At 34.4% G+C, this 144,179-nt stretch overlaps 8 protein-coding genes across 9 annotated transcripts in view; 5 read left to right on the top strand and 3 right to left on the bottom strand.

The window, feature by feature from the left end:
- LOC138321575 (choline transporter-like protein 2) overlaps positions 1–22,577 on the bottom strand; it is a 30,115-nt gene extending 7,538 nt beyond the window's left edge. The window contains exons 1-15 of the mRNA XM_069265343.1: positions 22,383–22,577; positions 11,304–11,355; positions 10,799–10,872; positions 10,183–10,261; positions 8,515–8,602; positions 8,095–8,211; positions 7,585–7,645; positions 6,905–7,040; positions 5,630–5,826; positions 4,322–4,453; positions 3,844–3,943; positions 3,395–3,487; positions 3,047–3,149; positions 2,005–2,054; positions 1,194–1,370 (exon numbers count right to left, since the gene is read on the bottom strand). Of these exons, the coding sequence (XP_069121444.1) occupies positions 1,194–1,370; positions 2,005–2,054; positions 3,047–3,149; positions 3,395–3,487; positions 3,844–3,943; positions 4,322–4,453; positions 5,630–5,826; positions 6,905–7,040; positions 7,585–7,645; positions 8,095–8,211; positions 8,515–8,602; positions 10,183–10,261; positions 10,799–10,872; positions 11,304–11,355; positions 22,383–22,449 (1,526 nt within the window). The 5' untranslated portion in view covers positions 22,450–22,577. The remainder of the gene's footprint in view (positions 1–1,193; positions 1,371–2,004; positions 2,055–3,046; positions 3,150–3,394; positions 3,488–3,843; positions 3,944–4,321; positions 4,454–5,629; positions 5,827–6,904; positions 7,041–7,584; positions 7,646–8,094; positions 8,212–8,514; positions 8,603–10,182; positions 10,262–10,798; positions 10,873–11,303; positions 11,356–22,382) is intronic.
- Positions 22,578–22,872: 295 nt separating this feature from the next.
- On the top strand, positions 22,873–49,555 carry LOC138321576 (choline transporter-like protein 2). Its single transcript, XM_069265344.1, has 22 exons — positions 22,873–23,030; positions 24,018–24,066; positions 24,344–24,417; positions 30,497–30,572; positions 31,464–31,551; positions 32,003–32,140; positions 32,793–32,856; positions 33,601–33,736; positions 34,555–34,638; positions 36,036–36,148; positions 36,284–36,415; positions 37,902–38,001; positions 38,415–38,507; positions 39,272–39,371; positions 39,674–39,900; positions 40,804–40,932; positions 41,209–41,278; positions 41,593–41,666; positions 42,139–42,209; positions 42,925–43,013; positions 43,598–43,682; positions 44,103–49,555. The coding sequence occupies exons 1-22, from the start codon at positions 23,000–23,002 to the stop codon at positions 44,237–44,239; spliced, it is 2,160 nt and encodes a 719-aa protein (XP_069121445.1). The 5' UTR covers positions 22,873–22,999; the 3' UTR covers positions 44,240–49,555.
- An 841-nt stretch (positions 49,556–50,396) lies between these two features.
- On the bottom strand, positions 50,397–55,907 carry LOC138321577 (dynactin subunit 6-like). Its single transcript, XM_069265345.1, has 7 exons — positions 55,851–55,907; positions 53,566–53,630; positions 53,221–53,326; positions 52,899–52,975; positions 52,574–52,621; positions 51,958–52,100; positions 50,397–51,527 (listed from the first exon to the last, which is right to left on the bottom strand). Exons 1-7 carry the CDS (start codon positions 55,865–55,867, stop codon positions 51,435–51,437), a joined length of 549 nt encoding a protein of 182 aa, XP_069121446.1. The 5' UTR covers positions 55,868–55,907; the 3' UTR covers positions 50,397–51,434.
- A 240-nt stretch (positions 55,908–56,147) lies between these two features.
- LOC138321578 (calcium channel flower homolog) lies at positions 56,148–65,144 on the top strand. The gene is made up of 6 exons (XM_069265347.1): positions 56,148–56,485; positions 57,918–57,990; positions 58,514–58,639; positions 59,931–60,038; positions 60,283–60,431; positions 61,041–65,144. Exons 1-5 carry the CDS (start codon positions 56,386–56,388, stop codon positions 60,398–60,400), a joined length of 525 nt encoding a protein of 174 aa, XP_069121448.1. The 5' UTR covers positions 56,148–56,385; the 3' UTR covers positions 60,401–60,431; positions 61,041–65,144.
- Positions 65,145–66,042: 898 nt separating this feature from the next.
- LOC138321574 (neurogenic locus Notch protein-like) lies at positions 66,043–117,586 on the bottom strand. 2 transcript variants are annotated; one of them, XM_069265342.1, is made up of 24 exons: positions 117,424–117,586; positions 104,541–104,675; positions 90,467–90,566; positions 86,199–86,410; positions 85,671–85,874; positions 83,952–84,092; positions 83,240–83,453; positions 82,456–82,919; positions 81,806–82,063; positions 81,254–81,376; positions 80,884–81,111; positions 80,191–80,304; positions 79,782–79,895; positions 79,310–79,596; positions 78,351–78,704; positions 77,630–77,938; positions 76,378–76,540; positions 75,782–75,935; positions 74,697–74,923; positions 74,121–74,345; positions 73,551–73,742; positions 71,372–73,300; positions 70,311–70,835; positions 66,043–69,979 (listed from the first exon to the last, which is right to left on the bottom strand). In XM_069265342.1, exons 2-24 carry the CDS (start codon positions 104,599–104,601, stop codon positions 69,735–69,737), a joined length of 6,843 nt encoding a protein of 2,280 aa, XP_069121443.1. In that variant the 5' UTR covers positions 104,602–104,675; positions 117,424–117,586; the 3' UTR covers positions 66,043–69,734. The 2 variants fall into 2 exon arrangements, with proteins under 2 accessions (XP_069121443.1, XP_069121442.1); XM_069265341.1 differs by lacking the exon at positions 117,424–117,586 and adding an exon at positions 113,042–113,644.
- On the top strand, positions 109,282–110,055 carry LOC138322279 (probable serine/threonine-protein kinase kinX). The gene has a single exon (XM_069266318.1). It carries the CDS (start codon positions 109,282–109,284, stop codon positions 110,053–110,055), a length of 774 nt encoding a protein of 257 aa, XP_069122419.1.
- Positions 110,063–111,538, top strand: LOC138322278 (dentin sialophosphoprotein-like). The gene has a single exon (XM_069266317.1). It carries the CDS (start codon positions 110,063–110,065, stop codon positions 111,536–111,538), a length of 1,476 nt encoding a protein of 491 aa, XP_069122418.1.
- Positions 117,587–117,681: 95 nt separating the features above from the next.
- On the top strand, positions 117,682–143,406 carry LOC138321573 (nose resistant to fluoxetine protein 6-like). The gene is made up of 16 exons (XM_069265340.1): positions 117,682–117,756; positions 119,758–120,190; positions 123,462–123,661; positions 124,606–124,699; positions 125,126–125,240; positions 133,129–133,376; positions 134,101–134,268; positions 134,675–134,768; positions 135,422–135,514; positions 135,673–135,838; positions 136,984–137,063; positions 138,115–138,225; positions 138,551–138,674; positions 139,141–139,327; positions 140,129–140,271; positions 142,220–143,406. Exons 2-16 carry the CDS (start codon positions 119,824–119,826, stop codon positions 142,340–142,342), a joined length of 2,313 nt encoding a protein of 770 aa, XP_069121441.1. The 5' UTR covers positions 117,682–117,756; positions 119,758–119,823; the 3' UTR covers positions 142,343–143,406.
- Positions 143,407–144,179: the final 773 nt, after the last annotated feature.

Below are 144,179 nucleotides of genomic sequence, written 5' to 3'. Positions count from 1 at the left end.
GACCTTTTCAAATTTTCAAACGTATTTCAAGAGTATGCATTAATGTTGCTACATGTAACATTTAGTTTTGATAAAATTGGTTCGTGGGCATATTTCCATTGTTCGTGAAAGAGGTTCTTTGGATGAAATCGGACAATAAATACCTAAGTTATCGAGAGGAAACCATGTTTTGACGATTTTAAAGTCCCGTAACTTTTGCAAATATTGACGGATTTTGACCAGTATCAAACCAATCTAGAATCTTACTGACATGAAGCAATACACCAAATGTGGTTGAAATCAGACAATAAATTATACCAAATTTGGTTGAAATCGGACAATAGATACTACAGTTATCGAGCGGAAACCGTGTTTTTTGCAAATACTGTCGGATTTTAACCAGTATCAAACCCATCTAAGATTTCATTGATATAAAGCAATACTCCAAATTTGGTTGAAATAGGACACTTAATAATTAAGTTATCGCACGGTAGCCATTTTCCGGACGCTGACGCCGATACCGACCCCGACATTGATATAGTGATACCTAAGTGTCGCCCTTGCGTTGCAGGCGACACAAAAATGGATCTCGCACGTGGAAAGAAGGTATGAAATCATTCATTGCTTTTAATTCAACTGTAAAGATCTATAAATGCTTCTTAGAAACTGTATTTGAGAAAACATTGAAAGTGCTAATCATTTCATTAGTATGTTACACGTCAATTTATACGTCTTTGGTATATAGTACAGTAGATCTAGAGCAGGTCAGGTGTTAGTTGTTACACTTTGAACAACGAGCGTTCGACTGATTGCACGTGTGTGTGGTTCACGTGCTTTAAATAGGGGTCGGTACCCGGTGTTGTATTTAAGCAAAATGGCGACTGCCCGTCCTTAGAAACGCAACGGGTTGTCTCAGAAACGAATTTTTTTTTAAATCGAAATTTTTTTTTTATATAAACTTAAAATATACACTTTTTAACTTACCTTGTCAGCTTTAAGTATCCTTTGACGATAACCGATATTTCACAGTGATTGATTGTATCAGAATAATTTTAAGCATATATATAGTACAAGTTATTTAAATAAGCCTATTTTTATACATTTTATTCTACACAGTGGTAAATTGATATTGATATTTAGCCATGTTGCCGTGTCCAGATAACTCTGTACTATACAAATACAGAATAAGCGTATTTCCTGGAAGCATATTTTACCTCAATGCTCTCCAGATTGATCCGGTAATAGGGAAATGAGGGATATCCTTAGGTTTCTCAAAGGCCCAATAATATGAGGCAAACGAACCAGCCAGGACCATTTGACCGAATGCAATCACGAAGTTGTTCAGCCACAAGAACATGAATAACATGAAAACCTGCATTGGTATAATATACCTGTAAAATAAATAAAACATTGATAATAAGAGAAAAAGTATACAGAATTATAATTTCACATCATCCTAAAACACGAATAATACTACCACTACTTATACAGCTAATTGGAAATATTGAATTGAAAAGCTTTACTGATAACCGCATTTAAAACCAATATACTTTCGCCGATCAGAATATATTGACGCCCACTATCTCTATAGCAGTTTTTACAGTATCGGGCACTTTCAGACGAATTTACGCGTTCTCAGTTTTCCAATTTTTTATATAATGATTCAAAGTGTAATTCAAAGATATATACATTTATTTGAATTATTTCAAATCCATGATAAATAAATAAAAAAAGTTAAGTTCCACTACTTATAATCTATACAAAAAACAAGAAATAACAAAAATATACATGTGCTTTCGAAGAATTAAACTTCAGTAAAGTATCTTTAATAATCAACACGTTGCGAATACCTTTGATAATTCCATTAACTGGGATATATCTGCACCGTAGAATGCAGATGTAAGGATATATACTTCCATAATAGAAAAATAGGAACTGAAAATCTAAACCGGACGTTAGTCGATTTAAAAAACCAACAACATTGCAGTAGTAAGTTCATATTTATTACATGTAGAAAATACTCACTCGGTTCCACCGTACTTGACGAAATCGCACAATGATCCAAGAGTTGTGTCCTGTTAATTAAAGAAAATAATTATAACATATATCTTTTCGAGATGCTATTTCGTAATTCTAAGAGACAACGAATACAGTCAAACACGTTTATAACGAACACGACTTATAACGAATCCATGGTTATAACGTAGTGATGTCGTTGGCCCCCAGAGGTTCGTGATAACCGTGTTTTACTGTACATGTACGGACACATATATTACTGACTTAGTTTTCAGAAAAATGTTTATCAAAAAAAATGATAAAAGCCTATTTTATGTTTGTTATACTTGACAGTTGCTGCCTCTAGCAGCGCTTCCGCAGATATTCGATTACATCCTGACAATGTCACCTCTTTATCACAAGACAAGAGACAGAATTCCTCACTGAGAGCACCAGAATGGTGTTATCCGGCGATATCTGACCAACAGGACCGAAATATGTTAGCAAGCGGGACTTACGTAAGCAAACATTGATTAATTAAACAAATGAATTTTGTTAGGTAAACATACACTATTTTAGTGATAAGCAGGGAGTTTGTTTATTGCAACTATTTGGTCATGCAGGAATGTTTTTGTTGGCTAGCGTTACGTGAGTAAATTGTAAACATTTTAGCGGTTATTGTTTTGTAGTGCTTTGCTATCTAGACAAACAATCGTTAGTATAGCAATTATCACGATTTGACAATTGATCACTGCGCTTTTGTGTTCAAGATAAGCTTTGCGCTAATATTTGTTTAAGCCCAAATAAGGACATACAGAGTTAGCTCCCTAGTGAGTAGGTATCGATTCTTTCGTCATTATTTTGTGAGCGCATTTTACGTCGTTCTCTCTGAAAAGTATATGACGTTACGCTTGCAAACACACGACGTTACAAGCAATACCTACCCGCAAGGCCAGATAACTTTGTAATATGCAAACACAGAATATATGACGTTTTGAAAGTACATGCATTCGTCTCTTGGCAGAGGAGGGGGGTGTTTGGGAGGGGGTACGTAAGTGTAAGAAGAACTTACATTAGGAGTACAGGTAACCCGCTCCAGATAGTAATTGACACCGTCTGTCGATGTGTTGGTCGAATTATTGTAGTATTCAGCCTGTCCCATTGAAGCTATGAATCTGTTATATCGTCAAGTCATAATGATGATGAAGTTAACATATATACTACGCTGTTATCAAATGCCCATGTCAGAAAACCAAACCAACATTGGCGATAGATATTCAAAATAAAATTGTGATAAGCTTAATCATCTTTACAGCGATTGGACCATATTGCAAGACAAATACAGTATTGAATTATTTTGGGTAAGAAGGATCTTCTTTTGTTAAACTGATATGACAATGATTACTATATTCAAGGATACGCCACGCTGACTCCGAAGTACCCAACGACGCAGACTTGAAGAAGAAAGGGGAAGATTGGCCAAATGAGTGTGAAGATCATGTGACCGATGGCTCTGAAACATATATAAATCGACAAATTAATGATATATAGATAGCTAGATTTGTATGTCATAATGTCATATAAAGTAATTAATTCATTGATATGTAAAGACAAAATTTAAGTATGATTGCGTTAAATACACGTTTAAAAACTTCATTAACATATAAACTCTTGTGCGATTAAACTATGGGAATTTTGCAGGCGGCTAAAAATCGCAAAAAAAGCTGCAAAAATACCTCGAATAAACGGCATTTAAGCTACATAAATCGCGAAATTAGAAAAAAAAGCGAAAATGAAGATAGGCAAGGAAACACAAACTTAAGTTATCGCGAAGATAAGTTTGTGTTCAGTAACATAGTTACATCTTACCTGCTGGCTTCTTTGATCAGCTCAATTGCGATGCAAATTCTCTTCACCAGGAAAATGAATATCAGCAAGAAAATGATGATGAAGGTTGCTGTAGAGCATCCTGGAAAAAATAATATTATTCATTGGTTATCACAGCACGATTTGAACAATTCCCAATTCATTTACATTTACGACTTTGTCAAGGCATGTAAGCGTTTTTACTCCTACTATTGAAACAGGTAGATTGTTCATATTTATGATAAAAACATGAAATTAAGAATTATTTAAACTTGTTTTTGAGTAAAGTTTGTAAGACAGTAATATTAAAATGTAACACACCACATGTATATATACAGGCAGAATACCTTCAGGTCAATTTGAACTGAATCCTCTTCGCATAAGATTCACCTGAAATTGACCTGAAATTAAACTGAATTTGCCTGAAGACATTACGCATCGGAGATATATGAACAATCCCGAGAACATCGAATGATCTTACCAAACGCTAGCCAAGTCTCTTTGAGCTGGAGGTAGTAACTAAAGTTAAGGGCAAAAGCTTCAGATATTCCGTATGTAGCGGTAGAGTTCTGATTCTTTAATTCATAGTACTGGGAGTAACTGTAGTAACATGCTGTAATGAAACACGAAAAGGTTAAACAATACCAATTAAAAGTTAAACAATACCAATTAAAAGTTAAACAATGTCAATTAAAAGTTAAACAATGTCAATTAAAAGTTAAACAATGTCAATTAAAAGTTAAACAATGCCAATTAAAATTTAAACAATATCAATTAAAAGTTAAATAATATAAACAATACCAATTAAAAGTTTAACAGTACCAATTAAAAGTTAAACAATACCAATTAAAAGTTAAACAATATAAACAATACCAATTAAAAGGTTAAACAATACCAATTAAAAGATAACACACTGTAAACGACGTTATCGTTATATTGGCTAGATACAAATTTTAATGTTATGTCGCGAATAATATTATAAAACGTATGTTTTGATGCATGGCTGTCAATGAAAAAAACTTGACCATGAACAAATACACGAATTATTGTATACGCGAAATTAAAAGTGTGTTATCATATATCAAATTATACCATTTGTTCACAGAAGTGTCGCAGTAATTTTTCTTCCTATATCTAAATTATGAGATTATGATTAGATGAAACCCGAAACTCTTGTATGGTATAATAATGGAAGAAAGAACATGTAAAAAGATAACGCGATACATTTAAAAGTACATGTAGTTATGAAAGAGGATGTGACAGTGTTAGAAGCTATTTTTCACACCAGGAGTGCTTAACGGATTTTGCACGTTTGATTTTAAAATCAAAATAACATCTGTATAGTTGGTGATGGGAGTGTTGTTTAATCATATCAAGTATCACCGCATCCAATTCCATTGTATATGTCAATGCTAGATTCTATGATGCAAACATCAACATTTGTATCAGAAATCAGAGCTGTTTGATGATAGCAAAGCCCATGTATCTATGCCAGCCTTTACTAACAAGAGTTGTTTGAGAACAACATAGCAGTCAGTGTAAATTGTTTTAACATTATTACAACACTTGTACCAAAAACGCAACACAGCGCAATTTGGCATCCTTAAAACTTTTTTCTTTTAATAATGGCCGTCTTTGTAATTACTAATAAGTAAAAAAATAATAAAAATGTGTGGGGCAATTATTTTCTTACATTTTAATTGTTATCGCTATTTGATCTTTAATCATTTTTAAATATACATTTGTCTTGCTCGTATCTCGTCACCCGGAGTCTTGATTCGATACTTACCAAAGCCAAGAAGACCAAACACTAGGACGACACTGATCCAGACCATGACGCCCGCAATCCAACGCAGGAGGATGATCCAAATGAAACAGGTTACCATGGCAATGCCAGCAAACACCAGAAGGAGCCACCAAGAGGCCACAATATCCTTAAATACCATCTCTATATACTGTGTGGCGGTGTAGAATTTCGCCAGGTAACTATAAGAAACAAAAAGATAAATTTTCTAAAATACTCTCTAAAATGAACATTTGTATTATATGTGTAATATATTAATAAATCGAACTATGTATATAACAATGTCGGTACCCAGAGGTTCGTTATAACCATGTTTACTGTAGTATTGTGGTTAGATAATAAGATCAACTTCCTATTAATAGCTAGGGTCATATAATGACGACCTCCTCTATGCAATATGTTGCGTGTGTCAATGTCTGCATGCTTGGGAAGACTGTGTTATATTTAGGTTCAATTTCCTGGCAATAGGTTGACTCTTGTTTTTATAGTGCTATCTCATTTAATGCCGTCACAGAAAACCAACACACCTCGCCCGGTCACATTATTCTGACAAACTGAATCCCATTAGCTTTATGCTAACCCCGAACAGAAGATACCATAACCACAGACTATTTGTGTGTGTCGACCAGGAGACATAACTCAGAGCCCTCCGCACAGAGACGAGCGCTCAACTCATGACCGAAGGTAAGGGAGTGTCAAGAGAGGCGTCAGGAAGAATAACGTCAAAAAAGAATAACGGAAAAAAAGATAATATCACAAATTTAGTCGCCTTTTATAATGATGGAATGGACAACAAGTTAAAATTCTAACGTCCTAGATAGAACAATTGTGTCGATATGTAAGTGTTTTATCAAACATATGATAATTGCGATATGCAAGCGTTTATAACAAATATAAAATATATTTTAAGTGATCTGAGGATGAAAGCCAGATATAGTGTTCACTATCAAAAGTTCTTTATACATATAGTCAAAATTTTATCTTTTCAATATTCGCAGTCCAGCTACAAGGAAGTTTTTTGGACTGAAATAACCGCGTCTAAACGGCACTAATTAATGAAAGAAACCTTGTTGGAAATATTACTTTAGAAACTGACACTGTAGAACGATTCTCTCCTTTACTTCAAAGAGAAAATCGCGAAATTGTATCCCCACGAAATTCGACAACTATACAGTATTAAGAGCTATATATGTAAATTCATTTAATAAAGAGGAAATGGAAACTGTGGAAATATCTTGATATGCTTGATTGTTAACTTACTAGCTGGCATCCGTCATTTCGTTGGCCGTCACAGAGCCCCCGCTGGAAGTAGTCAAGTTGTAGGCACCGGATGTTTGTAGATTAGCGGCATAGTTCGTGATTTCCAAGAAGAAAGATGGTACACAACGGCCAACGACTATAAGGGACACATAACTGTTATAAACACCAGTAACACAAAAGTGTTCGATTTTCTAACCAATTATCACTTCGCTTGACATTAAAATACAGTTTCAATAAAATTTGTGAAAATGTATCACAACATATATGGTTATGACATGGTAATGACATGGTAGCTGGGTTTTTTTATTTATAAATTTATCAAAAGTCATATAGATACAAATATATCTATACAACTATTTTTGAACCTTCAATTTAATTATTAAATGCCAGCATCAAATATTTTATAAATTTTTACTCCCCAGAGTTTGCAATGGAATCGTTTTTATAGTCTGAATTCAGAGATTACTTGGCGTTTTTAACACAGAAATAACATAGCTTTCGCCATGATTATGATAATATTACATTTATAACGACTCGAGTGAGTTGATTCGACAAACCCTATACCACAAAATGATATCATAGATAAGAGAAAATGAATATAATATTTGCTCACTACCTTTTCTAGATTCATTGTTCAAAGAGAGATAACTCAATAAAAATGATAATGGAGTACAACTTACTAGGGGTATTCTTCACATAGTATGCTGCGCAATCCTCGTTCGACACAAGAGTACTGATTTGCTGAAACGAAAACCAAACTGTGAAAATGTTGTATCATTTAATATTGATTATGCATTTCGATGATATTTTTTAATTTATCATTTTAAAATGTCGTACACATCCGTACTTTCTGGCCATGCGACGTTTTGGATTCTTCTGATCACGTGACAGATTTGTCTATGCACATTACTGACCACGCAATCGATTTTCTTAGACAGGTTTGCATATGGATGCTTCTGATCACGTGATTTATTTGCCTATGCATATTTACTGATTAAGTGACAGATTTGTCTATGGATACTCCTGAACACGTGATTGATTTGTCTATGAATACTCCTGATCACGTGACAGATTTGTCTATGTATACTCCTGAACACGTGATTGATTTGTCTATGGATACTAATGAACATGTGATTGATTTTGCTATGGACACTCCTGATCACGTGACAGATTTATCTGTGGATACTTACCGACCATGTGACAGACGTTGTATCGACGGAGTCCTTACAAAGAAGACCGCTTGTGCTGGTAGTTGCAATGGCTTCCAAATAAACCCAGTAATCCGAAGTACAGGATGAAACACAGACCTAGATAACAAGTTCAAATAGTATATTTCAATGATGTTAATGGGTTTTATATTGCAATTGGGTTTTTATCTTAATGAATTAATTTTAACAATATTAAATCATAGTTCATACAAAGATTCTGTGCTAATCACCATATTTTGTGATGAATTTAATGTCATAATAATAATATGACTTAATGATATATGACAAGACAGTGTGTTTCTTTGAAACTTTCTGTTTACTATTCCTTGAATAATTATTTTCTCACGTTGTTTCATTTTTATTCTCTGTGTATCACCTGACAGACATAGATATGAACAGTACCTGTGGCGTAGGACAACCAGCTACAATAGCATTAGCTCCCATCTTTGCACATTGAAGGACATCGAAATACATTAGATACGGTTTGCCACTGAAAGGTAAAACGATTCTCATGTTATATTTACAAACCTAAACAAAATCGAAAGATAATATTCAGATGGTGTTACCTCATTTATGTCATAATAGCATAACAGATGATAAAAACAACCCCACGTAGCCTAACACTGTCAAACTTCTCTAATATCAGGTAGGTAGAACCCTTAACCATATAATGTTAATATCAGGTATCGAATACCAAATAAAAATACTCACATCATCGCAAATAGGATTAATACAGCCCGGATATTATATATGTGTTTTAGGTTGCATGACAGAAAGAAAGATACATTTAAAAAATACGGTAGGTCCTTTAAAAATACACATTTTTAAAGGGGGAGAAGAACTGCGAGAATCAAAACAAATGCATTCATATTCTTACAAATTTTTTTTAAAAATTAAAAAATACATTGATATGTTTATTGCCTTTTCATAGTTACCCATGCTAACGAGAAGGTTTGGTATAATTGGAATTGGTCTTGGCCAAACATAGAATGTCGTTCAAACACTGAGCTAGAATAATTCTAATTTTCATTTTAAACGCATTGTTAAAAATATATCAATGAATATCATAATATCCATATAGAAATTGATCAAAATGTTTTTGTTATTTTTAATAAAAATTTAAAAATAAAAGTAAAAAATAGTTGAAGTAAGTGGGCACCTCTTATACTATTTGATATATGAACTATTTTAAATTATGCAAAAATTTAAAAACCATTGATACTTAATTTAGATGCCAATCTGATTAAAATCATATCTTCGATTACGCTCTGATACTCTACGCTCCAGTACTGGAGCGTAGAGTATCAGAGCGTAATCGAAGATATGATTTTAATCAGATTGTTTAGATGCTGACAACTGATTATTTCTATGATAAATTTTCTATCATTAGATAAAAATTATATATAATCCACATCTCGACTCTTTCCTCCTATACAAAAATTTTCTGTCTAACCTATCTTCTCTGTCTCTTCTAAATGTTATATATGTCTGAATGAGTGTGAGTGTGTGGAAATATATGAATGTAAGTAAACCGTAAGGTATATATGAGTATGTGTGTGTGTGTGTGTGTGTGTGTGTGTGTGTGTGTGTGTGTGTGTGTGTGTGTGTGTGTGTGTGTGTGTGTGTGTGTGTGTGTGTGTACATGAAGATGTGTAAAATTATGAATATGAATATTATGTGAAATTGGTACAAATCAAAGACTTTTGTTTTTGTGTTTTATTATGTTAAATTGTTCTCTATCTTTGTCTATATTGTCTGTAAAATTGAAATTAATTTTAAAAATTTTTAAAAAATGTTTAAAAAAATCATCATTGTGATTCAGTTTATATATATACTAGTAAATTCCGCATTTGCATATTACAAAGTTACCTCCGGCTTTATAGTTAGGTATGATATTATTTTGTGAGCGAAATTCACGTCGTTTTCTCATATGAGAATGCCGTTACGCTCGCAAACACATGACGTCATAATCACGCCAAACCCACATGGGCAGATAACTCCAAATCTAATCAATTAAAACCTGAAATGTTATCTGATTGTATAGTTCCTAGAATGTTGTAAAATACACACGCTTTAGAGTCCAGTCCGCAGATGTTACCGGAGCTGTCCGTCGGGTAGATAAGTTTGTAGGGGTTCCCTCGGGTAAAACCTGCAACGTACGAAAGGAAGTAAAAAATGATAAGTGATGATGACATCAAATGATGCTGGTGTTGTGGACACTTTTCATTGATAAGAAAAATGAGAAGGAAGAGGAGGAGATGAGTAGAAAGAAAAGCTAGTCTCGATTATATATTGTTATTATTGATGATGATGAATTTTAGTTACAATGATCTTTATAGTTGATCTTTTGGCCACTACTTCAATTCCCGCATATGTTATATTATACATAATACCTTGTTGGTAATGTATGAAATTTCGACAAAATCCATCGATGCGGTCTCAAGTTATCGTCTGGAAATCAACATCCAGACAAGCGGAGACAAACACCAAAGTTTACTCTGGTTTCACTAACAAGGGACTTAAAATTGGTTCCAGGATCGTGAAACAATCTTAATATCAAGTTTAAGATTAAGCAACCAAATGGACGTTACTTTTTCTGTGATTGACTAAGTCAAACCTTCAGACAATTTTATAATTAGACATAATGTTATATGAATGTCATGAACCTGACACAGATAATACTTACCGAGGATGGAGCAGACGACCATTCCGGTGAGGAAGAAAAGGAAGAGAAGACAGCATATGATATCTGTACAAGACCTGAAATATTTAAAATGGAGCTATTATACATTCAGGATCAAGAATTGTCAAATATTTTACTCTATAAAATGAAATTTTTACTAGTCTAATACAACCATTAATAAAAAGGGTCACGGATATTTTCCCAGTAAACCATTTGAAAGATGTAGACCTTGAAAGAAAGTCCTCACGAATATTTCATGTTTTACAGTATTTACTTGTGACACTTACACACAGTTCGTCAACATAGTCATAAAAAATAGTTTGTATAATAAAGGTTTGGTGCTACTAGTTGTTAGAATATCAAATATATCGAATTATCATAATACTTGCACGATTATCTAGTTAGAGTTGAATTGGTTCAACATTTTGATTTGAAATTTGTTGAAAAACGCCTGATGCGTATACAGTGGTTAATATGTGGTTAAATGGTTATATGTAAGATGGCTTACCTATTCTTGAGTGGGCCTTTAAAGTTAGGGTCATATTTTCTCGGCTCCCCGGCTGAAAAATAAAACCCAATTTCAATCGATGAGAATAGTAAATTGGAAATATGGGTTATATTATACTAATAAAATAATCATTACGATTGGTTATGGTAGAAGCCTACAGGGTATAGTCACTGGGGCATAGTTAGTAAACTTCGAGATAGTTCACCCAAATCAGGAGTTGGCATACCATCACGTTTAGAACAGAAAACGAAATCATCTGATAATACGTTATCATGATGCGATAATAGACTCCTTATCTAGTTTTTATAATTTGCTGTAAGTAGCCTACCAGACATGAACATACAAATTAACATGTATATCAATAAATCCCCGCACACTCCATCTGTTGAGTAAAGCACATCGCTATCGACTTATCTGATATAACATTAAATGTAATTATGAACTTCATCAAATCTGTTTGACAGCAAATATCGTATACATTCACAAAGTTTCTGTGGGTCAATGACTTTCAAACATTTTTCAAAGCTGAGAGTGAATGGCATAAGTAATAATTAATAAGCAAACTTTAATGTTGATTTTATTTTTGCTGCATCCGTCATATCTGACCGACAATTTAATTTTGACCTGATTTTTTAGATTCTTTTAAAAACTATTGAAACCCACAAGTTTCAAAAATTTAAAGTCTAGAAAAAACAGCGAACAAACATAATTATATGCTGGTATCATGATATCTGGCTGCCGGATTTCGTTTGGAAAGTGCCTTGCTTTGGTCTTTGTAGAAAATGTATGCGTTGTAGGCATTTTAATTCGCAAAATCATAGAAAATTTCTTGATTTTTCATTATGGCATATAAGGGATGTAACTCTAACAGATCATAACGTATTATGTATGTATTTGCTACTAAGTGATTATGAATAGTTATTTCTGTTGTCCAATTGATGCTTTACAGATATATTTACAATTGCTGAATTATTTTGTGATGCAATTTGTATCTCTCTGATACAACAATGCTGAAACAGATTACATATTGATCATTGTGTGATTTGTCTCAGAGAGGATGCATACTGATATAAATTATCTAGTTTAAATGTTAAAATTTATTATGATAAAATGAAAAATATTTCATGAAAATGTATATACTGTACATATATAACCATCCATCATGTCATGCTTTATTGGATTTCAAGTAAAATGTTACCTCTTGCTACACATACAACTGTGTCAGAAAGCAAATTTTATTTTAAAATCTTGAAGTTTTAAGTGTGTTGCAGTATAACAAAAGAACACATTGTCAAATGAACCCGTGACTGTGCGGGGTGGTGGTGAAGTACGTGTATATTACAATGTTGATATTTACACAACCAGGTAGATCGTCGTTACCTTTAATAAGCTGACAGGTGGGTCATTGTTTATCTACCCCGCACGTACTTACACAACCGTGCATAAAGACCAATCAAAGATGATCTAATGATTTAAAATTAGATGCAGTTAAGCATCGCCTTACTATTGAAGTATTTATAACGGGAAAATCGTTTACGTACGTGACCCTAAATCGTGTTCCTGATTCACAAGACTAACCATAGATAGCTTAAATATTATGTTTGTTGCTTGGAGAGTAATGAAAGCCACCCTCTATAGCATTGATCGGCCTTGTCTCGGTATAACCTAAAAACCTGACCTCCTTGATGTGTATCACGGGTGCTTTTGTCCAGGGTGATTGCTATTGAAATCAATAATGATCAAGGTGACGTATTGGTTGATTGAGACACGAATATCATTTAAATAGGAAGGAATTCCGCCCCATTGTAGAAGTCGATTATGATTTACTAGTGCAGTAGGAAAAAGATATGTTGTTATACATGGCGTCACACAAAGATCTAAAAATGTCATGGAATAAAGCATGCACAGAACAAAACATTTTTACAATTTAATTTCCATTGATTCTATATTTATGTACTATATCGTTATGGTATGTAGCGTTTGATCGAAGCATGCAAACAAACAAACAAACAGGGCGCAGTTATTCTAAAAATGGTAAGGCATTACAGTTTAACTACAATTTTCAAATAAAAAATAATATAATTTCTTCTTATAATTTTATAAAGTACTTCGTTTTTTAAATAAAAAATTCGATCACTAATCAAATGATTAATCTAATCACTTTTTTAACAACCGGGCCCAGCATTCGACACACTACAGAATTTTTAGAACAGGGGGGGGGGGGGGGGGGGGGGGGGGCGAAAAAAAAAACAATAGAATTTTAAAATATAATTTAAAAAAAACGGTGAAATTTTGGCTTGTTTCTCTTTCATTACATTTCCGCGAATATATCAGTAAGTACAAACTTCGATATGTAAAATAATTTGAATACAGATGTACAACGCAAAAATTGCCACACCATGAAAAGGTTTGAAAGATGGCTTTACAAAACAAATCCGCATACAAAACATATATACGTTGGCAGAATGCATACATTCTGTTGTAGAAACAAAACAGAAATTTTCAGATGGAAGCGTCCTGGTCACCATCGACGGCATTTATCATGCAAATATAAGACAAATAACTGTACAAAATCATTTCTGAAAACCTTGCTGCACAAATCATATATTTTCTGTTCTTCGATGAATGTAAGTAAAAATTAGGAAACTTGAAAAATACATTAAATGATCGTTGATTAGCAAGAGAGTGGGACGACTGGTTTGTTCGTTGTCAGTCAAATGTGGTAGCGAGACGAGGCACAGAGTGTGCTGTTCGGTGTCTTTGACAGCATGTTACAGTGAGATAGCACCATAAAATGTTTCCAATATCGCAAGGAGACAAAACATGAGCATGCCACAGTCTTATATACACAAGCATATCACAGTCTTATATACACAAGCAACGTACCGCATATAAGGGGAGCCGAGTACAGTGAGCTTAATCAACCAACCAAAAGATCCATGCATGATGAAAGAATTTTGAAAATTTGCTTTGAAGTAAATTATCTCATTATTGAATTTCAAAATAAGCTTAGGTATATTATAGCTTTAAAGACTTTCAAATGGACAAAAAATCGCAAATGACAAATGACAGCGATTTAAACTTATCCACAACCAATGAAAAGGCAAAGTCAGCTATTCATTATCATACAAAGAATTTGAACATGTGTGAAACATATAAAGAGATTTAAAAAGAAAGTAGCACACTACATATAGCCGTGTAATACAAGACCAGAAATATCACTACATGTAATGAGATAAACAAACCATTGTCTGTTTTACAGAATACACCATCACAATGGCCCTATATACCAGTATATATTACAACACCTACACTTTGAAGGTTGTGTATAGTATACAGATATGAAGGTGTATTTTATTCGCTATGTAGACTTTGCTGTAGGGCAGACTAAATGCCAGGGAAATCAATAGCCATCTGAAAGAATTTCTTTACATAAACTGGCCAGTTGTATATGTAAGTCGCTTGGAGTGTATATTGTCCCATACAATCATTCCATGTGGTGGGTAGTCGACAAAATATCGAATCAATAAATGTTTTGAGGGTTATTAACTGAAAGTCCGGTCAGTTTGAACAGGATACGCTAGTAGCTTCCACTAATCGCTGATTCAGAAATATCTTTTGGATACGTAATGGTTCATATAAAAAACACTTTTTAAGTAGCAATTTGAATATGGAAACTCAAATTCACCTAGAAATCTAACGATATTGATAAATGCTGTTGTTTGATCGATAATCATTATTTGTTTTTTATTCCATTTAAAAGCCTAAACTAGGTCAATATTTAATTGGCGTTCTCTCCAGGTAATAAGGTGGTCGAATTTTATATTTAACTTTTCCGGATATTTGAGGATCTGACTATGAATGGTTTTGTAATATACAGGAAAAACTTGTTTAATTATTATGTATACTACAATTACCTTATGACAGGTTTACAAAGTGGTAAAATAAAATGATTTAATAATCAATTTTATATTACGTGTTTATGTACAATCACGGATGTAATTGTCAGTATCACAAATAGGATGTTTAATTAACGAAAACAGTTTCAGTTTCGTTTCTGTGAAATGGCGTCATAAAATACCCGTGACGTCATAGCAATGTTATTACATGTTTGCCTTATTGCGATATTTTATGACATGGCCATATACCCTAAAACAACAATCCAGTATTTATCAGCATACCCTGTAGATTCTACTTTACACAGTCATATACATATATCATTTGATTGTATTTGACTAAATTGTACCGCTTTGATGTTCACAGTTAAAATGAATCATTGCATAACAGAATACATTAGATATATTCCCTGTCCATTTTGTTATGTTAATGCTGTTTAAATAGTGACCTAGATGTTGCTGGATTAACATATAATCCTATTTATTAGTCAACTGTGATTCCTGATGATAGGATTAATGATATGAATACCTACATATATACACTTTTTGTATGTATACTCTACCGTTAAATGTATTTACAGACCAACAGTGACAGAGGTCATATAAATACAAAGCATGCATAGGATTGTCAAACTGTTCAGAAAGCCTAGCTAGAGAAATCGTTTATCGAACATTCTATACTAAGTAAAAGCGCCTAGGGTTTACAGAAGGGTGGTTAAATGTAGTTAAAATCCTTTTAATTAGCATATTGAATAGGTTCTTTTTTCATTTAGTCATTATTTACTTTGATCATTAATTGTTATTACATGTTGATAGGTTTTTTGTTTGGAACTGTTGTATTCAATTAAATTATCTCTTAAAGAAAACATTTTTGGAACGAAATATACTTATGACCAACGGAAATTTTATTTATTATAAGAGACGTACTTTTTAACCAGTAGTAAATACAGAAATAATATATAGTAGCGATGTGTAAATCAAATTTAAATTTCACCAGTACTTTCTGGTGAAATTAATTAAATGTTTTGAAAATTTCATGGTATACGTGTTTTAAACATATAACAGACCTTCATACAAATTACATGCACACGCACGGTTCTTGACATAAAAAAACATCATGCCTGTTTTTCTCCAATCTTTCAATGACGTTTTATTTACCAGACATCTAATAGTTCACCATAATACGTTAAGTACATATACATTACTGCCCACCCAGAGGAAAAACAACGTTTTGAAATCGGCTTAAAAAGAATTCTTTCATGAACTAAGCAATACGCCACTTTAAGCGAACTGCGATTAAAACTATCTATGAAAATTAGAACACGTTGACCTATTCCGTGGATGTTGAATTTGAAATTCACGTGAAATGTAATTGACGTATTGATAAATCAACCGTGTGTGGTATAAGTTTGGCAAGAGAGTTCATGAAAAAGGAGAAATAATTCACCCACTTATAATCGCCAAAAACATTTAACATATATATCAAAAAAATGTTTCAGTTAAGGAGTGTATCGTAACGGTACATTATATCAATTTACATCAATTACCCCATAACAAAAACTAATGAATAAATATATACCCATACAGTGGATTAAGATGTTTAAAAACATAGATAATAAATTCGGCACTCTTTAAAATTACCAAAAATATTTCCCATCTTCTTTCTTTTTTGTAGATAAAAAATGTATTAGTTTGAGAATGTACCTTCACCTTTGTAAGATTAAAGCGTTTCTCTTGTTTGGGTATTATTTTCACTAACTATAATTTTTACTAGTATATTTATTTGTATATTGATTTTTTTTTCTAAAAGAATTTGTCCTAGACTTTAAAGGCACCTATCCTCTACCCTGTTTCCAAACGGCTATGTAGAAATCAAACATGTAAATCTACTCTGTACACAAAGAAAACCAAACGACTTTCACGTAGGTAAACTTAGTGTAATAGAACACCTAATATCATCAATGACAGCATTCTATTCTTATAGACAAAGGGTATTGCGGTTTATCGTCTTTTGGAACAAAGAATACCGAAAATTGGAAGAAAAATAATTGCATTTGAACGATCATATGAAATACAAATGTAAATAGGTCAATTTGAGAGGTTGTATTCTGCTAAATTACATTAGTCGTATAAACATCTAGATTATATGATTTTCTCTTGTGATTATAAATAGCTCTCGATCTAGCTTTTATTAAAACTGTTATGAAAATTCTCACAACGTAGAAATTGTGTGTTAAAAAGATGTTTTCGTTTTTTAAAAATTTGATGAGTTTCGATCACACTTTAATTTCTACATAAGTGTGCATATAAAGATATATTATGTCTCAGTAATTGATAAGCACATGTCTGTTTAATATATAACAATACCAGTGATTATGACAATGACAATTGATATGTCAACTGAATAGTAATTTGTTTATCACATTATCACTGACCACAATGATGACAAAATCACTTCCCAGACCTCATCAAAGGAAACATACATTACCTGGCAAGCTGACACACATTGTTGTATACTTGACAGTGTCTATGCAATCATCTAAAGTTAATATACTCTTCTTTCTTTCATAACTATACTTTCCTTTTATTGTTCATATTTTAAATACGTCTTTTAAGAAAAAATGCAGTTGTGAATGTTGCTTACTTATTTATGTTTATTGAATTCATTAGTATTGGTTTGTTTGGTTTTTTTTGGTTTTTTTGTTTGTTTTTTTGTTTTGTTTTTTAGGTATTGTTTTGCTTTATACAGTGATTTTTAGTCTTGTTTTATAAAGTGATCTGAAGTTTTTCTTTTTCTTCTTGTTCGTTTCGTCTTCGTGTTATTTTCTTTCTTCCTTTCTTCACTTAAAAAATCTTTTATGGAAAATTCAGGTGTTGCAATTTTGTTGTTTACGAATTTTGTATTCTTATTTTTTATTTATTGATGTTTATTTTCTTTTTCTTTTATCGATTTATCTTTTGTTTGCTTGTTTTATCTATTGCATTTAAAATATATTTTATTGTGTAGTAAACATCATGTAACTTTACCAGTGTATTAGAGGATATTTAAATCTCCCTAGCTATGTTTGATAGTACATCATGATTTACTGAGGGAAATCAATACTCTAGAGCTACCTTTATTGGATTTTGTGGTGAGTTATTCCATCAATAACATCCCATCTTTATCAGCTATTCAGGTTCACACGACTGTTAAGTTAGAAACTAAGATATTCTAACACGGCTGCAACCTGTCAAGACAGATAACTACTTCTGCTATACTTGTACAGTACACTTAATAATGATAAGGACAAGTCGTGTGTCAGTTAAGTCGTCTTAAAAAAATTCCTGTGACGTCATCCATTGTGTTCAACAGATGTATAGTTTCACTATCCAATGATGGTCAGTTGGATAGTTTTGGATAGTTGACTATACAACAGTATTACCATTGGATAGTCAAATATCCAACAGTTCCAATACAGTAATAAAAATGCATGATTTTTAAGCATTGACAACAATAAAAAGACCCCGAAACAAAGGTCCATTTTACGGCGGTAGACATATCATGCAAGTAAACTATACAATACTTGTACATGTACGTATACGTATAGATAGTGTGTTAGGAATTAAAACCCCAAAATATTTTTGGAAAAAAAAAAGGATTAATAAATATTTCTTCGTGTTTTTCTACATGTGTTAAATGGTCTTCAAGCACGACGAACACTTCGTACAAATCAGAATGTTTTTCGTTTGGAATATCGATGATTTCAATATGAAGTCACGTTCGATTTCCATTTAGAATAATCCAGGTTTTAGTATCCTGAACCATGGCCAGTTTCCTTAGTGTTCGCATAACACCTCTCCTCTCCATAAGTGGGTTTTAATGTTGTCGAATTATAACCAATTTTAGAATTATCTTTTGAAGCTCTTCTTTAAAGGTGTATTTCGTTCCCAATCATGAATTGTATTCCAAAAACACTTTTACTCCTTTGGAATTTATAATTCTCTCCTTATAAATATCACTGAAAATATGGTATTTCGATGTTAAAATCTTCATTTGACATCCACTAGAATAAAAATCAAGAAAACTTTTTTGGGATCGTTGTATGTAACTAATGGTTGATTATCATTATAACTGCATTTTAAATCCATTCTTATTCGATGACCATGTCACTGTGATATGGCAAATGAAATGCACGTGTACCTATATATAAACCTTACCTGTGTGTGTTCTTTAAACCCTATACTAAACATAATTTACCTGTGTAACCAATTCTATTCCACTATCCAACAGTTGGACAGTTGAATTTTTGCAATACTTGATGGGGGTCAAAAGGGGATGGGATTTTTTTTATGTTTGATAAACCACGAGTTGGTGTAGAAAACTTCATATCTCGGGCCGAAGGGTGTTTTCTCTGGCCCATTCTACACCAACTCGTGGTTTATCCTATACATACAAATGTATATATATACCTGATGGGTTGTCTCAGTACCATCCTGCAGGGAACGAAAACTTTAAACATAATATCGCGTTTAATAAAGGTGTTTAAAGACCTTAGTCTAGATGCAAAATATACCATCTGACATATCTGGCTTTCTTGTGTACCAATTAACTCGACATGAAGATCTATATTTGACATCACCATATTATAAAGACATGGAAAGGGACTAGTATAGGTGTACCATGTTTTGTTGATTGATGATTATGCCTACATATACCTTCTTTTATAGCTTGTCAGCATCTCATCAGTACGACATCATTGGTTTGTAAAGATGTATAGTGATATCTACATTATAACAAATTGTATTTATAATGTTTATGGACAATAAGATATTTTGAAATGAAAATAAAACGGCATCGTTTTATCATTGTGTCAAAATTGTATTGACATCGGTGTTCACCGAATTCCCTGAGAAATCTTTTCACCAATGTGACATTAAACGCAACGTCATACCGAAGCTCGTCCTCGATATCCCAGGGGTTACTATCACTGTGATTTATAACGGCATTATATAACGATTGTGAAAGTAGCCCCTGGAGTGTCGAGGATGACACAAGCAATGTGACATCCGTTTGACCAAAGATTTGTATAAAATTCATTTCTTATCGTCGCGAACTACGATTGTTGATGAATAATATAACATATAGATAAAGGTGATACATGCTATCAAAACGGTTGATAAACTAGTTACACATTTTTATTCAGCAAAATGACAATGTGTATTTAATTTATGGTGATAAACACCAGTTTAACAGGCTAGATTACCATTCTGTAAAACAGATGTACATCATATCTCTAGAGTTTGAGCTACAGGTAGATATCAATCCTATATAATCAAAGAGCAATAAAAGACTAATAATCAGGTATATAAAGGTATACATCGTCCAGAGGCTGTATCGTATTAATGCAGTGCTATAAAAGACTAATTATGATGTATCTGAATACACAAGATATAAATGAACAGGTTAATACATGTATGGTCGAGAGGCTGGGTCATATAAATATAGCGTTATAGATTTATCTTATACATATAGATATAATCTGTAGGTAATATATAGTATTATCAAAGACTAATACGTGGGTATCCATATACAGTAGATTGGTCCAGAGGCTGGATCAATCACTAACTATGTCGGCTGTATGACATTACAATAATCAGGTATGTTCAATAAACGATAATCCTAGGTGTGTTCCGGATGTATTGATCACACTCCCTTGTGACCGTCGTTTATATATTGACAGAGCCAGTGCGATCTTGTTTTATCATTCAGTATAAAGATTCCGCTTCAATGGTAGAAATCTATCTTACTAAGCAGTAAATGGGTCTATATAAATATCGCTTGATTGAAAGGCATTGGGATGTATCAAGATTAAAGTGGCACGCAACGCTCCAAAGATTTCTTCATAAATTAATTTAATATACAATGTTGTTTGCTGAATAAATAGGTTTTCATGTCTGAAACTGTGATTTCAAGTTTAAAATGGTCATTTAAAAAGTTTTGCTATTTTTAAATCGTGAATATAAATACGTTTGTATAGTCTTTGTCAGCACAAGATATATTATCGGATCTAGCCCTTTAAACAGAGGCTTTATAGTGACTGTTTCGTGTGCTTTGTTAACAAAGTATATGTTTATGGTACATATTTCTGTGATGACATAAATGTGTTCGACATAGCATTTACATAGCTTCACGCTTCACGTGTGCATAAAGTCCAATCGTTACATTTCCAATACTAACATCATGACTTAGCGTATATCGCGATATCGGTGCCATAGCGTTAACTTTGGTTTCTGTGTTTGTTACGCGTTTATGCTTGAACAATATCACACATTAATATTTAATTGCGAAGGTGAGTGTCAATTACCCTATATTTACCTTAGTTTTAAACGCTGTGCTAGTTTGCAATATACAGTGTACAATATGTATTTCAATGGTTCTTGTACGGTTTTATTTCCAATGGAGTCTATATATAAAGGATTAGTTTATATCTATTATGAACATTTAATCATATATGAAAACACTGACCAGAAAAATACATTTCATACAGTACTTTTACATGTACGTTTCAATAGCAGATATCTAGATTTATGGTAAAGTTGAATTATATTGCGTACATTTTGTTTACTAAAACGGGATAAAATGTTTTCTCATGTCACAGGCATTTGCAGACCAAACAAATAATTTGACAGCAGATCTTGGTAATAATATATTATCAGCTACTATAATATATTTAATAAAACAAAATGCGTGTGCCTGTGCTTAGATCAGAAACATGTATGTTTCTGCACAAAATTTCGATGTACATTTCCCCCTATTTTCAGATAATTTAATTACAAAATCAGAATTATACACTGCATGACATCTATAATAATCATGATGATGATAATGAAATCATCTCTGACTGGACTGAATGAATTGATATAACTCGTGTCCAATCCTTTTGATATTCAACAATAAATTATATTTCAATTCATTTCAATTCAAATAATTCTCTTAACTAATAAGACAATGTTGCTTGACACGCAATTTGCGTTTTGAATAAAATTACTGGCGCAACTTTTTGATCTACACTTTCCGGTATTTGAAGACAATCGTGAGGGTGGTTAATTATAGTCGAAAGTTAAGAGTTGGTGGGGTTTTAAAGTTTATTTCGTTTTTAACATAAGTAGAGATATAAAGATGTATCCAGAAATCTACTCTTACCATCTACTTTCTTCTTCACATCCTTTCCATCCTCTTCCATATCCTCTACTTTGCTTCCACCACACATTTTTTATGTAAATCCGAAAAAAAAGTCCACCTAGAATGAAATATGTCCTAGCACAGTATGTCGTGTCCTGTAAAATGTCCCTTACCGTTTAAAGCTTTCTCTACCTACTGACGTATTAAAAGTCCCATTGTATTTCATGTGAATGAGGATTCATTAAAAGTATGTAGGGCACCCTAAGGTTACATGCCGTTACTTTGAACAAATGAAAATATATTCATTTTTTTACAAACATATCGGTGATTAATTTAATCATGTATTCCTATGATGTATCGGAAAAGATATGTCTTAATTTAAAACATTTAATTACTTATTTTTCATCATTGATTCATAAAGGTAAGTTGTAGTTACCCCATGGTGGGCCCCAAAGTTTTTCGCCGCGATTGTTGTCGTTGTTGCCAATGGAAGGCGGACCCTGCAATCACGTGACGCAAGGTGGGATTTTAACACAGGTAAATTGATCGGGTGTGTGTAAACGGTACGTCACGATTTCACACATATGAGAAATTAAAAGCTATTCCTGGAAGTATCATAGGCGTCAGTGTTCAGTAAGATGGCCGAGGAGGACGAAAGCAAGAAATACGGTGAGTATATATAAACACCCACTGTACACTGTGATCGGTATTATTTATCTGATAGACCGAAATCACCAGTAAACATGTGCCATGATGTGGGTCAGAGTACCCTTCCGTATATAAACAGAAAATATGTACTCAAATTAAACAACTTCATGTTGATATATCATTACAAATTTAACCACGCTATATTTAAAGAACAAACTAGGGTTTTTGTTTTCATCTGGGCAATAATGTTGATGAAGCTGGCGCGGGGTTAACAGGTGCTCTATGTATAATTTACGAATAGGTCAGAAGTTCCGGTAACTTTAAGGTTACGTACTTGTTTATTTATAGCCGTTTGTTATGGTTGAGTCACGTGTCACCGATATTTGACTAAGACATTATAAAAACTTTTTAATCACGTTTAATTAACGACATTGACAATGTTGATAAGGGCTTATTAGTTTCGATAGTTTGAGTCGGTGTATCATTAAGAAACTGATACATATATTTGTATATATATATAGGAAAATTAAGATTGATAATATGTTAAATTTGTTAAATTATATCCAATGTGTAATTTAGAATTAGGTACATGTGCTTAACATATTCATGTCATTAAAAGTAAATACAGTTTGACATGTATGTAAATACATGTTTAACTTTTGTGTATATGTACAGATGAATTTTATTTAGACAATGGAGCTATTATTGAAATAACAGTTAATTTGAATATTGAATATTTGAAAACAGGAGAAATATTTTATTATAAATGAAAAGAATCAATGAAAGAATCAACTATCAAAAGTTCATTAATTCTGAAGGGATGGTATATTAAGAATAATTGAAATGCAGAGAACTTTGTTATAAATCAGCTAAATATACAGATGGAATAATGAAGTTGAAAACATTGTATTGAAAATATTTGGTAATTGGAAATTATTACAATTATTGAGAATAAATGAACACTTCAAATGAACTACAATGTATACCTTGTATTGATTCTCATTTCAGGTGAAGCAAGAAAACATGACCCTAAGTTTAAAGGACCCTTAAAAAATCGGTGTGTATGCATGATTATGAGGCATTTTGTAAAAGAATATATTTTTGATGATGATTTTTTTGTTTTGTTTTGTAATAGGACTGTAGATTTATAGTTATTAGATATTATTACACAAAGTAAGCCTGTAAAGGCAAATAATTTGCAACACAGATGAAATGAAGAAATTATGTGATAGTCATGCATATTTTCAGTCTACATTTGACAAAATAAAATTGAATTACAGATTGTTGTATATGAGAGTTTATATAATTATATATCAATAAATTCCTTTTTTCAGATCATGTACAGACATCATCTGTTGTCTGCTGTTCCTGATTTGTATTGTGGCAATGATCGTTTGTTCTGCTATAGGTAAGTATCGTCATGGTAACAATTTTATTAAGCAGTTTTATACCTGTCATATATATCATAGTATGTATCATTAAATTGTGATATATACCCTGGTAAGGGTTTTACAGCCAACACAATTAATTCAGGAATCGATTTGGGAGTCTTGATATGAAAACAAAATTAGACTTAAATGGTGATCATGTTAATGCAAACTTTTTCATCATATCTTATATATAGGAACTTGCAACAGTTGAAATTAAGAAAAAAAACCATAGCATTTACATTAATGAAGCTTAATTAACTCATTCACCCCTGGCGTTTCATAATGGACCCCTGGCGTTTCATAATGGACTGTTCTAGTTTTTGATTTAGGAGAGTCTAAATGTGTCTTCAGGGGTGATGTGTTAGATATGAGTCAAATTAAAAAGTTTGAATTTTTTCTAAACTATAGTTGCCATAAGTAACATATTAATGTTCAGTCATTCTTTATAGATTCAAGTTATATATGTCTTGATAAATTTTAGATGTTAATTGTTTCTAACAATAAAGTCAGTGTCTCAGTTGACTTTTAATTAATTCACAATTAGACAATCATGATCAAGGTCAAGGTCATATTGTAGGTGTACTGAATCAAACTAAGTTGTTATCCGGGAGAATGTTTTCATATTTATCCAATCAACTCACAAAACCATCATGCTTATCAAGGAACCAATTCATGATGTCATAAAAATACAAACCCATAATAACTTTATAGTTGGTATTGGGCGGAGGGATATGTTATGTGATATGGTACAGAATGTCTATGATGGGGCGATGAAACATTAGAACATGCTATCACTGATTTACAAGTATTAGATAGACATTTGCTGCATGGAATGTTGGCGAAAAGCCGTCACAGGTTTTTCTTCCTGGTACAAATGTTGTCTAACAACTCAAGGTCTCCTAAGAAATATAATCGAAAACTTGAGAAAGACGTGATGCATTGCATGCTCAACAGACACTTGTGTGCTATTTATAGATTTAAATGTTATCCATATCACACTTCTTATAATTATGTATATTGTACTTCCCATCAGGCTTGGGTCAAAGTTTACATTAAATGGAAATGCTCAACAGACACTTGTGTGCTATTTATAGATTTAAATGTTATCCATATCACACTTCTTATAATTATGTATATCGTACTTCCCATCAGGCGCGGGTCAAAGTTTACATTAAATGAAACACCCTTGAATTTTGACACGTTCAGATTCTAAATTGATGCATAATTGTACAACAACACAAACAAATCATATATACCCGGTAAAATTATTTGTCTATATGATAATAATTACTAAGTCTTGTATATGTGTGGATCTAATGCAAGGTTTTAACAAAATCTAAAATAATTCATATATTCACAGGATAAAAGATTAAAAAAAACATGTGATACTTCATTAACTGATTTCATCATACCATGAAAGAAAACATTATCTACCATATACCACTGTTATAAATATTGAAACACCCATGTGTGTGCGTACTGTGTAGATTTAAATCCCTAAAATAATCAAACATGATATTAAAAAAGCTGTTAACATATTAAAGTAGTGATACAATTATATACAGATCTGAAAGGAATATCCAGCAAATTGATATTTAGAACCTGCATTTTAAATACATGTATTAAAAAAAAATTATGTTGATGGAAATAAAAATATTTCAGCTGATGAAGAATTTACAGCTGTTTCTACATATACATATATGCAGTATGTTACGTCGATCATATTGTAAGCAAGCTTTTGTAATTATTTGAAATGCTTGCTAGATTACTCATTATTTGGGATAAACTTGTGATTTTTTCAACATTTTTCTCATATATGTACACACATCAAGTCTAGCATCCTAGATACTCCAGGGGTTCCGATCACTTACGATCTCTACACCCCTGGACTATCTATAGTGAAAGTGAAATTGAAGGCAGCTCAGTGGAAAACATTTGACCAATCACAGGCTAGCAAAAATTTCCTTTGAAGACTACAGAGAGAGCGACGCCTAACATCAAAGCCACACAGTCAACCACAGTGTACCGTTATACGGCTCTTTTGATGTTCATCAAAGGACTAAATTACCTGTTCTATTCTGTTGCCTCCAGTTTTACTATGAGTTAGTCCAGGGGTGTAGAGATCGTAAGTGATCGGAAACCCTGGAATATCGAGGGATGCAAGTGCCACATTGTTGTTGACATTGTATAAAATATAATCCTGACTCGTCTTGTTTGAATATTTACACAAAGTTAAATACAAGAAGGACTAGAAGCAGTTTAACACTTGTCTGCTAGGCCATTCACGACCAAGAATGTGTGCTATAGACTTCTAATGTTAGTTCATGGTGATAAATATGATTGGGTAACAGAGCTCTGTCATCACTTCAAAAACACATCCAGAAAAGAAAGAGTCAGGATAAAATTGATAACAGTACATTTGAGAATTTGATAGACCTTTATAATGATAGAGAAAAATGAAAACCTATCAGTCAACTTGCATTTCACTACATTAAAGGAATGTCAGACTGTCACTTTCAGTCTAACACTCCCTGGTGTTTATATACTAGGCTTCTGCTAGCAATCTTTGGTTCCACTAGTACTAGTCGTCATGTCAGCTCGTGATATTAGATAAAAAATACTAGATTATCTCCCCCTAGTTTCTTTTACGTTTGACCGGTTGTCAGCTGATATATGATCTGGACTGAATTCATATACAAAAAAGAGACTAGATTATCTCCCCCTAGTTTCTTTTATGTTTGACTGGTTGTCAGCTGATATGTGATCTGCACTGAATTCATATACAAAAAAGACTAGATTATCTCCCCCTAGTTTCTTTCATGTTTGACTGGTTGTCAGCTGATATATGATCTGGACTGAATTCATATACAAAAAAAAGACTAGATTATCTCCCCCTAGTTTCTTATATGTTTGACTGGTTGTCAGCTGATATATGATCTGGACTGAATTCATATACAAAAAAAAGACTAGATTATCTCCCCCTAGTTTCTTATATGTTTGACTGGTTGTCAGCTGATATATGATCTGGACTAAACTCATATACAAAATCTCCCGCTAGTTTCCTACCTGTTGTACTTGCTGTCAGGCCATCAACTGATATATTATTAATCTGAGCTGTATTCATATAAAAAACGTACTAGATTATCTCCCCCTAGTTTCAGACTTGACCCTGGCTATAAACTCATTCCTGAAAGTTCATAATGAACGATTCCAGCCTTTGATTAAGAAAAGTTTAAATACATCTATAGGGGTGAATAAGTTTTAAATAAGACGACACTTAAACAAACTAAATCAAACAAATGACTTCATTTACTTGCTGATATCAATTAGACAAGTTAAAATATTTGATTAATTTTCTCACCCTAACAAATCTAATATAAGTTTCTGAATTGATAGTAGTGCCTTGTATACAATGAATTATAGACATATGTTACAATATCATTTCTATCATTGGCTTGTAACATGTTGCATGCTATATATTGATATGTAGTTATATCGTCATCTGCTTATAAAACCTTCCCATGATGGGTGTCTCTCCCTTAATGTTATAACTGAATAGAGCCACCTTTAACGGTAAGGAGCACCTATATATAAAACTTTAAACTTCTTTTGACCTTTAAAATGGTGGATACATATCAAGGTTGAATTGAGTAGATGTATAGATATCTTTACCTTTTCTATACTTACTTTTATATACACACAGTTTTTGAATGGAATGTTTATAGATTTCAAATGCTTTTATCTTTCTTTTATGATGATTTATTTCTGATCTACTTTTTGAATCTGTTCATAGACATGTATGTATAGCATCATGACCAAGGACAGGCATTATTTGAAGTAGCTATATAGACAATTACAGACAAAAAGGTACAACTATGTATCCAAACTAGTCACCAGACCATAAGTTGTTGGTAGGTTTTCTCAGCAGAGTTCTAATACTAGATTATCTCCCCCTAATTTGAAAGTCTAGAATCAGACATGTCATATATATATAGACAAAAAAGAATATGATTCCAAATGTTAGGGATGTTTTTAACATTCTAGAGACTGTTAGACTGAGTTGGGAGTAAAAACTGAGATGCATTTCATGTATCGCTCAGTTGATGTTGGCAAGATTTCAGTGTTTGCCTTATCAGTTTCAGTTATATTTTTAATAAAAGATACTAAAGATATAAGAATCTACACCCGGTCACTGTACTCTGTGGCTTTAATACGATGTGGTTTTAACAGCAGTGCTATGGCTAATAGGTGTCAGTTAGATCAAAACACTTCAGATGGAAAAACTTTTTATATATCATATCCAACAACATCCAATGGGAAAGATCTCTTCATACAGATAATTAATGCTTTAGATATCTAGCACATTGATTTGTTTGATTTTTTTTTTAAATTTAAAGAGGAAGGCAAGTAAAGTTATGATAGTTATATCAACGGTTAGGTTACACTATGAAACATCAAATTATGAAATACAAGTTTAAAAAAAAGCTCCTTTCTCCCTCTAACATGATGCTGATATAATCGGTAGTTTCTTTAATGCTGACGCTCCGTAATTGAAGCCTGAGAGAAACTCTAGGTCACACATCAACAGACTTCTATTAAGTTCTTAAATATCTGTGGAAAACCTAGAGTCAGGTGAACTAGAGCAGGAAGTCGGTCAATACCGGTCTGTCGGCAGTTATACATAGTGTTATAACTGCCACAAATCTGCTGATCACATACAAAATAGTCATACTTAATGCTGAAGCGTGTGAACAAACAAATCCTTTTGTATAGACATTCTATTTATCTTTCAAGTGTGTATGCAATTAATTGCTTTTGGCTGAATTGCGTTTGTATGCATGTATATAACAATGTTTATATACATGTATATGTACACATAGTAATCTCAATTAAGAATAAGATTTCATTTTGAAATCATAAAATATGACAGGCAATTAATTAAGACTTTAAGTAATATTTGATTATTATTAATGTACATTGTAATAAGATGTAGGTTTGGGTTTTACTAATTAGCTTACTGTACCTGGTGAGTGAGTTGAGAATGCGGTATTATTTGTTTGGTCTCTTTGTGATAAAGGCTCTTGCCTTCTATAGTGCTAATCCCACTGAAGTGTATATTGTGCTCTAGACATCTGTCAGTCACATTACACTGACAACAAAATACACCTCATTGTCCCAATCCCGTGATGACTACAATTTAGGGCTCTAATGTAGCTTTCAGTACATTTTTAGTATACAGTGTATTTAAATCTGCCCTAGCGACTACTCTGTATAAAGACCACCTGTTTAATAAGACCACTCTCTAAGGTCCCAAATGGCTATTTATAACCCATTTTTACCTGTGTATAAAGACCACTTGGCTATTTAAAGAAACCACCTTTTCTTTGTCCCTTGGGCGGTCTTTATAGACAGGTTAGACTGTATTCAAAATGATACATTTTCATAATGGGACTAATTCACGTACCATGTGATACCTGATAACATTTATGGGAGACTATCGGTATTGTTTCTATTGGTGATGGAATGATGTTATTAAAGAGGATATTCTGTGGTAATATAATTTCAAGTTAAAGTTCAGGTTTCTCTATTCCGCTGGCCTTACGACCCACAGGCAAAACATACACACATACATGGTTACAGTATACAGAACATGATAAAGTAGAGTGATTGTTAAGCTCTGCATAATTAAACCATAGCATACAACTTCAACGGGAAGATTACAAAGAGTAGCATATATTCTATCACCATTATTGGAGATACAAAGGCAATATGTCTTTGGGTCAATTTGACCTGAAAAAATCTTGACCTGAAATTGACCTGAAATTTACCTGAATTTACCTGAAATTACCTGAAGACATATTGCCTGTGCACTACTCCTGCACTAACCTTATTAGGTATTCACAATGTACATTTATTAGTTCTATTGTTATATAAACAATACTTTCATTTCAAACAAGAGTAGGAATGTTTAAAAGTAAACCTGGAGTACTGTGCATCAATTGTATGAACCAGACGGTAAAATACAATTATAATACATTTATTTTCTTTTTCTTTCAGGCTATGCAAGAGGAAATCCGGCAAAGCTTGTGTTCCCCACTGATTCTGCTGGCAGTATCTGTGGCTATGATAAAAGGTATAGTCTTATTAAAATGACCTGTTACTGTTATGTTGTCCTATATAAATATATTTGTTAATATATATGACATGGATCAAAGTTGGACAACATAGACTGAACGGAACATTTGACCTTAGATCAAGGTCATAGGTTTAAATGTCACTTTAGAATGAAGCAGAGTTTAGCAAAATAATTTAAAAAAAAACAAGACAAAACAAAAAATTGACTCACGGTATAAGGCCTTAGGTCAGAATCAAGGAATAAAATCTCTTTCAGGTCAATGGCAAGTTTTACATTATGAAACTATCCTAGAAGCTATAACATTATAGTTATTTAAAGGATTAATAGAATCTTACATGAGTCTGTGAAGTAGACAGGGATATCTCAACTCAAGTGAAAGATTTTTGCTGGTCAACCGGAGGCTTAGCTTGCCGAGGGTTGACGACCAAAATCTTTCATGAGGGTTGGGATATCCCTGTCCACTTCACAGACCCATGTTTGATTCTTTTTCTCCCATACATAGTAGAAAAATGATGAAATTCCACTTGGTTTCCAGCTATTTCATCGTGCCATTATCGCAGAAACGTTGTTATGCGTCAAAATTGATGACGTCATGATCGTCATCTACAATGTGCGCCGCAGTTACGCAGCATGTATTGAGATGTCACGTTATTGTCTAGCGCATGTGAGCTGTCTAACACCCCCCTATGTAAGATAGAGATGTCTTTTCCCTAGTAATCACGGGATATCCCTATGAAGTATGGAAGAAACGGATATCTCATTGAGATTTAAGAATATCAAATAAATGAGTTGTTTCAGTGAAAGGAAATATGACATCATGATCTCTTTATATTTGTTTTACTGTAATATTAAGAGTATTCTATATTATGGGTTACTTTGTTCTTTCAGTGTGGTGTCCAAACCAAACCTGATGTATTTTGACTTACTGCAATGTTCGAAGGTCCAGTCCATATTCCTAGGCTGTCCCACACCCCAGGTTTGTGTTTCCACTATTACAAAATTTATATCTTGTATAAGTGATCCTAAATAAGTGTTTGTTTGATATGTATTGTGAAACATCCAATGAAAATCGCTCCGGGTTAATTTATTTTAAACTAGTCATTTACCGCTATACAAATATATTACATTGGCGAAATTATTTGGTATCGGATGTATTGTAAACCAGACTTCTTTCGTGGCTTCTAAACTTCGCGATTTTTTATAAAGATAATTAAGTCTTCAAAGATTTATTTTCACAGAAATTGATAGTCGAATAAAAATACCTTTAAATATAAGGGAGGTTGGTAATAATTTTCCATGATCAACTTTTGTGAAATTACCTTGATTGCAAAATTTGCGAAAGTATATCGTATGTGAAGGAAAGTTGTTTTATTGTATGTGATAAATAGGATATTAGGTATGATTTATAAACTTTAATATTGTTTCAGGTGTGTGTGGAAAGTTGTACGACAGATTACTATGTGTACTTGGAGTCTATAGCAATAGAGACAGCTGGAGGAGGTCAAGATAACACTGAACGTAATAAACTTCTCTGTAAATACAATGTGGACCCGACCTCTGGCACCGTAAGTGGCTCTGTTATATAATTGATACTTTGAATAAAGGTACAATGTATAAGTTACCGTAAGTGGCTCTATTGATACACTGTAAATACCCTGACCTCTGTAAGTGGCTCTGTTATATAATTGATACTCTGAATATAGGTACAATGTATTAGGTACCGTAAGTGGCTCTGTTGATATGCTGTAAATACAATGTGGACCATACTTTGGTATGAACATAAAGCTTATAACTTATAAATCAGCACAGGAAATAATAAATGTAAATAAAGGAGGTCGTGGTGGTAACTAAAAGTTGCTGGTCGGTGAAAATTTTGTGGATACAAAAAGTTTTCAACAGTGCTCCATAGACGATAGTAGATAACAAATGGATAGAGGATGGAGCATTAACACCAAGGTTCTGGTACTAAAAAAATTTTGTTTGGTTTACATGTTTTGGATGGCTCTGCAGGTTCTGATGACGGTTGGCCTAGCCATCAGAAAAATGTAAATCAAATATTTTTGTACGGCATCTTTGGTGTTGATGCTCCATCCTATTTCCATTTGTTAGGAAATGATAAAGATACAAAAAATAATGAAATATCCTTGTTTAGAAACAAAAATTAAGCCTAAATATGCAGGAACCCATCTTAAAATTTAGAAATCTTGTTTTTTACAGAAAACTATCCAGGAGCTGGTATCTGATGAAGACTGTGCCGCATACTATCTCCCAAACACAGCCAGTAAGTGTACACTGTTTCTTTGGTACAAATCATAACAAACACAATCATTACAAAACATAATTATCTATCATCCATTTTTGTCAAGAGTGGGCGACAAGATATCACTACTCAGCGCCGGCGTCGGGAAATGCTTAACTTCAGTATTTATTATCTGATTTCATCCATTATGTATATAGTTTATATCATGAGATATTATATGGCTCGATATTTTCAAAATCCATTAATTTCTAAAATGTGAAAAAAGATAAATCCATAGTTTCCATCATAACTTATTTTGCAAGAGTTACAGGACTTTAAAATCGTCAAAACAGATAAATCCATGGTTTCCCTTGATAACTTTCATGATAGTGTTCCTATAGGGATTTTGATAAATTTTCACACAATAACGTGGATAAGGCAAGTCTCCGACAAAGATTGTATAGTATTAGAGAAAATTGACCAAGATCATCATGGTATAGATTTTGAAAATTGTTGATAAATTTTTTAACATATGTTTGGAGTATGGTTATCAAGGACAAAAAGGCACATGTGTACTAGGATTAGACTATGTAGATCACAGGTGTCCAGATAGCTCAATCGGTAGAGCATCTGGCTGTTGTTCAGAGGTCTCGAGTTCAAGCCCCAGCCTGCAGGCTAATGCATTTTCTCCTCTCCTGCTATATATGTACATTAACACCATGCTTGGGATAGTTTTATAGTTGGTATTTCTGATTTAACAAGCAGCACATTGATTTGTATTTTCAGTTGTTGGTCGATGTGTTCCTTCCATTTTCCTTACCATTTTTGACAAATCTAAGGAACTGGTGACCTCAGGCAACTACAACATAACGACGGCGGGAGGCACAGCTGTCACTGGGAACTTGGTAGAACAGGCCAGCGAGTAGGTGTCGTTATAGTCCAATAATGTGTCCAGGATCAGGATCGTATTAGATACCATATATATATAAATGCCAGGATCAGGATTCAATAATGTGTCATTTATTTGTACTGTAAACCAGCTTTTTTTTAACCTGCGATTTATTTTTGCAAATTTCGCTCTCAAGGTAAATTTACCAAAATTTATCTCTGTGAAATGATATATCTTCCACAATTCTTGCACTATCTACTTCAAAGGTGTGATACTTCATCACTGCAAAATTTATTTTAAATGGAAATTTGTAAAATTTAGCAGCCGCAAAAGAAAATTGGTTCACAGTAATTGATCTTTATTATATAGAATTGTGCATATTAATCATGTATTTACCATAGAGGTGTTAAATTTTGCGAGTGTAAAATTTCGCGATCTGTTTTGAACTTATTAGTGGGGTTAATTTTTTGTGAATTACCTTTCTAGCTTTTCAAAGTCCATTCTTATGACAGACTATGATAGATAACTTTCGCGAGATATTAAATTCAGCGATTTTTGATTGACCTGTGAATTTAGCGAAATTAAAACCCTGGCGAATATTAACCACTGCAAGGTAGATCTCCTTTTCAAAGGATCAAGGGATACATGTTTGTTTTAGTGGGTTTTATACCTGGTTCTTTGAATAATTTTCTATACCATACCTTTCAAATATTAAATATGACCAAACAAAATTACAGTAAAAATCAGGTCTCATTAAATTTTCTTAAAAATACCTTACACTAATTTCGCTGATATCAAGACAGATTTGCTGTTAAAGCATGTAATTAGGACAAATATCATATTTGTTTCAGGTATCTAGCCACGTTTTTGTCAGCAACCCAAGTGGTGGAACTTGTATTCAAAGACATTGTATCGGCCTGGTATCTCATGCTTATGTGAGTATGGTATTAGATATTTCTACTGAACAAGTCAATCTTTGTGTATACAGTCAAACCTCGATGATTCGAACTTCGATGAATCGAATTTCTCGCTGTATCGAACTTTTTGTCTGGTCCCGAATTTCTTCACTATATAACATTACTAACTAACCCATGTATGAATCGAAGTTTTATGAATCAAAGTTCTCGATGTATCGAACTTTTTTCATGGACCATTTGTTATAGAATCATAGGTAACTGACACTCGATGATTCGAATAAAAATTTACCTGTACAGATCAGGTGTTCGCCGATACCCCCCGGCATGCTGTCACACCTAGCTGTCTCGCGACGGCCCTTCGCCGGACAATAGGGATTATGACAGCTTGTGTTGCTAGCTTGATATCATCAAGATAATTAATATCACTATAATCAGGCCGATACCGGTGCTTTGTTTTTACAAGCTGCGTTATTAAATCATTAGTACGGCAAAGATACAGTTAATCGTTTTTGATGTTCGCCGCCGCCATTGGTAGCGGTTTGTAGAATTTACGGAACGGTAAATAGCGAGCCACATTATTAGTAACTCATACTCAAAACTGTTACATTGCACAACTTTAGCATAAATACTTGACCAAATCGATCATTCTAAATCGAAGTATTTTGTAGGTGTTGTAGCGTTTTCGGTTCCTCCTTTTTAGTTTCGTTTAACGATGTGTATTTGTTTTTATATTCATTCCGTAATATTAACCATCGCTTAAATAGTCACCAAACGAACACTTGTACATGGGTTAGGCCTAGTACACGTAAGTCTTGTTTATAATATTCGTATGTATTGCGAACGATATCAATACACGTGATTAATTGCATACTTCGTTTTTATTTTGTTTTGCTTGTGGTACAATGATTATAAAGTTTACGGAACGGAGACGACATGTACACAACTACCACAGTTGATCATGTTAAAAAAAAATATCGGTCTAATTTCAACCATGAATAATTTGAAGTCTCGATGTATCGAAGTTTTTCTGACGGTCCCTTGAACTTCGATACATCGAGGTTTGACTGTATATAGATTCGCTGTTGGATCTAAATGACACACTAGTCTATTTTTTATATTTAACTAAAGAATTTACTTACAACAATCATTGTGGTAATTGATATTTCATATTCTTGTAATATTGTGAAATATTCATGAATAGATTAATATTGAGATTTTTAAAGACAGTCGTTGGTTGAGATTATTTAGTTGTTTACCTGTACAGCTTAAGGATTATTTATTATTAACTTTTTTTACCTGTTGTTTACCTGTACAGCTTTAGGATTATTTATTATTAACTTTTTTACCTGTTGTTTACCTGTACAGCTTTAGGATTATTTATTATCAACTTTTTTACCTGTTGTTTACCTGTACAGCTTTATGGGGATAGCCATGATATTTTGTTTTATCTGGATCGTCCTTCTCCGTTGGTTTGCCGGTATCCTCGTCTGGGTTAGCATCATCGTTGTTCTGGCTCTTCTTGGCTTTGGTAAGTTTACATGACCTTCATGATAAAAAGATCTCCTTTAGTACGTCGATTACAAATGTGATAATAAATGCCGTTATCTTGTGTTATGTGTCAAATGTGTTAAATAATAACCCACATATGAACGTTTTATTGTAGGGTGTTACTATAGTTACTCGCAGTATTATGATCTGAAGAACCAGAATGTTACAGCAGAATTTGGCGTGTCGGAACTCTTCACTCTCAACTTTAGTTACTACCTCGGACTGAAGGAGACATGGCTGGCATTTGGTATGTATATACCTCAAGAAATAGAGATACTTGTATCATTCTGTCTTGAGAACATGTCTTTGCCTCTTTAAGAGATGGGGGCTTATGGAATCATTCTGGCATAGGTATTGGGGTTGATCAGGTTAAGGTTTTGCTGCAAGTACTAAATACTGTTATCCATAACAACTGACATTGTTTTCTACAATAATTTTGGTTTATAATTGTTGTGATGGGTATGGACAATCATTTAAAGGAAGAATAAATAAATTTTGACAATTTTAGCAGACATGAGCTGAAATTCGGGTTTTGGTGCAAGTCCAAACACAGGGACCTGGCATGATTTTTTTAAAAACTAATAGAGTATACATATATATTATAGTATCAAGGGTATGAACTTGGCAGTGGAGAAAAACGGACCTATTTTTAAAAAAACGTGATTATTTTAATAAATGGGTTCTATACAACATTGACGGATATCTTACCTTAAAGAGAAATAATGTATCTTTCCATTGAGTGCTTGATGAACAAAATTGGCCAAGTATTGACGAAGTTATGGCTTGATGAATCGGGAAATTTACGAAGAATATGCTAGGTAGACATTTCCCTGTCCGGTCGAAATGTCGTCTCGGCTCTAATGGGCACCTCAAAAACCAAGCCAAAATCACAAAATCTACGCTTGTGGTGGTAAACAGTACCCATAACTGTGTTCATCCACAATCTCCTTTACAGGTGTCATGACCCGTACTTTGTAGAAACTTCATTTAAACATCGTGTAGCTAACTTACTTAACCGTCACCGCCATGTTCATTTTTCTCTCGGAACGCTTCTCGACTTTACATATCGTTACTGCATTATGCAAATTATGTAATGTTGTGCTTGTGGGTAAACTGGAGAAGCGTTCCGAAGAACAAATGAAAATGGCGGTGACGGTTAAAGTAAGTGAGCTACATGATGTTTAAATGGAGTTTCTACAAAGTACAGGTCATGACACCTCCAAAGGAGATTGTGGATGAACACAGTTATGGGTACTGTTTACCACCACAAGCGTAGAATTTTGTGATTTTGGCTTGGTTTTTGAGGTGCCCATTAGAGCCGAGACGACATTTCGACCGGACAGGGAAATGTCTACCTAGCATATTCTTCGTAAATTTCCCGATTCATCAAGCCATAACTTCGTCAATACTTGGCCAATTTTGTTCATCAAGCACTCAATGGAAAGATAAATTATTTCTCTTTGAGGTAAGTTATCCGTCAATGTTGTATAGAACCCATTTATTGAAATAATCACGGTTTTAAAAAAAATAGGTCCGTTTTTCTCGACCGCCGAGTTCATACCCTTGATACTATAATTATATATATGTATACTATTGGTTAAAATTTTTCGTGCCAGGTCCCTGTGAGTCCAAAGGCGAACTTAGTTATTCTCAAACAGCTCTAGTTTTATGGATCAATACTTTGTTTATATTCCCATAAACTGAGAACTGATAAGTGATATGTCTGTTTTCAGGTTGTACAACTGCGACATTTCTCCTGATATTCCTGCTGGTGCTCATCTTCTTGGTATCGAGAATTTGTATTGCCATAGAGCTGATCAAAGAAGGCAGTAGGTAAGTCAGCAGGTTTATAGACATATATAAACATTCAACTGTTGAAATTGAAGTTTTAGTATCTAAATTAGATATTCATAAATAACATGATTGTGGAAATTTAAATAAATATATAATTATCCGGTATTCAATTTCTTTAAAATATTACTTTCTTCAAGGTCACCCGTTTTATGAGTGTAAATGAAGAATTTCTAGAAATCAAAACATCAATACATAGACATAATATTGATTTGCTTTTGATAGATCAACTTCCTCTCCTCTAGATCTATATGTAAGAACACTGACTAAGATCTCAGGTTTCAATTTACAAATTTTATACATCAATCATTAATGTTGTACATTTTGACATCAATCTGCAAAATTTAATTTCTTCTGATAAATTTACAGTACTGTTGTTTTGTTTCTGATTTCAGGGCTATCGGTAATATGATCTTCACTCTGTTCTGGCCCATCATCCCATTCCTCATGCAGGTGGCTGTGGTGGCGTATATGGGCGCAAGTGCCATGTATCCTTGACAACGCTATGTCACATGCTATATTTATTTTACTGCATGTCTGATCTGTAGCATATTTCTATTTATAATATTACTGTATTGTATGGTGACACAGAAAAGTCCACAGTTTATTTAATGATATACTTGATGATGAATTGATGTAGTTATGTTGATGGACCATGTTTTATTATCATGAAATGAATACCAATAGATAAATCAGATGACTTTTCATCTTTAAAAAAAAAAAAAAAGATATAATGAAAATAGAGTATATTTTATGATGAAATTGTTTGGGCAATTCAACATTTAGGACACTTTACATACCTGATATTCAACTGGCAATAAGCTTTCTCTCAGCAATAAGCCTCCTCCCCTTTTCATCAAGTCTTTTAAAACTAGGGAAATGTCTATTGATAAGCCCCCTACTGATCTTATGAAGTCTTTTAGACCTAGTGAAATGTCTGTTATTAAGTCCCCTCCCCTTTTTATCAAGTGTTTTAGAACTTAAGGGAAATGTACGTTAATAAGCCCCCTTCCTATTTTCTGGTTCTGTTACTTGTAATTGATGGGGTATGAAAAATTCTCACCTACATTCAGTAATATGACCCTCCTCTTACAATTTTATCATTTATTTCTAGAGTACGGGGTAGGGATAGAGGGGTGGGGGGGATCCAGGGGGTGGGGGGGGTGGGGGGGGGGGGGGTGATTTAGATTATTATCATAAGATGATAAACCCTTACAACTGGAATGAATTACAGTGTCCTTGACCTTTGAAGCTACATCGCAGGTATCGGAGGGCCTGAGTATTACTCAAATGGTACAGACATAGCCAACAGTATCAACTCCGTCCTCGACCGAGTGCCCTGTACACCTGATGTAAGTATCAATGCTGTTTTAGATCAAATACACTGTACTCATCATCCAAATACTGTAAACGGCTACTAAATTTTGCAATTTTTCTTTCGAAAAAAGTTTGTTATGATGAACATTTGCGGATTTGAATGATGTATGGAAATTTATATCAATTCAAGAGTTGTAGATATCATTTTGCGAAGATATATTCTAGCAATTTTACATGCATCGCAAATTTTGCAAAAGTAAATTGCATGCTTAAAACAGTTGATTTGCAGTATACGTATATCAGTAAATTAACTAGCCATGTATTCTCATTGACACAGAATTCTACAGTTGGATCCTTCTGTGACTTTGTGAGGTACGGAGGCACGGACTACATCATCGCCATGGAAGTCTTCATGCTGTTTATGTTTTTCTGGCTAATGAACTTTGTTGTTGCCCTTGGACAAATGACCTTAGCTGGAGCCTTTGCCTCTTACTATTGGGCATTTGAAAAGCCTAAGGATATCCCAGCATTCCCTCTAATGTCGGGATTGTACAGGTCTATTAGGTAGGTTTTTTATTTATTATTCCCTGCAAAACGCAGGGGATATTAAATTGGGCTCCGTCTGTCCATCCGTCCAAGATTCTTTTCCGGGCTATAACTCAAAAACCCTTCAACGCTGCTCCTTGAAACTTTCTGTATACATCAGACAAGTGCCCTTGTTGTGCCTTTTGCTATTGTGGGCCTTCCATTTTTGGAATTTTTCTCGTTATTATGGAAACTTAGTCAAAAATACCAAATTACTGTTTCCTTTTTTTTTCTCCGGATCATAACTCCAAAACCGTTCAACACTGCTCCTTGAAACTTTCTGTATACATGTACATCAGAAAAGTGCCCTGTTTGTGCATTTTGCTAAGGTGGACCTTCCATGTTAGGTGTTTTTTTTCTGTTACCATAGAAATTTGGTCAAAATAGCAAATTACTGTTTCTTTTTGTTACCTGCTGTTATTTTTACCCCAGTTTTACAATACTCACAAACATTAAAAGTTACACTTGAATAATTGTTGCTTTGACCTTGATGTATTTGGGTTTTTATACCAACTGCGGGGCGTGATGGATAATATCACGCTTTGCGGTTCCTTGTTATGTCATTATCACAAAAAAATTAATTGCGTGCTGAAAAAATTTTATGGCGCTATGTCCTACATAGAATGAAGTACTGATTGTGCATGCACCAAAAGGAAAACAGATTATATTATTTTTTGTGTCAATTAGACATATATACACAGATAATCATCAACCATTGTTCAAATGATGAGTATTATTTGTACTCTGTTGGCAGTGGAGTATCTTTAAGTATCATTTCAAATAATAAATATCATAAATAGGGGAATCACATAATAATGATGATGATTTATAAAATGAAGAAGCTATGCACTGAGCCAAGACATTCCATTTATTTTGTTACAGATATCACCTTGGAACGTTAGCTTTCGGGTCCCTCATCATTGCTATCATACAGATGATCCGTGTGGCTCTTGAGTACCTGGACAGTAAACTGAAGGGTGCAGAGAACAAGGTGGCCAAGTTCATGGTCAAGTAAGTATTGAACAAGGTGGCTAAGTGGCACCCGATTTTGAGGCCTTAAGTTCTCTTACTTTGATTAGATGCAGATGAAAATATATCTAATTACTTAGCATTATACATATATATTTGTAATAAAGTACTTTAATTTTGAAGCTAAATAGAAATCTCTGTATCTCTTTATAGTCTTATTCTTTGCACCTGGTTTAATTAAGCAGCCATTTTTGTTGGGTCCCTTGGGTGACCACTTAACACAAGTTTGACTGTCATTTCTTCATTTTGTATTTTCAGGTGCTTGAAATGCTTCTTTGCTTGTTTAGAAAAATTGATTAAATTCCTCAACAGAAATGCATATATTATGGTAAGTACTGTTACAGCTAGAGTTAAGAACTATTTAGTAAATATAATGCAATTAATATTGAAAAACTATTTAAGCTAGGAGTCAGACAGAAAATGTACTGTACTTGACCCAATCAGCTTCCTTCTCCCTTTTCAAGTCTCCAAGTTCAAGAATTAATTTTAAGTTCAAGAATTAATTTTATTATGAAGTCCAAATTGTGTAGTTTCTTTAATTTGTTTTCTTTTGTGAGTTGATTTGTTGCTTACTTTGAGCAATAATTATGTGAAAGGTCTTCAAGTTATAGTTGGTTTTGCACTTAATTTGCTGTTTTTCAGACTGCAGTTTATGGGAAAAATTTCTGCACAGCTGCTAAAGATGCATTCTTCTTAATCATGAGAAATGTTGTGAGGTAATAATGATTGAAATTAAGACATAAGATTGATAAAGTTTCTAGATTTTATTGACAATTAATGCAGACATTTATCATATCATGAAATAATATTAGCTGGTGTAATTCTCTACAAAGTTCTATCTAATGAGAAAATTGGTAATACCATATAGCTAGTTAGTTTATCCTAATTTTCAGGTTCTAGTTAATAAAAAATCAATTTTGAAGAAGTAAGTAGAATTTTCTAGGTATAGCAGTAAGAATGTACATTTTATGGACTTGATTTCCATAACCAAAGCAATATCCAGTGAAATAGCAAAACTATCATCTCAACGAAAACTACCAGCTCATAATTACATGGTAGTACTTTGAGGAATTTTAAGATAATCATGAAAATATCTTATCAAAGAAAATCCGCACATTTTAGATAAGATAAACACAGATAATTTTTTTCACAAAACTTAAACTTAATGGTCTTGACCTTTGTTGACAGAGCGGTGGTATTGGACAAGGTCACTGACTACGTCCTCTTCCTCAGTAAACTCATGGTTACCGCGGCGATCGGTAAGTCTGTATTTAATACACTCACCCCCAGAAGACCTTTGAATTTGGTGTATAGATCTTCAGAACAAAATTTTAATGTGATCTAAATAAACCTGCTTAGACTAGGAAAATCTTATGTGACAATATTAAAGTAATATTTTCAATAATGTGATAAATATTGCGAAAAATATCTTCAATCAAGATCAATGCCATGTAAAAATATTTAACAAGACATTTAGTTGCGATGTTCATGACAGATTTGGAAACCAGAAGAAATATCTTTAAATAACAAATTAACAGGTCAAAATGTTTATCCCGGCCAGATTTGATATACAGTTGTTTGAATGTTTTCATTTCAAAGTATTTTATTGTCAACAAACATATTATAGATTACATTTAATTATATATATATGCAGGTATTTATTCACAAATGGATAAGGCAACTGTTTAGGCCTAGTCTGTATTTGCATATTACACTCACTAGAGTTATCTGCCCTTGTGGGTAGGTATTGATTGTGACGTCATGCGTTTGTGCGCGTAACATTATACTTTTCCGAGAAAACAGCATGAACTGAGCTAAAAAAATAATCACAATAACAATTGATACCTACCCACAAGGGAACTAACTCTGCAATATGCAGAGACGGAATACGAGTCCCTTAATGTTGCTTGGGTTATGTGTGAACTAATGTGGAATTATTTGTGGAGTTAAAATGCACTTGATTCTGTTTTACAGGTGTTGGGGCCTATTTCTGGTTCCAGGGTAAAGTCTCTCTCTTCACTGAGTTTATACCTGTTCTTAACTACTACCTCACTCCCGTTATTGTAAGTATATCACTCGCTGCTGCTACAACATGTCACAACACAAATATATCTCAGTTACCAAAAACACACACCATACGACAGGATGTACATTCACACTGCATACATGTTACCTTAGCATAAATATTTTAGCAGAATCAAAACCAAATGGTCAACACTTCTATACATTTACCATCTAGCAATTTGCATAGTACATCAATATATAGAGTAAAAATAACTCAGATATCCTAGCATAATCTTACATTTGGAAATGCTTAACTTTTAAAGTTTACTGTAGTTGTAATTCCAAATTTAAGATTAATTTCTAAGGGACCTAGGGATATCATACCATATAAGACCTAATAAGCGCCCATGTCCCTTTAAGCACCCCGCCTTCTTTTTGAGGCCTCAATTTTAATTGCCCAGGCATAAATAAAGACCAAAACTACACAAAACTGTCAAGATTTGCAATAATTTCGTCTTAATTCATTTTTTTCAATTTTTTAAAACTGAGCACTTATTGGGTACAATACGGTAAGTTGTCTAGTTTTAGTTGTGATCACTGATGTCGCCATGCTACAGTGTAATATTTCTGACTCCTTGTGTAGGTTGTGATCCTGGGGACCTATCTGATCACCTGCTGCTTCTTCAGCGTCTACACCATGGCTGTTGACACACTGTTCCTTTGTTTCTGTGAGTATTTTCATACTAGTTAAAGGGCTAACAAGCTTGTTCATATAAATGACCTTGACCTCCATTCCAGGTCAGCAGGGTTTAGATAGCCTAAACGTCTTTTTTTAACATACCATAGGAGGCCCATAGACCTGAAAATGACCTTGATCTTCAATCCTTCTGATAAAATTATTGAACTTAAATTCCTCCTGAACCAACTAGAGCTCATGGGGTTAAAAGTTTTTAGGACTCTACTATTACGGCCATGGCCGAGCTCTCTATTCAACAGCTAGAGCATATTAAGTGGATTTTGTAGATAATATATTATTCACTGCATGTTAGTTGTTTGTCTTCATCTTAAGTTCAGAGGTCAACAAGGTCATGTCATTTTAAAGGCATAGGTCATTGTAGTTGAATTTCATAAATTGATTTTATTTTCAGTGGAAGACTTGGAAATGCATGATGGGAGTCCAGAGAAACCATATTACATGAGTAAAGGACTAATGAAGATATTAGGGAAGAAAAACAAGAAGGAGAAAAAGGTCGACAAGGACGAAGCGAAAGAAGAGGATAAATGAGCCAGTCAGTCTGATTTGTTGGAAGTAAATGATGAAATCCATAGTGAGCTTAATTAATCAAACAAAAGAATTAGCTTATCAATCAGTTTAATTGTAGTTAATATGGTGTTGATGGATTCAGGTGAAGTTTCTTTTGAAAATGTATGAATAGAACTGAGTGTATTTGAATGTAATGCCACTGTTTGCACATAGAGAAGTACGAGACTAAGATATTTTCTTGAAATTAGAACAAAGAGACTAAGATATTTTCTTGAAAATTAGAACAAAGAACAATTTTGCACATATAAATATATAAGTACATTTTCAACATGCATTTGCAGAGAGGCAACTTACGTCCAGGTGATGGCTATGATTTGGTGCTCATTGTCTGTAAATTAAACAGAGGCCTAAAATTATCTGGTCTCAAATCTTGTAGTGCAACCAGCTCTAGTTTAGTAGTATGTAACTGTAGTAAGTTTGACCCACCCCAACTTATTTTAGCCCAACTTATTTTAGGATTATCTACATAAATTGTACAAAAGAACCAACATCAATTCATGGTCAATATCACCATTGACTTGATTCCATTTTTAATTTCTTTAGGATTTAATTCTTAATTTCTTTAGGATTAAATTCTTCATTTCTTTAGGATTAAATTCTTCATTTTTTAGGATTTAATTCTTCATTTCTTTAGGATTTAATTCTTCATTTTAGTAACTAAGGATTATATACGGACTCACGGTTACATCAGTTAAACATGTTTATATCAACCTCTGGGGTCTACCGAAATTACTTCATTTATAAGCATAGTTCGTTATACACATATCACAAATATGTGAAACTATACGGGGCATGAACATTACAAGATTAATGTAATACCTTGATGTTATAACCTTAGATATTGAGATACAAAGTTACTAATTGTTCAGTAAATAATAAATGACAACAACCAATAATATTACTTAATAACAAATCTTCATATAATTAGCTATCAGTGAATATATATATAAAACTGAATTGTTGAAAGACCCCAAAATATATAGCCTCCATATTGAAGTTAGAGGAAAGAAAAATGGTGACTGATGCAGGCTTACTGACAGTAGTTCTATCATTGTCGTTTATAAATTTCATTAAAAACTAATATGTTGTTTGAACAAGCTTTTGATTTTGTGAATGGTTCCAGGAGTTTCTATTTCTATCCTGCTCATAGCTATGATGTTGCTTTAACATTCTCTTACTCTGGTTTGAAATGAAATCAAAAGTGTTGATATTTAGTCAAGATTTGCAAGAAAAAAGAGATATGATTATTTATATTGCATATTTAATTCATTCATTTCAAGATATTATACAGTTTCTTTTGATATTTCTTTGCATTTGATGCATCTACATGAACCACTTCCTTTGCAATGTCTGTCAATAACTATATAATTTTAATAATATATAATGCCATATACATGTATGTTGGTTGTTTGGTGATGTGTTTGTAAGTTATATTTTTATATACATCTGAGAACTTCTCTTTATTACAAATGTGTATTACTATGACCTCATTTATCCACATTTTATTGAATAATTCTAATTAATGGAACTTATTGTTTGGGTCAAAAGTAGGTCACCCTGATTTCTGTGATTCTTTTGTTACCTTTTACAATGATTGACTATTTTTCTCTCTTTGTTGTTTTTGTTTCATCGAATATAAAGACAAGTGCCATCAATATTTTTCAATAATTTGATCAATAAATTGCAAAACTAAGAAATTTTTAAAATGTTGATGTATTATGCGGTGTGATAAAGTTGTATTTATGGCAATGTCAAAGTCGTTTATAAATGTATGTGTCTATGATAGTGGGTGAAGGGAGGGTGGAAGTGTCTATGTGTGGGGGAGTGTGTGCGAGTCTATTGTATTGAGGGGGGAAGGGAATAAATCCAACATAAACCATTAGTAACGTATTCTCCACCACTATCTACAAACTTGTACTTAGTCCCAAAATCCATTAAAGTAATTTTCTCTATCAAAGTATTCACTCTTACAATTTTTTTTACAAGAATTCCACATTTTTTCAATTTTTTAGGATGAATTTACAAAAAAGTTATCGATCTTTCCTTTTTACTACAAATATGTAAATAGCTTCAAGGAGCTTCACAATGTATTTCTATTGTATGTATACCTGTCAACTAAATTGTTAGTATTATCATGGCATTTTATTTCTGGTCATTGCTTAAAGCATTTTGTTTACCAAAATCCCTGAGACGTATACATTTCTGAATGAAGATCAAATAATTCCAATGTTATTTATAATAATGTCTCATATCTTTCCCAGAACCATAGATTGGACTTTAACTCACTCACCCCTGAAGACACATTTAGGATCTTCTAAATGAAAGATTAGACCAGTCCATTATGCAATTTTAGGTGTGAATGAGTTAAAATTTACAATGATTGCTTGGTGCATAAATTTGATTGTTTTGTTACATTGCTTGTAAAACACAAACATCTGTGATTGTTACTATTAATCTACATTGTTGAAAACCACAAATGTGTTTCAGTGTTCCCATGATTCTCAAGAGAACACAGATATTTTGTATAGCTAATTATTTTTTGGTTCCAATTTAGAAAAAATAAGGAAAACAATAGATGTATTTCAATCTAAAGTGAGAAAATGATTAGAATTACAGACTAATGATAAGATTTGAAATTATTTCTCTGTTTCTGAATGTTTTATGGATACAATTTTCACTTAAATGATAACTAACAGAGAAATCATGAAACATCATCCCCGCTAAAATTATCGGTACAAACTATACAATATACTGGTGATCAACCTTTATCAGAGGACATATTGTTCTGATAACTTCCGTTTAGAAATCATGTCAAGGTTGTATTACAATAAGTAAGTCTAATTATGTAGTTGAGATACAGGTGTACTTACCTGTAGGCATATTTGATGACATTATGAAAGCATGATGATGTCATTACCGTTCCATAAATACCTTAATGTACATATAGCTACAAGCTGTTTAGATTTGTGATGTCATTATTCTGATTCAGTCCGTTATCACATTCCACTTTATACATTCCTATAATATTTTTGTACTTAAACCATATCTGTTTACATCCATGACAGATATGTGTTGTAATCATAATGTTAATTAATCTATGTTAATCAAGTACCCAGCAAATGGCCTTTCACCCTGTTTGATCCTCACTCAGTATATGTGTATCCAATGACTTTTACAATAACAATTCTAATATTCAAATTATAAATTATAATTGAAGATTTCTAAATAAATTATATTTGTTTTGAGACATTTGTGATAATAAATTAATGCAATTAATATATGTTTACAGTTAGCTGATTTAAATATTACTGGATTAGAAAATGCTGTTTTACTCATTTACCTTTGAAAAGTCATTAATGATTCGAACTGTTTCAGTCTTTGAATTAGTATATTTCAGATTTGTCTTCAGGGGTTGATGAGTTAAATAATTGATTATCCACATATGATGCTTTAGCACTCATCAAATTTCTCATTATTACCTTCAACTCAGAGACGATAAATGGCGACTCTTCCTAATACTGCAACGAAAAGTAGAATCAAATGCTGACTGTTACAAGAAATCATTCAATTATCTTGCCATACGTACTCATCATCATTTTGGTAATTGATGAGTTTGGTGTTGTGTTGTAATTTGATCGTTCATATGTGAGATTTTTCAAAGTTAAATAAAAAATGTAAACAACAAACCAATAACAGGATTACCATGTTTGCTGTAATTAGCGCCCCTCCCCCAAAAAGCAACCCTCCCCTTTTCTGGAGAAGAGTTAAAAGTTGTACAAATGGCCCATTTCCATGGATTTAACCATATTTTTCAACATGCGACGCCTCTTAACATCAGCATTTTATCCCATATTACATGAACTTGTGATTCTTTTACATGACTTTGTGAATCACGGCATAATAATGAATCTCAAAGGATAAAAGGCATATGCACGTTTACTATAACAGATATTAATGTACCATGCATGTGTACAACGAAAAGTGGAATGATCCCTACTTTTTTTTTTGTTCCTGTATATGCTACCCCGTAAAAGGCGACTATATTTAGGATTTTGCTCTTTTGGAGTAACACATAGAAGAAAGGTGACTAAATTTGTATCCTATACAAATGAGCACTACAAATAAATTTTGCAACACATTTGACGTCACATGTGGCACGTTTTCCAGTCATCGCTCATATTGTACCGTTCTGTCAAACATTATGGCTACATGTTGGTAGATCTGGCCTTCGACTGCCACTTGCCGAAGGGTTTATTGCACTCCATTGTGCTGCTAAATATTTGTTTATTTTCCAGTTGGAATAACTTCTTTTTCTCATATATACCATGCATGAGTACAGAAATATTTAAAATATGGCAGACTTTTTTCGTCCACAACTTACATATTTTGCCCCCCCCCCTCCCCCCCCCCTCCCTCCACCACTTTTTTACAATCGTCTTAACGTCCCGAGTGCTCTAATTATGGCGAATATTGTACATTCAATTAGCTGTCTCATTTTGTTAATTGTTGATTATGATTGATGGTAAATATAGTGGATACTTTATTTTTCTAATGGTTATGTTACATAATTATACAAATAGTGTATTCATTTTCACACATGTCGGCAAGATTTTCACTTGATTGAGGCAAGACCCAAGTACATTTGTATAGATCATCATGCAGGCTTACTTAAAAACTGCTGTAAATGTATCTATTTTAGGGCAAAGAAATTTTAGTGTAAATTTTTGTTTTTTTGCTTAATTGTGAATTTTCACCCCTTACAGTTATTGATATACTAATGACATAGAAATGTATACAATCAGCTGCTGCCAATACATAGTACTAAAATTTATAGGCACATTTAGTTACACTCAATATCTGATACCATTTAATTCTGTGATAATAGATCTAAATCTTTATAATTTTGATGCATTTTCATTACAAGACGTACTTTTCATGTTTTTTTCTACAGATCTTCATTTTTTTCACCAATACTGCTTAAAATGTATTATACAAATGAGATTGTATTTATCTAGAGATTACATACATGTAAAATGTTATCCATTAGAGTATCTTTACAATGTAGAAGAAACTTTTCATCATCTTTATACTGCTTAGATAATGAATTTAATAGAATCTCTTTCTCTAATCTTTGTCTAGTGATGTCCTGTATATGTATAACTAAACATCAGGATATACCGATGACTTGATTTTATATAAGTTACGGATTTGATATTGATATGTGATAATATACAGAAGACATTGTACATTTTATGTAATAAAACCAAACTAACTGTTTGTCTGCATTCTGTTTTTCATTTCATTTACTGAAGGGGCTACAAGTGGCTCCAGTCTAAGGAGTTCAGCCTTATCACAACTAGTTTTGTGAGTTCAAAATGACCATGTAGGGCAGTTATCAGGTATTGACAGTAGGTTGGTAGTTTTTCTTTGGGTACTCCACGTTTCAATCATGCACATCTGCATTTGACTTTAAAAACACACAAAAAAATATTAGTCACTGCACAAAACTTAAGTTGTGGTTGCTGTCATCTTTGTCTTGAAATGAGGATTTCACGGATGTCTGCATGTGCAGTACATATACCCGGTGTTGAAAAGTGAGACCAATAAAACTTTATTGATCACAAAATATGGATTTTAACATTTTGTAACAGAACTTGACCGCTTGCCTGCAACACAATCTCAAGCATAAACTATCTCCAAGGAAGGTGTCCATGAGAGCCTTGGGGATTTTGACGCATGGAAACAGAATTTGAGTACAACTATAACTGATTTAAGATATGGCGTCAAAAGCTTTTTAAAGATGGATGTACAAACATACATTTTAGATCATCATGTTTCGTCCGTCATCAGTTAACTTTTCACTGAAACGGTTTCTTCTCAATAACTGATGTCGAGGGTATTGATATTAGGCCTGTGGCATGCTCTGATGAAGGGCTATCAAGTTTGTTCAAAAGAATTACCTTGATCTCCATTCAAGGTCATAAGGGTCAAATAGGGTAATACAGTACCTTTAAACAAAGTCTTGTCGATAACTAACTTGAAGAAACCTTGAGACACGATAATAAGACTGTGACATGCTGGAATAAAGAGCTACTTTACTTCCACGGTCTCAGAGGTGAAATACATGTAGATTAAAATGCTGGAATAAAGAGCAACTTTACTTCCACGGTCTCAGAGGTCAAATACATGTAGATTAAAATCTTCAAATAACTTCTCAGTAAGTTAAAGACCTAAAGTATTCAGAAATTGGGCCTGTAGCATGTTGGATGAAGTACTTCAAATTTGTTCACTAGTGACTTTGACTCGCTTGGTAAATATATCAAAAACTGGCATGTTCATCTGAAAAGTTCTTAGTATACAATATCTTACCGTAATTGTTTTGTCCAAGAGCACTTGTAGTCAGATGACCATTAAGGCCCATTTGGCCTCTTGTTTCTTAATAAACCATATAAAACCTCTATTATTTGTACATTGACGTGATTTATTAAATAAATACAATGGTTACTACCACATACAGTAATTGTATATTGATAACAACATATTATACTACAAACAAAAATTTATTTCACTTGAAATTAAATTTGTTGGTTTTTGAATTATCCAGAAAAAAAAATCCTTTTAATTAAATCTATTGTTTTAAAATTATTAAAAAAAAAAAAAAAAAAAAGCACATGACCTCCAAGTTATAGCATCCATATACCAATAGAAGCATAAAAGCAAAATCAAAAGTATGTACATAATATGTATATTAATATTTTGAAAATACACTAATTTGTATACATCAAAATAATATAGTTTAGCTTATACCTGAAGACACATTTGGACTGGTCTGGTTCAAAAACTGAAACAACTCATTAAGAAATTTTAGGTGAAGAAGTGAAAGCACCACCAATAAATGCATGACTATGGCCTTGACATCTTACAAGTTCAGTTACACAGACAGAATATGTCAACATAAAATATTGCACTGTTGTTCTATGAAAAATAAGCTTTCTTACATCCATAAAGATACCACTTATTAAATTAAAAATATCTTAAGCACTTGCTAATTTTAAATAACTCTGAAATGATTTGTTCTTAATTTTTCTTTTTTTTTTTAAATTCTGTTCAACGCATGGTAAAAACTAAAATGTTCCCAATCCAACATTGATGTGTATCATGTCCGTTGTGGAGTACTGGATTTGGTCTTTTTAATGTAGTGGTAATTTGGTAAAATCTTGGTCAAAAAGTCAATCTGGAGATTCTGAGTCTGCAAATCAAAATAGAATTAATTACTAACAAAATATTCTGTGATAGGTTGATCATCTTATCATGAACATACATTTATACATTATATGATTGTAATAACAAATTATTGTATGTATATAGTAATAATTATAAAATGTAGTTGTTTATACAGAGGATTTTTGACCCTTGCAAAAGTATGTATTTATATATTTTTACTAATTTATTCTAAGACTAAGACCTTGAATTTCCAAATTTCTTGAGAGACATTTTCTATTATAGATTGATTATATGAATCAGCCATTTGTAGGTGATGTTATAAAATAATGAATATGTCATTTTTTTGGTTATCAAAGAATTATCAAAGAATTTTTAAGCTAATCAAAATACCTGTTACAAACAAGACTGAATTAAAATTAATTTTTTGTGAAGCATAAACCTAGACATTAACTTACAGGTGGCCTTTCCCTCTGTACCCGCCGATCACACGCCTTGCCGTAGATCACAGTGTTGTCTGGTAGTGTCTCGTGACTGGTGAGAGTACACATAGAGCCTATGATACAGCCTGTCGTTAAACCAACTTGACGGCCTACTTTTGCTGCAATGGTAAATACATTGATTTATTATATGTTATTTAAATACATGAAAGTGTAAATCATCTATAACTGTAAAATTAACTAATACCGAAATACCGAACTCAAAAGAATTTTTTGTTATCATTACCGGTAACTTTTAACATGAAAAAGGTTCCCTGTTGACAGTATGAAGACTGCCTTCATTATTATATAAGACCACTTTCTTTTGAAACCAAATGGCACACAATTCGAGCTGTATAGAATAACACAGTTGACTCAGCTATGAAGACATTTTTTTTTTCTTTTTCCTTGAGAGGTTTTTATACAAAACATGAAATGAATATTAAAGGAAATTGTTTTTTGAAATATGGATCACCAGGTTATAAAATTAAGAATCACTCTCTTAGCTAGGTTATAACGATACTTTTTTAACATCCTCTCACGAGCTTATAAATCCTATATAATATAAATAAAATTCAGAAAATGACAAGCTCACCTTTAGCTTCAACAACATTATGGTCACCAATCTTAGTTGCCTCTACATCTTTACACAAGTTAAGGTTGAATATATAGGTCTTGTTTCCATCAAAGTTAAACTTAAACATGCACAGAACTGGTACTCATTTTACACCACTAATCAAAGCAATATAGGTAAACACAATTGATCTTCATGTATCAAAATTAATCTGATATAAATATTTGTAAGGTCAAATTCATGCATAAATATATCAATTCGCTCTTCTAAATGAGCCATTCAAATTAAAAGAACAAATGAGCGTGAGCAAATAAGACATATATCATGAAATCATGATAAAGGATACAACATCCGACCTCAAACACATTGTTATTGCCAATGATCATCACTTGTTGTGTATTTGCATCTGTTCCGGCTGGGTTTCTGCAAAATGAATTAAAAATTTACAAATCAACAATTACAGATTCAAACTAAGTAGACTGTACATATATATTTTGTAATTTACATTGTAACCACACAGATACACAAACATTAAGTTAGTAAAACATAATTAAATATATTAAGTCTACTGTAAACAATTCTTTAGAACTCTACCTATTAAGACTAAATTTTTGATAATATATGCACAGTAACAAAAGTTAAAAGAACAATTTGTTTATCAATTGTACCTATTGACAATTGTAACAAGTTCTTCAATGATGTTATTTTCACCAATAATGATTGGCCCATCGTCAGCAATGATGCGTGCCTTGGGATGAATGACCGAGCGAGCACCTGTAAAAAACAACAACATAAAATTCTAAGGAATTCCTAGGTTGATACAAGAATGCAAGACTGAGGAGAATGATAGATAGATACATTATGTTGCATATAATGCATGTAAGCAATGTACAGGGACATCAAAGACGATTTAATTTAATTAAGGAATTATACAGCTACAGAGTTTAAATGCACCAGTCTTTAAAGGAAAGGACAAAGTTTACTATGAACATCCTCTTTTTCTCTTTACTTACCAATAGTTACATCTCCAGCTATTTCACACTCATCACAGACAACGGCACCATGGGAAACAAGTGCCCTGCAGAAGATAATTATTGTTAATTTTATGTAATGTTACATTTTTTTATAATATAAGCTGTATTACTTCTGGTCATTGGAACAATTATAAACAATTAAAAACAATCAAAGAATTTTGGTACAAATAAAAAGTGTCAGCTGCCACGAGAAAATGCAAATTGCTGTATTTTAGTCTAGCAGAATTGGAGTTAATCATCGGCATCAGTGACCAAATATAGCTCAATTGATAGAGCATCTGGCAGCGTGTATATGTTCAGAGGTCCCGTGTTTGAGGGTTGGTTTAGATCTGGCTGCTATACATTTCCTTCTCACCTATATATATAGCTGTTACAAAAATTACAAGCTTGCCAGCCCAAGTTTCAATTATTGGGAGTATACATGCTTACCAGGGGGATATGCAAACTAGATAGTGGTTGTGTCTTCAGGGAAATCACTTGGAGAAAAGACAAGTTAAGTGCTCTAATTTGAATACAGTGTATAGCTATCAGGGAATTTTAGTGCAAATGCTATGATTGATTGAGTTTTACCTGTTCTGTTCCGAAAATTGAGATCATTCCAATTAAATGTTGATCATGAGCAGCAGGCATTTGTGAAATCGTGTATAAGCTGAAAATTTCCTATTGTTACATTGATTTTTTAAGTCGTTAAATCCATTGGTCATGGAAAGTGACGAGTACCTCTGATTACATAGAATGACGTTATCTTTTAATATAACTTTTAATCAGTACTGCACCATAAATTTTGGGTAAGTTGAATCGTCAGTATAATTTGTATAGTAATGACCCAAAATCTGGGCTGTGAATCACATGATCAGACATGTGACTTCCGGTACTTTAATATATAGTCATTTAATTTGTTAACCCACTGCTGATCAGTACACATGGACAGTTTAACGCTGACGATAAGGTTTTAAAATTTCATTCAAGATGGACTTATGAAAATACCTTCGTTTTGGGGTGTATTGCTACATCATTTTTATAAAATCACTTGCTTATAACACACACTCCCTTTTAAGCAAGACAATTAAATCTTCCTTGACCAAATCTGCTTTGGCAGATGACACGCTTTACGAAATGAAATCATGCGTAAGTTAATGAGATATTAGTTGCAATATTGTAGCTCAAAAGACTTTTTGACAGAAAATGGTGTCGTCTTTAGAGCTACAATTGGTGCCTATTACTGCTAATAGAGCAAAGTAATGATTATGCAAACCATTATAAAACATTTGTTTGCATTTTTTATCGTACTTGTTTGATATCGCTTACCTACTAGGCAATAAAACTGAACCACATAAAATATCAAATTCTCATCGAGGCATTATTTTTTTACATAATACATATGAAGGTCTTTCTGAAGGGAATTTATACGGTAAGTCCACAAATTGTGCATTTGATGTCTTGTGAGTGGTACGGTAGATATTCAGAATGGTAGTTATGTTTGTTTTGGACAAAAATAATATGTAAATGCATGTATACGCATAAAAATAATTGGAAACCTACAAAAAAGTATAGAAAAACTATGCCCGAGTGATTTTCGGAGGCAGTGCTCCACTACGACACATAGGGACCAATTTGTACCCGGCCGAAAGGTATAGTAGGCCGGGTACATATATTCGTTCTAATGAGATATCTGCAAAAATTGTAAATATGATGAAAACATGTCCCAGACGATGAAAACATGTCCCAGACGAATTTAGGGCACCTGGCCATATATTTTATTGGTTACAGTTTAAAAACATGGATTAACTGCTGATCTCTCATATAGGCTAATATAAACAACTTTATCCTTTTTCAATTCATATAGATTCCTGCATTTGCGTACAAAATGATCCCTCAATATTTGACAAATACAGGACTGTTACTCAAATGCAGGATTATCTCGCATACACGCCGGGAGTGTCCCCAACCTGTTCACAGCACTGACAGTCTCTCTCGAGCTCTCGCCGAGAGTCTCAGTCTGCGAAAAGTCGAACACGGAAAACTGTAGCTGCGATGACGTAGCTCTGAACGACGGACGGAAGATGGGGACCGGAGTGGAGGCAGGGTATGATTATTCGTTCTAGGAAAACTGAAACTTAACTTTACCCATAGTCATCTATCTACCAAATTCTGAGTAAAACAGGGTATAAAGTTAACTTTGGACTATTCTTACTGAAGGGAAATATAATTGTAAAATAGGCATTTCATAAGATTACAGAAATCATGAACAGTTATGAACCTACTTCGGTTTTGCAGACATTTTCCCTGTGAATGTGTCGCTTATGTTACCAAAAAAGTATTTTTTAAAGTAACAAATACTTTTATTTTTTATTTCAAAAGAAATCAGAAATAGACATGAAATAAAGAAATGATACCCTTATTTACTTCAGAGACCCATAAGAAAGAATTTTTGTATTGATTTTAATGATTTAAACGGCCTCGTAATAATTTCTAAGTTTAGATCCTAGTCCGGATAACAAATACGGACTATATATTTTATGATAATGAGGCGCGTTCAAAGGTATTGGGCCTACCACTGATTAGCTGGTTATAAGTTTCCCAAAGTATCAAGGAAATAAACGAATTCCATTCTTTATTTTAAACACAAAAGTGCCAATAAACAGGAAATTCAACTTTACAAGGGACACTACTCTGCCTAACCGGAAGTTACTATTATTGAAAACATCGATGAACACGTCAAAGGCACACGGGGCTGAGTAATGTGACATTTAAATATATTTTGGAATATCTGGACTAATTGTAAAGAACATTTTAAGCATGCAGCCAAACGCACAGCAGCCGCAGCCACAACAAAATGACCAGGCCACTTGGTGGTTCAGAATTCTCGTTAAATCGATCGGCACGATAGGCGGTCTCAGTAAGTATAATGGTCAGCTGTTCCTCAGTTCTTCGTTCTGACAGTTGTCATTCAGAAGTCAGATTTTTGAGTCTGCGATTATGATACATTTTAGCGGACTTTGTAGTAATGTAAATGTTAACGGATGTAATTTTTTTTATTTTTAATTTAACTTTTATTTTTTATTCTATTGTATTGCAGTTTTAATGACATTTCCCATACTCAGTCATTGCCATTTTACCAATGTGTCTAGAAAATAAATAAAAATGTTTACAATTTATATCATGAGTTAAAAGAGAAAGTTTCAAACGGTTTATTTTTCATTTATTATTTGAGTATTAGACTTTATTATTATTTTTTATATATTACAAAGCAGTATTACTAAAAATTAGTTGATATTCTGAAATTTAAATAGGTTGATTTCATACATATGTAAGAGGGGTTGAAAATACAGCATCTATTTCTATGTCATCCAGGGATAGAAACTAACTTTTTCAATAAACTAGTCTAAAGGATTAGTAAGAAATATATTTAGATAGTCCTGTGTCATTGGTACTAGTCCTGAGGCTAAGTCACGAAGTGACGAACTGCGAATTCGCCGGAGGTTAAAGGTGTGGAAGGGGGGGGGGGGGGGGGGGGGGGGGGGGGGGGGGGGCTGGGGCCCCCTTCTGCTGGGGTGGGGGTGGGGGGGGGGGGGGTGGGGGGGGGGGCTGGGGCCCCCTTCTGCTGGGGTAGGGGCCTCCCCCGGAAAAATTTTAAAACCTAGATGCTCTGAGATGAGCTTTAGCATATCCTGAGCTCTCAAATTCTGCACTTTTATGTTCTTAAAATGATGATTTTTATTTAAATGATATAGATGATGATTGTTGTAAGTTAGCGATGTGTAACGCTATCTTTCATCGGCTGATGCAATCGTGGTTTATCCGATGAACGCATTCCTTACGTAAAGGGCTACGGAAAGCACGTTTCAGAAAGTCGTAAACAACACTCATGATAATGTTTATAACATTGATGTCCATATACCACAGCCCTGTGGCTGGTTCTCCTAATAGAGGAGGGATCTACTACTACTACTACTACTACTACTACTATTCATTCAGATGTCATTCTTACGAGAGCATAAGTATTAAACTGATATGATAACTAGTCCACGGGACTATCAGACAGACAGAATTGACTAGTCCATCAGATTTTTAACTAGTCTCGGACTAACGGACTAGTGTTAGTTTCTATTCCTGTCATCGTTTTGAAGACTAAAAATTAATTATAATTTAATGTAACCCAGATCTGTGTAATACATGCATGTGTATGTAATGGCCCTTGTCATGTACTATATCCACCTAAATACAGCATTAAAAGGTTAAGATGAGTAGTAAAAAAGCATGGCTATACTGGGATTTAAACCCCGAACTAGAACTTCTTAAAATCTGTAAACGATTTGTTTTTATTGCAGTTGCCATGATAACTGGAATAGTTACCTGTATATCATTATCTGCATTATGTATTGTAGCAGGAGTTTTACAAATGTAAGTATATGTATATATGTTTTGAAAAGAAGTAGATAGCATCTCAATCTAGGGCTTTTTTTTTCAACATGAAGTAGATAGCATCTCAATCCAGGGCTTTTTTTCAACATGATTTGGGGCCGGAATTCGGCCCCATTCCCCATGGCAAAACCTCTAAATTTTTCCCAATTCAAGCCTTGAATTTCCCAAAATGAAAATTTCTTGAAAACTATTCAAAAATATTACATGAACTTTCTGTGAAATTTGTTTTTATTTTTGAGTTAGTTCCTTTGCACATACCATAATATAATAATGAGTCTATAATAAAATATAACTGTCAAATCAAAGCAGTTTTTGCTGAATACTATATAAATCTCTATTTGGCAACATAATTAACCCAAGAACTAGTTATGACCTAACTGCTTTATTGCACAAAAGTTAAAAATAAACTCTATGGTAAATAATAGGCGAAAATAACTATACTTGCTAATTTGCTACAATATATATAGGTATTTGGATATAGATATTTTCTCTTTACTTTCAGGTTAGCTGGATTTATAACTGTTTTATTTGAAGCACCATGCTGCTGTCAATTTATAGAATTTGCAGATAAAGTTGGAAAATTTTCTGACAATAGAGCCCCGTGGCAAAAGGCAGCACTTTACTGTGGGTAAGTTTCCCAGCATATTTAACTGAGGCAAACATTGATGTATTCACTTGAATTACTTGAACAATTGGACATGATACCACAGGTTGAAAATCCATGAAAAGCATGTTTTTAGCTCACCTGGCCCGAAGGGCTGGTGAGCTTATGTCATGGTGCAGCGTCTGTCGTCCATCCGTCCGTCAACATTTCCTTTAAAACGCTACTAGTAATAGAGTTCTGCATAGATTCTAACCAAATTTGACCAGAAACATCCTTTAGGAAAGGGGAATAGAGTTTGTATAAATTTTGGCTCTGACCCCCCCAAGGGCAGGAGGGGCGGGGCCCAATAGGGGAAATATAGGTAAATCCTTTAAATTGCTACTAGTCCTAGTGTTCTACATGGATTGTAACCAAATTTGGCCACAAACATCCTTTGGTAGAAGGGGAACAGAGTTTGTATAAATTTTGGCTCTGGACCTCCGAAGGGCAGGAGGGGCAGGGCCCAATAGGGGAAATAGAGGTAAATCCTTGAAATCGCTACTAGTCATAGAGTTCTGCATGGATTGTAATCATTGGCTAGAAACATCCTTGGGGTAGGGGAATAGAATTGGTATAAATTTTGGCTCTGACCCACCGGGGGCAAGAGGGGAGGGGTCCAATAAGGGAAATAGAAGTAAATCCTTTAAATCGCTACTAGCCATAGGATTCTACATGGATTGTACCCAAATTTGGCCACAAACATCATTGGGAAAAGGGAAACAGATTTTGTACAAGTTTTAGCTCTGACCACCTGGGGGTAGGAGGGGCAGGGAATTAGAGGTAAATCCTTTAAATTGCTACTGGTCATAGGGTTCTACATAGATTGCACCCTAAATTGGCCAGTATAAAATTTGGCTCTGAACCCTAGGGGGCAGGAGGGGCAGGCCCAATAGGGGAAATATCGGTAAATATTAAAATTCCTTTAAAAAAGAAACAATGAACCTGTATTCAGAACATAACTTTGTATTACAAACCAGGTGAGCGATACAGGCCCTCTGGGCCTCTTGTTTTTTAAATTAGCTATGAATAAGAAAGTTTTGTCTATAATTTTTTGATCTTTTAAATTTTTCTGATGACCTGTCCTTTGTAAGGTCCTTGGATCCCTTGTTCGTGTTATAACAATTATTTCTGTAATCTGAAGGAAGGAAGGAACACACAAATCTTATTGTCAAATTGACAAATGCATCTTCTTCTTCCATATTTTAGCTATTTTACCTTAATTTGTAAAGTCCCAAATAATGATGGTATGCTAAATTCAAGTTTTACTATTTTCCAGTATGTCGCTGGCCCCCGTGCTGATGTGTTTCGGGATGTCAACTGTATTTGGTAGTGCCCTTGTGTTTGTCTGTGGTGTTCTGTATGGCATGATGTTCCTGGGCAGAAAGTAAGTATACCACATATTTACTGAATTTAACTCTATGCTGTGCTCAGTGAATTGTGCAGTTTTGTGAGGGTTGAAAAAATAAAAGGTGATGATTCAAAGTTCCCTTATGCTTTTAACTCCAAAATTCTGTGATAGTTAAAATTACTTCAGCGCCTTGAGCAAGATTAAACAATGTAATTCATCAGAATATTTGCACTCATTTGTGTTACTATTTGGGTAACCTGCTCCTTGTCTTTTGTCACAGAGCTGACCGAGATGCCATGAAGGCCAAGGCTCGGGGTGATGACGTTGAGATGCAGGCAACTTTAATGGATAATGAAGAGAGAGTTGATCTACATGTACCTGACACTCAACCAAAGTGATTCGTGTCTCTAGTAGTTCAATAGATGAAAGGTCAGCCACATTTCATACTATATCCATATTTACATTTTAAGTTGACATTGTCCAGTGCATGACTGCCAGTCCATTATTTAGCATAGCATCATTATAAGTGTGACACCACAGTTTCCATTGCAGGTTTATGGAAGGTAGATGTTGAAATTAGTGTTCCATCCTTGGCTATAATGAGATGTTTATACATTATAGACACAAAATGTACAGAGTATAAGGTTACACCTGAGTACAATATTGACTATAGTCTGTCGGCAACATGAAGATATAGAAATCCCCCACCAACTACTAATTAATTGTCTGAAATAATACTGTTGCTTATAATACATGGGAATTATAGAAATATAAACTGACTAGACAATGGCCAACTCAACAAGAAAGGCTAGCATGCCTATTGAATTTGTCCAGCTGGCATCCATCCTCCCATAATTTCCAACTGAAAGCGGTTCAGTATTTAAAAATATCATGCAGAAATATCTATGACTGTTTGATGCTGTTTTATTAAGCACTTCACATTCTGTGAAATACTAGCCATCTTCTATCTGTTATCATAAATACTATCTGTTATGAAAATAAGTTGATGATTATAATCTGACATTTGACTTTTTTCAGATCTGATAACACTCGTTTCCTGTGAATGACCGGCAATATCAGAGAGCAGGTTCTTTTTTCCAGGGGTTGTTGCTGGGAACTAAAGAATAAACGTACTTAGGAGGAATTTTTAGCTAGAACTAATTTAATTTCTCATTACTACACAAAAAATCCTTCTTATGAAATAGGTAGGTGTGCCAGTACTCTATACTCATATGTTTCAGAGTGTGTGTGGTCTTCAGTGCCATGGGATTAGGGATAAGGGAGATAATCATGTGATGTTTAGCTTAGTTTTCTCATCTAGTCACATAGTATGGATTAAAACCTGTATGATTACAATTATCAGGTATTCAATGTTTACAGTATAATTTTAATTTACATATCAAGAAAAGTACATGAAGTCTCTCAACAAACTATATATTATAATATTTAATTTAATAACTTACTGCAAACATTTTTTAATAGAGCTGGTTTTGAAACAATACTTCTCTTTTAATTTGTTTTTAGAATTATTTAATTATATATTTTCAAATTTTGTAATTTAAAAATAAAAAGTCAGAAACCAATTTTTGTCACAAGAAAGGTTTTATACATTTTGAATGTATTGACACATGGATTCCCTTTCTATACAGTTTACATGTATATAAATATTGCTAAAATGATCTTCATTATTGCCTTATAAAACTTCCTATGAGTTTTCACTTACCTAGAAACCCAGTACCACGTACTCATAAATCAATCTCTATATTAACTCCATAGTGTTCGGTCATATGATGTAATGTTCAATTATATGCATAGTGTTCTGTTGAATTTTGCTCTGATGATGTGCATTGGTGAAATGAATTACTAAATGATAAGTTTGTAGCATGTTACAAACAGATTGTGTTAAGACCTGTACACTATAATTCAGGACCCATAACCTACTGGGCCTAGTTCTGACCAATTAATGTTTTTTTTTTTTGTGTTTTTTTTTTTTTAAATCTTATTGTTATTTATTTTACATCGATTGTGAAACAAGTTAAACAAATCTTTTTGATGGCCCGGATGAAAACACATGAGACTCTAAAAAGGGGAGGAAACCGGAGTACCCGTAGAAAACCCACATGATTGGGCAGGTGACCCTGATCTTTTCATGTCTGTGCGTAGTATCGAGCCCTGGCTGACTAGGTGAAAAGCGAGTGGCTTTACCACTTCACCACCAGATCATCCCATATTTTAATGGATAGTTTGACTACATATTTTTAGCTGAATTTAAACAGGATACAATTATTTATACATGTATAGGCTTATCATTGCTTTCATGATTATAATTTTATAAAGTTTCTGGCATTATATTATGATTACTAATTTTAAGCTCTTATTATAGCATTCTTTAATTATTTTTGATGAATAAGTTTAAGCAGCTCACCTACTATCAACATAACTTCTGCATTAAACAGTTAGAAGGAAGCACATTCTGAAAAGTTCTGAAGATATCTATTAGAATGCAAAGAACCTGTATCAAGTAAGTTTATTTTCAAAAATGTCACTGGTTAGTTATTGGTGTTTGTAAAAAGTTATTAATTGTTGATTCAATATGACTCTGATTTACATATATAACTCCTGTGACAAATGATCATGAAAATTTGACATAGAAATCAGGGCTCACATACCTGAACTGCTAGTCTCCATTCTTAGCCCTATACTCTGCTAAGCTACCGCTTTGTATTGATTATGAAGACGAAGTGAAACAAAGGGAAGAAACTTTGATTCATCGTGAATGACGGGTCTGGTCATGAGATAGGCTACATGTATAAGCTGAACCTAGCCATTAATCAAGGCAAAATACCAATGCTGTAATTACATCTTGTCATATCAAATGTTGAGTTGTCTCCCCCTGGGAGGTGGAATCTTGTTGTATGTCATTAATATCATTTATTTGCGAGAAAAATTAAAAAAAAAATTTATAATCAATTTGTTTTAAAGACTCAATATGTTATAACTGCTCTGTTTATTTATGTTTTATTTCTGTGATCTGTGATATTCAAGTTGGACCAGTAAACTCTCTGATAACATTTATTTCCATTTGTGTCATATCTGTTGTTATTATGGTCATAAATTTATTAAAGGGATGCAATTATTTTTGAAAAAATATTATTTTAATATTTTATGGTCAAATAACTAATCAGAACTGCATTCTCCCCTATTAAGACTTATTATTTTTGAACACTTTTTATTCAAAGGCTGGAAAAGTTCATAACGAAATTTCAGGGGTGAATGAATTAATCTTGAAGACCCCATATTTGTAATTGTTATTAAGTTTGTTATATCAAGGCCAGAACAAATGATGAATACAAAACTTAATGCATTTAAATCATTGTAAAAGTCATGGCTTTGTAAAATATTGCATTAACTATTTGATACGATATTGATACATGTATCTGCTATTCCATTGCCATATGTACAGAATCCTTTTGTCAAAAGCACGACATGTTTTATATTTATGTCTTCAGGGTGTTCAAAAACATTAGAGGATAGTTCTGAATGTATGTTTAGAAAGTATTTATTTTAACAGTTGAGCTGATGTGTAATTGGAAAAGTGAGAACTTTAATGTATTTTGTAAATAATTCAGATTTTTCATCCTAGCACATTTTATTTTACATTAATGGTACATAATACATTATGCTCATTTATGTATATAAAAGATCAAAATCCTTTCAAAAAAATAATTTAATGAAAAAACTAAATTTTGTGCTTTCTGAATGCCGATATAAAATTTATGTGTTAATAATGATTATGCACATTGGATGTTTAAAAGGAAATGGTCTGGTCATGAGATAAGCTTAAATGTTCTCTTCTGAAATATGATGTTATGAATTCCATGTGAATTGTATTGTATGTATCAAAAGAACAATCAGTTAATCATGAGGTTAAGATGTATATTTAGTGAATGTTGAACTATGAAATAGCATAGATAGACTTGCCACCAGTTTCTAGAATATTAAAAGTACCACTAATATTTGGCTTGATTATTTTGGTCTGTGCAACATGGTTGATTCTAGTTCACCATCAGGGGGACATAATCTAGTATCAGAATGAACAACTGGTGGCCATTCTAGTAGGTTGTGTTATACATTTTATATGGTGTAGTTGTGATGACAATGTTTGATGTAAAAGTGTATTATAAAAACAAAGCTAGATATAATACGTACTTTGAAGATTTATTAAACATAATGTATTAAATGTTAAGGTTACATAGTACATGTTAATGTATTGTGAAGTTTTTTGGTAGTCTTGCAGTCCCGATTACATTGTAAAATGAATATGTAGGTATGTATCAATGTACGGTAGATGTGTAGTTGAGGTTAAATTTTACGATATACATGTACCCGATACATACATGTAGTATTTGATTGATGCTTAGACTACCAGAGGTATATGTGTATGTGAAATGTATGAATGTAGGTAAGGTAACAAACAAGATAACAGTGTAGTGTTCAGTCATGTAATGCATCATGTAGATTTATGAATGGTTATTTGATAGCATAATTCTTTGTAAATAATTATTATACTACACCACAGAATCCATTCAAACTACAATGAGTTATTGTCAATACATGTACTTATGGTAAGTATAGATTGATGTATTTACGGTATACCTGTATATGGAAGTCCAGTGTCTGTTCACTAAAATGTTTGTGTCTAGCTAAAATCGCTCAAAAGTGTACCATGGCCCCACAGACTCCGAGCACAGGGGATTGTAATGATATTAGTCTATTATAACAAACCCCTGTGCTCCATGTTAACAAGATTGATCAACTGTTTGCGAGTAAATTTTAACGTAATGGATAGTTTTCACTGATAGCTATTTTTATCCCATTTTCTACTTTAAGTCGAAAACCTGGGAAAGAATACTTCTATACAATATCAGTTTAGCTGTTGTTTCCTGAATCAACTAAGAACTTAGTTCAACTTATCAATGAATTAGAATTTGACTGACCTAGCTTACAGGTGACTGTGTTGTTACTGTTGTTTATGACTACTGTGCTAGCCATACCTTTGTTAAGTAATGCTTTGTTGTTGGGAATAATTGTCTTCTATATGTTATTAAGTGTGACCAAGTGCAATAAAGGGAGATAATCTAACTTAGTCTCTTGATTTGTTTTTGAATCCTATCCAATTGGACTACTGTAAACCTACTTATTTTAGCGGTTGTTTTACTTTAAGCACTTTTCATGATGTCTTCATTTGAAGCACTAATTTTTGTAAAAGGGTACATGTATTTTCGATATTGAACCATCGAAGTGCACTAATTTAAATCCATGCTAATAAAACAATTTAGTTTTTCTCATTTGTACTAAAATTATGCGTTTACAGTATTCAGAAAATCCCAGTTGATATTTCTAAAATAATTCTGTTTGGCCTCATCTCCCATTCTTTTCGGGTTATCACATAGTTTCAATGGAGTTATCACATAGTTTCAATGGAGAATTAAATTTTCTGTGACACCTTTCATTGATCTCCAGTAATACGTTCATGTTGTCAGAGACTGAATCACATGGCTACTCATACAATGTGATTTGATTGTGATGTCACAATGGAATACAATACCAATGTTTAGGGTGCATGTGACGGAACAATCCTGAAGTAAAACTATAAAACAGTTGACGCCTCGAATCCCATGTGGAGCTAACTGTTGGTCAGTGGTTTTTCTTTGGATACTCTGGCTTTCCTCCAACAATAAACCTGGAACATCCTGAAATGACCCTGACTACTAATGGGACGTTAAACTGATCAATCAAACTTGTCAGACTAATGATCAAAAACACCGGTGTAGCATGGTGTTTTGAATCATGTTATATTGACCCCATGGGGGTCAAAATACCATACTACACCAGTAATTCGGCACGTGTAAATATTGCTTCTCGTTGTGATTCTGATGGATAATAGTGATATGCTTAATAATCATAGTGATTGCATGATTTTGTTACATTTCAAAACAAAAGTTCATAGAATTCTGAATGAAAGACATAAAAAACATGACAAAATACAGGCTTCTTTATTGAAAAATGGGAAAAATAATCATCAAACAAAGATAGTTCACTAAACAATGTACACTATCATCTGATGAATTTCATACTTGTATTATCTACTATAATCTTTAGAGTACACCATTTACAACTGACTGGAAACAGTGTCCTAAAGAATATGTCAACACTCTAGTAGTATATAGTCCACCAATGAATCAATTGACTACTTCAACCCTGAAGACACATATAGGCTCTTCTAAACCAAAGACTAGACCAGTCCATTATGGAATTTCAGGGATGAATAAGTTAGCCAAATATATCTTTCACAGTTTCTATACCGGTATTTCAATCTTTCTGTTTAGAAACCGATTCATTGAGATTAAATTTTGAAGATTTGTTATATCTATTACTTTTCAATAAACATATGGGTCATTCTACAGAAATCGCTATATTCTTGTCCGCTGTGGTCCATGTAGAAAGGGACCAGCTAGAGCAATGTAGTTTGATGTTAATAAAAGCAGATCATAGTCTTCTTCATTGGTAAATAAACAAATATGTGATTTATGTAGGAATTTTTCATTTTACAGCAATTTTAACACCGAAAAATGACCAATTTCTATTGTCCGTATTGCTATATAAGAACTCATACCATCAGATTTATTGACTGAAACGCTTAACTTGCTATCAGACAAAAAGTTTTTGATACATTTATAGTTATCTCCCCTTAGATTGAAATTTAGATATTGGGCATGTCAAAAATTTAATTTAAATAATTATAACTGACATTCTAGAGACCAGTGATCAGGGTTTTCTTTCAATCTTCCAACATGAAGCAACATGATAATAAGACTTTGGTATTTATATAAATCTAATAGAGATCTGAAAGTAAAACAGAAGGTTAATTTAAAAGTAAATATTTGATCCAATATTTGTTGATAGTGTGTTATGATGGTCAAGTCGACATTGGGACATATTAAGGAGTTGACTGTACTTGGATCTCTTTTGATTGTTGTTGAATGATAATATAAAATATTTCAAATTCAGCAGAACACATTTTACAGTATTTACACAAATCCTATTTCTGCAACATTCAATCAAGTAAAAAAATAATATACAGCCAATCCAAACCACCAGCTTTGATGTAATAGAATGGGTGTGAACATCTCTAACAGAAACCATTCTCTAATTTGATTACCTTTCTCTAACACATTGTATATTACACAAATATAATCTCTTAATAGCATTATATAAATTAAAAGTAAAGTTTTTGAAAGAACAAAATCATTTAGAACTTATAATGGAATGAGCTATGCTTAAACAATAAAAAATAATAATAAAAAAAACAATATCACATTAATTTCATGGGCATCATGAGTGATAATTTCTTTCCAAATTTAAGGCTATGAAATGTCAGTGCATGATCGTTACTCCTTGACTTTATATATAAACTTTCTAATAATAGGAAATGTTTTCAAATAATTTCAAGCATCCATAATTAATATTATTTCTCCTATTTTTCTTAATTTAGGAGATAACATAAAATAACTGAAAATATTCCATTAGTTAATCATCTATGATGCCCTTATATGGATGGAATAAAAAATAAATTTCAGACTAAAGTGAAAAGAAATTTGGCAAGATCATACGCAAAAAAGTCAGAGAGATCTTTGGACTTGTTAAAATGAAGTTAAAAAAGCAACATTATTGTATAGGCCTACACTGTGTATGTGCATTAGACTGAGAGAGGAGGGCATTTAGATGACCTGATCAGAATTACTTACGATACAATGAGGCTATCAATAGTACGTGGAAATAGAAAACAATGTAAACAAAACATGTATATGGTAGTTTAACTAGTGGATAGCATGAATCCAACTGCACATGACATGTAAATATTGCACAAATTAAACTTAAGTTTATGGCAAATACTTATATGGCAAAATACAAAATAAAAAATACTTTTAGTTTATGTCAAATACTTATATGGCAAAACACCACATAAAATACCTTTTAGTTTGTGGAAATCACCAAATAAATAATTATCGACTTTAATTAACTAATAATTAAAGAGTTTTCTATAGAGGAATTATCAATATACTCACAGTAATAATTATACAATATTTCCTTCATAAATGTATGCAAATTGAATCAAATGGAATAGGAATGTACACCATAAATATTCTTAATGAAGAGATGATTGCACAGGAATTGAAATCAATGAAGTAATATTCTTACTAATAATTTAAAAACAAATATTTTGCACAAAAAACATACATTTTTTGGTTTTAATTACAAGTATTTCAATAAACAATATTCTTTAATAAATCGTATGGAATGATGAAAAAGATAAATATAAAATATTATGTAGTTTCAAATGTAAATCAAATTACACTTATGGAATTATCAATGCACAATGCATTTTTTGTTGTACCATCTAGTTGTGTATTTTTGCAATGCCAAAATGCCTCAAATTCAATTTCCACAGATAGGAATTTCCAGCCTGGTGGTAAGTTATACATGTATTAAATAATTTAAATGCAGATGATACTTATTATCTTATTTGATTAAATTTCCTGACCATACAATAGTCCTACAACATTGCGATATTATCATCCCTGCTAATTTTTTTTTAGTATCTAAAGTATATATTATGTATCTCAAATTACTAAATATAATACTGCTACCATAATATAATCTACATCATTGTTAAAAGTGTAAAACATACAAAACAAACCCTTAGTGTGTTACAGAGATCAATAAAGGAATTGTTGTGACAAAAAATATCACAAATACTGTATAATCTGACCAACAGAAAATGGAAATGTTCTACAAGTAAAACATATTCTGTACAACAAAGGTATCAAATGTTCCTTTTGTATTATATAAAGTTTTTAAAAAAATCACAACCTATTATATAAATACATGTTACTTGTCCATTATTCGTTTTTAATGAGACTCTAGTGCACTCCATTTAGTATCTACATGAATATTTACAATAAGTCTCTTTGGTCAATGCTATGAAATATATAACATTTGTCAGATACTAGACTCAACTTTATATAACAGGAAAACCCTTATTTTAAATATCCGTAAATATTAAAACTCACTGAGTTAGAGTGTTTATATATCTAGAAGATGTTCAACTGCCCAAGAGCACTGCACATCGCATGAGTCACTTCAAAGATTCATTTTTTTTAAATTTTGAACAATGTAGTATTATGAATATTTTACAAGTCTGGTAGAGATAATCTTATTAGCTGTTCTCCCTTGACACAGTAAATAGGTATACCGATTAAATAAGTTGCCCTCCTCTTGTAATATATGTTTATTTTCCCTTCGTATCTATTTAAGTCAGTTCTGTTGTCGTAACATCCAGATTTATCTCCCCGTTGTACAGTAAGTAGGTAGACCAACATATAGAGTTATCTCCCCTCCTACAGTAATTTGTAAAAGTAGCTATATATAGGTAGACTAATTAAATGTGGCACTCTAGATCTCCTGTTGTAACATATACCGGTAGTTATCTCCCCTTCATTCAGTAAGTAGATAGACCAATTATATAGGTCACTTTACCGTTGTTAACATAGAGTCATCTCCCCTTCATAAAGTAATTAAGTAGATAGACCCGATTACATGTGGCATTCTAGATCTCCTGTTGTAACATCCATAGTTATCTCCCCTTTGTGCAGTTAGTAGGTAGACCGATTAAATGAGTCGTTCTCCAGTTGTAACATCCAGCATCTTTTCCAGTGGTATAGAACTACTCACTGAGTTTTCCTCCTCTGACGGTCGATAGCGGCCATGCATTTTCCTACTTTTCTTCATGTACCATGCAATGTATCCAAGGATAAGTGCGATGAGAATGACGATGATGATGACAGAGGCAATGATGACTCCTGCACTACTGTCCACAGGAGCATTCAGCGACAGACGAGTCTCACAGTATAAACCTGTAATGTACCAGTTCAGTGAATGAGAGATTCGTGGTATATGTATAGTAAAAGATAAGTCTCTGGTATTGAAATGTAGGCCTTTGAAAATTCTTTGTCTTTAAAAGTTAGTTGCAAATAAGAAAATTAACCATAAAATAATGACCATTACCTTAAACATTTAAAAAAACAAACCTACTTGAGGATAACTGCCTGTACTTTTTTTAATTCCTTCAGTTATTTCTTATATAAGCCTTATAAAATTGTGCAAGAACTATTAGTATATGTCTACGCTGTGTCCCTAAATTTGCTTGTAAATTAAAAATATGACAACCATATCTAACCAACATACCAGTGTGGGTGTCTGTACAGACACACAGGTATCCTCCATCTTTATTGGCACATGTTGAATCTCCTACACATCCATGGTCGGACTCGCATTCGTTGATATCGACATCACAGAGGGCGCCACTATACCCTGTTCCTGTACAGACACACGTAAACGATTCCTTCTCATCCACACAAGTTCCGTTATTTCTACAGGGCTCAGAAGCACACTCATCTGTCAGCAACTCACATCGGTCACCGTAGTAACCAGTGCCACTACAGTCACATGTGTACCCATTGATCTCGTCCAAACATCGGCCATTGTTTAGACATGGGTTACCAAGGCAGTCGTTGATTGGATACTCACAGGTGTTGCCTTGGAAACCAGTGTTAGTACAGTCACAGACATAGCTATTGACTAGATCCTCACACAGGCCGCCATTTTTACATGGCTGACTAGTACAATCATCAATGTTCTGACCACAAGTTTGTCCGGTCCAGCCTGCTGGACAGTTACAGCGGAATGATCCGATAAAGTTCAGACATAAACCTGAAAAAATTATCAAAACTCTTGTACCATATTTTCCGAATGATAAGCCAGTACTTTTTTTCTCTGAGAGTGTGGCTAATAATCCAAAGTGACCTATATGTGGACAATCACATTTTGAATATACACTCTGAAAATTATTGAATGATTGATGATACAGTTTTCTTAAGACAAAAATGATAAAAGAGAATTTTATGAATGGATAATTAAGCCATATTATGATACTAATTGCAAAATAATTATTAAAATCATTTTCAGTTTATTAATTATGATGTGTAATTACAAAGTCCAACCTTGCATACCATGCAGAGTATTTTTACTTTAAGTAATAAAGTGAAAAATTTCGTCAGGGCAAAAAAAATAAACAGAGTATTTGAGTTTGAGTAAATGGGGTTCAAATATATTGAAATATGATCTCGTGCAATGAGCCCCTTGTATATAGCAATAATGGAGCTTAGCTTGGAAAATGGCAATCAATCTGCAATGCATTTATTTTCAAGTAATTAGAAATACATGAATCCATGCCCTAAAATTCTCACCTCCATTAAAACATGGATCCACTCCATCACACTCATCCACATCCTGGTCACACCGATGACCTATGAACCCTGTGTCGACGCAGTTGCAGGTGTAATTACTGACGGTGTTGTCACACAGTCCACCATGTTCACACGCCGATGCACTGTCACACTCGTTGACATCCTCCTGACAGAGGTTACCATGGAAACCAGTCCCGTCACAAGCACATGTAAAAGAGGTAGTGTATGTGGTACACTCCACGCGGTTGTCACAGAGGAGGCGCTGGCAGGTCTCATTATGCCAGCCACAGGTGTCCACGACGTCAGCACAATCACACAGACCCTGGTAGTGGCAGACCCCGTTATTAGCACACGGACTACTGAAGCAGGAATCGATGATGTCATCACAGCGAGTACCGCTGTATCCAGGGTGACATGTACATTTATATTCACCGACACCGTCTACACAAGTTGCCCCATTCTGACAGCTGTTGTTCACACATTCATCTATGTTCTCCTCACAGTGTGTCCCTGAGAACCCGGTCACACACTCACATCGGTAAGCATCACCAGTCTCCAAACATTGGCCATTATTCTGACATGGAGATGAAGTACATCCCCGTTTATCTAGTTCACAGTTTATACCCTGGAACCCTGCAGTACAGTTACACTGGTACATGTTCACCAAATCAACACATGAACCATTATTTACACAAGGTGAACTGGAGCACTCGTTTGTTTCATTTTCACAACGGTCACCATAGTAACCCTGCTCACAGGTACAAACGAAGCCCGGATAAAACTTAAACTGTGACATGGAACTCTCTACACATGTGGCGCCATTTAAACATGGATTTGAAAGACATTCGTTGATATCTGTTTCACAGTGAATACCATTGAATCCCTCCATACACACGCAAAGATAATCCATCTCTGGAAGGGAAGAGTTATAAAAACATGAGCCGCCATTTTGACATTGATTGACTTGACATTTGTCGATGGGGATTTCACAGTTTGTGCCAGTGTAGTGTTGACTACACCTACACAAGTGGGAGGCCTTATCGTTAATACACTCCCCACCGTTCTGGCATGGTTTGTCCACGCAAAAGTCTGTAAACTGACAAAAAGCACCATAATACCCAGATGTACACTGACATTCATATCCTGTTTCCTTGGAGACACAGGAAGCATTGTTTTGACAGTCATGATTAAAACAGAAATTAAAGTTTTGACATTGTCTGCCTGTGTATCTCTGTACACAAGAACAATTATAATCCCCGTTATCCGGGTGAGGAAGACATGTTCCCCCGTTAAAGCAGGGGTCGGAAGCACAGATGTATTTATACTCGCACATCTCGCCAAAATAGTCGGTGGGACATGTGCACTTGTAGCCGTTAATGAGGTTCAGGCACGTTGCTCGATTTTGACACGGTTTGTCAGCACATTCATCGATGTCGTGTGAACAGTTTTTCCCGGACCAGCCCGGGAGACAGAGACATGAGTAATTAGAGGGGAATATGTCTGTACAGTTTATAGTGTTACCAGGGACACAGTTTGTCTCCTGACACATCCGTCGTACCGACTCACAGTACTGACCTGTGTACCCCGCCGCACACTCGCAACGGTAGGTCATGTGACCATCCACACAGGAAGCTCCGTTCTGACACTGATTGTCAACACAGTCATCAATGCTCTTTGCGCAGTCCAGGCCGTACCATCCAGGAAGACATGGACACTCGTAAGAATTCCAGATGTCAATACAAGCTGCATTAATTGGACAGGGGTCAGGGTCACACACATCGTTACCATGACAACCTAATTCGACCTTGTAAACCCCTGCCACTGTGAGGCCAGTGCCTAAATCAGTGCCATCAATATAATCCAGAGCTTTCCCGTTGAAGCTGATGTCTCGTAAACAGCCAAGAAAGTATCCAATCAAATAGATGGAACCTGTAAATAGTTACATTAGACCATTAGTTGACATACGATCACATACTGTATTTGATCAAATAAGTACCCCTGTAGAATAGGAGGTATTATTGCTAATGAAAAAGCATCACCAACATAGCCTCATCAACAGCTTTTGTAGATGACAAAGTTTAAGATAGCCAATTAGGTTCAAACTGTCTTTAATTCATAAATTGTTGATGGAATGATATTCTGGTGTAAGCCTAAATTATAAAGGATATGGTAAATATACCTTGTTGAAACGGTTTAGCTCCAATGTAGACTTCAATGGTAGGAGCCATCTCAGCAGAGAAAGGATCGAATGTTGTGTTGAGGGTTTGTGACATGCCATCCATCGCAACAACGATATCAGCGCCACGCCTCCTCCACTGCACATGGTGAAATAGGGCATCAGATATGATTACAGGGAACTCTAAAACACTTTCTGTGAAATGAAAAAAAAAATGTATACATAGTTTTCTGTATTAAAACAATATTTTTGTATTTGCCATGTTTATTAAACCATGATATCATATTGAAGAAAACTTTTTTTCAATAATTCTTAATATTTTTTAAGAGTTCTTGATGAAATACATTATTAGCAAGCTCTTTTTGCAGGTGAAACGATTTGCAAACTTGACTTTAAATTAATTTAAATGAATCAATATTCTGTGAACTGCTATTAGAGTAGTTTATCCATCATTGTTCAAGCAACTCAAGCAATTTATGATTATTATAATATTTAACGATATGCAGCAAAATTGAAAAGATATCATTTCCGAGAAAAGGCCTGGCACAGCATGCAACTTCTTATGAATATTACCTTGATCATTGAAAATAGCCACAACTTGGAGAGCCTGTCTGTACAGCCTGAACTCCAGACTGCCCATCAACTGACCACTTCTGGATACAAACTGGACATACATCATGGTGGACGTGTGCTGTCTGGTCTTAAAGTCCAAGGTCCCCTCATCTCCAAATGGAAATATTTGACGGTCAAGTTGAAGATGGGCATAACTGTTCAGGCCATTGTAGGAGGCAGATGCAACTTAATGAAATAGTAAATCAATGAAGCAACATAATGCACATGGTTATTGAATGGTATTCTTACTAATGGTTAGATGAGTATAATTGTAAAATGAAAACCTGGCAAGGAATACTGTCGGAGAAAATGTCAATAATAATACTATTAATATTTATAACTTACAGCCATTAGATAATGGATCCATGATTTTTTGGCAGAAAAACTTACTACACATATGTATATGCCTTTCACATAAGCTGCCACCCTGAACAAGCTTGATAATAAACCAAAAGCTATAAAGACCACTTGGCTATAAATACCATTCCTTCTCTATCTTTAGACAGGTTTGACTGTACTACATAAGTACGGCCTTACCTTGTGTACAGTTGTCTCCCTCGTAATTTGCTGGACAGGTACACGTGTGGCTATCCCATCCTCCAACACACGCTCCGTTGTTCTGACACGGAGACGGCCGACATGTTTCCTCTCTCGGACAGCCCGGAACAGCTAGAGGTGGATCATTACCAAATATGGAGGCCTGATTTGTCTGGAGGTCAACGGCGTGATTGTTGATGATTAAATCCTTGATGCAGCCTTCAAAACTGTGGTAGAGAATTTAACCTTTATGTCTATTCAAGACACAAATGTATTTGTTCTTTTGAATGTCAAATATATATGGGAACACATCAAAAAATATGCTATATGGCTAAGATTTTCATGTTTTCTCAAACAAAAAAATACCAAGAGTTAGGTTTCTTTGTTGTTGAGAAGTCCTTTGCTGATTATGAATGAAGTAGCTTTCACAGTTGTGACCTTCTGTTGACCTCATTGTTACTGAGAAGAATTTGTTCCTAGTTATTAAAGTTTTAGCTTACTTGACATCAGATACTCTGAAGGAAAGTTAAGGTCATCATTAAAAAGATCTGCTTGTCATTCATTTAAGCAGGTGAGCGTGAGGTACATTTACTTTGAACTTATAATTTGTTGTTGGTCCCATTGGAAATTGATGCTTAGCATTATACAAATATTACTTAGTCCAACCTCTCCAAGATACAGTCAAACCTGTTTATATAGGGCGCCAAAGGGACATAGACAAATGTCCTTTATAGACAGGTGTCCTTTATAGACAGGTGTCCTTTCTTTAGAGGTGTACATCCTTTATAACAGAGGAGTGTTCAGGATGGCGAGCGCTCGAAAGTGTTAGCGGGCGCTCGCTTCTGAACGGACATGAACAGAGCCCTGTTTAGGCTTTTTTTTAAAATAAATATTTATTCTGATAATAGTGCCAGAGCAAGTGCACCAGAGACCACCATGTCAAATGCATGTCTGGGAACCAGCTGCCGTTCAAGAAATTCTCTGTCGTGCGAGCGCTCACCATCCTGAACACACCTCAGGTCTGACTGTAATATGGTTCTACAAAATTTTCTCAGGTGACTTGACCTTTCACACTGCCTGCTCACCTGTCGTAAGTAGGAAGTGGTGTTTCTCTCACACGCCATTTGTTTACACCTGGGTGATCATGCAGTCGACCGTAAAACACAGGCATCTGAATCGTCAGAAAATTACCCACAGTTCCACTGGAGGTCCCTACAACTCCCGTACTGCTACTGGAAACTGGAAAGTATCATGTAAATGATAATAAATCAACAAACTACGTGTCGATTTCTGAGTAATAAAATGTATCTTTTATTATCTAATCATATAATCCAAGAGTTATAATTAGTACATACATGCAAAATTCATATTTATCAACTTCAAGACACAAACATGTTGAAGATGCTTTAATGGCTGCTTAAGGGCAAAATAATGAGTCCCTATACATGATTCTAACAAACAAACAAGTCAACAAGTAAACAAACTAAAATTACAGAAATATGCTTCTATGGTTGCTGTATACAATAACAGTCAACATCATGAACTCGAAAATGGCTAAACACTGAGTTATCACAGTGTTAGTCAAACGTAAAGTTTACAAGAATATAAGGTGAAAAGTTCAGTTTGAATGAACAAGGTTCAAATGCAGTCACTGTAGCAAATCCAAAGCCTAGGTACTTACCCTGAAGTCTGTACTGGCCAGCCCCTAGCCTCATGTTGATATAGAACCAGTCGCCATGATCCAGGTTCTCACCGACCTGACTCAGGTACTCAGAGTTAGAGGCCAGGATCTGCAATCTCAGCTGTCCTTTGTCCAGTATCAAGGCCATGGACTCAAACCCAAGCTAAAGAGAGTACCAACATGTCCATTGTCAAATATGAAGAGTTGTATGTCAGATACACAATTATATATAGTACAGTATAACTTGTCTAAACCGAACCCTGTATAAACCGGAAACTTGTCTATACCGATTAATTTGTTTGGTCCCGGCAAATTTCTTAATAAACTATAGTACCCAAAACCTGCATAATCCGGAACCTGTCTACTCTGAAAACCGGAACTGTCTAGGTAATGTTACTATACCTTTCTTTGTAAAATTAACTTTGGCAAACCGGCAGCAATGTTTTCACAACATGGGACTGATCATGAGGCATCTAAGGGGATTTACCTGTACCGGTATACTAAGGGTTAGATAGTGACAACTTTTCACTTTTCATTCGACGGTTTTGTTACATGTACATTGTATTTGTGAATACTTTTCACGGGCAATTTTAACAATGAAACATACACATAACTTCTGAGAGTTCATTTGAATGTAGAACACCGGGAGAAATGGATCGTACATGTACACCTCAGAAACCAAGAAAAGGAAGGATGGAATTCTGTGTTCTACCATGTACATATGTGAGAATAAATGTTTGTGCTGTAATAAAAAAAATTCTTCTGATAATTTCCATGTGAACATATTGTGATAAGGTTCTATTCTCTATAAACCGGGCACCTGTATAAACCGAACAAATAGACTGGTCCCGTTCACATCCAGTTTAGACAAGTTATACTGTACTGTAAATCAAGACCAGAATTTCATTTGAATCAGAGATAATCTTAGCCTTAATTTGATGCTGGCATTCCCACAAAATTGTTCCATGAAAAGGTGTTCAAGAATGGAGAATTGCAGAATTTATCAAATATGCAGAGAGCTGTACTCAAGTTTAGGAATGCATACATTGGTGTATTTGAAGTTCATTTCTCCAAATACAATACAATCTACACTATACTTCAAGTATGGATCTATTTCAATTTCTCAGATCAGTAAAGACTTTTAAACAAATAGTTGCAGTCAGTTAGGGTTCATGGGACCAACATCTACACTATGAAGACTATAACGTCGTTAGAGCATATAAATCAGTTCAAGTGATCTAGATTTACGTACTGTGTAGGCTATGATTCCTGAAGGACTAGTTGCCGACACCCAAAGTGACATCTGTGTGATTTCCTGGATTCCAGCAAAATGCAGCATAGATGCTGGAACAAAGTGAGCCTCATTCTGATGCTGGCAGAGACTATGATCAAACCCAACTGGGCAGTCACAGTATCGTCTGCTCCAGGCATCATGACAAGTGCCACCATTTTGACAGTATTCTGATGAACAGTAGTCATGTGACACACATCCAGCCAATGGGAGGGCAGATGACAAATTAGAAGACATCAAGTTGATTCTGTTTCCGCTGATGGTCAAATCCTGAAGTAATGATATTGAATACATATAAACCTTCAAATAACTTTTTTACTGTGAGAATAGTCCAGAAATTAAAATTGAATATACATGTAAATGTATGAAATAAAATGTAATATTATCTTAGATGTAGTTCTGTTACTATAACAGCCAATTTTAGTTGATTAAACCAGTGGGATATTACCATATTTAAAATCTGTTAAAGATGTTAACAATTTTGCAAAATATAAATGCTTTTCATATCTATAATAATTTGAAAATTATTGCCCAATGATTTAAAAAAAAAAAATGGCCTCTTGTTTTGAAGCCACATAAATTAGAAGTTAGCAGGGCTACAATCAGATCTCAACTTTGAATTAAAGAGCGATGATCTTCAAGATATTTGGTTGCCACAACTATTTTTTGGATGAATATTTACCCGTAAGCATCCCACATATCCCTGTGGCATGGTAAGCTTGCTGCGCTGGTATGGTGTCAGGGTTGGCAGACCCCCCACAAACAGGAAGTTCTCCAGCAGCCATTTTTTATCAGACTCTGTAACTTTCAATGAAAGCTGGCAGGTTCTTGTATCATAGCAACTGTCCGGATCCAGAGTGATGTTGGTAAAGGGTGATGAAAGTGATACCTGGATCGTGTGGTCATAAACATCCAGAACAGGGGAGGTAAGCGGGATATGACCGGTCTTTATCTCGTCGCCAATGTCTAATGTCACTATCAAGGCTTTCTGGGACAACTCCAGGCTGACATGCTGGTAGGTACTGTCACTATTGACCTGTAAAATAATTTAAATTTAAATTTGAACTTATTAATAATTAATTTAGTCATTAACTGCCACTTTAATTCTGTACCATCATAGCAGAGACCAAAATGTTTCTAATAATCTAGATGGCTGAATAAATAACATTTAACAAATCGCATTTGTTTTAACTCTAAACAATTCTTAGTTTCCACAGATCATTACAGTAAAACACTGTTATAACGAACCTCTTGGATCAACAAAATCAATTTGTTATACACACATTACAGAATGTTAAAGGAACATTGACAAGGGATAAAATCTCTACATCTAAAACTAGTTTTTTCATGTTATATTGATATGTCAATTCATTTTATGCTGCAAATTGGTCATTTTTGGTTTGGCTTTATCCATGAATTTGCTGTTATCATGGTCATTATAAATATATCTCATGAAATATAACATCTTCTATTTCATTCAACAAATTTTGAGAATGAACTAGGAAGAAAAATTTGTGCTCAGTGAAAACACATTTATTAGATTCGTGGTACATTTTTGAAAATGATGAATTCTATCTTTTATTATTTCTATCAAAAGGAATCCCTTCAATACCTATGGGAGCAGGGATGTAAACAACTTACCCCTGAGGTAAACAAGAGAACTCCTGATGTTACAGATGTGGTGAAGGACAGATGAATTGTCACAATGTCCAGTGTCTTCTGTGATGAACTGACCAGGGAATGCAGGGGAGGAAACTGGACGTAACTCTTGCTGTCAAATGTGGCCGAATGAACGAGCTGACAGGTATCTCCAGATACACCATGTTGACACTGACAACGGAACTGGTTAATGGCTGGTTCAGTACAGGTACCGCCATAGTGGCATGGCGATGGGGAACACTCGTCTATATCTTCTTGACAAGTTGTACCTAAGGTAAAATGAAAATTCAAAGAACAGAGATAATTTCGGTGCATAGAACAAGATTCCAGTGCTCATTTCAATTTCAAATGAGATTTTATGAAATACTTCTGAACATGTGTTAACATTTAATAAAACTACAATTTACATTCAAAGAATTTCAATTTCAAAATATGAATTTTCTGCAACTCTCACCTGTAAACCCTGGCGGACATAAACATTCATAATTGTTTACTAGATCCTGACAGGTGGCGCCACCGTAACATGGATCCCCAACACAGTCATCAATGTTTATTTCACATGTAATCCCTAAAAAACAGACAAGAAATCATTTCACTAACACATCATTAATTTTGCTCATTGCTTTTTTTTGGATAAATTATTACTTCATCATTTATAATTTAACGGGAATACGATTGTTATATTCGGCCAGGTAATTCTTTATGCACTCAGTGGCATGAAAACTGTTTGTTTTGTATTTGAGCAGAATATTTTCCATCATGACAAATATACGATGTTGATTAGGGGATCCCAAAACTTAAACCTGATCTGGAACAAAAATATTCATCTGTAAACACTTAACAAAGATCAATTATGTGTTTACCTGTAAATCCAGGTAGACAATGGCAGGTGAAACTGTTGTTACCATCCACACAGGTCGCATTGTTAACACAAGGGTCAAGGTCACATTCATTGACCTCAATATCACAAGTGACACCTGGTAAGTATGCGGTCAAGGTCAAACAAATACCATAAAATACCATAAACAGTACAAATACTTTGATTTTCAATTGTAGGGAAAATCTGGTATAAACTGTTGACTGTGTTGGAAAAATCATAAGATTTTATCAGCAATAATCAGACAACCAACAGAGCAACAAATTACAGATTTCAACATTTTATGACCAGATAATGCGAAAGCTTCTTCAAAAACAATTTTTCAAACAAAATTATTTTTAATATTCAGCAATAGTGAGCGATGGGTCATTTTCACATATCTAAGGACTTTTCAAGGTCAAAGACCAACAGTAATTCCATCCTTTTCTAGGTCTGATGTATATTCAAGGATCTTTAAGGTCTTAAAGACTTTTTAAATGATCTTATTTCAAAGCATTCTAAAATTCCTAAATGCTTAATTATTGAAATTTTAAGCTACATCCATGGACTTTTAAGGTCCTAAAAGAGTTTTCAACCTGTTGTACAGAAACTTTGAGTTTAATTACAAATTATTTGAAAATTTTCGGTTTTTTGTTATTACATACTTGTTTTAAAACTAAACTTTGAATGAATGACCTACCTGTATATCCTGGTGGACAGATACATGTGTACCGATTGACCCCATCAATACAGGTGCTGCCATGGAGACAGGGATCAGGGTCACACTCGTCAAGGTTGACTGAACAATTTACCCCTGTGAACCCTGGTAAACAGGTACACTTGTATGTGTTGACAAGGTCGTGACATGTAGAATTGTTTTCACATGGTTGACCTTCACACTCATTGATGTCAAGGTCACACAATGAACCTAAAATAGAAATATTTCAAACAGCATTAATATTTTAGTCAGAATGAATAAGTCAAAATCAAGCAATTCATTTTAGTGATTGCTCAGAGTATTTTATTTAACAAATATGAGAATTTGATACTATAAGAATATTTGTGCTCACCTGTATATCCAGGTGAACAAATACAGGTGGCGTTTCCTGCCTCGTTACTACAGGTAGAGCCCTGGTGACAAGGAGATGGATTACAGGAATCTACAATGGTATCACACAACAGCCCAGTTGTCCCTGTAAAAAAGAACACGCAATGTCTTACATGTATTTATATAACTAATACATTATGATTTTCACGGCAGCATTCAATTTTTATAAAAAACAAACAATTTTCCATGGGTGATAATTGGGGTGGTTATCTCGTTTGTCTTTCAGATATACCTAACCAGTCAGAGTTCCATTCTGACCTGCACTAAAGTGAAAAGATAATGGGCCATATGCCAAATTATGTGGGTTTTCTACAGTAAGCATACTAGTTTCCTTTATATCTAATCTATAGGACCCCTAATGTGTGCTATTATTAGGGCCACGAAAAGCGATTTGTATCAGTTGTATAACTTATTTTGCATCAATGTAAAATAGAGATAACATATAGCTGCTTTCTACATACAAAGAATTTGACATAAAAAATTTAAATCAGAATTTGTGAGAGAGCCAATTAACCTGGCTGACAGCTACAGACAGGAGGCCCTCCAACAGTCTCCAGACAAATGCCGTTGTTCTGACATGTGGTGACGTTGCATTCTTTTACATCCATCTCACATTTAGTCCCTTCCCAGAATTCTGAGCAGACACAAAGGAAGCTGCCAGGCAGGTCCACACAGGTGGCTCCATTCTGACAGAGGAGCGGGTCCAAACATTCCTGTTTGTTATCCTCGCACCGGTTACCTGTCCATCCCGGGGGACACTCACATCTCTCACCTGTAATTAACATTTAACCAATACATTTACTAATTAGGAATGTTATTTATTTATACTTATCACAATTTATGTTTATTATTTCTACTGGAAAATATGCTACTCCTACACATATTTTTTTCACTTCATTTTAGGTTCTCGTACCCAATGAAAACCATTTTTAACCTCAAACTATATCTACGTTATATGATATTCAGTGTCCTCCAAACACGTGTATACCAATTTTCAATGAAATCAAACCATATGAAAATTGTATCCATTGTAGGAGTCATGGCAGCCATCTTGGATTTCTCAGAAAAAAACTCCAAGCCCTATCCCACAAATACATATCAGCATGAAAGAGTGAAAGATTGAAAGATTCTCAATTCAAAGCAACTTTGCGTGACATAGTTTACCTTGGTTGGTGTTGTTACATGTTCCTCCATTTAGACAGGTGAGTGTACATGTGTGTACCTCTGTGTCACACACCTGTCCTGTGTAACCAGTCACACATGTACACATATACCCTGCCTGACCATCTGTGAACTCCACACAAGTTCCCCCATTCAGACATGGACTGGACTCGCATTCGTACACGTCACCTTCACACCTGTCGCCAAGGAAACCTGGTGGACACTGACAGGTGTAGTAGGGTGGAGTGGTTAGGTCCCCTACACAGGTGGCACCATGGAAACAGGGCGACGGGTCACAGTAGTCGGTACGTATCTCACACACCAGACCAGCGTAGGCAGACAGACACTGACACACAAATCGGTCACCTTCATCCACACATGTCCCACCATTCTGACAAGGGTTGCTATGACAATAATCAATGTGCGTTTCACAACGGCTTCCTGTCATACCAGTGGGACACTCACACCTGACAAAGCAATAATCATAAGTGAAATACCGGATAATGTATGATTACATTTCTTGTATGAACAAATGAATTTTGGAAAACAAAGCTGGACAAATCACCTGCATTTGACTTAATAGGGATCTACAATCTGTAAGAATCCCTTGGCGTCAATATTTTTTAATCTAATAGAGACTAAGAAAATAAAAATATATTATGTATAACTTCTTACTTAAATTGATTTATGATGACTTTAGCTGTTGAAGTTTGAATTTTGACCCATTAAATGTTCATCGTTTTAGATTTTTAGACATCATGTGTGCTTAATGGGTTGAATACCATACCTGAATGTGTTGACATCGTCCACACAGACTTGGTAGTCTGGACATAGTCCAGGTCTACAGTCGTCAATATCTGTGCCACAGGTGATACCGGAGTACCCCGGGGCACACAGACACTGGAAACTGTTTGGGGTCTCATCCGAACAGGTCGCTCCATTCAGACAAGGGTTACTCTCACACTCGTCGATGTCAACCTCACAGCGTGGCCCTGTGTAGCCTGCGGTTATCAATAGCAGAAAGAGTATCATAATAATACTGACTATGAATCAATAAGGACTGTAGGTCTACTTATACTTTAAGAGATTTATCATATATATACATATTATATTAAGTTGCAACACTTCAATAATGATAACAATACATTTTGAAACACAACTTTTTCTTTCTTTTTAATATCATGAGACATTATAAAAGTTGTAATTTTAATTGAAAAAAGAACCCTGAGAAAATCCAACAAGGTTGATATTTAGCAATAAACTAACAATGTGCAGAGCCTCCAACTATATTCGATGAAGAAAAGCATTGACAGACCCCCAGGAGTCACCGCTCTATCACTATAGTAGTTTCGTACGTTTCCAACGATGGCAGAACAGGTACAAGGTGTCAAACAAGGCGTAACCACTGCAATATCCCATTTTGTTTAAAAGTTTATCACACTCAATTTTTTTAAATCATACAGGGTGTTAATGCTTCACATTGTTTTTGCTGTACCTACCTGCGACACATGTGCAGTTGAAGGCATCAATTTTATTGTTACAAGTTCCACCATTGCGGCACGGTGAGGAGGCACATTCGTCTATATCAAACTCACATAGGTCGCCATGGTAACCAGGCTTACAGTAACATGTGTAGCCACCTACAATAAGTACATCAAAATTTTAACAAAGTAAACTTATTTCTGTAAAAATTCAGCAATAAAAAATCAATTGAACCAAGAAATCTTTAGAGAAAATGGGAAATCTTGTCTGGAGTAACTATTATCATGAGCAGGGGCACATAAATCACATGTGGGACACTTGCCAGGTACTGCCGGCTGGTTGGTATTTTTTCTCTGGGTACTCCGGCTTTCCTCGACCTCCTAAACCTGGCATGTCCTTACGTGACCTGTTCATAGGATGTTAAAAGTATGAAATCCAAAGTCGGGTCCCCCAACTGGCACGTAGAGAGCATGTTGACTCATATGTCATATTTTGATGTGCCAATAAAGAACAGTAGTTCAAAGAATTCTAGTAACGGTCAACCACAAATTTAACCTCAGTCTATGAAACATATTTATTCCCTCCCCCAACCCCTAACAAAACTCCATAAATTATTAGTTTTCTGTAGGTGTTTGATCAGGTGCACAATCTAGCTTATTGCTTTGAGTCTTTTGTGTATAAATCAAAACAAATGAGAGATTGCCTTCTATTGAAACTGCAGATTCAAACGAAAAATTCTTTAAAATTCCATTTTTGGACAAAAGATTTTTTAAAAGCTAATGCTTTGGAGCCTGCTTGTTGGGTATTTCGGTAGCATTAGTTTCTAAAGTTTAAGGTGTGGGTTGGACAATATAAAATAAATTATTTGGTTCTGAAGCCTCTTAATGGTCCTGTGTTTTGTGTCCCCTCTAGACCCTCGTAACATTACACTGAAGTGATTGGGTCTAGTCAATAGCCCCCCTTTACTTTACAAATGGCACAGTCGAGTGCATGCAGAATGTCTATAAAATTGTCCCTTCATGTCTGATCTCATAGAGGATACACTTAGACTGTAGAACAACTAAATCCCTAATGGCTTTCTGGTACAGAGCCACGTCATGGAATCAGCAAAGTTTAATAAAACTATAGCCTTTAACATGCACATGAAACTTTAGCATAATATGTAAATGGTCTCCGATGGTGTTTGGTATACATATATCTCGTGTGACTGGCGTACATTATCCTCTCGTTAAACATTAAAATGTATATGATCACCAAACTCTATGCAGAGTATGCAATGTTCGTAAAGATTTACATAATAGTTATGGGTATATAATGGAAATTAGATGTCTAGAATGGATATTGAAATTGATCACAAATCATTCTCGGATGAAATCATTTATTGCAAACTACTGAAAATCAACCATCTTTTACATGCGAATCATTTTTGTGAATTTTGTACTAAAGGAAAGTTCATGGAGGTTTATCCCCAAGAATTAATATCATCTTCCTTAATTCTATATTGTATTGAAATGAATAACAGTTCTTTTTTTTTTCTTTTTTTTTTTAAGTATTCAGAATTGGCTCGTCATCTACATAGCATATGTTTAGAATACAATTTTTAAATTCTATCATAGGACATCTCCACTCAATTGATTTGAAATGGAAATCACAAAATTTTGAAGCTGTGAAAGACAGTTGGTTTACTACCATGTGAACTGTATATATTTAATCCACCATTATAGAGTTTACTGTACCTGTAGGTTTATCCACACACAGTGCATTCTGTCCACATGGGTCCCTGTTACAACTCCTCACCACTGCCTCACACCTGTCCCCGATAAATCCCTCCACACAGGTACAGGTATAGCCATCAACACCCACGTGACACGTTCCACCGAACAGACACGGTCCACTGAGGCAGGGGTCCAGGAGGGTGTCGCACTCAGGCCCTGTAGCACCTGTACAGTGGAAAGTAATTCTCAGTCAAGTATCAATTTTTTAAGGCATCTTTATTAACAAACTGTAGGTTGCTGAGTGTTTCCACGATTTCATCATTCTCTTACAAACTACAGCTTGCCATTCACAATTTTAACTATAAACAGGAAAATTAAATTTTTAGTGTTTTTGAAAGTTCATCTGCATGATTGTACAAATTTTCTAAATATTTCACATAAAAAAATTTCATGACTATAGCAATGTCCCGAAAAATCACAAAAATATCCTACATGCAAAAACAACCAGTCTAGGTTAGACAGACTTAAATGTATACTATATGTAGGTACCTTCCACACAGGAACAAGTGTAGGCCCCGTGGGTGTTCTGACACGTCCCATACGGCTGACACGGTGGACTGGTCTGGGTACATTCGTTCACGTCCTCCTGACAGGTGAGTCCAGTATAGGCCTGTGGACACTGACACACACCACCCTCACATCGCCCTCCGTTCTGACAGACCGGGCATGGCACAACACTCTCACAGTGGTCACCGGTGAAACTGAAAGTAGATAATATTGTCAGATGAAATATCATAATCATACTGTATTCAAGGATGTGATTGATCTGCGATCCGCAAAGGGAGAGAATTTCGCAACAAAAAAGGGAAACCCTTCCCCTAATAATAAGGTCATTTTATCTTTCAGATCATATCTGGCATAATTTGTTTCTCATAAATATTCTTCAATCAGAGAAAATCCTTAGAAATGAAGAGGAAGCACATCCTTGATGTGCATTAAGAATACTTGTTGGATTCTGCTATATTATTTATCAGCTAAAACATTGACTAAACCAAAATGGGGGCTGGATAGGATGGGACAGAGTGGACATGGGTAGTATTATTGTGCCTATAAACTATAATGTTGCACTTATATGATATTCCTAAGATTCCGGTATGACAATACTTGATTGTGCCTTTATTTAATACATGTAACATTTTGATAAGGCAGCATCATTTTATAGAATGGTTGTTGATATAATTGGTAACCTCTACAGCATGCCACAGCTCTGAGCAATCTCAGAATACAAAGTTTGCCATTTAATCAAGGCTCAATAAGTATACAGAAAATTGTGAGATGTTACAGCCATGCCTCATTGCCATTGATTACCTCCCTTACATTGATTATCTCCCTTTCATTGATTATCTCCCCTTATTGACCTCCCCTGTGACCAAAGCCTAATTACACCACCGATGCTAGCCTAGCCAAGTATATTGACAGTTTGGTGAGGCGTTACAAACAGAGCATACAAATTTACGCTTAGCCATAAAATTGCTGAGGCTCTAGTAAATACAACCTCAACCTTGAAGTGCAATAAACAGATGAAAGATCAGGAGAAGAGCCTGAATCTCCACGGACACCTTCCATCAAACTTGTTCACTAAATAAGTAATATTTTTATCCTGACAGCTAGATATTCCTTATTAAGTCTTAATGTACATATTAAGCCCTTCCCGGTGTTTCTTGATAAGCTGTAAGCCATACAATAACATTACTTATCATATCTATGTTTTAATCAAGAAATCCCACAACTTTGCCGTGTCATAATATTAATGGAAACCAGCAGATTTAACTAGATCACACAAAGAAATAAAAACTTGACAACAAAAATGAAATATCAAAAGTAAATGATTAACAATTTGATCTATCTACAGGCTAATACAACCATGTATAATGTATTTTTAACATATTTCTAATTTATTTATAGGAATCAAACCATACAATAAATCTATAAAAAATTAGAATACTTCAGTGATAACTTTTATGAAAGGAAATGCCTAATTATTTACAGATGAGAAATATAATTAAATTAAATGGCTGCTTTCAATCTTTACAACCTCACAGTACAGAAAATGAAACTGTCTGGAAGTCTAAAGCCAACTGTAAAGTGACACATTGATTAGTCTAAGGGACATTAATCCCACCACCATGCCAGGGAGCACGTCAAAGTTTTAAGTTATGCAAGAGGAAATTCCACTAATCTGACTGTGAAATCGGAACCAGTGATCATCGCATTACTTCTGAGTCATATGTGCTACAGTGACACCCTCCAACACCCTCCGCTCATTTAACACTGCATTCTTTCATTAAATCTTGTGTCTTCCGCAATGAAATTCCGGAGATCAAAGGAATTTTTCCTTTGAAGTTCGGGACTACCAACAAAAAAGCAATTTTGCTCGTCCTTCATAATTATGGGAGCTGTCAATTGTTACTATTTTACATCATCTTGTCCACGCTTTGTTACCTCCAGACACTGGTGAGTTCCAGTTTGACAAAAGTCTTTAATACCCAGCTATCAGATCCATAAAGGAATGAATGTGTATTTGACTTTTTTATCCAGTGAAATTGCTTTTGTCTGCCTCAGCTCTTAATAGTCTGCCTCTTTCCTTTCCAAAACATGAATACATTAATGACTGATGTTGTCTGGTTTTTCAAGAAAAATTTCTATCATTTTATGTCATTTTTGCATCATTGAGCATAATAGAGAAATAAAATATATGATTTTTGTTTTATTGAAAAATTATTTAAATAGCCAACATATCACCTTTAGAGAACAGTCCGGGTATTAAAAGGAGAGAAGTTGAGATCTAATTTCTTACCACAAAGCATTTAAAAGATTAAGTTGAATATTGTATGTTAAAATAAAGGTAATTAAAATTTAATTTAATTTTCCTTTTAACACCTAAAACATATTTTTAAATCTTTGGAATGCAATTTACTACATTCAATTGTGCCCTATATAGAACTAAGTAGATCTTTTTGAAGGGAATCCATATCAAGATGTTTAAAGATGCTTCACCGCAACATGATATTCATCATTTGAACAAAAATTGGTAATTAATCGTGTGGACATATATGTCTAATTAACACAAAAAAATAATATGAAATAATCTTTTTTGCCTTTGGTCCATGCGCAACCAGTACTTCATTCCATATATGATATAGTGCCAAGGAATTTTTTCAGGATGCAATTCATTATTTTTAATATTTTTATCTTGAAGTAAAATTATATTAGAAGCTCAAACTTTTCATTGGTGGTAATGGTGTAAAGTAAGTAACTTTTGTAACTGATGAAAAATACTTACTCATCTGCTCCTTTTTTGATAGTGAAAAAATACCATTTGTCAGCAGTGGAGCATCCTTAATAGTTTATAATTTAATCAACACATCTACCAATAAAATTTTATTTAAACCTTAACAATGGTTTGAAGATGATCTATATGGGAAATTAAAAACCTATCTTCATTCACATTCTAAAGATTATGCAAGGACCGCAGATAGTAAAAGACTCTTTAAATGTTAGAACTTGAGTGATGAAAATTTTTTATCAACCATTGTCACTGGTGTTACTGATCAAGATGGAGGATCTGATAACATCAGATTTATCTCAAGTTATTTACCCCTGAAATATTAAAATGGACCATTCTAGCTTCAGTTTAAGAAGAGTTCAAATGTGTTCTAAGGGGTGATACAAGTAATTTGAGACTAACCACGTGTATCTCCGATCACTAGATTTGTGGTTTGTAATAAACGGACATAAAAGTTCTCTCGGAGAAAGAGAAACATAAACAGATGTTATGCAATTCACTATAAACAAAATGGAGAGTATAAAATGTCAATTTTTTGTATTTTCTGGTAGCTGCACTGTGCACTAATTGGTGGCTGCATGTGCAATGTAAGGCAGTTTACGAGGACAATACAATATCGCCTGTGATCACTAGAATACCCCCCTTAACAGAACCGCCTGGATCCCGAGTCTATGGCTAGCGATCAGATCTAAATTTCATTCAACACAATGACAGATTTCAAAAAACAAATGTGTGACATTGAAATTTAAAGCCCCTTCATTGTCATGCTAATTTCAATTACCAGTGTGCATGCATGTTAAAAGTCCATGACAATTCACCTAAGAATTTCTCATACTAACTATACATTCAAAGCACAATGTGTACGCTTATAATGCTACAAATTATATTTTTCAATTAATTTGGAAAGAGGCAAGAAGGGTACACACAAAATAATTGGAGAGGACCTTTATAGGCTTTGCCTGTTGTCTAATCCATTTATCAATACAATAATATAATATCTTTCTCTGTAATTCCTGTATAACGTGTATTGTTTAATAAAATATTTTGAAAGAAAGAAAATAATTTGTAATCAAGTGATAATTTACAAATTAATTCTTACTGGAGGTACATTTTAGAATGTTTTTACTTTTGACTAAATTATTATAAATAAGTCTTAAATTGTATTTAAAAACAAATACTGGTATGTAATAGGGTCAGATTTTGTAACCATTACTAAGTATTTATGGTACAATGTACTACTATCGATAAACCGCTTCACTTTCCCATGTATGATATTTTGCGTCTACATTATTTTCAACATATACATGTACAGTGTATATGCAAATACATTTTGTGATCAAGGGCTTTTATACATTTACTCATGAACAATTAACAATTTTGATTCGTGTTTTGAGCTATGTAGCGAAATACCACAAAAATTTGTACATGAAAAAAAATTGGTTTACAGTAATAAAGTAATTATTTGACTTACCCAGGTGGACAAACACACTTAATGACAGAGTTTTCAATCAAACAGGTGCCACCATTGATACAGCTATCTGACTCACAGGTGAGCTGTCCATCCAAAAGATCTGTAACATACAAATAATTATACCATCAACATTTAAATTCATCAGAAATTATTAGATCTTGGCCAAGGTGTTACGAAACAGTGGAAAGCCAAGTAAATACATAATACAGTATTAATCCAATATTTAATTTTAAAGATGCTCTACTGCTGACAAAAAGTATTTTTTTCTCTATCAAAAACAGAAACAGACGAATTAGTATTTCTCTTCAGTTACAAAAGTTACTTACTGAGCACTATTACTACCATTGAAACTTTGAGCTTCTAATTTTACTTAAGATAAAAATATTAAAAATAGTTAATTGCATCCTGAAAAAAATCTGTGCTACTGTTTCCTATATGGAATGAAGTACTGAGTGGGTATGCACCAAAAGCAAAATCATGTATTTTATATAAATTTTTGTGTTAATTAGACATATATATACACGATTAAACAACAATTATTGTTCAAATGATGAGTATCGTTTTTGCTCTGTCGGCGGTGGAGCATCTTTAAGTGCCCCCCCTGCCCAATAACAAAAAGTAGCCCTTCCTCCTTTTTGGGAGACGTTACCTTAGGCGATTCATTTACCTTGAATTAAATGTAGAATGAAAATCAAAATATAAATACCATAAACTTTCTTTACTTTATTTCTTTTACAAATTGATTTGTCACTGGTTTTTGCAATAAGCTTGTGAAAGGTCTAAATGGTCTTAATTATTATGGTCAGTCTATCAATATCCTCCATTTTGAAGTTTCCTGGGTATACTTATTAAAATTATCGAATATAGTGTTAAGTTTGATACCCAATAGTTAGTTCGGTGAAATACTTTGAATTTATTATTGCATATAATAAAATATATCAACTTCTAAAAATAAAACACACAAGGCTCATGCTAAATTAACAGATCATAAATGATTAGCAACAAAACACTTTCACATTTAAGAATTACAAAACCAAACTATTGTTTTGAAACCTTTCTTTCTAAACTAATTCAATGAGCCTGAATTTGGCTTTCCTCAAAGAGTGAATCCCAAGATAATATCGGCCCTGAAATAGACATAATTTGGTTAGACGGCACCAGACCCTGGGAATGAAAAGCCAGACGAGAACGGTTTACGCTTCAGTACATTGAGAACTGTAGGGTATCCATGACATTGAGCTCCGTAACTCGATCACACAGCTTTTGTCTGGCTTCAACACATACATCTTCACACATAATCAACAACTTTAATTTCATCGTAATTAAATTAAAATCCTACAAAAATAAACTTCACCAAAAAAAACAATTAATGTAGTTACATTGCACTTCTGTGCACACGTAATTATAACCAAATGGATTTCTACACTGTCAACCCATTTACATGTTAATTTTGCTGAAATTTAATTTGTTTTTTAAAACTCGAGGGATCTTAACATGACAACTGTAAAGACACCATTATACCTAGAATGTTTTAACAAAAATGAGAAGAATAAATCTCGGAATATAAATATTGCTATACAGTTACATATAAATAGTGTCTAAATGTGCTGAGCTGTTGAAATAGCCCTGAGTATGTCCATGTAGCCATGGTAACTGGTGACAACCCGAATCCCACTTGCCCAAGTAGCCTCATGCAGTGTTTAGTGAGTTGTCTTCAGTGCATACAAGATTAGTGTCCCAATCAAACAGTGTGAAGAGCCGGAATGAGATGTGTCTGTCACAGCCGCCAGATGCTTCGGGGACCGCCTTCTGAGTCATGTGCTCAAATGGTTTATGGTTGAAAAGTAATTAAAAAAAGGACCAAGAAAAATAGTTTTAGGGTGACCAATGCCTTAAAAATGTGCTTTTGTTTCAGTGGTTTTTTTTTTTAAACATTACAGTCATGGTAATTTATAACGCTTTAGCTACAGTGACACTATATCTATATTTAGTTACTTGTTAATAGTGTAAATATTTAACAGCTATATATCTGTAGTGTAATGCGAAGTGATTTCCAATACATTATTCAGGGTACAATCATCAATTAAATTACTGCACATGACGACCTCCAGACGTGCTAGTCAAATTACTGTACACAAGAACATTACAGAGTTAGGACAAAGGAATTCTAAACACAAAGATCACAATGATGAATGCAACTAATTCCTTTGTGTTAAGTCTTAAAATACATGTATTTTCTTCAACTCAATCTTTTAAATTGAAATTTAATACGATTCACTAAGATCACACAATTATTAAAACTATAAAAACAGAGCTAGAAAATTCATGCTTTTCCTCATGAACTCCATGACCATATTGAACTAGTATGATTTTTCAACATTTAAAGGCCCCAATTCATCATCATTGTAAGTCACAATTTTTTTGATAAAAATTCTTTTTACCCCAAATACCAACCAATACATAATTATTTCTTTTGACTATACCTAGTCACTAAAAAGCTTTCCGCTTTCAATTTTGATATTGATAAATCTGTAATATTACATATATAGTAATACTTATATAGTTTATCGAGATTTTTTCCCCCGATTTGACGTATAAATTAATGTTGCAATTTTTCATCGATTGCATTTGATGTTCTGATAATTAGTAAAACAGCAAATACAAAAGATTTAGGATGTAGACAAAGAAGATTAACCAACATGGCACTGATTGTAGTCTGGTATATTCTTTTTTTCTATATAAAATCTCTATATATTCCACAATGATTTAATTTATAATCGTGAAGTCACTGTGTCAGACTATACAATGAAATCTCCCATATATTGTCCCCCATCATCTATCTATAATTCCGAATCTAACGGGCAAATTGATGCCGACTTCCTGACATTTTATTAGTTCTCTCCCAATTATCCCTCCTGCAAAATGCCATGCTTGGCCAACATACCATTAAGTAAGTATATGGTTTAATGTATAGGAATGGTGATGAAGCTTAATGTGGATATGTAGATGGCTGGGATTGTGGTCGATGCTGGACTCTAGTTGGTATTAAGATCTGACGTAGGGTTTCTCCCTATAACCTAATTTCTTGTTTGTATGCTGAGCCACTGACCACTGTCCGGCCCCACTGGACACACAATCAGATTACTACTACCTCCCTTGTGGATGGACAATTAGATAAAGACACAAACGGACACAAAAGTTTCCTTTTGAAGGTCAATCAAAGTCGGACACATTTGCCTTTAAGATAACTGAACTTAATGATAAAAAGATATGGGTTTCTTTATTATATACTCATCCCAGAGAAATGTTCACTTTCATCCCTCAAACACTAGTACATGTACTACATTGTTACCAAGTGAATGTTTTGGAGACAAAAGTGGAATATTAAAGAATGGCTATCCAACAGTGGGTTATCTCCCCTGGTAATGCTCCGTTATTGTCTTTATAGGAGCTGATTCAACCAATTTACATAACATGTATACATTTCTTAGTACAGCAGAAAATGGAAATGGTCAGGAATGAAATTTGTCTCGCTATAATACATTGAATTACAATGTGTTAACTCATTCACCCCTGAAGACACATTTAGGCTCTTCTAATTCAAAGACTAGACCAGTCCATTATGAAATCACAGGGGTGAATGAGTTGAGGTGCTCAATTTCTATGGACCATGAGACATGTAGGGATAAAAATTTGGTTAATTCAGCACTTGATCATGAAATTGTGGTTGATCAGCTACCTTGGGATAATACAAACAGTTATCTCCCCTTAAAACTACATTTCTAGGTAATTTGATGAATCCAGAACAAAAGAAGACCAGAATAGCTATTATAAAGGTGTTAAGTGATATATGTAGCTAGAAAATTCTGCTGAACTCACAGTTTAGAAATTTACATAAACTGTGCAGAGAACTTAATCATCAATCCATGCTGTGATCCCAAGACATAAATCTTATTTCTGTGAACGTTTGTTTATGACCTCTTGCCTGTATCTCGTTAAGAATTAAGCACAAGTAGAAGAATAATTTTGCAGATATTCTTGATTTAAATCGTCGTAAAATTGGTTTTGCACACTCAAGTTACAATTTTGAAGTCATGGCTGTATAGACTTAATTAATTTTGAGAATATTTCCCATGAATAGGTAATGCCAATAAAACCAAGACAACAGTAAAATTTTAGTGCCATAATACAATGAATAATTCAAGGACATGACTGTAGATCTATTTTACAGTATAAAAATTCACAGTTTATCCACGGTTTAGAGACAGCCATATAGTTTGTCTTTGATCCCCATGAGACACATAATAAATTGAACATGAATCCATTTTTGGAAGGTAATTTTAAAGTTTAACAGTGAGCTACATAGACTATAAACTATAAGGGCTTTAATTAAAATCACACTATTTTTTTATTTTATACAGTAAAACATTTCTTTTAACATAAAAACTTTATTTGCGCACCGTTTCTGTACTAAAATAAAATTTGAAGTTGACGATGTGTAAATTACATTGAAAGAGAAGGCTTAAAAAGTCCAGACTTTGTTTTGGGGCTGTGGATCAGAGATCACCTCTGTATAAAGACCACCTGCATTATAAGACCTCTATTTGGTTCCCAATGGCAATGGCCAGTTTAAACACCATTTGGCATGTCTTTTATCAATGGCTTATATTTTTGTCTTTGATTATGTCCCTTTATTTTTTTTTTAAATCCGATTTTTTAAATTTTAATTTCTTTAGGTGCAAATGGTGTCCATATCAGATTTCTCAAAAAAATTCACAACCTCATCTGCATTTACATATAATTAGCCATTACCATGTGCAAATTCAAAATAATTCCAATGGCATATTTGCTTACAAGAAATCAAGACAGAAACCAATTGTGAACATTATATATATATATGGACAAACAGACGAACCTATTTTAATTGCCATATTTATTTCAAGACAAATTCGCAAAGATTAACATTTGCTGATATAAAAATTGAATTTTCTACCAATATAAAGGATGTAGATTTTTATTCACTGCGATAAACTTTCGCAAATTCAAGTGGACTGTGAAATTTGTGAATGAGAGTTGATTTACAAAATATTACTCATGTCTACATAATCAGAGTCTATTGTTTGTAAGTCTATACCGACTCTAACAAGCACCAACAAAGTTCAGATAAGGTCATCAGAACAATAGCCATGATAAAGTAACAACCATTCTCATCAAAATGAATCGTCTAGTATAATTAAAGAATTGCTTTGTGACAGCGGATACAGAGAACCTTTTAACTTGCTATAACTTGTAATCAACTCCGACTTTATCCTGGTAAACAATAGAGAATCAAGTCGTAAGGAATATTGATAGCATGGTAGCGATTTTCTACTTAGCTAAATGACCTTTACAAATAAACGACTCAGCGATATATCTGCTCCCTATTATCGACTGACCAGTACAAAACGGTCTGGCCTCACTGAGGACATTCACTGGACAATACAAACAATACACCACTAAAAGAGGCGGTGAAATATGAGAGCTCCCAAGTCTGAAATCATGGAGGCTGGTCACACGATTGCCGAGTCAGAGCTACTAAGTTCCAGATCTAACTGAACACTTGATCATCCAGCCACTCCCCGCTGGCCTCAGTATAAATGTAGCGGTTCTGGACATGGTCTCAAACAGCAGGGACCCGAGTTAGGTCAATTTTCTTATTTTGTCTTAAAAAGGCTATAGCTAGTAAGCAATCTATTGGCTACATAAAGATCAAGACAGTATTCATCTGAAATATTGAATTATATATGGGCAGCACAAGGGTTGTCATTGGCTTGTGTCTATGACCCCTGCAAATCTAGCCCCTATAAAACAAATTAAGTTATACAAGACACATTTTTCACAAATCAGACTGAAACTGCAGTGTGGCCAATTCTGTATGCTAAATCTTGAAGAAAAAAGAAAAAGGTTCACAGTCCACGGTGCTATGATTATTATATTCATTGGACAGAAAGATAAACATGATAATCATTACAGGATTCCTCCATTCTTATGCTATGTCTTGGTGGTAATTTAATATCATGTTCAATTCATGATCAAATGTACTAATATTCCAAACCTCATATGTTGAATTGAAGCATACCAGCACTTGCTATTAGTTCTGTACTTAAACATGTATAGAGAGATATAGGCTACATTAAGGTAGTATTAATGGAATACAGAAACCATAACATACAACAAGAATTACACGTAATTATAAGTATCGCCCGTACTGCAATGTTGATTTATTACATAACTATAATGGAATATTTAAAAACGTCTGAGGAAAAAAAGTAAAGTTTAGCATCACTAATATATAAGTTTCACAGGTTCTGAATCCAACATCCTGAAATGAATCCTGCAGCAATAAGGTGTGTTGAGGTGATAATGATGTCCTTCAGCTATGTCTAAAGTTTGATTAGGACTGTGGACATGAACATTTTCAGAAATAGATACAGCTAAAAGCAAACTTTAAAGTGAAATGTTGACGACAATGCCACCGCCGCCTATACAAAAACAATAAAACCTGTTTCATCCCCATTTCCTGCCAGGTTAAATTCAGTAACCTCTTATGAATGTGATCAAACTCTCAAATCCCATATTTTAGCAAACACCATTTAATTAAAATGCATAGTGATTGCAAATGTCTTTCATGAATAAATAACGAATGGCAGCATAATATAATAAAGAGTCGCTATAGATCACAGGGACTTGACACAATTTTCATATACTATAATACATATTATTAGGGCCGTAACAAGTAGCCGGGTAACCTGTTAAGGATCGGGTTTTAGTCATAACTGGGTTGGAAAATGTGTACCAAAACCCTGATGCAGTTTGAATTTTTTGCAACTACGTATACTACAAAATGATAAGTACAAATAAAGTATTTTAGAAAGGTATCTTCATCTGATACACATTTTCATAGTTAAACAGTGTTTCAGTATTTAATGTTACCTTGTTTCACATGCTGCTTTAACATCTACTCATGCCTGATTGTCACTCGCAAGAATCCACAAGGTAAGCTTGACTTACGGCCATGTACAGTAAATGCTTACGTACTAGAGAACATTGACTGAACAACAGAAAACTATTAATTTGAAATGTAGATATTGTAAGCAATTAATTGTTTGCATACCATAATTTAACACTTTGCGTAAACCAATCTTTCTGATCATGTGCACAAACATTGCAATGAACATGGCTTCGGTGATCAAAAGAGAATCGATGAAAGGCCCATATTGATAGTATCGTTTACATCTTCTGGATATTACCATAACAGTTCAAATTAGTATATATTAAGTAATGAACGATTCCTCTAAGATTGTTTTTTTTATGTCTAATGTTCTAGCTGATACAATACCCTTATAAGCTCCAGGTAACCGGGTACAGGTCAAGTTCCAACAGACGGGTACTCAGGGCAAAAATTTTGTACGCGTCACAGCCCTAATATTTATACTGACTGTTGGTTATAAAACTGTGTCAAGTCCCTGTGATGCAGAAAGTGATATGATGGTTTAGGATTCATATTTTGTGACGATTACAAATGAGGGAAAAACACCTAACTATGTAATCTCTTTTAGCATTTAATTACCAAGAAATATTACTACAAAGTTTAATTTCTTAGATAGAAACAAAACTGAAAAAAATGATCCTTCAACTCTAATAAAATTCTTATTTTTCAAATAACAGTTTGCAAAAATCAATGTATCCAAAATAGCAGTAAATGAGATTGGAACAGTCATGAATAACTCAATTCAGGTCCCATTGGTAATATCATGAGGAAAAACTTGTAAAAATCCATACTTTTTCCATTGTTAATTCAATTTCTAAATCATTAAAGTTGAAGCACTGAAGTGAGCTGTGTATAATAGAAAAGGTCTCTATATACTTCAGTAAGAATAATATTTGATTGGAGCCCCATATAGCCTTCTAGATAGAACAGTAATAGAGTAGGATTCTTATTAGGCTTTAAGTCTCAGAACTCGGGATATGGGATCTCAGACACCATGTCATGGCAGAGTGGTTCTAGTGTTCCCAGGGATCAATCTAGGTTTTGGGGGAAACTGCCCCTTTTTCAAAATAGGGGAAAAGTTTGGCGAAATATAGGGGAATTTGAATCTTCTTATTTTGGTCCAAAATTACATTTATTTTGACCAAAATGTACTGTAAAACAACTTATTTTATTTTTAGATTTAGTAAAGCAAGATTTTAAGCTGAATAATGAAAATTTTGAGTTTATAATCAAATATGCAGTAGCTGTATGATAAATATGAAGAAATTTGCAAATACATTCTAACGTAAAAGTCTAAAAAGAATTTAATGAAAAATAAGTCACAGGGGAAATTGTTACAAAAACGGTCATTTTTTGGCTTCAAATGGGGAATTTTTAAACTTCAGGGGAATTTCAGGCCAGAGGGGAATTCATTCCTTGAGGGGAAATTTACCCATAAACAGTAATTATATAATAAATCAGAGCTAGATTGATCTCTGGTTACCCTGACATATCACCACAATCTTTGGTTTGTGAGTTCAAAATCCACATTGGTCAGTAGCCAGGTACTGACCACAGGTCAATGGTTTATTCTCTGGGTTAATTTCTCAGACTTTCCTCCTATGCTTGTCATATTGTAAATGAATCTAGCCATGAATGAATGCCATCAAACAACAAAACTCCTTAACCCATACCAGTATAATACATCTCAACTAAAATGTCAAGATTTTAATGCATGCATGGCCCTTCCTTGAATTCTCTCTTTTAATTTATTTTTCTCCCCCCCCCAACCCCCCCCAACAATAACCAAATGTTGATACAAATGCAAGCTGATCTATGATGATGGAGTTGTTCAGCTGTACCATTTAAAATATTCACCCCTAAAGACACATTTAGGCTCTTCTGAAACACAGAATAGACCAGTCCATTATGAATTTTCAGGGGTGAATGATCATGAGTTAATACCCAATCTACATATCTAGGGACAAGACTTAGGTGATAGAAGCTCTTCATTACCATGCGGTTATAGTGCTCTACTACATAAATCTACTGTACTAGGGAAGGATAGAGCTATATAGCTACTGTACTGTAGAGATAGCCTACATGATGGCTATTTCATCAAAGTGTCAGTAAAGGTATTTGACATTTAAAGATTCCACAGAATTACATCTCCATACTGCATTGGCAGATCAAATGATTTTTGCTCCATGAACATTTTTTTGAGTCGCAGTGGCTGAGTAGTTAAACTGTCCAGACATATTACCACAAGTCCTCCATCTCTGGGTTGCGAGTTTGAATCCTATGTGGGGCAGTTGCCAGGTACTGACTGCTGGTGAATGTTTTTCTCTGGGTACTCTGGCTTTCCTCTAGTAGTAAACTTGGCATATCCTTAAATTACCCTTGCTAGCGCTATTAATAGAATGTTAAACTAATAAAACAAAATCCCAATATTTTACCATTTATCCCCTACCTCTGTATTACGAGTCCTTGATTGAGGAATTTGTCAATACTAAACAGCTTAGCTTTGCAACCAAAACCTCACAAAATGTCCGTATCTGTTAATAACAGGGTGTAAAACAAATCAACCAAACACTGAATATGGATTGGGAATCCTTTCATCATTATTTTTGTTGAATTTTGGTGAGATGACTGTTTGATAGATAACAAGTTCCAATTTACAACAGAAACGATGTCAGTCCTATCATACGTACTGACATGCCTGATCGTGAAGTGATCATTACGAGACAGAAATTAGTAGACATTCAGATGGAGATTGGCAAGATAAAATGAGCGTTCCAAAATGAGCCATCAGATTTTGTGACTTGGAATTTTGAAGATCTATCAAGCAGCCAGGATTAACTTAGACAGTTATACTTTGATGAGCCATCAGAGTATTCTACATTTCAAATTACAATGATTTACAGCAGTAATATTACATTGTTTTCCTTCCACAATGCTACCCTATGGAGAATTTTAAGTTTAGAATTTCCTTTAAGTTAAGAGATGTTCGTCAAACTGGACCTGAATTTAAAAAAAAAAAAAAAAATAAGAATGGGCCTAATAGTGCAACTTTAATGGTGACTGAAATTCAAAACAACATCTTTGAATATCAGAGAAGTTGAAATATCTGTCATCAACTGACAATTCTAAGACATACATATGTTCCCAACCAAAAGGAGTCTGCTTTGATTTTACTGGTATCCACCATCCCCAAACTTAATTTGTCTCTCTTTGGCTAATACCTAGACTCCTGTCGCCATTACTCTCCACAAATATATTCCCTGTGGACCAGAATGAGCAGATTACGTGGTAATATGGTATTTGGAGGAAACGTAACGTTGCTTGGTATTTCACAAAACTCTTGTTATACTATCATACAATTAGATGACGGCACATGGAAATTTAAAAACCAATTATTTTATGTACGGCTGTATACTCCCAAGAATTTGGCCAACATTTCTCTAGAGACAATGGTATTTGTACAACGAATGGCGATGGAACTGAAATAAAACTTATTTACTGGAAGAACATTTTTTCTGGTTTCGAACTCTAACTAAAAATACGACGACAAAAGAACACTCAGGTAATCAGGCGAGGAGAAATCCAATTAATGAAGCACATCTGAAATAGATTGAGTTTTTTATTCTACAGCACAATCTGAGAAATGTCACAGATACTGAGAATAGCATTTAGGAAGACAAAAAATTAGGGAAGAGAATTAAAATCAATGTCTCTTGAATGCCCTAGTTTTATGTGCAGACGGGCAGTGTTCACACTTGCGAATCTCTTTGTGTATCATTATCTGAGTAAGTAATCGAAAAGACGTGAAAATTAAAACAAATATCCTCTCGTAACATCCTTTAATAGGGTAATGGCCAATTTTCTTTGGATGGGAGCTGCGGAGACGATTCTGTATGTGATTACAGAGCAGCGGTGCAGAGTGATTACCGACAGTAATTCCATCACAGGAAAAACTGGAGGCTACAAAGGGACCTCTCTGATCTCTTTATCTGAAGTGTAGAAACCAACACTTGTGTCCTCATAAACATTACAGTCACTGCGCATACATCCAGAAGACTAATGGAAAACTTTCTTTTACAATTGTTCAAGATATACGATTGCAAATGGCTCATCTGCAAAAAGTTCATGAATGAAAGACAAATACAAGGTCTGATTCACCTGTACATGTTAAACAAACAAAGACTAACTAGACTGCCACACCTGTACAAGTTAAGGAGACAAAGACTAAGTCTGACACACCTGTACAAGTTAAGAAGACAAAGACTAGTTGTGACACATCTGTACAAGTAAAGGAGACAAAGACTAGGTCTGACACATCTGTACAAGTTAAGGAGACAAAGACTAGGTCTGACACACCTGTACAAGTTAAGGAGACAAAGACGAGGTCTGACTCACCTGTACAAGTTGAGGAGATAAAGACTAGGTCTGATACACCTGTACAAGTTAAGAAGACAAAGATTAGGTCTGACTCACCTGTACAAGTTAAGGAGACAAAGACTAGGACTGACACACCTGTACAAGTTAAGGAGACTAGGTCTGACACACCTGTACAAGTTAAGAAGACAAAGACTAGGTCTGACACACCTGTACAAGTTAAGGAGACAAAGACTAGGTCTGACACACATGTACAAGTTAAGGAGACAAAGACTAGGTCTGGTACACCTGTACAAGTTAAGGAGACAAAGACTAGGTCTGACACACCTGTACAAGTTAAGGAGACAAGACTACAAAGTATCTAGGTCGACACACACTGTACACAAGACTAGGTCTGAACACCTGTCAAGTTAGGAGACAAAGAAGACTAGGTCTGACACACACTGTACAAGTTAAGGAGACAAAGACTAGGTCTGACACACATGTACAAGTTAAGGAGACAAAGACTAGGTCTGACACACCTGTACAAGTTAAGGAGACAAAGACTAGGTGTGACACACCTGTACAAGAAGTAAGGAGACAAAGACTAGGTCTGATACACCTGTACAAGTTAAGGAGACAAAGACTAGGTGTGACACACCTGTACAAGTTAAGGAGACAAAGACTAGGTCTGACACACCTGTACAAGTTAAGGAGACAAAGACTAGGTCTGACACACCTGTACAAGTTAAGGAGACAAAGACTAGGTCTGACACACCTGTACAAGTTAAGGAGACAAAGACTAGGTCTGACACACCTGTACAAGTTAAGGAGACAAAGACTAGGTCTGACACACCTGTACAAGTTAAGGAGACAAAGACTAGGTCTGACACACCTGTACAAGTTAAGGAGACAAAGACTAGGTCTGACACACCTGTACAAGTTAAGGAGACAAAGACTAGGTCTGACACACCTGTACAAGTTAAGGAGAACTAGGTCTGACACACCTGTACAAGTTAAGGAGACAAAGGCTAGTCGTCTGACATACCTGTACAAGTTAAGGAGACAAAGATAGGCTAGGTCTGACACACCTGTACAAGTTAAGGAGACAAAGAGCTAGGAGTGACAAGCTAGCCTGTACATGTTAAGGAGACAAAGACTAGGTCTGACACACACCTGTACAAGTTAACGAGACAAAGACTAGGAGTGACACACCTGTACAAGTTAACGAGACAAAGACTAGGTGTGACACACCTGTACAAGTTAAGGAGACAAAGACTAGGTGTGACACACCTGTTCAAGTTAATGAGACAAAGACTAGGTGTGACACACCTGTACAAGTTAAGGAGACAAAGACTAGGTGTGACACACCTGTACAAGTTAAGGAGACAAAGACTAGGTCTGACACACCTGTACAAGTTAAGGAGACAAAGACTAGGTCTGACACACCTGTACAAGTTAACGAGACAAAGACTAGGAGTGACACACCTGTACAAGTTAACGAGACAAAGACTAGGTGTGACACACCTGTACAAGTTAAGGAAACAAAGACTAGGAGTGACACACCTGTTCAAGTTAATGAGACAAAGACTAGGTCTGACACACCTGTACAGATTAAGAAAACAAAGACTAGGTCTGATACACCTGTACAGATTAAGAAAACAAAGACTAGGTCTGATACACCTGTACAGATTAAGAAAAACAAAGACTAGGTCTGATACACCTGTACAAGTTAACGAGACAAAGGCTAGGTCTGACACACCTGTACAAGTTAATTAACATAAGGAGTTAAGGAGACAAAGACTAGGTCTGACACACCTGTACAAGTTAATTAAATATAAGGAGTTAAGGAGACAAAGACTAGGTCTGACACACCTGTACAAGTTAACGAGACAAAGACTAGGTCTGACACACCTGTACAAGTTAAGGAGACAAAGGCTAGGTCTGACACACCTGTACAAGTTAATTAACATAAGGAGTTAAGGAGACAAAGACTAGGTCTGACACACCTGTACAAGTTAACGAGACAAAGACTAGGTCTGACACACCTGTACAAGTTAAGGAGACAAAGACTAGGTTTGACACCCCTGTACAATTTAAGGAGACAAAGACTAGGTTTGACACACCTGTACAAGTTAACGAGACAAAGACTAGGTCTGACACACCTGTACAAGTTAAGGAGACAAAGACTAGGTTTGATACCCCTGTACATGTTAATTAATATAAGGAGACAAAGACTAGGACTCCCACATCTGTACAAGTTAATGTGCTAAAGACTACTTCCCACACACCTGTACAAGTTAACGAGACAAAAACTACCCTGGTAGGTCTCAATCACCTGTACAGCTAGATTAACGAGACAAACATTTGACTTACCTGTACAGGTTAATGAGACAAAGACTAGGTCTGCCAAAAGGGCTGACACACCAGTTGAGTTAACAAGATTAAGGCTCAACTTATCTGGCCCTGATTTTTTGAAGCAAAAAGCATTGACTCAAATCTTAAGTTTTCTCCTTATATGCCGTGTGTCCAAAGTTTTGACTTAATTCCTTTTTTATTTAAGTTTGTATCGAGAAATAGAGGGACCGTACAGTTTACGAAATAAACACTTGACTTACCTGTACAGGTTAACGAGACAAACACTTGACTTACTTGTAAAATTTAACAAGATAAATATATACTTTGACTTACCTGTACAGGTTAACGAGATAAACACTAAGACCAGGTGTACCCTGTGATAGACTCTGCCCATGGTTTGTTTATCTTCATAGCTATGTCTTCCTCCCTACATCTTTCTTCCTCTCTGTTCATCTCACCTGGGTCTCTCTGCAATAAGTTAAACACACAAAATTTACTTACCTCATGATGATACAGATTTTAACTCATTTACCCCTAAAATCATAATTTGAGACTGGTCCAGTCTCTGATTTAGAATAGCATAAGTGTGTCTTAAGGGGTGAATGAGTCAAAATAAATTTCTAGTTCTTTAACGAAAAAAACAAACCTTAAATTAAGCTGATTTCAAATTGGTTTGCCTTTCAACAACATGTCAATTTTCATCATATGGAATTAATGTTATTGAGAAAGTTAGCTGGTTATTTTGTAAGGGAGATAACTCTATATAAATGGTCTTTTCCTAGTTCCTTTTCTTTGCAAGTTACCTCTCAATGGTTATGGTACTTTCTTTTTTACAATCCAGGAGCCATAGGCAATTTCTTGTTGAGAGTGGCATGTGATCCCATAATTATTAATGAATGAAAAGCCAAACTACCAGGGGGGTAATCAAAATTATCTCCCCTGGAAGCCAAGACTTGATGTGGGATGCTTATATGCACAGTGAACATGAATATATGTAGCATTTTTATGTCACAAGCAGTGCCCCTAATAAAAATCCAATATTTGAAAAATATTACATGACCCAACAGTCCTTAGAATATGTCCAACCATGCAGGGTTACACCAACAGGATTTTATTCTCTATGCCTACAGCCTTTATATACAAAAGACAAGAGATTTAAATCTCCCCTGAGATTGGATCTGCCCATATCACCATCCATAAATATCAAACTGAGAAGATTTTATACATAAGTCTGTCTGAAGGTCTAAACGACTACCAGTAACACATTAAATACAAAATCTATATGGGACAATATGTAGGGGTGTTGTAGCGATCACAAAGAGATATATAGACAGATTTATCGGTTGCCATGACTACAGGGACAAAGCTTGATGTTTAATAAAGCCATCAGTATAGTCCAAGGATAGTGAATGATGTATGTTCTCAACCTTCAAATACTAACAACGGAGATAAATCCTGTCTTCACACATTGATCTACCTTTAGCTAGAAGTTACACCTCTATGATTCCAAATTTGGTAAATCAAAATTTTACGCTGTATAACATATATCAAACTTTTTGCTTGGTACCAAATTTTTTCACTTAATCAAGTGTGCATTTCAGATGTTTCAATGTGTATTGTAAACAATATTTATAGTTGATTTAATGATAAACATAATTGATTTAATGATAAACATAATTGATTAAATGATAAACATAATTGATTTAATTCTTCATTTTGATTTTGTTCTATTTGGGGTAAATAAAATAATCATAAAGTTTAAGGCACTGAGACTACATAAAACATATAACTTTATGGTCATGGTAAAACAAAACACGGATCTAGCATATCAAAAAGCAAATAAACAACTTAAGAGAAGACAAATATATAAGATACACTGTTGCATTCTATACTGTTACCGTAAATTGGGATATTTTTGCATCAGGAAATTTTGGCGTTTTTGTATCAAAATAGGAAGCAATCGGCCGTATATAACGTTAGTTCAGTGCAGACGAGAACATTCCCAAGAATATTCACCCAACTTACCACGTTTATAAGCGGTAACAAAGTTAAGATTATTATATTCTTTTTAAACATATAATTTTCTCTTTTGTGATAACATTCACATTACCTGTAACAATAATATGGTCCAGCGATATAACAAACACTATAGGCAGATGTACGGTTATAGAAAACGACTTCTGGTCAATGAAATCCAGATCGCAATGATCGATATTCGGTGGTTCACTTCTCCAAACAGAACCTTTTCTAAACCGGCCAAAATTCCATGCACCGACCATGTTCGATTTGGGGAAGTTCCACTTTATACATGTTCACACAAAAGAAAGACTCGCACAGGTAATGTTGTTATTTTCAATTGACAGCACATGCCTCAAATGTATGTTTATGTAACATGATTAAGTAATTTTCCCGAGAGTATATATGTGTTCATATATCCAATATATGACATGCATGTTGATGTTTTCAAACAAATAAATTTGTAGCCAAATTTTGGTGTGTTAAATGTTGGTGCTTTCATGCCAAACGCCAAATAAGTGAAAATATGTGACCACATCCAAAATATCCCAATTTACAGTACTGTGTAACACATATGTACACACATGTACTTGATTAAAATATTAAGCTTGGGTTTACGCAATAAGAGTTTCCAACACTGCTAGGAAGTGCATGCCATATTTAGGCAGTGAAAGACCACTGGAGTTCCCAGTGAAGAACCACTGACCTACGATAGTACCTGAGTACATGAGTATGTCACTTGAATTTCAAATTGAAAACCCAAACATGGAAGGGTACAGTGGTAATATGCTAGTACATATCTTAGAATAGCCATAAATTGAGCGATTGCATATTAAAATCATAACTGATAGTATTGAATACTAAAAATGTGAGAAAAACTTGTCACACTCTCTGAGAGATTGAAATTCACCTTCTCCAGCAAACTGATAGCTATAGCATGACCAGGAAACATTATATAAATCCTTTTTCATTTCATTTGAAAGATCAAAGCACTGCAACTTCAACACATCTGAAATCTAACGAATCTAGAACAACAATTTTAATGAACCTGGTCGATACAATTTCATTCGCAATATCAATTGAATAGAGTAAACAAGATCATTAAACGATTATCCAGTTTTCTATTCTTTATTAGCAATGTAGCACTGTATACCTCAGTGATTTGATGCCCATATAGGCTTCAGTGATTCATTATTTTCACAGCTAACTTTCAATTTGTCAAAAAGAAGAGAAACGGAAACAATCATGTAAAAACAATTTGAATTGATTTGTTTTATCAGGAGACTGAGTGAGATAGGATCACAAGTGATATGTCATTGTAGAGGACAGAGACATCTCTAGCACTGACAGGGAAGGCTCTGATAGGTTACTGAAACATCTGCTGTCATTCAACTTTTCAAGAGAAAATGGAAATTGAAAAACTTAGGTATTATATTACAATATGATTAAAATTTTGAAAAAAAAAGATAATTACTGCAAGGATTTCTGTTAAATGTATTAGAGATGTGTTTAATATGGCCTCCCTCAATTTGCATATATAGACAATTAAAACTTTGATTCAAATCTGATCTTGTTGATTTGACCTTGAATCAACGTTTTTGCTTTATGTCCATTTAGTATTAACAACCAGTTCATTTCAGGATGTGCCAAGTTTATAATTACAGTCAGAACCTTCGTACTCAAATATATCCACACATGGGATTTCAACTCTAATTATTGAGATGTGGAGCTGGTCATGGTAATACAATGAAACACCTTGAATACTTGTTGGCCGCATTCAATAACAGTTAAAACCCCTAATTATTTTCATTTTTCAGTTTCAATGGCAAAATAACTTAATTTTTACATAACTGATCAAAATGCTAATGATTTATTGGCCATTTTAGGATTTAACAAGAGGCCCAAGAGGCCTTGATGGTCACCTGAGTGCTGCTACAGTAAGAGCATTGCAAAGTTGGTTCAAATCTATGAAAATGATTTACGAATTAAAATAAACTTCAAAGTTGAACTTTGGTATTAGAATTTTTATTTTTTGTTTTTCGGTTTGATAGTTATTGTATTATGTTACTAAACCTTACGCTTGAAATTCCAATTCGCTTTGCTAACGTTAAACAACAAAACCAAACTAGAAGTCAGTCAGTGTCAGTGATTTTATGAAATTCACTTTTTAATCTATGGAGATTATTTGGTTCCATCAAACCTGTGAATTCAGAAGAAGATTTTTGAAATTTTAGCCATTTTGACCCATTTTGGCCCCGCCCCTCTGGTCCCTGGGGGTCAGCCAGGACGACCAATATGGATACAGTGTTAAAATGCTATTTCAGGCTAATAATTCTAACCCAGTTTGACTCATTTCCTATTAAAACTAAGCAAATAAAGTGCATAAATGTGTTTCCTATATAGACTATAGTAAATTTGACCCCCTCTCCAGGGGGAAACATGAGACCCCAGGGTCATATTATTCATAATTTTTGTAAAGGACCTTAAGACCTTTCCATCTATGAAGAGTATTTGATTCTACCAGTTCCAGAATTTCAGAAGAAGATTTTTTGAAGATTTCGCTTATTTGGCCCCTTTTGGCCCTACCCCTAAGGCCCCTGGGAGTCAGTCATGGAAAATTTGTTAATATGATTCAATGGCCATTTCATAGGGATAATTCTGACAACATTTCACTCATTTCCTTTTACAAATGACCAAATAATGCTCAAAAGCTCAAGACTTCTTCTCAGGTGACCTTACAAAACCAGTGTATGGCAATCGTCATAAAGATTAATTGGCAGCCTGTAAGTAATATATGTAAAAAAGGACAAGATGATCACAGCCATACAGGAGCTCAAAATAATGACAGTCATACAGGAGCTCAAGATGGTGACAGTCATACAGGAGATCAAGTTGAGGACAGTAATACAGGAGATCAAGATGGATACAGTCATACAAGAGATCAAGATCGATGGGGACAGTCATACATGAGATCAAGATGGTGACAGTCATACAGGAGATCAAGATGGTGACAGTCATATAGGAGATCAAGTTGATGACAGTCATACAGGAGATCAAGATGATGACAGTCATACAGAAGATCAAGATAGGGACAGTCTTACAGGAGATCAATTTGACGACAGTCATACAGGAGATAAAGCTGAGGACAGTCATACAGGAGATCAAGATGGTGACAGTCATACTGGAGATCAAGTTGATGACAGTCATACAGGAGATCAAGATGGTGACAGTCATACAGGAGATCAAGATGGTGACAGTCATACGGGAGATCAAGTTGATGACAGTCACACGAGAGATCAAGTTGATGACAGTCACACGAGAGATCAAGTTGATGACAGTCATACAGGAGATCAAGATGGTGACAGTCATACTGGAGATCAAGTTGATGACAGTCATACAGGAGATCAAGATGGTGACAGTCATACAGGAGATCAAGATGGTGACAGTCATACTGGAGATCAAGTTGATGACAGTCATACAGGAGATCAAGATGATGACAGTCATACAGAAGATCAAGTTGATGACAGTCATACAGGAGCTCAAGCTGATGACAGTCATACAGGAGATCAAGATGGTGACAGTCATACTGGAGATCAAGTTGATGACAGTCATACAGGAGATCAAGTTGATGACTGTCATACAGGAGATTGATGGTGATAGTCATACAGGAGCTCAAAATGATGACTGTCATTCAGGAGATCAAGATGGGGACAGTCATACAGGAGATCAAGTTGATGACAGTCCTACAGAAGCTCAAGATGATGACAGTCATACAGGAGATCAAGATGATGACAGTCATACAGGAGATAAAGCTGAAGACAGTCATATATGAGCTCAAGATGATGAGAGTCATACAGGAGATCAAGGTGATGACAGTCATTCAGGAGATCAAGATGGTGACAGTCATACAGGAGATCAAGTTAATGACAGTCATACAGGAGATCAAGTTAATGACAGTCATACAGGAGATCAAGATGTATACAGGAGATCAAGCTGATGACAGTCATACAGGAGATCAAGATGATGACAGTCATACAGGAGATCAAGCTGATGACAGTCATACAGGAGATCAAGATGGTGACAGTCATACAGGAGATCAAGATGATGACAGTCATACAGGAGATCAAGGTGATGACAGTCATACAGGAGATCAAGTTGATGACAGTCATACTGGAGATCAAGTTGAGGACAGTAATAGAGGAGATCAAGTTAATGACAGTCATCTAGGAGATCAAGATTGTGACAGTCATACAGGAGATCAAGATGATGACAGTCATACAGGAGATCAAGATGATGACAGTCATACAGGAGATCAAGGTGATGACAGTCATACAGGAGATCAAGTTGAGGACAGTAATAGAGGAGATCAAGTTAATGACAGTCATCTAGGAGATCAAGATGGTGACAGTCATACAGGAGCTCAAAATGATGACTGTCATTCAGGAGATCAAGATGGGGACAGTCATACAGGAGATCAAGATGATGATAGTCATACAGGAGATCAAGATGGTGACAGTCATACTGGAGATCAAGTTGATGACAGTCATACAGGAGATCAAGATGGTGACAGTCATACAGGAGATCAAGATGGTGACAGTCATACAGGAGCTCATGATAGTAACAGTCTTACAGGAGATCAAGTTGATGACAGTCATACAGGAGATCAAGATGGTGACAGTCACACAGGAGCTCAAGATAATGACAGTCATACAGGAGATCAAGATGGGGACAGTCATACAAAGATCAAGTTGATGACAGTCATTCAGGAGATCAAGATGGTGACAGTCATACAGGAGATCAAGATGGTGACAGTCATACGGGAGATCAAGTTGATGACTGTCATTCAGGAGTTCAAGATGATGACAGTCATTCAGGAGATTAAGATGATGGCAGTCATACAGGGGATCATGTTGACGACAGTCATACAGGAGATCAAGTTGAGGGCAGTCATACAGGATATTGATGGTGATAGTCAAGCAGGAGCTCAAAATGATGAATGTCATTCAGGAGATCAAGATGATGAGAGTCTTACAGGAGATCAAGATGATGACAGTCATACAGGAGATCAAGTTGAGGACAGTCATACAGAAGATCAAGTTGAGGACAGTCATACAGGAGCTCAAGCTGATGACAGTATACAGGAGATCAAGGTGATGACAGTCATTCAGAAGATCAAGATGATGACAGTCATACAGGAGATCACGTTGAGGACAGTCATACAGAAGATCAAGTTGAGGACAGTCATACTGGAGATCAAGTTGAGGACAGTCATACAGGAGCTCAAGCTGATGACAGTATACAGGAGATCAAGGTGATGACAGTCATACAGGAGATCAAGATGATGACAGTCATACAGGAGATCAAGCTGATGACAGTCATACAGGAGATCAAGGTGATGACAGTCATACAGGAGATCAAGGTGATGACAGTCATACAGGAGATCAAGATGATGGCAGTCATACAGGAGATCAAGTTGACGACAGTCATACAGGAGATCACGCTAAGGGCAGTCATACAGGAGATCAAGATGATGGCAGTCATACAGGGGATCATGATGATGACAGTCATACAGGAGATCACGCTAAGGGCAGTCATACAGGAGATCAATCTGATGAGTAATACAGGAGACAATCTGATTAAAATCATATCTTCGATTACGCTCTAATACTCTACGCTCCAGTACGATGATGACAGTCATACAAGAGATCAAGCTGATGACAGTCATACAGGAGATCAAGCTGATGACAGTCAAACAAGAGATCAAGCTGATGACAGTCATACAGAAGATCAAGCTGATGACAGTCATACAAGAGATCAAGCTGATGACAGTCATACAGGAGCTCAAGATGGTGACAGTCATACAGGAGATCAAGTTGAGGACAGTAATACAGGAGATCAAGATGGATACAGTCATACAAGAGATCAAGATCGATGGGGACAGTCATACATGAGATCAAGATGGTGAGAGTCATACAGGAGATCAAGATGATGAGAGTCATACAGGAGCTCAAGCTGAGGACAGTCATACAGGAGATCAAGCTGAGGACAGTCATACAGGAGATCAAGATGATGACAGTCATACAGGAGATCAAGGTGATGACAGTCATACAGGAGATCAAGGTGATGACAGTCATACAGGAGATCAAGATGATGACAGTCATACGGGAGATCAAGATGATGACAGTCATACTGGAGATCAAGTTAATGACAGTCATACAGGAGATCAAGATAATGACAGTCATACAGGAGATCAAGATGGGGACAGTCATACAGGAGCTCAAGCTGATGACAGTATACAGGAGATCAAGGTGATGACAGTCATTCAGGAGATCAAGATGATGACAGTCTTACAGGAGATCAAGTTGATGACAGTCATACAGGAGATCAAGTTGACAACATTCATACAGGAGATAAAGCTGAGGACAGTCATACAGGAGCTCAAGCTGACGACAATCATACAGGAGATTAAGTTGATGACAGTCATACAGGAGCTCAAGTTGATGATATTCACACAGGAACACAAGCTGATGATATAAAATGTACAGGAGTTCAAAGTGACGACTTTGATATACTGTGGATCAAGCACATGGCAGCCTTACATGAAGTGGCATATTATTATTTGTTTTTACCAAGACTCAAAATACAATTGAATATGAAAATGAGTAAAAACTTCCGATTTCATTCTTCTCATCACTTATAATTACATGTAATGGCTATTTATGCAATAATGAACTTCCTATTAAAACTAACACAAATGAAAGATTTCTAACATATATCTTTTAACTATTGTACTGATATTTAAATATGAACTATCTTACCGTATTTAAATTCACTGGTGAAGCTCCATGAATAAAAGTCAGGGTAATATCTCCATTTACACACAATTAAATAACGGTATAAAATAACGGGAATATTATACAGACAAACAATCGCTGAGGCTGTACTCCTTTGTCACATCCCGTTATGTATCTCTGTGAATCGTGAATTGTACATTACCATGAACAAATCGCTCCCCACCGTTAGGCTTTCACCTCTTCTGTATAGGAAGACGACACTGACTAATCACAACATTAGGTGACAGATGTTTCTCGTGTCTATATATCAACATCACACTGGATTTCATCAATAAAATCACCCTAACTCTCACTCGTGTTTTATCTTCAGTCTATAGAAGTATAGCTAGATATACACTCCTAGAATTGAATCAGAAGTATCTGAACAGGTATACAGCCCTCCAATTTACTGTACAATTTGTCTAACACCTTGAAATAACTGTGATTTTACCATGCGTCACTGTTGACCAGACAATCCCTCAATGAAGATGTATCATAAATATCTCACCAAAGTTGGTGACACATCATACAACACTGAACCAACTAAAGGTCTCTTACTTATAAAAACAGAATTCCTTCTCCGTTCATTTCTAATCTCCAACTTATAGAAATGTACATGTATGTGAAAGAAACATGCTCTAAAGATTAAGTCTGGAGAGGCGCATCATAAAACGTTATTGAGATTAAAAACCGCACTTCCGTGTTTCTCTTTCGAAAACTTATATATATATTGCAGTCGTAACAGTTTCTGACAGGTTTTTGGTACCTACATCTCAGAAGCCATAACATACACGACACTGGCTTGTGTGGATATCCATTATAATAGAACACACAAAAGGCTTACAGAACTCAGACTCTCACTATCCCCTAAAGCACAACACTTCTGAGTCTTCATTACAACGTGAGGGTAGCTTTTTGTTAAGATGCCGACGATAAATGAAGCTGTTTCTTTTGCCACTAGAACTGACTGTACCCTTCATTGATCGATACAGCGTGGTGTAGTAGTGCTGGGGGTCAGGGGTCACAGGTCAGGGGTCAATCACAGTTGCTATCAAGTACCCTGATTGATCAATACAGCCAAGTATTGTCAGTTTTGATTCATACTCATCTATCCCAAAAAATTCATAATGGACTGGTCTACAAATGTAGTCTTTGATTTAGAAGAGCCTAAATGTGTCTTCAGGGGTGAATGAGTTATCAGTTAAGTATTGTGTTTGTAACTTTTTTAATATGATGACAAATTCTACTTAAGCCATATATCACATAAATATGCTTCTTTAATGGATACAGTTAGGTTTCTTTAAAATATTGTTTAATAAATGTAAATTATCTATGTTGATCGAAAGACAAAATACATGAATAAAACATTTTCTAAGCATTTTGACAATTCCTTTTAAAATTACAGTGCTGCTTTTACTGATAGTAAAGACTGATTAAGCCATTTCTGAGGGTTGAATTTTCCATTATGATTTAACGACAGCTGTGATATGTGGGTGTTATACATGCATGTATTCATTTGTAACACCCTAATTTAAGATTGTCATTTTGTACATACAATGTATACACATTTAATTGATACTAGCTATAGTAATAAGTCGTTTTATACCTTTTACAACTTTTACTAGCTCTTTATACATGTAAGTGTTAAGACTAGTGATTGCATTGAAATGAAAGCAAAAACTAGCCAACAATTCACAAATAGATAACAGAATGATAAAACTGACAAATCTTTGATGTGATGGTTATATACCTAAGAGTTAATGCCACACTATTAAAGTGACTTCCGTCAGATAAACTCGACTGTGCAGGTATTTCCCATTGTCATGACATCGACAGCTGGATGTGGTGACATATCCTAATTGGTGGTCAACCATTGTAGTACACCTGGAGTCTTACTGAGTCCGGATCCACTCAATGTTACTCTGTACATTTACATTCGTTTTTATTTTGGGGGGATTAAATTTTTCAGGTTGAAATATTTGGAATTGGAGTTAGATGCTATATCACTCAGGCTTTATCTAAATGCAAGCTTTACTTTAATATATATATATATATATATATATATAATTATCAAATCCTACCTTTAGTTGAATTGGTACAGTGGCATATTTATGCCATTATCTAACCCGGATCTTATGCCATGATGAGCATTCAGCATCCACATGAATTAAAACAGTAATAAAATCAAACACAAAATAACTCCACCTGAAGCACATGAACCATACACAATAATATAATGTCCACAGTATCATGTACAATTAACAATAACACATCATTATTTGGTTCAACAAAAATACAGACAAATTTCTTAATTATCTCCCTTTTGGAGCCTCTCAACTGCCTTAACATGCTTCCTACTTCTATAACAGTGCCATGAATAATGGATGAAATCCAGTGATCAAGGTCTGCCTTCAGAAAGCAGCCCATCAACAGTGTATAGATCTACGTAAAAAATATATGATAATTCTCAGGGAATTAAACCGCTCTTACAGAATTTCTGTCCCTGCCATTAAACATATTCAGTATAAACCTTTTGGGACCACATTCTGACCTATGGATTATACCAACCGGTACCTTCTTATTCGGAACTTGTTATGAATAAAACATATACCAATAGACAATGTATAACAATACTGAAGATACATGCATACAGTAGTATTCTTGACTATAAAGCGTAATTCCATGATACATATTGCCAAAAATTAAGTGTCAAAAATGCAAAGACCATACAACCAACATAACAGACATTTTCTTGTAAGATGTTCCAACATGCACAAAATGCTGTGGTATATTCTATAATGCAGCAAATTGTGCCATAAAATACAACGATCGAGGCCTTGGCGGTGGTATCCTGGAAATTAGACATTAAGGTGAACCATATTCAATTCTATAATTAATTAATTGTCCTTGGTCAATTAAGCATTATTTGGTAATGATTTAGAGTCAAGATGAGTAAATTGAACTAGAAGCCCCTGGAAGATGGTTATATACCTGATATCTTCCTCTGGATGGTGCAGATGTTGTCATGCATTATTGATCAACTGATCATTATACTGACCAGATATCTGCCAGTTGTTGTATTGAACAAGTACCAGTTACCAAATTGTATGTGTGTGCCATTTTTTGGCATCTAATAACATTTCATAACTACATATCTGAAAAAAACATTATTTAAATTGAAATGGACATGCCATGCATGTGCAATGGATGCAGGTACTGTGTATATTTTTCTAATATGATGTTCACTTTTGCTTAAAATATGGAGAATATTGGAAAACATGGTGAAGTTTACATGTGCACGCATGCATAAATTACCATATAACTCATCCTCATCATCATGCATGCATGGACACTGGTTTCATACCGTTTCAATAAGAGGTTTTTAACATTGACTGTAGTAACACCTTGCCGCCCTAAATTTGGCTTTTAGATCACATAAGAAAGTATATTGATTTTATAGAAAAGTACCCCTTAAAAAGTATGTCTTATGAAGTTACCGTACTTACAATTTAAGCTAAATCCATTCTGAAAATTTCTGTATACATTATACTATGCATTCTAAAATGATTTTAAAGGCATTATAACAAGTATTCATGTAAAGTAAACTTTTGTCATTCATTTAAAGTCAAGTTGTCAACACTTTGAATCATCATAGTGTCCAAATGAATAATATATCCATTTGACAATATTAACCACATTATCTTTATAAGGAGTTACTGAAACACTTATTTTAACATATGCATTAAAATGATATTGCATAGCTGTAACAACAGCAACATCATTTGAAATGTGTGTGAAATTTTTGAAAGAACTGGAACTACATACATTTATTTATATAATAGATAATATGTTAGATATTCCATTTCCATTTCAAACAATTTATCAATGATTCGCACCTCGTTGGATTAAAATTTGACCTTTGACAATACACAATTATTGCAAAAAGATGAATCACTTTGGATATCGAATTAAAAAAAAAAAAACAAGGGCAATAACTCTAAATATGTAATCAACTATGGTTTAGATGCAGGTGCCTCCATTTTCAAGCTTGACAAAGACACATCTTATACATTTGTTCACTACAATATATCAAAAGAATGTTCATATCTAATGATAATGATAATTAGTTAATGTGAAAATTAATCATATAAGGCAGAGTCCATTGACACAACGTCCAACCCGATTGATTACAACAGAAAACTATAAAAGAAAAAATAAAGAATAAACATAAACATGCAATGCAGCAAAAATCTACAATATTAAAGAATAAAGAATCCGCGTAAAAATGCATATATAGACCATTATAGATCAATATCAAAATGTTCATCGGTTTTATAAGTTGTTTCTGACTGTGCCTGCAGGCCTACCTTTCTATATCTGCATTCCCACGATCAAATTAAGAGTTACAATTGGGTACATGTACTGTTGAAATACCAATTTGATGTCTGGAAGTTGTCACTGTTTACCTATCAACTGGCATAGTCTTTGTCTGTCTAACACCTGTCACACACACGTGTGATTTAATTTCTGTTCCCGCAAATAAATTGAACGGCTTTATTGATTAATTGATCTGGATCTTTGAAATGTTTTGTTCAGACGGACTCATCAATGATTCAAGCGTCTGTATGAGTTTAAAGGTAAACAACATAGAATGGAGGTTAGCTTCAAGGCCGAAAAGTTTTGGAAATAACAGCTGTTTGGTAAAGCAATTAGAAACAAACCCGATTGGTTTTATTACATACAATATATATATGATATTTCAATATAATTATTGCTGCATCGGTACGTTAACCTAATGAACATGTACTGTGTGAATTTATAAGATTTGCATGGCTTGGCCCCCGCCGCCCGGACCATGGGGATTTGTAAATAGTAAATATTATATGTCGTCCGTACTAGTTTGCTACTATTATACAAATATATTTCCCTCAAAAGGACCTGTAAATGCACGTACATCTGATTAAAAAAACTACTGTAGAATTCACCTGGGACTACTAGAATATCGAGAGTTCCATACTAAAATCAGAAGTATATAAATATATACATGTATGTAGAGATTGGAAACTCCGTCTTTGTGGACAGGCAGATCTAGAGGGACCTCTGGTTTATAGACATTTTGCCTTGGCTAACTTCTTTCAAATGTATTCTTTTAAACATGATATCTTTGCATCAACACAAAGTTTAAACATTATATGATGATGATGAATATCATGGTTTGATGTGATCAGTTTTCCCGATTGCATCCTCGATACTCCAGGGGTTCCGATCACTAACGATCTCTACACCCCTGGACTATCTCATAGTAAAATTGAAGGCAGCTCAGTGGAAAACATTTGACCAATCGCAGGCCAGTAAAGATTTCCTCTGAAGACTACAGAGAGAGCGACGCCTAACATCAAAGCCACATAGTCGACCACAGTGTACCGTTATACGGCTCTTTTGATGTACATCAATGACTGAATTTCCTGTACTGTTCTGTTGCCTCCGGTTTTACTATGAGATAGTCCAGGGGTGAAGTGATCGTAAGTGAACGGAACCCCTGGAGTATCGAGGATGTCCCGATTGATGTTATTTAATATGATTTTTGAAAGAACGAAAATAAGCAATTTTACCTGGTTTTTCGAAAACCAGGCATTCAAACCCGATAATCCATTTTGTTTTATTAATAAATAAGTTAAAATATTATTTTTCCTATTCAAAATCATACCCAATTTAAACCATCTGAAAGTTACTGAACTTTTACAACATATTGAAGTTATTCTTTTATATTCAACTATTTAAAAGTTTATCTAAAAAAAACCTAAGCACATACAGAGGTACATCTGCCGATCATAAAATTGGAGTAGTTGCCAATCTTTATGTATATTGATATGTATATGTTTCTGCTAAAATATGGGAGACTGTAGATTGGTATGCTCATATATATCTTATACTATAAAGACATTATATAATTTTGAAAAAAATGATCATGATTTTGGATCTACAAAAATCATGTACATAGTAGGTCATTTGATCTGCATCTAGAGATCTAGAAGTCCCATCATTTTATTTTAGAAGTCCCCTGTTATTTATTTATTTATTTATTTGTTTTTGTGTTGGAGACGTAGAAAACCTGTGTCAGGATAAACATTGGCATATATACATATTATCATACTTGTTAACCTTTTGAAATTCCCATGGGGTAACTTCATGTGTTTAAACTAGTATTAAGAAGAAGAAAACCTCCTATGAAGAAATTAATGGTTGATTTTTGCATATTTTGACCAAGCTGTTCTTTCTGATGGTAAAGTCAGAATTTTGACATTTTGAATATTGAAGAACTTGGACTTGCTAAATCGGCTAAAATAGGGATTTAAAAATCGGGGTTCTCCTTCCAAAGATAAATTGGGAGGGTTGGCAAATATACGTGCAAACAAAATTAAGGGGAGATAACCCAATTATAGTGTTTAGTCATATTGATATATATAGTGTCCGTTTTAACTGGAATATTTTTATGATCTAATCCAATTTTCTGCCTGGATTATTACCCTTGGATTTTTTGTTTTCCTAATATGATATATATTAGACAAAAAGTAATAATATATATTAGGCATGCACAGATTTAGCAGACTAAGACCACTCATTATAAAAATGCATGATTCCGTTGTCATGTTGAAATTGTAAATCTGAACAATAATTCAAACCACTTTGGTCTTTTTCAGGGTTTTGCCAATTTATAGGGATTAAACCGATATGACTTTTCTGAACTAAAGACCTACATGTAGAAGATGCAGGTGAACCAATATCTCCCACAAGTGTTCCTTCTCTTCCTTCTAACACTTGTATTATCTCCTACACAAGTTTATGGGGATTCGTCTTTCACTGATCGGTTTGAGTACAGTCAGATCCTGCCACGCATTGCCTCTGCCCAACTCCTACATGAAAGCGTAATCAAAGAAGAACTGGTCAAAGCAATTGGCTGGGACAAGATATCAACATTGACTGACCGATGGGGGACATTTCTGGAGCGAATACAAATTGTAGATGCAGTAATTGCGTGGGCCAAGGAGAATGATACAGTGTCAGAGGAATGTACAGATGCATTAGGGCTACTGTTAAATGGTCTTGGAGCTGAGGAACTGTGGGCCTTAGAATGTAAGTACAATGTAGATGTGGATGCTTAACCTATTGGGATGGGGAGGAAATGCATACCAAAATAAATGAACACAAAATATAGAAAAGAAATATAATGAATATAATTTTTGCAGAAATCATTGGTTGAAAATTAAAATTAAATGATTTTAAGATACATTATCTGTAATTAATTTTTAAAGATAACTGGGCCCAGCTTCATGAACATTCCTTAAAGGCAAAATATAAGTTAAGTAGCGCTTCCTTAAAATCCGTAATGCTTTCCTATGGAGAATTATGTAGGTTAAGGGATTCCTTAAATTTAAAGATGCTCCACAGCTGACAAATGGTATTTTTTCATTATCAAAATCAAAAGCAGACGATTTAGTACTTTTCTTCAGTTACTTACTGTACACCATTACCACCTTTGAAAATTTTGAGCTTCTAATTATAATTTTACTTAAGTTAAAAATATGAAATATAATTAATTGCATCCCGAAAAAATTCTGTGGCACTATATCCTATATGGAATGAAGTACTGATTATGCATGCACCAAATGCAAATTGAATTATTTTATATCATTTTTTTGTGTTAACTAGACTTAAAAATACACGATCAAACACCAATTATTGTTCAAATGATTAATATTATTTAGGCTCTGTTGGCGGTGGAGCATCTTTAAGAAATGTTCATGAAACTGGGCCCTGGTATTGTAACAGTGACCTACACAAGATGACCACTATTTAATGGATTATTTTATTAGCCCACCATCATCAGATGGTGGGCTATTCAAATCGCTTTTGTCCGTCGTCCGTCCTTCCGTCCGTTAAAAATTCTTGTTATTGCTATTTCTCAGAAAGTACTGAAGGGATCTGTCTCAAATTTCATATGTAGGTTCCCCTAGGGCCCTTGTTGTGCATATTGCATTTGGGACTAATCGGTCAACAAGATGGCCGCCAGGCAGCCATCTTGGATTTCGATACTTAAAGTTTGTTATCGCTATTTCTCAGAAAGTACTGAAGCGATCTGTCTCAAATTTTATATGTAGTATGTTTGCAAAAGTTTGAAAAGCAGAGAAAAGATCCCTCTTTACATTGTCAGACACAGATTCTTCTTTGGTGGGCGCCAAGATCCCTCTGGGATCTCTTGTATAAATTTCATCCTAAAAACTGTTGCTTTTAGACCTCGTAATGGTGATCCATTTAGCTAGGGTAGTGTACATGTGTAGCCTGAACTCAACTGGTCACTGTGATTGGTGACAGTTTTGTAAATGGCGCTGTGAAATAATTTGACAAAGTTGCTAATAACTCCCTTATATGGAGCTTTGTAGTTTGACCTTGTAAGACTTGACAATTACCATACCATATTTGACCCAATAAATGCCCATGTCCCTATAAGCACCTCTCCCCTTTTTGAGGCCTCATTTCAATTGCCCGGGCATAAGACCCAAACTATCCAAACTGTATAGATTTGCAATACATGTAATTTCGTCTTACTAAGCACCTTTTCATATTTTTTTTTGGGGTCGGATACGGTATGTATACTTTCATGCATGTTAATGTTTTGAATTGTGTATGGATCCTTATGATGTTAGTAAGGCCCCGTCCCAACAGTGGAGTACTACAGATTGACCTTGTAATTTATAATATCTATGCATATATCGTAGGCTAACATGAATCTCTAGTCATACTATATATGTGGTTGTAGGTTACAACCCCGCCCCCATCCCATTACTCCACCCCGTATCCAATGTAGTTTTACAGTTTGACCTTGTTATATAAATTATCCTGTCCTCAATGTGGTCTATAAACTCCACTCCCTTCATCCCACATTTCCTCTCCTCCCCCCGCCCCCCTCCCCCACCATCATTTGCAGTTTGACCTTGTATAAATGACCTGGTAACTAATGTAAATGTAAATTTCCAGTCCTGGATGCCATTGGTAAGCCCCTCAACACCCCCCCCACCCCCAATTGAGGTACTACAGTTGACCTTGTATAACCTGGTAGCTATGTTATGTAAATTTTCCAGTCCTAGATGCCATGGGTAAGTCCCTAGTGGAGTACTACAGTTGACCTTGTATAACCTGGTAACTATGTATACGTATGTAAATGTAAATTTTCCAGTCCTAGATACCATGGGTAAGCCCCTAGTGGAGTACTACAGTTGACCTTGTATAACCTGGTAACTATGTATGTAAATGTCAATTTTCCAGTCCTAGATACCATGGGTAAGCCCCTAGTGGAGTACTACAGTTGACCTTGTATAACCTGGTAACTATGTATGTAAATGTAAATTTTCCAGTCCTAGATGCCATGGGTAAGCCCCTATTTGAGTACTATAGTTGACCTTGTATAACCTGGTAACTATGTATGTAAATGTCAATTTTCCAGTCCTAGATGCCATGGGTAAGCCCCTAGTGGAGTACTACAGTTGACCTTGTATAACCTGGTAACTATGTATGTAAATGTCAATTTTCCAGTCCTAGATGCCATGGGTAAGCCCCTAGTGGAGTACTATAGTTGACCTTGTATAACCTGGTAACTATGTATGTAAATGTCAATTTTCCAGTCCTAGATGCCATGGGTAAGCCCCCTAGTGGAGTACTACAGTTGACCTTGTATAACCTGGTAACTATGTATGTAAATGTCAATTTTCCAGTCCTAGATGCCATGGGTAAGTCCCTAGTGGAGTACTACAGTTGACCTTGTATAACCTGGTAACTATGTATGTAAATGTCAATTTTCCAGTCCTAGATGCCATGGGTAAGCCCCCCAGTGGAGTACTACAGTTGACCTTGTATAACCTGGTAACTATGTATGTAAATGTCAATTTTCCAGTCCTAGATGCCATGGGTAAGCCCCCCAGTGGAGTACTACAGTTGACATTGTATAACCTGGTAACTATGTATGTAAATGTCAATTTTCCAGTCCTAGATGCCATGGGTAAGCCCCCCAGTGGAGTACTACAGTTGACCTTGTATAACCTGGTAACTATGTACATGTATGTAAATGTCAATTTTCCAGTCCTAGATGCCATGGGTAAGCCCCCCAGTGGAGTACTACAGTTGACCTTGTATAACCTGGTAACTATGTATGTAAATGTCAATTTTCCAGTCCTAGATGCCATGGGTAAGCCCCCCAGTGGAGTACTACAGTTGACCTTGTATAACCTGGTAACTATGTATGTAAATGTCAATTTTCCAGTCCTAGATGCCATGGGTAAGCCCCCCAGTGGAGTACTACAGTTGACCTTGTATAACCTGGTAACTATGTATGTAAATGTCAATTTTCCAGTCCTAAATGCCATGGGTAAGCCCCCCAGTGGAGTACTACAGTTTGACCTTGTATGGCCCGGTCAGTATGACCAGTGTGTCGATATCTCGGCCATGGTCAACGATACTGACCTCAACAAAATGGTGGACATCCAGGGAAAATATTACCGACTAGAAATCCATCTGGATCTCAACCTGCCACCCAACATGTTTGTGGAGACAGTAAGTAAAGATTGAATATAAAGAATCATATATACCTTCATAAAAATGCTGTACTATAACATTGTTATTTTTTTGTGACAACTTAAAGTGAACAGTCGGGCAAGGATGGCTAAAGTCGGTAAAAATGGTGTGAATGTATCCAGTATAATTTCTTATGAAATAGAAAAATAAAATCTCTCGTCAAATCTGTCTGCTTACGAAGAAATTAATTTAAAGTATGGGAATTCTAAAACGTCCTCCCAGCTCACTATGTCTGTGGTTACATTTCCACGCAGCCTCGCTTTCAACGCTTTCAACTTTTCTTTACTTTAATGGTAAGAATTGGGAAACTAAGCAGAACTTAACCGTCGTATTAATATGTGAGAACTTTTGGAAGGCCAATGAACGCATTTAGACTGGTTTTCTTTGCCCGACTATTCACTTTAATTCTCGTTTTCATGTCAAACAACTTAAATTGTTACAAACAATTTCATTCTAACAAGAAAGATTTTATGTAAATGGTTCAACTGGACTTGAGTTTCAAATATTTTTACTACTAACAGTTGATTTTGCGTTAATTTTTTTGCACTGATTAGTGTTTGGCAATTTTTTGTATTGTTTATAAATTATGCAGAATTTCATTACACGTGATCAAGAATGTGATTTGCAGTAGGCTTTTTCACTGACTTTTCAGGGATGATTTTAATGACATTCAGATGTTCTTTGAAGTTAATATTTCTTATCCAACTGTGTTAGTGATGTAGTTTATCTAGCTGTTACGCATTCAAGATTTCATATGTAAGGATTCTTTTTGGAAGTAATGTATTTTACATTAAAAAGGTTAAGCATTAATTATGTATAGTGGAATTATTGATGGCATAAAATTTAAAATCAATCTGAAATGTTGTATATGTATATTCGGTTTTCTTTTCTTTTTGTTTACTGATTTTGTATATTATTTTCAGCCATTATTAGCCATTTATTTGAAAGACTTTACCCTTGGAGTGTGTGTGCCCTCACAGTGTAGCAATAATGATGTCATTGGAGTTTCTGCTGCAGGTAAATTAAGGAATGTCATTCTCACTCTGTAAGGTTGCGATCACATACACTGTCCTGAAGAAGACCCTAGAGATCAATCAAGAGAGGAATGTGACTATAACCCCTGGAGATCAAGGATGAAGGAATGTACAATATAAATATACTATAGCTACCTGAGTGCTGCAGTTGTCAAGTGGTTTAGGTGTTTCAACACATAACCGTCACAGCCATTAACCTCTAGATTGGGAAATCAAAATCCACATATAGGACAAACTGCCAAGTACTGACTATAGCTTATTTGGGGGTTTTTTCTTGGAACTTTTGTGTTTTCTCACCAAAAAAATATTCACATGAAGAGATATTGCCTGTCTTTTGTACCAATTACATAGTCTATTTCATAAAATTATTACTTGACAATAAAATTACAAATGACATTCCTAATTTCAGCAAATGCTGTGCTGAATCCTATTCTACCGGGTGTATTAAAGAATGCCACGATCCAAGGCGTTGACAACCCCCACTCTGCTGTGTTTGAAGCTCGCCCAGAGACGATAGTTGCACTGTAAGAGACATTATACATTAATCTGCTGTCCTTTAAGATTAATTGTCTCGTCTGCTGTTTCTACATCAAAGGCAATCACACCCCTAGCTACTGCGTGCAGGATTCATTATCCTGCCATAGATTTTAAACATTACATCATCACATTATTTTGTAACGGAGTGGAGGAAAATTAAGAGGTCTTTGTTGTTTAAAAAGTTTCAGGGAATGATACGATAGATTCATTTTTTAGATTGAGCTCTTTTTTGTTGCTTAAAAATCTTAAATGAATTGTTTGATGTATTGCAAATTTTTCATTTTTTTTTTTTTTTTTTTTTTTTTTTTGAAAATTTGATTGCATAACTCTTGTGAGTGTTAAAAAGAGGCTCCAATATTTTTGTATAGTCTCACATTCTAATATCGCTGTAAGCATACTACTTTGATGTGCTTTGATTTATTCCATTAACCAAATTTTAACAGACGACATCTCATTCATGACTAATTAATACTTGCCTCAATTACAGTATTATATAGTATGGATATTGCGATTAGTGCAATCACAATGATTGTAATACAATGTATAAGTCAATTCGTAGTATCAGAACAAGCTTTTTCAAATAGTAATAATTTTTAGGTCACCTGAGAACGAAGTGTAAAATTTTTCCTGGACCATTACAGTCCCCAACCCCCACCATCCATTGAGTACTTCAGTTGACCTTGTACTAATGGTAGTATGTATGTAAATTTTACAAGTCCTTAGGATGCCTTGGTTAGTCCCTAGTATGAGTATATAGTTGACATTGTATAAACTGGTACACTAGTATGTAAATGTCACATTTTCCAGTCCTCTAGCATCGCCATGGGTAAGTCCCTAGTTAGAGTAACTTTAGTTGACCTTGTTATTAAATCGGTCAATATGTATGTAAATGTCAATTTTCCAGTCAGGATGCCATTGGTAAGACCCTTCAACATTCCCCCCCCCACCACAACAACAAATGTGGTATTCTGTTGACCTTGTATTACCTGGTAGCCTATGCTATGTAAATTTTTTCCAGCTCCTAGATATGCTCTGGGTAGTCAATAGTTGAGTTACTACTGTTGACCTTGTATAACCTGGTAAACTATGCTATGTAATTTTAAAAGTACTAGATGCAATGGGGAAGCCACCCAGTGGAGTACTACAGTTGACCTTGTATAACCTGGTAACTATGTATGTAAATGTCAATTTTCCAGTCCTAGATGCCATGGGTAAGCCCCTAGTGGAGTACTACAGTTGACCTTGTATAACCTGGTTTACTATGTATGTAAATGTCAATTTTCCAAGATGCCATGGGTAAGCCCCCTAAGTGGGTACTAAGTTTACCTTGTAAAACCTGGTAACTATGTAAGTAAATGTCTGCAATTTTCCAGTCCTAGATGCCATTAAGCCCCTATGGAGTACTACAGGCCATTGTATAACCTGGTAAATGTATGTAAATGTCAATTTCCATCCTAGATGCCATGGGAAGCCCCCCAGGGGCCTTAGTTGACCTTGCCATAACCTGGGTAAAATGTATGTGTAAATTCAAAAATTTCCAGTCCTAGATGCCATGGGGAAGCCCCCCAGTGGAGTACTCTTCAGTTGACCTTGTAATAACCTGGTAACTATGTATGTAAATGTCAATTTTCTTCAGTCCTAGATGCCATGGGTAAGCCCCCAGTGGAGTACTACAGTTTAAGGTATAACCTTTAACAAAAATATGTAAATGTCAAAATTTTCCAGTCCTAATGCCATGGGTAAGCCCCCCCTGTGGAGTCTTGCATGTTAACCTGGTAACCCCCTTGGGATGCCATGGGTAAGCCCCAAAAAGTGGAGTATTTTACTATAGTTCATATCAGGAACAATGGGATTCAACCTGCCAAAATGTTTGTGGAGACAATTAGGTAAAGATTGAATATATCTATTTATTTTTCAAGACCCTTGGCTAAAATCGTCAAAAATGGGTTAAAAAATTAGCCAGTCAAAGCATGCTTACGAAGATCGTCATATGGGAATTCTAAAACGTCCTGGCCAGCCACAGGTGGTTAGATTTCCACGCAGGGCTTTCAACGCTTTCAACTTCATACTTTAATGGTAAGAATTGGGAAACTTCAAACTTAACCGTCGTATTAATATGTTTTTGTAGGCCAATGAACATTTAGACTGGTTTTCTTTGCCCGACATTCACTTTAATTTTCGTTTTCATGTCAAACAACTTAAATTGTTTACCAACAATTTCATTCTAACAAGAAAGATTTTATGTAAATGGTTCAACTGGACTTGAGTTTCAAATATTTTTACTACTAACAGTTGATTTTGCGTTAATTTTTTTGCACTGATTAGTGTTTGGCAATTTTTTGTATTGTTTATAAATTATGCAGAATTTCATTACACGTGATCAAGAATGTGATTTGCAGTAGGCTTTTTCACTGACTTTTCAGGGATGATTTTAATGACATTCAGATGTTCTTTGAAGTTAATATTTCTTATCCAACTGTGTTAGTGATGTAGTTTATCTAGCTGTTACGCATTCAAGTTTCATATGTAAGGATTCTTTTTGGAAGTAATGTATTTTACATTAAAAAGGTTAAGCATTAATTATGTATAGTGGAATTATTGATGGCATAAAATTTAAAATCAATCTGAAATGTTGTATATGTATATTCGGTTTTCTTTCTTTTTGTTTACTGATTTGTATATTATTTTCAGCCATTATTAGCCATTTATTTGAAAAGACTTTACCCTTGGAGTGTGTGTGCCCTCACAGTGTAGCAATAATGATGTCATTGGAGTTTCTGCTGCAGGTAAATTAAGGAATGTCATTCTCACTCTGTAAGGTTTGCGATCACATACACTGTCCTGAAGAAGACCCTAGAGATCAATCAAGAGAGGAATGTGACTATAACCCCTGGAGATCAAGGATGAAGGAATGTACAATATAAATATACTATAGCTACCTGAGTGCTGCAGTTGTCAAGTGGTTTAGGTGTTTTCAACACATAACCGTCACAGCCATTAACCTCTAGATTGGGAAATCAAAATCCACATATAGGACAAACTGCCAAGTACTGACTATAGCTTATTTGGGGGTTTTTTTCTTGGAACTTTTTGTGTTTTCTCACCAAAAAAATATTCACATGAAGAGATATTGCCTGTCTTTTGTACCAATTACATAGTCTATTTCATAAAATTATTACTTGACAATAAAATTACAAATGACATTCCTAATTTCAGCAAATGCTGTGCTGAATCCTATTCTACCGGGTGTATTAAAGAATGCCACGATCCAAGGCGTTGACAACCCCCACTCTGCTGTGTTTGAAGCTCGCCCAGAGACGATAGTTGCACTGTAAGAGACATTATACATTAATCTGCTGTCCTTTAAGATTAATTGTCTCGTCTGCTGTTTCTACATCAAGGCAATCACACCCCTAGCTACTGCGTGCAGGATTCATTATCCTGCCATAGATTTTAAACATTACATCATCACATTATTTTGTAACGGAGTGGAGGAAAATTAAGAGGTCTTTGTTGTTTAAAAAGTTTCAGGGAATGATACGATAGATTCATTTTTTAGATTGAGCTCTTTTTTGTTGCTTAAAAATCTTAAATGAATTGTTTGATGTATTGCAAATTTTTCATTTTTTTTTTTTTTTTTTTTTTTTTGAAAATTTGATTGCATAACTCTTGTGAGTGTTAAAAAGAGGCTCCAATATTTTTGTATAGTCTCACATTCTAATATCGCTGTAAGCATACTACTTTGATGTGCTTTGATTTATTCCATTAACCAAATTTTAACAGACGACATCTCATTCATGACTAATTAATACTTGCCTCAATTACAGTATTATATAGTATGGATATTGCGATTAGTGCAATCACAATGATTGTAATACAATGTATAAGTCAATTCGTAGTATCAGAACAAGCTTTTTCAAATAGTAATAATTTTTAGGTCACCTGAGACGAAGTCTCAAGTGACCTATTCTAATCACCTTATGTCCGGCGTCATCTGTCATATGTCTGTAAACAATTTACATTTTCGACTTCTACTCAAATACCGCTGAAGCAAATTCAATGAAATTTTGCACAAAGCTTCTAAGGCATAATGCCAATCAAAATTGTGAATTTTATGGTCCCAACCCCCCAGGGGGCTGTGGGAGGGGGCCAAAAGGGGTAAAATTGACTATAATTTCAAAAATCTTCTTCTCCACTCACAGATGTGATGGAATCAAATACTCTTCACAGATAGAAAGGTCTAAAGGTCCTTTACAAAAATTATGAATTATATGACCCTCAGGGATCTCAGGTTTCCTCTTGGGGAGGGGGTTAAGTTTACTATAGTTTATATAGGGAAAACACATTTTTGAGCATAATTTGGTTATTTGTAAAAGGAAATAAGTCAAATGTTGTCACATTTATCCCTATGAAATGGCCATTGAATTAATAACAAATTTTTCATGACTGACTCCCAGGGGCCTTAGAGGTGGGGCCAAAAGGGGTCAAATAAGCTAAACTTCAAAAATCTTCTTCTGAAATGCCGGAAACTGGATAGAATCAAATACTCTTCATAGATGGAACGGTCTTAAGGTCCTTTACAAAAATTGTGAATTATATGACCCTGGGGTCTCATGTTTCCCCCTTGGCAAGGGGTCAAGTTTACTATAGTTCATATAGGAAAAACACATTAATGAATGTTATCTGCTTATTTTTCATAGAAAATTAGTCAAACTGGGTTAGAATTATTAGCCTGAGAAAGCATTTTATCGTCATATCCATATTGGTCCTGGTGACAAGGGGCCATTAGTAAAAAGGGTGGCTAAAACTTCAAAATACTTCTTCTGAATTAATCTCCTTTGATGGAACCAAATCTTCAGGATTGTAGGCGATTAAACCGTGAATTTCATATAAAATCACTGACACTATAGACTGACTTTTATAACTACTTTGCTTAGTTTTTAGTTGTTTAAACTGGGTTAGAAATATTTTATGCATAAGGTTTGGTAACATAATTCTGAAGTAATTCAAAATGGCTAAAAAAACGAAAAATGGAACAAAAAAGATTTCTAAAAAATGTTATTGGTAAAATGTATTTTAATTCGTAAATAATTTTCAGAGATAATTTGAAAACAGCCAAACAGGCAATGAGAGTGTCTGATCAAACTGGAGCAGTGTATTAGGTATGGTATGTTACTTAGCTTTGTCAAGGCCCTTTTGGATAAAATGGTTTCTTGTTAATACAGTAGCTGTAGGCCACCTTTTTTTTTTCGTGACTATAAATTTACATATTGTGATCACAAATATGTATGTGACCCTTTTTACATGATTTAATTCATGTTTATATGCAATCAAATAAACAATGGTGGTTCTTTTTTGATTGAAAAAATCAAAATTCATTACCTGAAGTATGAAAATATTTTTTGTTAAATTTTTTTTTTATATGACATTTTGATTGATATGTATGCTTATTTTGTCTTAAATCACTCGAAGCATTAATTATGTCAAAAATTAAAACTTAAGAAAAGTTTGATCAAAATACTCAAAAAAACTTAAGTTTTGATTGTCACAAAATTGGGTGTTTTTAACAATCATAAGCCTGATGTTTTTTGAACTGCTTTAGAATCCATGCTTAATATCATTAAAATTATCAATAAATATTTCCATGAAAAAAAATCATAAAATTTGTAGCTTGTGTTTTTTTGTTTTATGTTTTTTTTTTTTTTTGCAGGGCTAAACTTCTGATTTAACTTTTTGTTTTTTGCTGACTGTAAATCTGGACTTTTACATTGTAATCTTGATGAAACCATATAACCAAATTTCTTATAAAATCAAAATTCATTACCTGAAATGATAAACCTTATGACCATTTTGATTGATAGTATGATGTGTTTATAATACACAAAGCTAATTATGAAAAATAAAACTGAAGAAAATTCAAAAACTCAAAATCAAACTTCAGTTGATTGATCACAAAATGTTTTGAACAATCTAAATATTAAACTGCTAAGAAATACTTAATATAGTAAAATTAATACAATTTTGAACAAAAAAAAATCATAAATCAATTTGTCTTTGTTTTTTTGTTTGTTTTTTTTTTTTTAAACAGCAACTTGTAATGTTGTGATTTGATGCCATTGCCAACACTTTGAAAGCACAATATTTTGAAAAACAACAACATTATACATATATTTACTTATATACTGGATGTATGAAAATTGGTAAAAACTTGATTCTCTTACATAATAATCTACTCCCACCCATTTGATTTCTAGATTTTGTAATTATTTTAATTTATATGCATTTCAGCTGTAAATAAAAAGAATATTTCTGAGAATGCAGTTGTAATCATCGTCTAGCTTGACAAGTGAACGATAATGCCCTAAAAATTCCGAAATACTTTGTTATTGTGATTCAATATTTTGATTATTCTACAATATATAGGTTATAAAATCATATGTCACTTTACATTTAATGTAACTAATGAGTATTAAATAAGATTAAGAAATCAGTTTCTTTGTTTACTCAATTTTATGATTGAAAAGGGCCGTGGTGCAACCACGGTGTAATACTGCTAAAAATAGACCTTGCCTCATTAAGACCTTTAAACGACAAATTTACCGGTCCACAATTTTTCTGAAATTTTCACAATATTTACTTCAGGTAATGAGCCAACTTTTTAGAAAATATTTTTGGTGCACTCAAACTGGAAGTGGGTGAATCACCATTGTTAATAATTGACATGGCCGAAAATAATACCCAAAATTTCGATATTTTCTGTCATTAAAATTTAGCCAAAATTTTATTTGTCCCATTTTGCCTACATATTTGTGATCATAATATGTAATTATTTATATTCTTCAGAAAATAATACAGTTTTATGACATAAAACATTATTTTAATAACTTTTTGGATCAAAAAGGGAACCCTGTCATACACCTCTACTGGGCAACATTAATTTGGCCATAGCACAGGCCCCTGGGACCTTTTGAATTTTTTAAACGTATTTCAAGGGTTTGCATTTATATTGCTACATATTACATTTAATTTCAATAAAATTGGTTCGTGGGCAAATTTCCATTGTTCGTGAAAGAGGTCCTTTCAAAATACTTCTTCTGAATTCACAGATTTGATGGAACCAAATAATCTCCATAGATTAAAAAGTGAAATTTATAAAATCACTGACACGGACTGACTTCTAGTTTGGTTTTGTTGTTTAACGTTAGCAAAGCAAATTGGAATTTTATGCATAAGGTTTGGTAACATAATACACTAACTATCAAAATGAAAAACAAAAAATAAAAATTCTAATAAGAAAGTTCAACTTAAAAGTTTATTTTAATTCGTAAATAATTTTCATAGATTTGAACCAACTTTGCAATGCTCTTTCTGTAGCAGCACTCAGGGGACCATCAAGGCCTCTTGGGCCTCTTGTTAATACAGTAGCTGTAGGCCACCTTTTTTCGTGACTTATTAATTTCATGTTAATATATGTCTCAAAACTTTTTCATGATTTTAATTCATGATTTATATGCAGTCAAATAAGTTCCAATCTATTTGTGATTGAAACTTTTTCATGACATTTACATTTTGAGTATGTACATGTTTGTTATTTTTTCTTTTATACCATTATACACACTGCATGTCATTTACTTTCTGGTCTTGATTTCTCGAAACAAACTTCAGTCAAAAACTTAGCCAGACTTAAGTCATAAAGTTTGATCTAAGTTATATAAGGGAAAAAACTTAAGTTTTGACTTAAGTCTGCACTTGTGTTTCGAGAAATCATAGCCTGATGTTATTTTATTTAGAATCCATGCATACGTCATTAAAAATCAATAAATATGTCCATATTATGTAAATGGATATTTATGTTTAACATTTATCGTTTCACAGCGTCATTGCGTCCTTCCTGGCGTTTTTCTTGCTGACTGGAACACTGTACGACCTCTTGATCAACCAGCCGTCCATAGCAGCAGATACAGACCAATCAGATAGTATAGAGCATAAATCCCATGTCAATACCAACGCCCAAGATCTTAATGCCACCCTGGTTAGCTACTCAGAGAGCAACGAGTCAGAACTTCTTAGTGATGGCAAAGAGCTTATTACTGTGACGATCCGGCACAAAATCAGGAGTTATGGTATGGCTTCTTGATATCAATTACTTTAGTTTATTTATTAAAGGCACACATCTTAAAGATGCTCCACCGCTGACAAATGGTATTTTTTCACTATCAAAAACAGGAGCAGACGATTTAGTATTTTTCTTCTGTTACAAAAGTTACTTACTTTACACCATTACCACCATTGAAAAGTTTGAGCTTCTAATTTTACTTCAAGTTAAAAATATGAAAAATAATTAATTGCATACCTAAAAAATTCCGTGGCACTATATTCTATATGAAATGAAGTACTGATTGCGCATATACCAAAGGCGAAATAAATTATTTTATATTATTTTTGTGTTAATTAGGCATATATATACATGATTTAAAACAAATTATCGTTCGAACGATGAATATCATTTATACTGTCGGCGGTGGAGCATCTTTAATGGAAATGGCTTTTAATTTATAAAATGGGAATGTGAAACAAGTTATTTCCATTGTGCAGAGCCACAAAAGGTTAAATGTTACTATTTATTTATTAATTGTTAATTTAAATCTTACTGTTAATAATTCTTAATTTTCTGAAATATTTGCATAATATTATTACTTGATTAGTGCGACTTTCTCTTCACAAACAAAACCAAAAGAAAAAATTCTGAATTTTAACTTCACAAAGAAATTCTAGTGCTAAATGTTTTTCACAAATATTAAATATTTTGTAACACTTTATTTTATTATTTTGTCCCAATCTCATTAGGTACTATAGGTCAGTTTTTAATGGGGTTCTCCATGTATACCAATGGCTACAAGATCCTGAGTACAGAGACGACTGCAGGCCAGGTCAAGGCCGTCAATGGTATCCGTGTCCTCAGTCTTGGCTGGGTCATCTTAGGTCATACATACTACTTCACCTCCTCACTCTGCAGTAAGTTCATCAAAGCTTTTGCAATCATTTATTAAAATTTTAATTTGCTAGCCCAGTGGGATTAGTGGTTTGTTAAGCATTGAATGTATACACATATTGTATTTTTCTTATTCCTAAAACTACTTTTTTTCTTATTTGACACATTCAACCCTGAAATTTCATAATAGGTTGATCTAGTCTGTGATTTAGAAGAGCCTAAATGTTTCATCGGGGATGAATGAGTCAAACCAAATTTCTAAAAAAATCTTAGTTTTTCATGGATAGTTTGTCAGTCTGATTCTGAATGCAGAGATGTAATACAATTAGTTCCTAAGAAATTCTAAGTATATTTATCGGGTCTGCCAATTTAGTACATTTATTAAGTAACTTAAAACTTCTTTTTATCATTAATTGTACTTGGTTACAGAAAATCTAGTTGTTGCCCAAAAATGGGCTCCACGATGGACCTTCCAGGCTGTGCTTAGTGCCCTGTTTTCTGTGGACTCATTCTTCCTCCTCAGGTATAAGTAATGAAACATCTTAAATGTTTGATATAATAACTTACATATGAGTTATTTTTTAAGATCCTCTGATTATATTGATTATTTATAATACATGTATCTAAATGGCACTTTATTTATCAATTGAGAAACAAAGATATATAAATTATACAAATCACCTTTGATGACCCGGGTTTATGCATGTTAAGTTGTTTGATTGAGTGTGGGGTAAGGGAGAACCCCATGTGATCAGGCAGGTGACCCCTGACCTTTCACCTCTGTGCCAGGGATCAAACGTCAGCTAGCTGGATGACAATCGACTGGCTTAACCAATATACCACCTGATCACTGGATGACAATTTAATCTAATTGTATATTTAATCTTGCTCCAACTTCCTTCTACCCTCCTCCTCCTCTTCCTCCTTCATTCCTCCTCCTCTTCCTTCTTTTTTTTTTGCCTCTTCCTCCTCCTCCATATTCCCCTCCTCCATATTCCCATCTGCCAGCTCTTTCCCCTCTTTCTCCTTCCACTGCTCTTCCACTTTCCTACTGTTGCTTCCATTCCTGCTCCTTGCTCTTCTGCTCATGTTGCTCAGATTATAATGCTTTTACATTTATTTATAGTGACAAGCAGAGATTTGTTCTATTGTACTGTAGGTCTACGTATATTTCAGTGGTATGTTAGGAACTTACCTCACTCTGAAAGAAATGCAGAAGAAAAATGGCAAGATAAACTGGCTGATTTATTATTTCCATCGCTTCTGGAGGTAAGTTTACCATAGCTTGATTGTGCACTACCATAACAAATGAATTCTTTAATATGCTATCTAAAGCTTTGCTTTCTTAGACACAAGTGGTGATTTCCACAAGTGTTATAATCAATTCTGTGTTGTCTAGCTATTATGATATCTCTATAACATTTTAGATTGACTCCAGCCTACATGCTGGTGCTCCTGATGTATATAGGCCTTTTCCAGTACTGGGGGGACGGACCATTCTGGCCCCAGTTTGCCCCTGGGTATGACATATGTGTCAAACACTGGTGGAGAAATCTGCTCTACATACAGAACTTCTTCTCGGTCACAGAACAGGTAGGAATTATTGATACTTGTAGAATTCACAGTCACAGAACAGGTATGAATTAATGATACTCGTAGAATTCACAGTCACAGAACAGGTGGGAATTGTTATTACCTGCAGACCAAATAACTTTGGAACTCTTTCAAATCTCTGGAATGTTTATTTGTTTTGTTTGTTGTTTTTTACTCTATAGACAGCAAGAGGTCATATCATCATCAACAACCTATGAATGATTATACTACTAACAGTACACTGCAGATGATCAGTGAAGTGTAGCAAAGTGCAATCAACCATGGTTCTGCAATGATGCGGATCATATAAAGATGTGCTTGGATTAGGAATTGAGGAAAGCTGGAGTACCCATACAGAATCACCATCCTATGGTCACTTGGCAACTGCTGCACATGGGTTTCGAACTCACAACCAAGAGATGGTGGGTTTGTGTTGGACACTAGCTTCTAGGCCACTGAAGCCTCCCCAGCTGGGAAAAAGGGTAGCCATGGTGGCAAAGTGGTTAGATGTCTCAATATATATCCACCAACTCTCCACTTCTTCGTTACGGGTTCGAATCCCATTTGGGGCAGTTACCAGACACTGACTGCTGATCGGTGGTTATTCTCGAGTACTCCGGCTTTCCTTCACCAACAACCCTGGCACATCCTTGCATAACTCTAGCATTACTTCAAAAAATATCTAAGTCTCAATGTGAAGGAAAGATTTTGCCAATTACTTGAAAAATTGTAATGCATTAAAATTAATATCATTACATTTTTAATTACCCCATGTCTGATATAATGGTAATGTACAATCATTTACTTTTTATCAAACTGCATGTTTCTTCATGAAATACTTTGATGAATTGAATGGAAAAGCTGTATTTTGTTCTCTTTTGATCAATGGAAAGGAACATAAAATATAACAAACCATATTTGTCGTAATTAGCACCTCTCCACCTATATGCTACCTCCCCTCTTCTGAAGGAGTTGAAGTTATTCAAAGAAAAGAAGGCATATAAACATTGTATGTGGTGACAGATTAATCTACCATGAGCACAGAAAGAGTTAATAAGCATTCCCTTTGTTCAATTTTTTAAAGCGCCCTGGGCGCTGATTACAGTAATATGGTACATATTTTATTTGTATATGATTTGTTGTAGTGTATTGGGTGGTCGTGGTACCTGGCCAATGACATGCAGTTTTTTATCATCACCCCACTCATCTTGATACCCCTATACAGGTAAGGGTCTCTGAGTCACAGGTTAGACACCCATATGGGTCAGTTTTCAAGAACTGACCATAGATAGGAGCTTTTACTCCAGTTACTGTATTCAGTCAAATAAGCACCCCTCATCCCTCTAAACTTATTACAAGGTAGAACAAATGAGTCATTTGACAAATGAATACATGAATACTGTACACCATTGTTTCCCCATTTTACTAAATGTACATATAGTGATTTAAATTTCAAAACAAGCAGAGATTAACTTTCACAGAATGAAAAAAAATGATAACAACATCTTCAAAATATAAGTGTGGTGAATATCTTAGTGGAGATAAACTTTTGTGAATTTATTTTTGATTGGAAAAGTTTTAGAAATAAATCGCACAAGAAATAAAGGAATTCTTTATTGTTTTTTGATAGAGTAGGACAATACCTATTAAAGCTCAGAAGATCATAAAAGCAAATGCCTGAAATCAATTTAATTGAGGTTATGTACAAGTCTAGGTATGTAGATTTGTAGTTTAATAAGAGTAAAGGAGATCAAAATTCTTCATAAGTGTTATGAGATGAACAGGAACCCAAATGATTTGTAGTTTAAGAGTATAAAGGAGTAGAGAGATAACATTCTCCCATACTTCACAGGGATATCCTGTGGTTGCTAGGGAAAATATATCTCTATCTTACACAGGGGGGGTGTAAGACAGCTCACACATGCTTTTGACGCATAACGACATTCCTGCGATAATGGCGTGATGAAATAGCTGGAAACCAAGTGAAATTTCACCATTTTTTCTACTATGTATGGGAGAAAAAGAATCAAACATGGGTCTGTGAAGTGGACAGGAATATCTCAACCCTCATGAAAGATTTTGGTTGTCAACCCTCGGCAAGCCTCAGGTTGACCTTCCAAAATCTTTCACTTGGGTTGAGATATCCCTGTCCACTTGACAGACTCATGTAAGATTCTATTAATCCACTAATACCGTTACTTATGAAATGAACCAGAACTTAAAAATACTACCTCTATACGGTTATTGATATTTGCAACATCGCTGTTTGACTACAGAAAGCCAGTGGCAGGTTACATCATCATCGGTATACTTATGATGGAGCAGTTCCTGTTCCGTGGCCTAATCTCTGTCTACTACGGCTTCAAGATGAACATACCTGACCCCCAGTAAGTATTACATAGATCACTATATATGTCTGGTAAAGAAAATGGTGAGAAGGAAAGATGAGAAGGAAGTAGGTGATATTGTATGACTAGTTATTTCTGCTGGACAATAAAAAAAATGTGTTTTTCAATTGTTTACAGAACATTAATTTCCATAGATTAAAATTTCACAACAGTATATATGATGTTTATGTGGTTATAAATGTTGTTTAACTCATTCACCCCTGAAATCCCATAATGGACTGGTCCAGTCTTTGATTTAGAATAATCTAAATGTGTCTTTAGGGATGAATGAGTTAAACTCACTTAATCCATGTTTTTTTTGCAGGCACCAGTTGGATTGGTTCAATGAGATGTACCAGAGACCCTACTCTCGAATCAGCCCCTACCTTATAGGGATTGTGACTGGACATGTTCTATGGAAGACAGATCGCAAGGTTCAAATGTCAAAGGTGAGATCAACTACCTTATTTAACTTAGTAATCGCACATTGTAGAAATTGAGGGCCCGCATAATGGGATCAGATTTAGACCTTTCACAAGTCATTTCACAAAGTAAACCTCAAATCTGTTGCAGAAGAAATGAAATAAAGGAAATAGAGAAACTATGTATAGATCCAGTCAAGTATGAATATGCCCAGATTCAATGTCACTCGCGTACATACCCTGGTACAAAAGTCACAACCAAGGTTCTCTCTATTGTGTCAGCTTTGATTTTAAGTGCAGTGGTTTTGGATTTGCAGTAACATAAACCCTAAAAGCATATTTATGTGAATTTTAAATTCAAAGAAAAGTCCATTTTGACTAAAAAAATAAATCAAATGTACTGTTTTAGCATCAAAAACATCTAATTTACAAAAAAGTTTGAATGATTATACAAAAAATATCAGATTCAACCTTGTGATTTATCTTGATACAGCTGACGATTTTGATTGGCTGGACTGTGTCCTTGACCTGTGTGACCTCTGTTGTTTATGGAACCCTGGAAGAGAATAAGGGCCACCTGAACTCCCTACAAGTGGATGGTGTGTACAATGCTCTCAGTAAAACAGCTTGGAGCCTCGGTCTGGCCTGGATCGTATTTGCCTGTAACACAGGATACGGAGGTAAGGTAGAAAAAAACATTTCTTTTTGCATATTACGGAGTTATCTGCCCCTACAGGTAGTAATTGTTGTGATGTTACATGTTTGCGAGCGTTAACGTCATACATTTCATAAAAAACAACAGGAATTTTGCTCACAAAATTATAAAATCTGAATGGATACCTTCCTGCATGGGAGGTAACTCTGTATTATGCAAAGTCGTAATACCATATTGCTGGTTAATTCCATGGGTATACAACGTTTTTTGCAGATTTTCCAGTCATTACTATCATCACAATAATTTGATCTGATAAAATTTGAGAAATGGATGAATTATATATCACCTTATAGTCTTACTCCAAATGGAGAAATTTTTGACCTGCAAAAGTAACCAACTATTTAAGATTTTGCGAGACAACGTTGTTGTCATGGAAATTTTATCAGCGAAATAATAAGTGATTGTTATTTTAGCCTGAACACAAAATTTAAAAAAATTTGATTGTCTAATCTTATGTCAAAATCACAAATCTTTTGTCCGACAAAAATAACTTAACATAAAGACTGTGTCTCAGTGGGGCTTTAGTAAAACTTCAAATAATCTAAGTATTCAAGTTAGCTGTACTTGAAAATGAATATATATTTTCTTTGGATCAACAAAACACTTCAACTTTTAAGATGTTTATGAGTTATAAACAAGTTGGGAGGTACCATTGTATTATTGAATACTTACATGTATGTTTATTAAAGAGATTTTAGATTGTTCACCGTGTATTGGAGTAATAGGAGATACGACACACTTGGATAAAATCTGTTTATATTTGTAGGCATCATCACCCAGTTCCTGTCTTCACCTTTATGGGGACCGTTTGGTAGGCTAACCTACTGTGCCTATCTGATACACCCTATAATGATGTATGCCTTTATTCTGAACCAGCGCTATCCTATCTACTTCACTGATGTCAATATGGTAGGTATACAAGTATTGTTTACATTTTCTTCAATTTATCGCCAAACAACATCAGAAAATTTTCTCTAGTCTGTCCACCTGTAAAGCTGTATAACTGTGAATTCTGTTTTCCATGTTGTTGTCTCCTTTTACTCTAGTGATATTTTCTAGATTATATTCAGGTGGTATATCCTTAGTATATAGGGCTTCTTTTCAGTACTTTTTACTGTTTCCCAATTTGCATTTAGTTATCTCCCCTTACTTCAAATAAGATGATGATAATAATTAGTTACTTGTACATACATACATTGTTGTCCAAATATTACTATTAAAGGTAGGTTTTGCCCAATGAAATAGAAAGACTAGGAAATTGAAATTTATCCTGTACATAGATATAATCTTCAGATCATTTTCGATGCATACAGTGAACAATATGGGTGGTCAGTTGCCTAGCTTGACCAGGAAAATACTCCTCTAAAAATAGAGCGAAGTCAAGCTTTACATAGAACATGACTATTTTTTTCCACAACAAGGCCACAACATTAAACGGAAGCGTGCAACAAAATGTCAGATAGAAGTGACCGTCTTGCCACGGCATGTTTAGTAAAAAAAAAAAACAAGAACAAATCGAGGTGCAATGGATTGTTTATACATATCATATAATCTAAAATACTTCATGTTACTAACATACGCTCGCTAGCTTAGTACATCAAACATATATGTAGTTAGTCTGCCACTGTATGTATGCTGGCATATGTGTTGAAATTTAACTCACCAGGTGCAACAGCCACGAGCCCCAACAGAATCTGGGTGAGTTCCGCTTGAAATGTGGCTTCAGTTTCTTCTATTGCTACATGCCATCCCTGAATTTCATTCCCTAGAGATATTCTAGGATGCTTCCGATTCCATTCTAATATCCTCCTCTTTGTTGCTGATTCAGATAAAAAAAAATTCTCACACGCTTTCATTCAGCAATTTTGTTTACTTTTAGTGCATAACAATGCGCATGCACGAAACTTCGACAACACAATCCATCGCAGCTTCATTTCATACTATCCTGTCAGCCTGACGATCGTAATAAATGAAGGATTTCCTTCAATTTTGTATTCAAGACACATTTGTTCAACCTCATTCGCATTAAGAAATTATATTAAGGTATTTTTTATATGTTTTTTCACCTTTTCTTCCGTTTATCGGATTTTCAAAATTATATTTATTTGGTTGGGCAAAATCTACCTTTAAAGGGGCAATTCAGTCTAACAGTACATTAAAATTTGCACATATCTCGGAAACAAATCAGTTCTAATAGAAATTAGATTAGTTTTTAGTAGGTTTTACTGTGATATGCCCGAAAAGCCCACTGTAGTGAAAGGTATGTGAAATGTTCAATCTCGCGATCGCTTACTGTCCACCATTACACATAGTGGTCGGGTGTTTTGTATGACGAACCTGGCCCTTACCAGTGTTATAAAGAACTTTTATGTTTGAAAGTTGTCCAGGTAAATAGGGCTCCTTTAAAATACACATATACACATTTCCCTGATTAGCATTTAGTTGTCTCCCCTTACCCCTGATTAGAGATTAACAAGATGTACTGTAATAAAAAAAATTATTTTGTGTTTTAATGTCCAACAACTTTTCATATTTATTCAATTTTGCAATATACAGTTAAGACACTGCGTTTTGCTTTCAGTTGAACATTTTTTATTGCAATTTTAAAATTTTCACAAATTCTTATTACCTGCAAAATTTAACAATTTGCATTTAAGATACCGCATTTTACTTTTAGTTGAATCCTTTTTGTGGCAGTTTTAAAATTTTCACAAATTTTTATCAGCCGCAACATTTAATTGTATGCAAAAATATTGGTTTGAAGTGGTACTAAGCTGTACGATATATGTTTGTATGATTGGCCTGATATGCTGAGTAAATACGACTTGTCTTCATTACGTGTTTTCTCTGTTTCTAGATTTACATGTTCTTGGGGCACTGGCTGATGTCCTATGGCCTCGCTTTCTTTGTCTCCCTGGCGTTTGAAGCTCCGATGATCGGATTGGAAAAAGCAATTTTCCAAAGAACAAAACGGCATTAAAACATTCAAACATTACAAGTCAAAGCGCCACAGGGAGAGACTTTGGAGTGAAATTTCATTAGGGAATCTCAAGCGTTCAGTTTGACACACTAGGTATATATGTGTCAACCATTTTGTAATACAGTTACCAGTTACTTATAATGTTTGTTTTATACTCCCCATCCTCGATACTCCAGAGCTTCCGATCACTTACGATCTCTACAGTGTAGAGATCGTAAGTGATTGGAAGCCCTGGAATAGTGTAGAGATCGTAAGTGATCAGAAGCCCTGGAGTATCGAGGATGTATGCTCCCCTGCAACAAAGTTAGCAGGGACATTATACTGATATCAGCTTATCAGTCTCTCAACAAAAAATCTTGTCCGGACATGAACAACTCCACTTTAAGTAGAGGACCAATTTCAATGCAATTTTATAGCAATGTTGGGGACCATGTGCAGATGTGTATGAATGTTTTCTTGTGTCAAAATCTTGGTTGCCATGGTAACCAGATCAATATACACAGGTTTAATGAAATGGCAATAACACATGTGGATGTATATAATATGTCTTATACATTTATAATGGTTACTATGATAGCAACAAAATGGAGGAACATTTTGTTGCCATGGTCTCAATAAAGGGGGTGCAGGAGGTATTAGACTATCATTGTCTTTCAGTTCTGGACTAGTTCATTTTAATGTGATTATTCAGTATGTTTTTACAGTAAATGCTCGCAATGTAAGGAAGTGGCATATTTCACTTTCTTTTTGTAGAAACTAGAAATCTTACATATATTGTTATGCTGTTTTATATACATTTTATTTAGTACCTTTTGTCATAAGGAGTAAAATATGCACGCATCAGAATCTAAAATTCAATCAATGATCTGCAATTGAATCTGTTATGCAATTATATACAAACTTATACATCACTAGAAAAGTTTATCAGTATATATATATATATATATTTACCTGATGTATACAATTTTTACCTCACATTAGATATTACTGCTAGTTTGTACTGATGTTAGTTTTAATATGAGATTTACTCATTTTACTGGGTATATATTTAAAATAAAATGATTTTTAAGAATATTGAAGTCTCATTATTTTTGAAAAAAATACCATCATGGCACTTTAATATTCAATAAGGTAGTGTAAACTAACTTACTTTTGAGGCGACTCAATTTTTCGCTTTCTTGCCTGAATGACTTTATTGTTTCGGAATGTAGTGCTTTAAGAAGAAAAAATAATTTTGATAGTTCATGCATATATTTTTCAATCTTTATATAATTGACTACCACTCGGCAAAAAAAGCCCAACAGATATATTGACAACACTGAGGAAGACAGGTGTTTTAAACCCAGGAAGTCGTGCAGCTTGGTTTTCAAGAGAAACATTCAAAATTAATCCTGTTTGAAAAAATTTCCTCTATCGTTTACACATGAAGAAAAAAATAAGAAAAATTGGTTCGATGCAAGCCTGAACGACTCAAAGCTTAAGTGAGTCCAGCGGAAGATGGTTTAAGGCTACCAATCCAGAGATGTGATTCGTCCTATCAGCAAGGGAAGTAATTTCTAATAAGAAAAAAAGTCCCCATAGTATTTAAAAAGGTAATTTTATGAGATAACATCTGACATGATTTGTTTTCATGAATATTCTTCAATTAAAGAAAATCCTCCGAAAAGAAGACGATTCACATCACTGAACCTTCAATGTTTCACAAGTGTTGGTTTCTTAGGACCCGGTCCCACTGAAGAGCGGATTAATTACGGATGAATTTAGTTTATAAATTTTGGCCGTTCGTTGTCATCCGCAACAAAATTGACTTAAAATAACAAATTTTCAAGTATAAATT

The sequence above is a fragment of the Argopecten irradians genome, chromosome 4, assembly GCF_041381155.1.
Source record: "Argopecten irradians isolate NY chromosome 4, Ai_NY, whole genome shotgun sequence".
Lineage (NCBI taxonomy): Eukaryota > Metazoa > Mollusca > Bivalvia > Pectinida > Pectinidae > Argopecten > Argopecten irradians.
This window is presented reverse-complemented; position numbering and strand designations above follow the sequence as displayed.

Bases quoted from the DNA above. Each gene is read 5' to 3' on its own strand.
- LOC138321577 (XM_069265345.1), bottom strand. The intron at 53,327-53,565 runs GTAAGTAAAGAG...TGTTTTTTACAG, and splicing joins AGCTGGAGATGTAACTATTG to GTGCTCGCTCGGTCATTCAT. The intron at 51,528-51,957 runs GTAAGTTAATGT...TTTGATTTGCAG, and splicing joins TACAGAGGGAAAGGCCACCT to ACTCAGAATCTCCAGATTGA.
- LOC138321578 (XM_069265347.1), top strand. From the start codon at position 56,386: ATGCAGCCAAACGCACAGCAGCCGCAGCCACAACAAAATGACCAGGCC. The intron at 58,640-59,930 runs GTAAGTTTCCCA...ACTATTTTCCAG, and splicing joins AAGGCAGCACTTTACTGTGG to TATGTCGCTGGCCCCCGTGC. The intron at 60,039-60,282 runs GTAAGTATACCA...CTTTTGTCACAG, and splicing joins ATGATGTTCCTGGGCAGAAA to AGCTGACCGAGATGCCATGA.
- LOC138321576 (XM_069265344.1), top strand. From the start codon at position 23,000: ATGGCCGAGGAGGACGAAAGCAAGAAATACG. The intron at 36,416-37,901 runs GTATGTATATAC...GTCTGTTTTCAG, and splicing joins GGAGACATGGCTGGCATTTG to GTTGTACAACTGCGACATTT. The intron at 39,372-39,673 runs GTAAGTATCAAT...TCATTGACACAG, and splicing joins GAGTGCCCTGTACACCTGAT to AATTCTACAGTTGGATCCTT.
- LOC138321573 (XM_069265340.1), top strand. From the start codon at position 119,824: ATGCAGGTGAACCAATATCTCCCACAAGTGTTCCTTCTCTTCCTTCTA. The intron at 138,226-138,550 runs GTAAGTATTACA...TTTTTTTTGCAG, and splicing joins ATGAACATACCTGACCCCCA to GCACCAGTTGGATTGGTTCA. The intron at 138,675-139,140 runs GTGAGATCAACT...ATCTTGATACAG, and splicing joins GCAAGGTTCAAATGTCAAAG to CTGACGATTTTGATTGGCTG.
- LOC138322278 (XM_069266317.1), top strand. From the start codon at position 110,063: ATGATGAGAGTCATACAGGAGATCAAGGTGATGACAGTCATTCAGGAG.
- LOC138321574 (XM_069265342.1), bottom strand. From the start codon at position 104,601: ATGGGCAGAGTCTATCACAGGGTACACCTGGTCTTAGTGTTTATCTCG. The intron at 80,305-80,883 runs GTAGGTCATTCA...CATACTTACCAG, and splicing joins CTGTCCACCAGGATATACAG to GTGTCACTTGTGATATTGAG. The intron at 74,346-74,696 runs GTAAGGCCGTAC...TATTTCATTAAG, and splicing joins GGGAGACAACTGTACACAAG to TTGCATCTGCCTCCTACAAT.
- LOC138322279 (XM_069266318.1), top strand. From the start codon at position 109,282: ATGATGACAGTCATACAGAAGATCAAGATAGGGACAGTCTTACAGGAG.